This window comes from Sorghum bicolor, chromosome 4 (assembly GCF_000003195.3).
Source record: "Sorghum bicolor cultivar BTx623 chromosome 4, Sorghum_bicolor_NCBIv3, whole genome shotgun sequence".
NCBI classification, from domain to species: domain Eukaryota; kingdom Viridiplantae; phylum Streptophyta; class Magnoliopsida; order Poales; family Poaceae; genus Sorghum; species Sorghum bicolor.
This window is the reverse complement of record NC_012873.2, coordinates 53804087-53913760: the sequence shown is the minus strand read 5'-3', so window position 1 is coordinate 53913760 and position 109674 is coordinate 53804087. Positions and strand designations below refer to the sequence as shown.

The 109674-nt window shown below is 43.1% G+C and overlaps 11 protein-coding genes, 1 long non-coding RNA gene and 1 other non-coding gene across 31 annotated transcripts; 7 read left to right on the top strand and 6 right to left on the bottom strand.

Moving 5' to 3' along the window:
* LOC8072609 (polyadenylate-binding protein RBP47) lies at positions 3313 to 9847 on the bottom strand. Its single transcript, XM_002452268.2, has 6 exons — positions 9350 to 9847; positions 8133 to 8586; positions 7607 to 7662; positions 7081 to 7211; positions 6848 to 6944; positions 3313 to 3743 (listed from the first exon to the last, which is right to left on the bottom strand). The coding sequence occupies exons 1-6, from the start codon at positions 9749 to 9751 to the stop codon at positions 3576 to 3578; spliced, it is 1308 nt and encodes a 435-aa protein (XP_002452313.1). The 5' UTR covers positions 9752 to 9847; the 3' UTR covers positions 3313 to 3575.
* On the bottom strand, positions 16162 to 20828 carry LOC110435017. 5 transcript variants are annotated; one of them, XR_002452672.1, is made up of 8 exons: positions 20558 to 20828; positions 18374 to 18419; positions 17387 to 17744; positions 17227 to 17292; positions 16959 to 17138; positions 16742 to 16843; positions 16571 to 16647; positions 16162 to 16485 (listed from the first exon to the last, which is right to left on the bottom strand). It is a non-coding gene; the product is annotated as an uncharacterized LOC110435017 (long non-coding RNA). The 5 variants fall into 5 exon arrangements; XR_002452674.1 differs by having other exon boundaries at positions 16771 to 16843; XR_002452670.1 differs by having other exon boundaries at positions 16571 to 16638; positions 20558 to 20827.
* LOC8068926 (7-deoxyloganetin glucosyltransferase) lies at positions 21861 to 24284 on the top strand. 3 transcript variants are annotated; one of them, XR_002451763.1, is made up of 3 exons: positions 21861 to 22711; positions 22803 to 24059; positions 24158 to 24284. XR_002451763.1 is itself a non-coding variant. In XM_021458195.1 (2 exons), the coding sequence occupies exons 1-2, from the start codon at positions 22219 to 22221 to the stop codon at positions 23810 to 23812; spliced, it is 1503 nt and encodes a 500-aa protein (XP_021313870.1). In that variant the 5' UTR covers positions 21861 to 22218; the 3' UTR covers positions 23813 to 24284. The 3 variants fall into 3 exon arrangements, 1 of the variants encoding a protein (XP_021313870.1); XR_002451764.1 differs by having other exon boundaries at positions 22803 to 24078; XM_021458195.1 differs by having other exon boundaries at positions 22803 to 24284.
* Positions 26646 to 27963, bottom strand: LOC8072608 (tuliposide A-converting enzyme 2, chloroplastic). Its single transcript, XM_002452267.2, has one exon. The coding sequence runs from the start codon at positions 27816 to 27818 to the stop codon at positions 26793 to 26795; it is 1026 nt and encodes a 341-aa protein (XP_002452312.1). The 5' UTR covers positions 27819 to 27963; the 3' UTR covers positions 26646 to 26792.
* LOC8072607 (probable protein phosphatase 2C 15) lies at positions 31968 to 36875 on the top strand. The gene is made up of 9 exons (XM_002453991.2): positions 31968 to 32428; positions 32826 to 32997; positions 33694 to 33844; positions 33929 to 33992; positions 34646 to 34753; positions 35251 to 35376; positions 35459 to 35703; positions 35832 to 36034; positions 36131 to 36875. The coding sequence occupies exons 1-9, from the start codon at positions 32195 to 32197 to the stop codon at positions 36160 to 36162; spliced, it is 1335 nt and encodes a 444-aa protein (XP_002454036.1). The 5' UTR covers positions 31968 to 32194; the 3' UTR covers positions 36163 to 36875.
* Positions 38699 to 40459, top strand: LOC8072606 (thioredoxin-like 4, chloroplastic). Of its 2 annotated transcripts, none has more exons than XM_021459647.1 (3): positions 38699 to 39194; positions 39296 to 39474; positions 40156 to 40459. In XM_021459647.1, exons 1-3 carry the CDS (start codon positions 38745 to 38747, stop codon positions 40169 to 40171), a joined length of 645 nt encoding a protein of 214 aa, XP_021315322.1. In that variant the 5' UTR covers positions 38699 to 38744; the 3' UTR covers positions 40172 to 40459. The 2 variants fall into 2 exon arrangements, with proteins under 2 accessions (XP_021315322.1, XP_002454035.1); XM_002453990.2 differs by having other exon boundaries at positions 38700 to 39194; positions 39296 to 39480.
* LOC8072605 lies at positions 41184 to 42956 on the top strand. Its single transcript, XM_002453989.2, has 3 exons — positions 41184 to 41440; positions 42278 to 42346; positions 42444 to 42956. The coding sequence occupies exons 1-3, from the start codon at positions 41204 to 41206 to the stop codon at positions 42624 to 42626; spliced, it is 489 nt and encodes a 162-aa protein (XP_002454034.2). The 5' UTR covers positions 41184 to 41203; the 3' UTR covers positions 42627 to 42956.
* On the top strand, positions 43845 to 46061 carry LOC8072604 (transmembrane protein 50 homolog). 2 transcript variants are annotated; one of them, XM_021458352.1, is made up of 4 exons: positions 43845 to 44112; positions 44235 to 44331; positions 45485 to 45578; positions 45678 to 45720. In XM_021458352.1, exons 1-4 carry the CDS (start codon positions 43971 to 43973, stop codon positions 45705 to 45707), a joined length of 363 nt encoding a protein of 120 aa, XP_021314027.1. In that variant the 5' UTR covers positions 43845 to 43970; the 3' UTR covers positions 45708 to 45720. The 2 variants fall into 2 exon arrangements, with proteins under 2 accessions (XP_021314027.1, XP_002454033.1); XM_002453988.2 differs by having other exon boundaries at positions 43851 to 44112; positions 45426 to 45578; positions 45678 to 46061.
* Positions 51390 to 57004, top strand: LOC8068925 (beta-1,3-galactosyltransferase 7). Its single transcript, XM_002453987.2, has 11 exons — positions 51390 to 51868; positions 53863 to 53962; positions 54051 to 54109; positions 54211 to 54413; positions 54755 to 54818; positions 55434 to 55506; positions 55610 to 55730; positions 55820 to 55907; positions 56001 to 56126; positions 56210 to 56319; positions 56407 to 57004. The coding sequence occupies exons 1-11, from the start codon at positions 51405 to 51407 to the stop codon at positions 56553 to 56555; spliced, it is 1557 nt and encodes a 518-aa protein (XP_002454032.2). The 5' UTR covers positions 51390 to 51404; the 3' UTR covers positions 56556 to 57004.
* Positions 57782 to 63225, bottom strand: LOC8068924. Its single transcript, XM_002452266.2, has 5 exons — positions 62410 to 63225; positions 60444 to 61279; positions 60254 to 60340; positions 58387 to 59322; positions 57782 to 58264 (listed from the first exon to the last, which is right to left on the bottom strand). The coding sequence occupies exons 1-5, from the start codon at positions 62504 to 62506 to the stop codon at positions 58139 to 58141; spliced, it is 2082 nt and encodes a 693-aa protein (XP_002452311.1). The 5' UTR covers positions 62507 to 63225; the 3' UTR covers positions 57782 to 58138.
* On the top strand, positions 72400 to 76271 carry LOC8068923. The gene is made up of 2 exons (XM_002453986.2): positions 72400 to 72674; positions 74474 to 76271. Exon 2 carries the CDS (start codon positions 74502 to 74504, stop codon positions 75576 to 75578), a length of 1077 nt encoding a protein of 358 aa, XP_002454031.1. The 5' UTR covers positions 72400 to 72674; positions 74474 to 74501; the 3' UTR covers positions 75579 to 76271.
* LOC8068922 lies at positions 77644 to 84732 on the bottom strand. 11 transcript variants are annotated; one of them, XM_021458857.1, is made up of 9 exons: positions 84343 to 84732; positions 83974 to 84095; positions 83223 to 83785; positions 83029 to 83147; positions 82351 to 82433; positions 81961 to 82032; positions 80573 to 81871; positions 78276 to 78618; positions 77644 to 78166 (listed from the first exon to the last, which is right to left on the bottom strand). In XM_021458857.1, exons 7-9 carry the CDS (start codon positions 81779 to 81781, stop codon positions 78030 to 78032), a joined length of 1689 nt encoding a protein of 562 aa, XP_021314532.1. In that variant the 5' UTR covers positions 81782 to 81871; positions 81961 to 82032; positions 82351 to 82433; positions 83029 to 83147; positions 83223 to 83785; positions 83974 to 84095; positions 84343 to 84732; the 3' UTR covers positions 77644 to 78029. The 11 variants fall into 11 exon arrangements, with proteins under 11 accessions (XP_021314532.1, XP_021314534.1, XP_002452309.2 ...); XM_021458859.1 differs by having other exon boundaries at positions 82375 to 82433; XM_002452264.2 differs by having other exon boundaries at positions 81961 to 82433.
* TRNAS-AGA lies at positions 103555 to 103636 on the bottom strand. Its single transcript has one exon. It is a non-coding gene; the product is annotated as a tRNA-Ser (tRNA).

Here is a 109674-nt window from a genome sequence, read left to right as displayed (position 1 = left end):
CTCTTCATTTATCAATGTGAGAGATGAAGACGTCATTTAGTTGTTTCTCATTTATCAGTGTACTCTCTCGTCCTACAATATATAAGGTTTTATATTTCACTAATTTTTTTATCTTATCTTTAGAAAAAATAGTTTTATATTCACAGTAGTACCAAAGACGTAAACTATGGTGAGCCAGATTAATATCGTGAGATATTTTTGTTCTCAAAAACTTAATCCAATTTAGTATAGCTTGACTTAAGATAAGATTAAAAAACATTTTTATTTTGGGATGCATGGATGAAGTAATATTTATTATATATGATGTTGTACGAAAAGTATGCAAGTTTTCTACTTCTACCGTATATGTAATAGGCATGTTCAGCATAGACAGTACAATAGCACTAGATAATAGCCTATTGTCCAAAGTTTGGTTACACATGACCCTTAATAGACAATGCTTCCATGTCAGAGTTGGAGACCTTTGATAAGATCTTCGACGATTGCATCTAACACTGAAGCATTGGAAGCGCTCTTCCCATACGGTGCAAAGGGCGCATCGCGAAGGCGCAAGGCCACCTCCTATATCGCACTGTTGCGTCGGTTTTGCTTGTTTTCTATTTATGTAATATCGAAACTAGAGGCCTTTTGCTAGGATCTATTTTAGGTTAACTTCCTTAGTCGCTCGATAGAGACGTGTTGTGTGCATATTTATATTTAAGCTCTTCTTCCAATATAATGATGCACATATCTTTGGTGTATTCGAGAAAAAAATTGCGAGTGCACCTACAAAAAATATTTTTAAAAAGTGATTATGATCAAATCTTCACCATATTCTCACACATATGGTAAAAATCTATGCACCCACAAGGCAAGTGCATCACCTTCGTATTTGCTCTAACTTCGCCCCTAGCCAGCCGAAGAGGTATCATTTCAATATAGCTGTGTGTATGCCCAAGTATTATAGTCTCTCTCTAAGTAGGCAACAAATAATATAACCGATCACGTTGCAAGCTTAATAGGGTGTTTGGTTGATAGAACTCTAATTGTCCGTTTGGTTCGTGGAATAGAATGAGTTGATCCATGACCATCTTAGTCCTCATAGACTAATAATTAGTACTGATATGAGAAATGAGGTCATCCTACCAAATCTAAGGAATGGACTTATAATGCATCACTCCATCTAGGATGAGCTGGTTTCTCAAATCAAACACACCATAATAGATATGAACTTTTTTAGTTGATTGCACGGATAATATCTTTTTTCCAATTTAGGTATTTAGCATTAGTTCAAGATGAAGATATTAAGATTCATCACTAGTTTTTTAAAGCTAACACCAAAGTCCATTCCTAGCCAGAATTATTGACACTAGGTAGATTGACTCTCTTATGTTTAAATCCTAGCTCCGCCCCTGTTATCCCACAAACTTCGAGTTGATCACTGGCCACCACACAGTGAGTTTGTTAATCGATTCAGCACAAACTAGTCGGACTGAGTGGTATGATCTTTTAGCTAACCAAAACAAGAAAAAACTTGTATTTTGTTAATACGGCATCATAATTAACCCAGCATCTGCGCTTTCGTGCCCTTGCCCTTGCTTTTCTTCATCGTTTTATTTTTCACTGTTACACGGTGTTTGCCTGTTTGGAGTCCGATCGACTTGGAGTGGCAGGATCAGATAGAGGAAGCATCGAAGAAATTTGCAAGGTCGAAATCGAACAGCGAAAACCTCTCTGGGTTCGTCTGAAAAAAAGGGAGAAGACAGCCTCTCAAGTCTCAGAGCGGGCGCCGGGCGGCAACCAGCCGGTGTCTTTCTTTCTTGCGCCTTGTTTAGTTGGCAAATTTTTTTGTTTTTGCTACTGTAGCATTTTGTTTTTATTTAACAAACATTGTCCAATTACGGAGTAACTAGGCTCAAAAGATTCATCTCACAAATTACAGGTAAACTGTGCAGTTAGTTTTTATTTTTGTTTACATTTAATACTCCATGCATGCGACCAAAGATTCGATGTGACAGGAAATCTTGAAAATTTTTACGAACTAAACAAAACTAAGTTCGCAAAATTTTTTAAGATTTCCTGTCACGTCTGTGTGAGGAATATCTTCAGTGTCCACGCCTCCAAGCTGCACTGAAAGTCTCAACTGTGAAAGTCTGAACAACGCTTCAGCAGCGTGCAGGGCAGCTTCAGACGTCGAAATTAGCAACTAGTGCTACTCTGGATACCAAACAGTAAACACTGAGTCACCTTATTTAGTTCCCAAAAAATTTTGCAAAATGTTTCAGATTCCTCGTCACATCGAATCTTTAGACGCATGCATAGAGTATTAAATATAGACGAAAATAAAAACTAATTGCATAGTTTGGTCGGAATTGACGAGACAATCTTTTGAGCATAGTTAGTCTATGATTGGACAATATTTGTCAAATACAAACGAAAGTGCTATAGTGCCTGCTTTGCAAAAAATTTTGGAACTAAATGGCCTTGTTTAGTTTAAAAAATTTTACAAAATAAACACCAAAGCACTTTCATTTATATTTGATAATATTGTCCAATCATGGACTAACTAAGCTTAAAAAATTCATCTCGCAAATTATAAGTAAATTATACAATTATTTATTTTTTATCTATATTTATACATGTGCCACGAGATTTGATGTGACAAGAAATCTGAAAAAATTGCACAAATTTTTGGAAACTAAACAAGGCCTTAATTGCAAAAAAAATTGTAAAATGGACACGGTAACATTTTCACTGTATTTAACAAATATTGTTCAGGACTAAAGTCTTATTTAAATCCGAAAAGTTTTTAAATTTTGATACTGTAGCACTTTCGTTTTTATTTGATAAACATTGTCCAATTATAAAATAACTAAATTTAAAAAATTCATCTCACGATTTATAAACAAACTGTGCAATTAATTTTTGTTTTCATCTATATTTAATACTCCTATGCCGCAAGATTTGATATGACGAAGAATCTTGAAAAGTTTTTGAGGTGAACTAAACAAGGCCTAAGTAGGCTCAAGAGATTCGTCTTGAAATTACAGACAATCTATACATTAGTTATTTTTTTATCTATATTTAATACTTCATACATATGCCATATGCCATAAGATTCGATATGAGGGAAAATCTTTAAAAAAAATTGCAAACTTTTTGAAAAGTAAACAAGGCCTTACCAACAGATTACAGATGCATGCAAAAATCATCCAACTCCAAGCTAGCAACTGATGTGAAGTGACAGCAACTGACGAACCGAGCATGCAGCTAGAATAACCACCGCAAAATGCAACATACTCGTACAGTAAAACACAGCACACCAACCAAACAGGCAGTCACAACAACCGATAGCTTTAGTTTTATTAGCAAGTCAAAATTTCTAAGGCAAAAATAGGTTTTATTGTCTACTACAAGCTCTTTTAGGTTCTACTAGCAGCACAGATCTGCAGGTAGCATTATCATCATATACCTGTCTCGTCTCTCTCGCCCATTTTTATGGCCACCTATAATATCTCATCATAGCTACTATTGCTTACTGGACCAAAACCTTGTTTCCTCCCAGGGGAGGAAACTGAGCAGAGAGCATCGCCGCATCAGCTCACTAGCTGCTGGTTGCCATAGTATGGGTAGGCTCCATAGGCCGCCGCATACATGTTTGGGTGGGGAACAGGTGACGCGTAGCCATATCCACTGTAGAATGGCGTCCCGTAGTACATGCCATTGCCATTGCCATTGCGACGGTGGCCAGAATCACCCCTAGACTGGAAAACACAAAAAATTCCAAGTGAGCAAAACAAATAATATTAGTTATGCCTCATACACATTACAGCAAAAGCAAAGTCAAAATTCCATGCATGAGAAAAGAAGAACTTAAGTGGCAGGAAATATATTAATCAAAGATACAACTTCATCATGGCGATTCTACCTATTGCGCAAACATGGTTATGATAAAAACACATGGTGTTAGTAGTACAAAAGACTACACTCCAAAGGGCTGCATTGTTTCATCCGAAAGTAAACGGATAGCCTAAATCTAGAGAAACACTTATGCTGCTATTAGCTATATAAGCCTATTTAGCTTATGCTTCTTGGGATTCTTAAGCAGATCTAAGATGAAACTCCTCAGCCAGATTTTCTAGTAACTAGTAAGATAGTTTCTGAAGACAACTCACCTCCAAAGAGGGCTTGGAGGATTTTATCTTCCAAAGAAGAGGGGCTTGGAGGGTTTATCTTCATGCAGACACTAGTTTACGAGGCTTCAGCATAACTATCCAACATGTTCGACAGCCTCAAGCCCCTAGGCTAGAACTTAACATGTTAAGCACACATGTTCAGGCCCTCAGTATCCAGAGAAAGCTGAGATACACCTTTCATCACGACAATTGACACTGTTGACTCCAAACTTTGAGCAATAATAGTTTCCTAGTTATATATGCAAATAGTTACAGATTCATAAAAAATCTAACCATTTCATGTTACCAGATGAGATGTTAGCAAAACTATTATGGTCAAAGTCTTAGTCAAAGTCAACAATGTAGGAGCAATCTATAATCCACTGCTGAGTGAACCCTCCAGTCAATACAAATATGCAGCCTTAGACTACGTCATCTAAATGAAATATCAGATTGAAAGAGGCCCTGTACTACAGTGCAACAATGAAAACGGCAAGTTGAGGCTTGAATATGCACAGGAACAAAGGTCATTCTATTTCTAGCCATGTCAACTTCATTCTGTGAGGCCGACTGACCAGCTGAAGGCTTTAGATAAAGGCAGAAAAACTGTTTAGTCCATATATGTTTGAAAAGACTTGAGCGTCATCAGGGTGGACAAACTCTCCAACCACTAATATGGATTCAGAAAAAAAAAAAGGTCAAGATGAAATATTGCCCAATATGGAAAGTAAGTGGCAATAGCATCATCCCATAATGCAATTCAATACATATTAAGGTATGACACTTCGAGATGTAATTCAATAGAGGATTACATGCAATAATACATAAATATAGACATGACAAAAGGATACAGAAGTCTCAGTGAAAAATGAGTAGGAACAACATACTCCCTATGTCCCAAAAATATACAATTCTCACTTCCCGAGGAGTCAAACAATTTCAACTTCGACCACCTCTATGAGAAAAAGTATTAACATCAGGAGGGGGGAGGCAGTTGAAGCTGTCACTGCTGCCGCCACGCTTGTGAGGTTCGAGTGGCAGTAAACCATCCATGATGGTCTCTTCGCCCTCGCCCAAGCAGAATTTTTCTGTCTGAGACAGGTGTTTGTCATGGGAGTCAACATGGGACTTCATCGTCACGAGCTGGGCGATGATATGGTTTAGCTTCGTAATGTTGATTCCAACATAGTCAAAGCCCATTGGTCGATCTATGATGCCAACTTGTTATGGCATGCACGACAAACAGAACGCTAGGGAGAGTAGAGTAGTATATGTGTGTCAGAAAGAGAACAAAGAGGGTAGCGAGGTAGGCACGACTATAGGCAGTTGTCATCGAATGAGGAAGGATTTCACACCACGGTCTAAGACAACTCACGCCAATGAACGGGAGTTTATTTCTTTGATGGTTACACTTATATTTAGGCGCTTAACAAACCTAATGTGACTCGATACAAACTAGTTAAGTTTGTGTTTGGTTTGGGACATGGTGGGATGGGACGGTCCCATCCCAGTTTTGAGGGATGGGAGCATCTCTCCTCTGTGTTTGGTTGAGGGACACTAGAAAGTTGGATGAGGCACCTTACCACGTGGGGCCCACTCGTCAGTCTCTTTTTTCCCTTTCCCATCCCTTTCTTCTATGTTCCACCTTCCAACGGACCCTCACCCTGCAACCCCCGCGGCCGGTGCACACTGGAGCTCACCACCACCATGGCCAGTGTGCGCCCACAATCAGTGCCCCAACCCCTACTCCACAGTTGACCCATCCCTGCCAAAGCCCATCTCACCCTGCAACCGACACCCCACCCCCTGCCCGATTAACTTGGAGTGGCACCAGAGAAAGGAAGCATCCAAGAAATTTGCATGGCTTCTATTTGTGTGCAGGGCAACCAGGCAACGCCTGCCCAGGTGAGCTGTGAGCAGAGTACTCCTTAGCCACTTTGTCGTGCTAGTGCTTGGGCCATCCGGCGGACCCATGAAGTCCACAATATAACCACATTAGGAAGGAAAATAGAGAACAGGAGCATATATGGGCCAAAGTGGATAAAGAGATCAGCCACTAGTGAATTAAAGCCCATTCTATTCATGGTTCGACCACAAGTAAATGGAAGCACATTCTAAGCCGAAAGGCCTACAGCACCACTACCTCCCCTCACATCCCGAGCCCCATCACCGACCAAGCCCCCACTACCATGCACCAGTAGTGATAGGGTATAGCAAAGGAACTTGATAGGGCCCACCACAACAAATGCCTCCCTGTCCCGAAACATCCCCCTCCCTATCCCAGTCCAGACCAAACACCACCACAACCAACACCATCCAAATCTGCGTCAAAGGGAGAGTTGCGCTTCTTACTGTTCCCCTCCCCTCCTTTTGCCTAGGCAACTGGACCCCTTACCTATCACAACCATGCTTAGTTGAAGCCTTAGGAACCATGCCACTGGTAAACATGGAAGAAGAAGTCCTTCCAGCTAAATACCATAATCAAGGATAATCTGATTATTATCGCATAGGAACAAATTCATGTTAAAAGTACTGTTCCTTCCCAATATTTCTCCTTTCTTGAAAATAATGGAGCTAATTAGGCTCTAAGGAGTTGTAAATTGTAATATACCACATCAAGCAGGAGGATGACAAATTTGAATTATACTATTGTCGTGACAATTAAAGCAAAATTGGAACTAAATCCGTTCAACCTGTTTACTTGCAGGACTGCGGCCCCAGGAAAGTCGAACTGCCTGCTTCCCAATAGTTGCTCCATTCAACCCTTGCAGTGCTTCTTCAGCATCAGCTCTACAATACGACACAAAAAAGTTTTACGCAATCTAAAATTTTACATACAGCAAAGTAGAAACTTAATAAACAGTTCACAATTGGATGTTTATTATGATACTATGGTATGCAAGCAGATACATTATCTCAGATATACCTGTTTACAAATTGAACAAACCCACATTGCTTCCCAAAAGGAATTTTGACAGAGGCAAGATCACCATATTTTGCAAATGCTTTCCTCAGTTCATCTTCGCTAACATTGGGATCAAGCCCACCAACATATACCTACAGCATTATAGCCAGTATTGATATAGGATTTCAGTGCATCATCCTAGAATGCATGTGGACAACAATATAAAATATTGACTACAATACACATTGCTAGTATTTGGATCTATTACAAGAAAATGATATTAGTTCATTAGCTTCCAAAAGCATTTTCATGTCACTATATACTTTTTGGCTTTCTGCAAACATATTTAGCTTCGAAAAGCATTTTCACATCACTATATGCTTTTTGACTTTCTGCAAACATATTTTACCTAAATAAACTAATGAGGAAAGGCATGCATGGGAGAACATTCCAAGTCCAACAGCAAGTAAAATAGAGCAAGGCTAGTATAACTGTTATCAATAAACAGATGTGCCTTAACGTAACCAAAACCACTGAAGAGCCATACCGTCCTGTTAGTAGAGTCAACATCAGATTGCCTTGGTGGAGAAGAGCCAGAATCACCTAAAAATAAGCAATTATAAAATCAAAAGGCATGTCAAATGGGAAAGTTATCGATACATACATACATAAATACATAAAAAAATGCATATCTACCCACAGAGCCCCAATATGCTGGAGTAGATGCTAGGAAAACCAAGCCCCAGATATTACTTATTTGAACATGTATGCGTGATGCATGTATTAACATGTACTCAAATTGTTGAAATATAACACAACCACCATAAAAAAAACAATAGCATCAAGCAATAAGGATAGATATGCAGCAAAATTGATTGTTACAACTCCCAGTTATATGTGTGGAACTCATAGCACATTTACCACAGGGAAAATTCATATGGTAGCAATAAAACTCTGAACAAATAGCACTGACTAATAAAAAGCCAAGATCATGGAATGTGGAAAAACATTATAGATGTGTGATAACTGGAGTAACCAGCTAAATACAAGACAATATCAAATTATGGAAATACCTTGAGATCTTCTAGGAGTCGCTGGTCCTACACGAATTGGTCTTGTGGAACAGTATACACCATTCATTTCGGTCATTGCATGAGTTTTGTCATTATCATCTCCAAACCTAACAAAGCCGTAGCCTCTAGAACGGCCTGTGTTTGCATCAATAATAACTTTAGCTCCTTTCACTGATCGGTATTTGTTAGAAAAAAGCTCCAGCAACATCTCATCAGTAACATCAACAGCCAAATCGCCAACAAATATCGAGTGATCAGATGAAAGTTCCGTGCGTTTTTCTCCCATGCTATATGATGCCCAGTTTAACTTAAAAGCCCGGTCAGTATTAGGCATTACATGACCAGAAAAATTCTGTAGTGCCTTCTCTGCTGACACGTGCGAATAGAACTCTACAAAACCATAACCCTCAGAAACTCCCGAGTGTCTATTGCGAATGACTTTAATATTCACCACCTACAAAAGCAGATGAATAGCAAAACAGCAATTAGTAACGCACAGAGAAAACAGTAACGTAATGACGGAGCAAATCTCTCAAAGAAAGGACAACAAAATCTTGCTTGATGCAGCAAGTACTACCACGTTATCAAGAAAAGGATAAACTATTTAAGCCAAATATAGTAGTCTTAACTGAAAAATCGATGCCGTTAGGCCCGTTATTACCTTATAATTATAACAGCACAATAGCAGATGACTAGCGAATTGGCAATCAGTAACGCATGGAATAAATGATAGACATTCATGACCAATATATTGAAGGGATAACCATTTAGGTCAAATACAGTAGCCTTAACTGAGCACGTGGCTATGTTGCTACATACCTTACCAACACAATTCAACAGAATGACAGTCCACATATCCAATCACGTAACAAATTGGCAGGGAGAAATATGACTACGTAAGGTGCTACACGATTGTCCAAATCAAGATTTGGCAGTGTGATAAATTTACGTAACTACTTTGGGTCGCCCAAACTGCAGGAATTGAAATGACATGAAAGTTGGCGCCTTAGCAACTACCGAGGCTAGCAGACTACAAAGCGCATTGCTTTTTCGTTACCAGACCATGATTTGCCACAAAACTACGCCGCTAAGCCTGTTACAGCACAGTACAGACGAATCAATGCTCATCCATGGGATAAACCTAGCTGGATTCGAGAGATCCGGTACGGATAAGGCCGGATCGGAGGAGCAGGCGCTCCGGGGCAGAGAGAACGAACCTCGCCGCTGGGGCCGAAGCAGCTGTGGAGGTAGTTCTCGTCCATCCAGTACTGCAGGTCGCCAACCCAGATGGTCCGGTTGTCCTCGCCCCCGTTCCCGCCGGATCCAGCGGGCGGCGGCGGCGGTGTCACCGAGGCCGGCGGCGCGAAATGCTTGACGAACTGCGGGGGAGGTGGCGGCGGCGCGGCCACCATGGGGTGGTGTGGCGGAGGGTACGGGATGACCACCCACCGCGGTTGCGGCATATGGTGGTGCGGGTGCGGTGGTGCGTGCGGGTGCGGCGAGGCGGCCGCAGCCGCAGCCGCCGCAGCCGCGGCGTGCGGGTGGGGGTGGGGGTGCGGCGCCGCCGCAGCCGCCGAGGCCGGGGCGTCGGTGGGGGCCACTGCCGCTGCCATCTGCATCGCCGCCGCCGCCGCCGGGGGTTGGGGCTGGAGGAGGGAGGGGGCCGCCGCGTGTGTCGAAGCTCGCGAGAGAGGGAGGGTGGAGGCGGAAAGAGAGGAAGGAGCTCGTGGCCGCGGGGTGAGGCTGCCAATTTATAGGCCGTTGCCGACGGATCTGGGCCGTGCGATCTAGGATTTCGCGGTGGCGCGGCCGTCCGATGGGCGGGCGTTGAAGACACTGACGCGTGGGCCCGCGGTGGAGGGGATTTTTAGGGAAAAATTGCCGAATGGGGTGGTGCGCTGCTGCTACTTTTGTGGGCTCTTTCGTTAGAAATGTGCGGCTGATGTTTTGCTATTTTCGGGCGAAACGTGGCTCTGATTCTTCTACGTAATATAAATGGCAGGATGGGCCGGTAACTGGACTTGAAGTGACTGTCTGTAGATTTTGGAATCAAGCCGCATTCCAAAAATGATATGGGATGCTACAAATTTCATTGATTTCATCAGTAGCAGATTCCAACTGTTTGGTTCTGTGCGAATAGTAATTGGGACGGACCGCAAGTTGGAAACATAGAAACTTTCTATGGCTGGAAAAGAAAACAAATTTGGCATATCCATTCGTTAATTAATGATAGATATATGTACTTTGTAGCAAAATAAAAAACAAAAATTAAAATTTAACATAGAAACATTAATAATTTCCATAAGTGTTAATGTCAAAAACAATTTATGAATACCTAAAATTTAAATTGATGGAAAAAAGTAATCAAATTTCAATTTAGAATTGAAAGTAATAAATATCTAAACCAAAATATCATGAAAAAATAATTAGACACTAAATTTGGAATACAATTAAGGGCGTTATTTTGATTTTTCATGTGATTAAGAAACAAAATACCTAAACAAATGGTCCATGATAAATACAGTTAGCAACAAAAAGAAATGCAAACGAATGATAGAAGTTAGTACCATTCAATTAGTCAACACAGGGTAGCATAGATCCAAGTTAAAATGTTGAAGATTATAATACATCAAAAAAATATGTGTAGGTAGAGGTAGAACTCGTCATTTAAATGTATCGTGGACGATATCTACTAGCATTATTTGGAAATAAAAGTGTCAATTTATTAAAATATGAAACAGTGGTTCATTTGAGGCACTAGAAAAACTAAATTACCACGGAGGAGTAGAAATGAGCATCACATACGAGGACATTGATCCATTGCGTAAGGTAGTGACATTGGAAATATAATCTTTAAGGTTATCAATAGTTCCAAAAAAATAACAACAATGCAACACGCCAATTATAATGATGCCAACTCAAATCCAACAGTTATAATAATCTTTGTGGTTGTTGCATTCTTTTGTAAATCCTTTTGAGGATGTTGTTTTGCTTAGGCAGTGTTTAGTTCAAAAAATTCAAGATTTCTCATCACATTGAATCTTTGGACGTATGCATGGAACATTAAATATAGATAAAAAAATAACTAATTGCATAGTTTGTCTGTAATTTATGAGACGAATCTTTTGAGCCTAGTTACTTCATGATTGGACAATAATTTACCAATACAAAAGAAAGTTTTACAGTAATCGAACCCAAAAAAATTCACGAACTAAACAAGGTCTTAGTCTATGTCTTTTCTTTATTAATATAATCAGCAACTCTTTTGTTTTGTTTGTTTAAAGAAACTCAAATCCAACATACTAAGGCCTTGTACTTGGCTTTCGGTAACGAAAACCATCTATTATGGTGGTGCTAACTCAAGAATTAGAGAAACGGAAAGGCCTTTGGTTTTGTTAGTAATGCGGGAAAGTATAATTACGATTCACGATATTCATCCCAATGTAGCAAAAAAGGTATATGTAATGACTAAAGCCCCAAAGTCTCAAAACCCACAATTATTAAATCTTATTTATAATTCTTTGTTGGCCCTAAACATGTCCTAATTTTAAGCACCTTATCCTGGGAGAAACTCCACTTAGAGTCTAGTCGACTACCTTGGTGAATACATCATCATCTTCACTCTTGATCTACTCTACTTTTATAGTTCTTATTGCTTGATTTTGTTTGTTCCCCACTTCCCCTTCTAGTTTAGTGTTGCTCATGCTTGATTGCTTGCATACTAGTAGATGGCCCCACACACACCTTAGTGGTGGGCCCTACCTTCGGTCGGGCTCGCTTGCCTAGCCAGCAGTGGCGTTGGTGCGCAAGGAGGACTGACAAGGTCCTATTTATTACACCCCCACTCCCACCGAGCTCGTCCCCCACTTCCTGGATCCACCATGCTAGCATGGTTTCCATGTCCACCGCCGACTTTGGATCAAAACCCGTTAGGATCTCTATTGACATAACAAGTTTATAGACCAAAAATATAAATTTTTGAAGTTGAGACACTAAGATGTCACAACCAACTAAGTTTAAGGATCATGTCTGATACCCACCTTGCATGTGTTCATGTAGAATGTGCATACCGTGTTGTATATATTGTGTAAAAAGGATGTCTTGGTGTCTTGACATGTGCATGTAACTGAGCTTTGGCTTGTGTTATGCTTGTCATGGTTCAAGGCATGACCCATGCGAGCATAGAGTAGTTGGTCCAAATAGAAATGAAAAACTTTGAGTTATTAGAGCAGCAGCAATACATGTTATTAAAACCATATCAGTGAGTTAAAAGGTATATGCCATGTAGACAACCATCAATTGAGACTAGAAACCTCCCATTGCAAGGTGTTGTTCTTTAGTAAAAAGTGCTTCTTATTTTACCGACCTTGCTCACAAACTATGGAAGCATCTGATGAGGCTGGTATCTCTTTGGTCACAATGCGAGTTCTGTTGGTGCCTCGTCCTTTTGTCAGGTGAAGCAATTGCTGCTTCTACAGGCTAATATGAACGTCTGTGAAACCAAAAACCTATGTGATCATAGAATCTAGAGTCTTTGTGCCAACATGGAGGCCAGGGCTAACAACAGCCTGCAGACTTAACACAAACAATTCTTGCTCTCCTTAGGTCGTGCCCAACGCACCATCGTGTACAGCAGCTTCGCAAGAACACGTAGGAGTATGCCATTTGGAAGAGAGAGAGGTAGATGAAAGGTTCTAAATGGCTAGAGGGGATGAATAGCCTATAAAAGTTTTCTACAAATACACTAGAGTAAGTGGTTAATAATCTAATTGGCAAAATGCAATTTTGCTCTAGCTCTACAAGGGTTGCAAGCCACTTATATCAATAGTTCTAGTTACTATGATCACTAGACACACACACAAGGGCTAAGTCACTACTCACTATAAGCTCTCACAAGGCTACACTAAGGAACATCACTAGGTGAACAACTAAACTAGCAAGAAAGCAAACAAGCTCTCAAAAGTAATTACACTAAAGAGCTTGTTACAACTAGCTTGGAAGTAAGTAAAGGTGTGGATAGAATATTTATATTGTTGTCTAGAGAGATGAACCAATCATAATATGAATGCCAATTCAATGACCGGGAAAAATCCAATCACAAGATGACACATGATTTTTCTCCTGAGGTTCATGTGCCTGCCGGCACACTAGTTCCTATTGTGTCAACCAACACTTGGTGATTTGGTGGCTAAGAGGTGTTGTATGAACCTCATCCATACAATTAGATACCACAAGAACCTACCCACAAGTGAAGTAACTTATGACACGATCAATCCACTAGAGTTATCTTTTGGTGCTCCACCGAGAAAGGCATAAGTCATCTCACAATCACGGAAGATGGCCATGAACAATCACCAACTCATGCCAATCCTCCTATGCTGCTCCGAGCCATCTAGGTGGTGGCAACCACCAAGACTAACAAGAAAATCCACAGCTCAATGATCCCCAAGTACCATTATAGATGATATGTCTCAAGCAAATACACTAGGAATCACTCTCAATCTCACTATAATGATGAAACAATGATGGAGATAAGTGGAAGATGTTTTCTTAGGCTCACAAGGATGTCAAGTATATCAAAATGTCAAGAAGGTGAGCCCCAAATCGGTGCCTTCCTATTTATAGAGCCCCTTACCTCAAAGAGCCATTGCTCTATAGCAGAGCAAACACACCCTAGCATCTGCTCAACCGTAGGCATCCACATGTCCATCCTTTTGAATCCCGCACGTTGGATCTCAACGATAACTTGACGTTTCACTCGCAAGTTAAGTATCGACTAGATGCACCGATAGAATCAACCTGACACAGTTCAACATGGAGTCTAGTCAAGCACAAAACATAACAAAGAGGTACCCGAGCGTGTTTTTCATGACCGAACGCGTCAAGTCAAAGGTGATCAGATGCACCCTAGAGTATTGTCCTCATTGCGCTTCTCAAACGGAATGATGCTAGCGTACATCGGTGCGGACCTAACGCAGTCGCTTGCTCGTCCGATCTAACCATGCTGCTTGTGTCCAATCAATGCTGCACCATTGCCTGAGGGCTAGGGTTAGGCACTAGACATGCGGGTCCACCCCGATAGGAGCGTCGGTCCTGCACCATATCTTCCTTTTCTTTTTTTAAGTCTACAACCACTTCACTGTTGCTTCCAATTTGCTAAACACAAAGTGTAAAACTTGTGTGTACTTGTGTTAGCATTTTTCAAAATATTTTTCAAGAGTTAATTGCTAGCACACTAGGTCCCTAATGCATATGCAAGAAGCATGTCATCTAGTGACACTCGATAACTAACCATTTAGCCAAATATTTTCCCTCTTTGTAGTACGACTTTAATTCTAAACACACTCACACCCTCTACAGTGTCTTAAATGCCAAAACAAAATTGTATTTGATACATTTGCCTTGCCCTCCTTAGTTTTTGGTTTTCTCTTTTTTCTTTCCAAGTTGGAGCTTGATCACCATCATGCAAGTCCATCAACACCTCCACGGACCTCTCATTTCTCCAACACTTGGAATGTACCAATGTTGCTCAATTTAACACTCATGACAAATGTTAATACCTGGGTTCTATGAATTATCCAAAACTAAATTATTAGGACAGCTGCACCACATGCAGCGCCTATTGTTAGCTTCACCTATAGATGGCGATGGGGCCATGCCGTGCCTGCCTCGGGCCGCGTCGTGCCATCGTGCCGGTCGGACCGTGCCGTCACCGCGCCTCGTGCCGGGGGTACGGCCCAAGGCACGGCCCATGGGCCGTCGGGTCGGCCTGAAGGCACGGCGGGCCACCGGGCCAAGGTCGTGTCTGATGCTACAGCAGGCCAGCAGGATGGTTGGATGGGCCAGTAGCAGGTCTATATTTTCTTTTTTTAGAATTAGCAGGCTACATTTCTTACCAGGCCACTCAGGATGGATGGATGGGCCATTAGGTCTACATTTCTTTTTTTAGAATTAACATGCTATATTTTTTACCAGGCCATTAAACACCGGGACGTCGAGCCGTGCCTGAGCCGTGCCATGGGCCACGGTGGCGGCCCAGGCACGGCCCGGGCCCGGTAGCTGTCGGGCCAAGCCAACAGGCCACGGGCTGCATGGCCACCTATAACCTTCACCATAAAGTTGTACTCCACCTAGTCATGAAATGAGTTGGGGCCAATACTCTCTCAAAGCAAGCAACCTCTTGCCTCTGCTACAGTCCAGCACTAGCTCAGCTTTTCACTAGAGTTTCTTAGATTTTTATGTGCTCTTCCATGCCACAACACATGATATGGTGCTGCTTTCAACTTTTTGTGAGGGCAAGCTAGTACTTCTTCTGCAGGAGAATCGGACACCATTTGAAGCTAATATTAGTGATGGTTTGGATATCTGTTGCATAGCTAGAAGTTGGGGTAGCACTCTAGGTTGGAGCGTTGCGCATGGCCTCCAGCTTGTAGAGAAGACTAACGCCTTGTCAGATAAAGTTATAAACTATTCTGAAAAGAGATGGATGTGTGTGAATGACCGATAGACTGTAAAAAGTGTTTTCTTGAAAACAACCTTTGACGTGAGAAAATAGTGATGGGGCATAAGAAAGTACTTCTTTCATCTCAATAAGTCATTCCAAAAATTTTAGAGAGTCAAAATATCTCAAGTTTACCTAAATTTGTACAATAATATAATAATATTTATTATACCAACTAAATATCACTAGGTTCTTCATTAGTTATATTTTTATAATAATATATATTTGATGTCATAAATCTTTCTAATTTTTCCTATAATATTGATTAAACTTAAGATGCTTTAATTTTTTAAGATTTTTTGAAATAATTTATAAATTGGGATGAAAGGAGTTACAAGTCTAAAGTGGCAAGTCTTTTGAGATGAGGCTAAATGTTACTGCTGCCCGCGTTGGGCTTTGCTCTACTAGTGGAGGGGCGCGCGCCATCGCGCGCATGTGGAGAGGGAATTACAAAGGCTAAGTAGCGTTGTTCTATGTTGAAATGTGTATTATGTTGTAGTTAAAAGATACAGTGTGGACCATTATACATTGAGAGAACTGTCGGTTGAAAGATACTAAGTATGGTAGATGGTGATTGTAATATTACATAAGTTATCACAACATTATACGGATAGGGTTCACAGGTTTAGCACTGTTCTAATTATACATCGGGTGATGAATAATAGGAGGTGTAGTAGTGTTCACTGCTTCATGGTTCTATACATCGGGGGTAAGGTCTTGGTTTATGTACATAGTGATATCGAGAGTAATTATACATGTTCATTTCAAGGTCGGTAGTGATCGCCCAATTATCCTTGTCTGTGATCCCAAAAGCTGTGTCTGTGGAAGGTCCGACCATGTTGTTGAATCAGTCTGTTGGAGAAAATACTCTATAAAACTTTTTGGAACTATGAGTTGTGTTTTGAGCATCTGTTATATGAGCGTTTGAGAAATGTACCTGAATCCATGCATTCCGTGGTTGGTCTATGCTGACCATCGGAACTCCATTTTCATGTGGCCTTCTAACTGACATATCTCCGAGCGGTAATTCAGGTGAGGTGTTTGAGGCAAAGTGAGCAAGATTTAGTAAAACATTTAATTTCAGAATATTAGTGTTTTATTGACCAACCATGAAAGCTCTGTGCTCAAATTGAGAACCTATTGTCGTGGCTCTGCTCTTTGAGTTGATGTGTACAATGCTCTGGAGAGCCTCCTTGTAGTAGCTTCTTTGCTGAAAAATAAAGAATGTCAACCAAAGCTATGTTAGGATTCCCAGTGATTTGATTCTTCAGTAAGTTAACTAAATGGATAACAAAAATGAGCTCCTCATGCATTAGTTGGTTTACCTGCAAGTTTGTGCCAGCTGTTCCATCCTAAAAAGCATACTACCTATTGGTAGGTTGGTTGTCGAAGACGTTTGGAACGGACGACTGGAACACATCTCCTTGGTCGCTGAATCAAAATCCTGAGTTGGAGCTTTCCAATGAGAAGACCGAGCTTGTCAAAGAGCCATAGGCTTGGAACATCTGAATTTTGCCAGCGTCATGTAAGTAATCTACTAATTTGGTCGATTGGTCCATCACAGGATGGAACATGGGGAAAGTTTAAACTCACATCTTTTTATAGGAGGGTAGGCAGGTTGCTGAAGTCGAGTGGGGTCTTCAAACTTCATGAAGAGAACTGGGCCAGAAAGCAGTGAAATCGATAAGAATTTGGAAAAACGGAATTTTTGTTAGGTGCATCGCACAGTTTGAACTGGGGCTCTGCTGCTTACCTCGGCCTGTCGTTGCAGGGACTGCACCTAGCTTATGATTTCGTCGAGCCTCAGCGCCTTGCCAATCATCCAAGCAAAGATGGCGGAAAGAACTAAGTAAAATATATAGCTAAGGGATTGAGCAATAAGATCTTTGAATACAATCTTTTTATTACGGTGCCACCACTATCCATCAATAAAGATAATACAGACAGAGCTATACAGGTAAGAATGTAGAGATGAAATCAAAATAAGGAGTACACATGCATTTTTCTGCCAAAATTGATGGGAGTTGGCAACATGAGATCGGATCAGTGAAAAAGAAGAAAGTTTATGACATAGTAGTACACAGTGTGACCCATATTAGAATGTGTAGGTCCTGTGAAAGTCAGAACAAAAGGGGAAACAATTTAGAAAACCGTGGCATCTTAACTGAGAAGACAAATCAGCAAAATCATTTAAAAAAGAGAAGCACATGGCCAAACTAAGGTGAGTCTAGGAGGTGAGAAGAAGAGGGACATGGAGTGGCGGCAAATGTCCAGCTGAGATGTAGATGTTAAGACCATGCCATGTATTTTCAAGATGTAGGGGACAAATTTATGGATTTTAAAAAAGGTGTAAGCAGGATAGGAGTAAGTAACTCTACATGAAAAGTAGTTCTAACAATGGCAACTAACATTGTCAGTATCCGAAAGTACTGCACAGGTATATTGATATGACTAACATTACAAATAGAGAGAAAGTGCATCAAAGGAAGATAGACTTGGCAACCTACAATTGACATGGAGATAAAAAAAGAAGAATCAATATTGCATACTGACCGGATAATAATGTTTTAGTTTAAAGTCATCTAATTAGGAGGGGGTTGTGTCTAATTAGTTCAGTCAATAGAACTAGTCCTAATACAAGAAATATATAAAATTCACAAGAATTGCTGTGTAACGTGTAGGTAAACCAAACTGGATATGAACAAAAAATAAAGAAGCATTTCAAACAAAAGTTGTTCACCTGTCCACTCTTTTTCACTTTTTGCTTGCTATCTGATTGAATGCACCTGAACACAATAGAGGGGAAATCAATAGGGTTTAGGAGCTGTGCGCACGACAATAATAACAGAGGAGAATGGAGATCAGAAAACGGGATGATGGGATACCTAGCATATACAGAGTAGCTGGCCAGGCAAAAAAAATTGACCAAAGATGGTAAATAAACAAGCAACCTGTATCTACGAACGTAAATTTTGTAGAACAAACTATAAGATAGGTGATAGTTGGGTGAGTAAACGGAGATATCTTGAGCAAACTATATTAGTTTTTTAGCCTGGTAGTCGTACTTTTATTTGTAGTTAACATAAATGATTAAATAACCAACCTAAATTCATTTGAAGCACTGTGGCTTACATAGCTAATGGGCGGAGAAAATTTACAACATTAATTTTTAAAATCTCGCAAAGCAGAACAACATTATATTCTAGTAACATAAGGTAACTCAGGTCAAGATAAGGAATTGAAAGATAATTCTTTCTTGAACCAGGAAAACAGTAGGGGAAGTCCCACTGTTAGGTCATATGGGAATGAATTTTCTGAGCCTAGTATGTACAATATGCACTGGAAAGGAACATTCGTTGCTACAAATGGGGCATACGGCAAGTTTTCAACATGTAAATTAATTGCCTTGTGCTTGATGTTTGTCACACAGTTTCGTCCAAGTAACATTTAAGTGTGGACTGTTTTTATCCAACATTATATTTCAATGGGAGGAGGGTCAGTCCAAAATAATAAAAACTAAAATGTAGCAGGTTATCTAAACCAACTAATCTTACCCCTTACCTTAACAAACTTATTAACAGAAGGGTATTTGTCCCCACTACCTAGCCATCCATTTTGCAGCCTCTAATAAGGTTCATTGATATTCCCCTGCTTCTCACAGAATAAATGCCTAGTTGCAGTTATAGGATTATCAGTCAACCTTTATTTTGTAGACTAAAACAGTGGGCACCATGGTAGTAGTATCTAAGTAGCATATTGTCGGAATAGTAAGTATGGTAGCTTAGACTGGCATATATGCAATTCTAATGTTGCCTCTAGTTTGTCCTGTATCTCATAGATGCAGACACACAAACAAAGTGTAGCAGTCATCCATCACACCACTATTTCATGGAAGAAAATATATGGGGCCAAAACACCAGAATGTTGAGTAAATCTAGTATCGTATCTATTGAGCAGGAAAAAACTTAATAATATTACTATCATTTTATCACCAGTTTAAAAAGCAAAATGTCACGCCTCCAAAATTAGATGTGCAAAGGTTATTTACATGAATCACATGAATGTTGATCATATTCATTAAACGAGAATTTAGAAGAACTGCAAATCTCATAAGAGGATTTATCATTGTTATAAGCATCAACTACCTTATTTTGATGAAAATGGAGATTTAAAATATCATGTTTCATGAAATCTATGACATTGAAAGTAAGAGAATCTCCTTTTTTTTGTGCAAATTTATTTAGTCAAGACATATATATGTTTGTAGAGAATCCCAGACTCTATGTTCCTGGTCCACGTCTAAATCTAGCCTGTAAGAACTTAGTTAGCTGCAGAAGGCTAAGTATTAAACTTTGACCTGTCAAAACGAAATAAGTACACAACAAAGTAATTATTGTTCCAATATCCTGGAAGTTCGCATGGTTATGGTCTCTATATAGCGAGATCCAGATTCATGTATGTAGGATTCTGACTTCCGGGGTTTTCTTCAAAATGCACAAAGCATCATGCAAGGACCGGTCAATGTCATCAAGTATGGAGTCATTTGGGCGTCTATGTGTTATGGAGACTCGCACAATACAAAACCTAGCACTATGTAATTATCTCCAAATTTAATTTGTTTTGCTTAAAATGCCAAAAAAATTCTCCACAATCCAGATTCTTTGGTCCACGCAAAAAAACGCAGAGAAATCCACACCGCAGGAGTAGGCCAACTGATGCCTGTTGCTGTCATCCGGCTAATGCCAGATGCGCCAAGGAGCCGTGCTGGCGGACGTGAACCACCGGGTGCAGGCGCATAGTGCAGCCAGGCACCTGCTTCAAGTCGCCCACTAAGGCACCAATGTCGGCCAGGGCGCGCCCGCAAGGGAGAGGGATTTGGGGGAGGAGCCATGGGAGGAAGTATGAGATGAAGAGGGTGACGTACCGCCAGATGCAGCCGAGCCACCGCCGGTGGCGGCGAGGAAGATGCAGGTAGGGTTTCATCGAGCGCACGCCCACCGGCGGAAGGAGGCACTCCGGGAGGAGCCGAGCCTACGGCAAGCAGTGGCGTCCGGTCGCGCCGCTCCGTGGCAGTCGGGGGACGGCCACCGTGGGGGCGCGTGCCGCAAGGGCGCTGTCGTCGCTGCCCATATCAAGAGGGAGACGGAGACCGAGCGAGCGAGGAGGAGAAGGGTCGAGATGCAGAAGGCTCAGGAAGGTGGAGCGGAAGCTGTTGTATATATTTGCTTGTCGGGATTCTAACGAGAAGTTAGAGAAGCTGAGGATAAGCTGGAGAAGCCAATGAGAAGCAGAAGAAGCTGCTTTCGGTAAAATTCGCTTCGATCAATCTGGACCGTTCATCAAGAGATTGTACGGCTCTGTGAAATTCGGATGACGTGGACTCTGCTTCTTCCTCTGGAAGCTGCCGGATGGTTTAGGAGAGAACAGCTCTTTCCCCTTCACTTTTTTCCTTACAAATTCTATGATCCTCATCTTCTCTTTCATTGAGCCTTCATTGAGACTGGGGGATGTTTGGTTACTAGCCACAATCTACCACAACTAACTTTAGGCAAGTGTAGCAAGCCACAAAAAATGTGGCTAGCAAATTGGTTGCCACACTTTGTCATGCCTAAAGGAATCTTGCCACACTTTTTAACTCTATGACATGTGGAGCCCAAAAGAATCATGCCTAAGTTTAGTTGTGAACCAAACACTTGCCAACTTGGTCAAACTTGCCTAAGATAAAGTGTGACAAATTGTGGCTAGCAACCAAACAGCCCCTGCATTTGGGTTGCTCTCGCTGACGTCTTCACGCCCGCATTTGCAGGTACCACAGTCACCTACATGACGCCCATATTTTTAACCAAGCTTTGTTTAGTTGCAAATTTTTTTGTAAAATGGACACCATAGCATTTTTATTTGTATTTGACAAATATTGTCCAATCATGAACTAACTAGACTCAAAAGATTCATCTCGTAAATTACAGACAAACTGTGCAAGTAGATATTTTCTTATCTGCATTTAATGCTTCATATACCGATGAGACGAGAAATCTTGAAAAAATTTGCCTTATTAGTCCAACAAGTCATACACTAAGGCCTTATTTAGTTCTCAAGAAATTTCCAGATTCCGTGTCACATCGAATCTTGTGGCACATATATGAAACACTAAATATAGAGTAAAAAAATAACTAATTATACAGTTTGTATGTAATTTGCGAGATGAATCTTTTGAACATATTTAGTTTATGATTAGACAATAATTACCAAATACAAACGAAAATGATACAGTACCCGAATCGAAAAAAAATTCTCCAACTGAACAAGTCCTAAAGCCACTGCGTTTGGGTTGCTCTCAGTGACGTCTTGACGTCAATATCTGGCCGGCCCGAAGACAAAAAACAGAGAGGGTGGCCTGGCGACAAATCACAAATGAGAGCATCTGTGGAAAATGGTATCTCGGCGGCGTAAGCGCTCCCGTCTGCACGTGCCTGGCTTATTCGGCGTCGTGGCGGGCCAGCTCTGATCCACTGCAAAGATAAGACCCGATCGAGTGTAATCTCCCAGGTCATCAAGCGTGCAAGATCGTAACTTTTGCGGTAAAAAATGGCGAGGCCACACGTTGTGGTTGTACCGTACCCATGCTCCGGCAACATCAACCCAGCGTTGCAGATCGCCAAGCTGCTGCACCGCCACGGCGTGTACGTCACCTTCGTCAACACCGAGCACAACCACCGCCGCGTGCAGGCCACCGAGGGCGCCGGAGCTGTGCGCGGCCGGGACGGCTTCCGCTTCGAGGCCATCCCGGACGGCCTGCCCGACGCCGACCGCGGCAGGCAGGACTACGGCCGCGGCCTGGCCGTGTCCACGAGCACCCGCTGCGCGGCGCCGCTCAGGGACCTCCTCGCGCGGCTCAACTGCACGCCCGGCGTGCCGCCGGTCACCTGCGTGCTGCCCACCATGCTGATGAGCTTCGCCCTGGACGTCGCGCGGGAGCTCCGTATCCCGACCATGTCGTTCTGGACGGCCAGCGCCGCCTCGCTGATGACGCACATGAGGCTCCGCGAGCTCCAGGAAAAAGGATACGTCCCACTCAAGGGTAAGAAATAATTACATCCATCGTTATTGGATTCGCATTGAGAAAGGTGTATAATTGTTCGTTCGGTTAACGGTAAGCGGCCGGCGTGCAGATGAGAGTTTCTTGACGAACGGCTACCTGGAGACGACGGTCATCGACTGGATCCCCGGCATGCCGCCGACGCGGCTCGGCGACTTCTCGAGCTTCCTCCGCACCACCGACCCGGACGACTTCGGTCTCCGCTTCAACGAGTCGGAGGCGAACAGGTGCGCCGAGGCCGGCGCCGTGATCCTCAACACCTTCGACGGCCTCGAGGCCGACGTCCTCGCCGCGCTACGCGCCGAGTATCCGCGCGTGTACACCGTCGGCACCCTGGGCTTGCTCCTCCGCCAGCACCAGCAGGACGACGGCGCCGCCGCCGCCACCGCCAGCGACACCGAGTCCACGACGACCGGCGGCCTGAGCCTGTGGAAGCAGGACGCCGAGTGCCTGGCCTGGCTGGACACGCAGGACCGGGGCTCCGTCGTGTACGTCAACTTCGGCAGCCACACGGTGGTGACGCCGGAGCAGCTGACCGAGTTCGCGTGGGGTCTCGCGGCGAGCGGCCACCGGTTCCTATGGTCCATGAGAGACAACTTCGTCCTCGGCGGCGGCGGCCTGGACGCGATGCCGCCGGCGTTCAAGGCCGAGGCGGCGGCGGGGCGGTGCCACGTGACGGCGTGGTGTCCCCAGGAGCAGGTGCTGCGGCACCCGGCCGTGGGCTGCTTCCTGACCCACAGCGGGTGGAACTCGACGTGCGAGAGCGTGGCCGCCGGCGTGCCCATGGTGTGCTGGCCGGGCTTCTCGGACCAGTACACCAACTGCAAGTACGCCTGCGAGGTGTGGGGCGTCGGCGTCCGGCTGGAGCCGGAGGTGGAGAGGGAGCAGGTCGCCATGCGCGTCAGGAAGGTGATGGCGAGCGAGGAGATGCGGAAGAGCGCGGCCAGGTGGAAGGAGGCGGCGGAGGCTGCTGCCGGCCCCGGCGGCTCGTCGCGCGAGAACCTGCTGAGCATGGTGAGAGCGCTCAGCCGCCCACCCAATGCAACTCATCAGACGCTCGATCAAGAGCTCAAAGACCAGTAGTTACAATTGACCGGAATCATGAAGCCCCAATTGTTGATGATCGATGGGCATCAAAAATTTGACTCGCCTAATAAAGCAATCGTTGATTGATTTTCCACGTTGTTGGAGTTGGTCGTGATCGAGGAGCGTTCTAGCTGGACACCGCAGTTGGTCAGAGCGCATGCTGCACCTCCACAGCGGCGAGCATTCGTGCCATGACGGCGTGGGCTCCGGCGACGCGGCCATGGATGGCGGGCTGCGGCCGACGGTGAGTCCGTGTTTATAACGTGTGTTTCCTTCTTTGACCTCCCACTTCTTTTGTCTATCTTTGGCTCGGCTGTTGATTACCCTCCCTGTCGCTTTCAGTGCGGCAGCATCACCACAGAGGACACATCAGGTGCTCGTCATTCTGAATTAGCGTCTTGTGTATAACATTCTGCACAACAAAACTTGTAACCACAATTTGTTTTTAAATATATTTTTAAGTGATTTATAGATAACTTGTCATAATATTTTTTTACATGACCTTTGCAACCTAGCTAATTTTTATTCATTTTGTTTATAACTTTTAGTTGACACACTTATCATAACAATTTCTCGACTTAAAACTCAATTGGCCGCTGTTATTGGAAAAAAAAAATTACGATGAAGAACGCCCTGTCCAACCGCCTGAGCTCTGCTCAACCTCGCCCCTGGATGCTGTGCGTGCTCATATCACGGAGGGCTGCTCCGCCGTTTCCTCGCCATTCGCCATCCGGCCTCTCGCGGCCGTCATTGTGTGGGTTGTCATGCAGCGTACTGCTGCGGGCGACGTCACCCTCGCAAATGGCACCGTCGAGCTCGGCAATTAGCAGCCTCCAAACGGGAATATGACTCAAGTTTCCGTTTCCATATTCTACGTTTCGAGAACGTCTATATTTTGAAAACGTCTATATTTTAAAAACATAAATATTCTCATTGACACGTTATACCGTTTTTATATTCTACGTTTCGACAACATCTACGTTCCGAGCTAAGTTTTCATTTCCGTTCTCATTCCAGAGACGGGGATGGGAACATGGCTGCTGTGGCTCGGCGTGCGGTGGCCGGTGGGCAGCTAGCTGATGGTCTCCGATTAAGTCGCCGTCGCCGTAGCGGTAGCGGGCAGTCGGCAACTCGGCATTGACGTTTTCCCATTATAACCCCACCCCGTTCGCCGACGACACAGATGCGGGCACAGCTCAGGCGTGCACTCCCAACTGATGGGGCCCGGCCATCCCTGAGACGTTGTTGCGCGTGCACGCTCACATGCCAACATCCAGGAGGCGTTATCGGCCGCCGACGTCCAATTCAGCGTGTTTGCGTCAATCTTTGCAACTCTCTGCGTACTTTCTCCATTTAAAATTATAAATCGTTCTAACCATTTTTAAAGAGCCAAAGCTTAAATTTGATTAAACTTTAGATTCTTCAACTCTTAAGAAGTTATAAATTTGTTTTATAAATTATTAGGATGAAGTAGATACGAAGAGCTCGGCCATCTTTCACGGGTCACCATTAACCTTCTCTCTGCTCCGGCGTCAGGGCGTCTACACTAATCTTCAGTCGTCGGAGATGTTTCTTTTCTCTTTTTTTTTCCATAAAGGAGATGGAAACCCACGGCTCCTGATAGCGAGGCCTTTTGCGCTAGCGTGTCGCAGATTTTCAGCAACCTAGCCTAGCCGCCAACCAAGCTTTTGTCTGGTCTCGACATTTTCGTCGTCGAGTGTTTGGAGGATTTCTTGTTTTTCTGTCACCTCGTTTGTACGTGGCTTTTGTAAAGATGCTCCATGTTACAGTATCTTTTATAAATACGAACGTGTCTTTTTCAAAAAGAAAAGGAAAAGAAAAAAAGGCCGGCAAGCAATTGCTAATTTGGATTTGGGGAGCACGGGGAAGGAACGACAGGTGGATGCTATGTGGAAAACAGATCCATCCCATCCTTGATCCTTGAATGTCCGGTCTCGGTGGAGAGCGCCTTTAGTTCCTTCTTTTTCTTCCCCTAATAAACGCGGAACTTATTAGAAATCTCTAATTTTTTTTTCTAAAAATCATGTAAATTATTTTTTAGATGCTGTAAATCAAGCGCAATGTTTTTTATTTGATCTCGCGTCATAGATTTTGTAGCTTTTAAAACTCTTCCTAGAATGTTATTTTTTTTATTTTTTTAGCAAAGCAGTTTAGCCTCAAAACAATTTTCATAATCTAACAAAAGTAATTAAATTCATATCTAGTATTTTATCATACAAAGTTCCTTCTTAAAGCACGTATAAGAAAAATAAGGTTTTAGTTTTAAAAAAAGTTTTTTATTTGAAATTAATTTCAAAATTGTTTAAACCAAGTTCAATCATTTTTTTTGAGATACTCACATACTTAACATATACTGGATCTCAAAAACTTCAATAATAATCCTTACAATGGAAAGTCGAACAGTAATTTGAACTTCAATTCTTGATGTATGCATATGCATTAGAATGGAAACTTCAACTTGAAGTATACCTGCACTGTAGAAATTTAAAACTGGATCATTCCAATGGAAACTTCAAATCTTGAAGTATGCATTAAACGAGAGCATCTTCAAAAGGTTAGGTAAAATTATATTCTAAACTACAGATTTAGCAATTGTGTAAAAAAAAATTATAGAGTGCCACAATAGACTTTGTATAGGATAGGTAGCGAGGACAATATGGTAAACTTACTATTTTAGCAAACTAGATAATACATTTATTAGACTTTAATTTTTACTTTAAAAATATAAAAATAGCATAGATAACAATCCTGCATAAACCGAAGAAGTACGCGTACTCCAATTGTTTACGTGAATGAAATTGGCGAGAAGTTGACAAGTCGATGCGTGGGCAACATTTTCAAAAACAGCTGAAATCCATTATTTTATTTTCCACAATGTCACGATAAATGCCTATCACGGTGATTCTGAGACCACGATAAACACAAAAGCAACACTATTAAGCGCAATTGTCGCGGATCACGGCGCATTGATGAAAGCGACCATCTTGTCCATCATCTCCTTGGCCTTATCGCAGTCGGGTTTGAAGAGGTAGAAGACGTGTCCCTCTCCCATGGTCTCCAGCAGCTCGACGCCGCCGCCGGCGTTGGCGTTGGCGTCCCCGAGGCCGCCGCCGCCGCCGCCCCTGGCCGCGGCCACCGCCTCGGCGTACGCGCGGCCGCGCCACCTGAGGAAGTCGCCCTCCGCGGCGCACACCAGCACGCGGTCGCACGCCAGCGTGTGGAGCCCCGGCGCGGCGGGCGCCATGGGGTTCATCCGCGGGTCGTCCATGCCGCTGGTGTCCGGGCACGCGAAGAACCAGAGTCCCGCGCCCATGGCGCGCGCGGCGGGGTCCGTGGTCTCCTCGCCCACGGCCTCGGAGCCCCAGAACCAGGGGTGGATGAGCACGGCGCCCTTGAGCGGCCGCGGCTGCGGGCCGGCGACGACGACGACGTCCGGGTGGATGGCGAGGTAGTGGCAGACGTTGCCGCCGGCGCTGTCCCCGGCGACGAAGACGCGTGCGAGGTCCCCGTGCGCGGCGACCCAGGGGTCGGCGGCGGAGAGCACCCACTTGAGCGCGGCGAGGCAGTCGTCGTACCCGGCCGGGAGCGGGTGCTCGGGCGCCAGGCGGTAGTCGACGGACACGACGAGCGCCGGGCACGCGGCGGCCAGCCTGTTGAGGAAGAGGTGGTAGCCTGGCGACGCGGCCGACTCGGCCACGAAGCCGCCGCCGTGGACGTACACGACGACGGGCAGCTTGGCGCTGGAAGCGGCCACGGGGGGCAGGTAGAGGCGGGCGGAGTAGGAGCCGAGGTGGACGTCCTTGGACTGGACCCCCGTGGCGGCGTCGTGGCCGGGATCCACGGGCGGGGCAACCAGGGGCCGCTCGATGCGGCCGCTCTTGTAGATCCGGAGCAGCGGGCCGAACTCGCGCACGACCTCGTCGGACGGGTCGGGGGCGGGGATGGGGAAGGGGAGCGATAACGAAGGCTTGGACGACGCCATGGCGGACACGCTCGTGAGAGGCTGGGTGGGTGGACGGTGGAGGTGTGGAGTGAGAAGTGAGAACCGAGGGCTGTTGGAGTTGCGTCCGCTTCTTCTTTGGCGTGCTTTGCCTTGCTCGCGTCGCGTCGCGTGGCCGGCGAGGATGGGTGGTTGGTTGGTAGCGGACGCGCTGAGGTGAGGTCCGTTTGCGTGGATGGAACGGGTGCAGCGGAGAGCGGTCACCGGCAGGTTCGGCCACGCGCGACGTGATGATGGACTTGGTCTACGCGTCGACGGCGCTGCTGACTGCTGACCTACGTTGAACTTGAGGACATGCCCTGCACTGATGCATGGCTTCAGATCTGAATTAATTACTCATCCCGTCCATAAATGTCTTATTTCTAAAAGAGTCAATATTTTTTTAAATTTAACTATAAATATATCATATAATATCAATATTTATGTTTATAAATAAGTATACTATAATAGTATATTTTATATTTAAACTAATGATACATATTATATATAATAAATATTATATTTTTATATATTTAGTTAAATTTAAAAGTTTTGACTCTTAAAAAAAATAAGATGCATATTTATTTGTGAACACACTGTACGTACACCTGAGGTCTTGTTTAGTTCACCCTGAAAACCAAAAAGTTTTCAAGATTCTCCGTCACATTAAATCTTGTAGCACATGCATGAAACATTAAATATAAACGAAAACAAAAACTAATTACACAGTTTAGCTGTAAATCACGAGACGAATCTTTTGATCTTAGTTAGTCTATGATTAGATAATATTTGTCACAAACAAACGAAAGTGTTGTAGTATCGAAAACTTTTTACTTTTCGAAACTAAACAAGGCCTGAACCTGTTTCTCTCGCAGCCAGAATCGCTATCTTCTAGAAGATCTGCTGTGATACTACTACTAGTATTTTTTACCGGAAAAAATCCGGCCCTTTAATTTCAACACGTGGACACCTTAGAACAGCTTTAAAAAGCTTCTTCATAATATGCTTTGTACTTCGTTCCTCCCAAAATTTAAGGCGTATTGTCTTTTCTAAAGACATATTTATACTCTCCCTATCCTAAATTATAAGTCATTTTAAAAATTTTGAAGAGTCAAAATATTTTATCAACCTCCTTGGCCATGGATCCGACGAGGACAACCTCCCCCACGTGACGAGCTCCGGTGGCGGACCCATGAGGAGCAACGTCAGTGGATCCGGTGAGGAGGAACTCCCTGGTGGCGGATCCGACGTGCTGAGCTGGCGGATCAACGAGGACGGGCCTGGCGTCGGTTGAGGCTCGCCAGTGAGCTCAGGAACAGGCTCGCCAGTTGGCTCATGGATTTTTTTTTGTTTTTTCGATTGATTTATCGAGGTGGACATTTCTAACGTGTCTGTCTCTGTAAACAGATTAACTGAGGCGGGCAAGGGCAACCACCTCTGTTATTTCACCATTAACTATGACCTTTCGTTGGAGGCAGTTGACCTTGCCCGCCTCCAAAAATAAAAACACCCGACTTGTAAAAGTTTATGTAGTAGTGACATCTCTACAAATTTTCCTTCGAATGCTTGAATGTCTTCGAACAAATTCAGTGGTTCTTACTTTTAGATTCAGAGTAGTTTATGGTAATGAGGAACTCGTGGAAGATCAAGCTCCAGCTTATGCTCAATGTTCATACATGCCACTACTACAAATAAATTTAACCGAGACAGGCAAAAACGATTTTCTTAGGCGGGCAACTAAAACGCCTTGTATGAAAGGTCACAGTTAATGGAACTTTCTCCGAGGCGGTTTGGTGCCCGCCTCGATAAATCGAATAAAAAACAAAAAAAATGAAAAAGCTCGCAGTCCAACCGGGCCTGGATTTGGGCCTCGTTGCCGACGCTCCTACCCTCCGCCACCGCTAGGGGAACCTTGATTCGGAGGAGCTGTCGATGTGGATCCATGCGTCCACCGTGGATTCGGTCACCACGCCCATGGATCTGGCCACCGCGCTCACGTGCGGATCTAGCCACCACAGGAAGATCCAGCGACCTCCCCCACAGATCCAGCCACCATGGACGCTGATACGCCTGGAGAAGCCGCCGAAGGAGGTACTTGTCAAAATCTGTGATGCTGGAGACGATGGGGCGCCACGCCGCTGCCTAAATGAGGAGAGGGAGAGGCACAACACCATTGCATGCACGAGGGAAAGGGAGGGGTGCCGCGCTGCTGCTGGCCACGCGGTAGAGGGTGGGGCGCCGCTCTGCTGCCTACTCATCTGGAGAGGGAGGGGCGCCGCTGCATGCTCACTAAGAGAGGGAGAGGGATGAGGAGGGGAGGGGGATGGGGAAGGGGAGAGGAAGACGAGCTAGGGAGAGGGTGTCGGGCTTGGGGAGAGGGAAGGGTGATGGGGGATGGGGACAGGGCGATGGACTTGGGATCGCGGATAGGGCGACAGTCTTGGGGAAGAGGAGAGAGTGATGACTGAGTGAGGGAGAGATGTATGAATCTAACCCTAACTCCTCATATATATAAACCCGATAGCATATTGGATATGGGCTTTTGTCTGGGCCTAGAAAGTATTAACCGAGACGGATCTTATAAAAGGGCCCGCCTCCAAACATGGGGTATTTTTGGAGGCGGGCCTTTTATAATGCCCGCCTCCGTTAATAGATTTTGCGAGGCGGTTTTTTTAACCGTCTTCGTAAATCCATTTTGTGAGGCGGTTTTTGTAACCGTCTTGGTTAATAAAAAATGATCGTCTCGGTTAGTCGTAAGCATTAATCGAGGCGGTTAAAATTTATGTCCGCCTCGAAGGCCTATTCCAAAAGGTCTTGCAAAATTTTTTTTGTAGTAGTGTGCTTAGACTTATTCTATGCTTTTATGTAGTTGATAGATAACATTTACTTTATGCAAAAATGTTATTTATGTAAATTCAACTTTATTCTTTGCTAATGTCAAATGCATAATCCTTTGTTTATATATATAAGGTAAGTCGTACTGAGTACAATTCCATACTCACAATGTTGTCGTTAAATTGTTTATTAGGTACCTAAAGGACCTTGGTGCCCATATATCATCCCACGATGCTAGCAAAGTGGGTGAATGACATGAGTCATGGAATATATGGTGATGATGCCCATGGGCAGGGTGGCCAATTACTAGTTCTATAATTCGTAAAGTAGGGCTTTCAACTTAGGTATAACATGGTAAGAATAGTCATATGGTTCTCATTGCACAGAGACACCAGTTTGCGCCTTCACTAATGTTGTATGAGTAACTTATTAATTCGATAATATCTATAGTATATGTTTTTCACTTATTCATGTAATCTTTTTTGTTGAGATGTGATTTTATTTATGGTGATTATATTGGTATGATGCACAATCGGTATCATCCCACGATGCTAGCAAAGTGGGTGGCATCTCCCGGGGATCACTGAGCTTGATTTGCTTAAATTGGGTTGATTAAAGGGATGACGCTCGATTTAGATAAATTAACATGGTGGGTCCCTAAGCTGGTGATGTGTGTTGATAGGCCAGAGCAAGCATCTATGGCGGTTCGATCCCATTAGGCCAGTCTCAATGCATGTTTTATGGAAGTGTCATGCACATTAAATAGGGTGCCACATAAGCAAAATTGCTGACTTGGCAGTGTCATTAAATGAAGGAGTTTCATCAGATGAGAGAGGAGTTTCATCCCCATGAAACTCTTTTGGGCCGGTTTTGGTAACTGTGCCATGAAACTATGCATTGAGACTGACCTTATGATAACGCTAAGGTCTTGTTTGAACATAGTTGGATTCCATCAATTCATATACGTCGAAATTCATGTGTGTCAAAGTAGATTAGAGTAGAACTTAAGCCATTATACAACGTGGATTGAATGCGGCAATAAAATCCAAAGTTCTAACGCGTGTCACTGTCCATGACATGCGGGGTTTGAATTTATGCAGTGAAACTGATCCTGACGCGTGGATATGCATATGCATGGATCATGATAGTCGGGCTTTGTACTCCTGTACCCGGAGCCCTTCAAAGAAAAACCAGAGGGCCCCCAGTCGGCCTGCGGCTGCTGCCCTACCTACCTTTGCCGAAATTGTGCAATGCGCGTGGCGGGCTGGATTTCCGCGTCCCGTACTCCTCCAAATTCTCTCTTCCCCTCCCATGTGACCCATCGGACCACCCTCCTCCCCTCTCCTCTCCTCTTCTTCCTCCTCTTCCTCGCACCACCACCACCACCCTCCTGTCCCTCCCTCTCCTCGCCTCCCAAAAAAAGGCACCGCACCAAAAGGAGGGGGTGAGAGGCACGGGGACCGCCCGCCTCGCTCGCTCGCTCGCCTGCACACCGGATTCGGGCGCCGCGGCGGTGGTTGCAGCGGCGGCGGCCTGGCGGGGAGATGTCTTCGCGCTCGGGGTCCACGAGCGGCGGCAGCAGCCAGGGGGGAGGCGCCGCGGTGCCGCTGGCCGTGCTTCTCAGGCGGGAGGTCGCCAGCGAGCGCACCGCGTCCGAGCGCCCGGAGCTGCACTCGGGCCTCTTCAGCCAGGCCAAGAAAGGCGAGGACTTCACCTTCCTCAAGCCCGAATGCGAGCGCGTCCCCGGCGTCCCGTCCTCCTCCTTCTCCGCCTTCGGCGTAAGCGCACCCCATCTCTCCCCTCCCTCCCGTCGCGATCGCCGCCCCCGATCTGTCGTCACGTGGATCGCTGACGCGTGCCTGCCTGGGGGCATCTTGGTGGGGTGGCGATGCGCGATCGGCTTGGTGCGCCAAAAATTATAGGTTTCAGGGTGAATTTCGTATTTGGAGTAAGTAGGTGTCGGAATTTAGGATTCGGCTGGTGCGAAACGTGAGCTCTGATTTTGCTATTTTGGGGCGTATTTCACTCGTCCTTGGTATGTTTACGGCCTACTCCCATTGATGTATACATAAATGCCGTCAGTAGGTGGTTAAAAGTGTTTACATTGGGAAAATGTGTGCTTGAGCTTGGATCACCAAACAAGCCCCATTTCTAAGCCTTGCCGCTTTGTTGCAGCTGTTTGATGGGCACAATGGAAATGGAGCGGCGATTTACACCAAGGAGAACCTCTTGAACAACATCTTGAGCGCGGTCCCTGCTGATCTCAACAGGGAAGACTGGCTTGCTGCACTCCCAAGAGCGCTGGTTGCTGCATTCGTCAAAACCGATAAAGATTTCCAGACTAAAGGTGGGTGATATACAAAAACTAACGCAGCATTGACTAATATTTATGTGTTGTATGTCTCGGTGAACTTGTCTAGCTGTCCGGGTTCTTTTCCTTGTCTGTTATCTTGTGGACAAGATAAAGAAGACTGCGATGTCAAACCATAATTTTTTCAGCTGTTATTGTGCCCATCACCATTGTCATACATACACAACATATCTGGGATAACACCACTGGCGGAGCTAAGGCCAGGCCAACCTGGGCCTTGGCACCCCCCTTGCCAGAGCCAAAGTAGTAGTTTTAGGTTAATAATCAATATTTAGTTGCTACTTTTCTTTATATTTTCATACTAATCTGCAGAGTTATTCTCTATATAGCTTATATAATTACTACAAGTGACTATAAAAATGGTAATTTGTATCAAATAGAGTTCACTTAATACTATTTGTTACGTATTTGAGGTCTTAATTAGCCTAAAATTTATAGTTAATGACTACTTGATCTAGTATTTGCGTTCACATTTAGCTTCATAAGACAAATTGGCCCCTCCTAACAATTGCTGCTAGCTCCGCCACTGGATAACACATCTCTAAATCTTACTGACATCAAAAGGAAGTAGATTTCCTACTACTAGATTATACTGCCATATGTTTTACCATGGAGTCGTATGATTGGAATCGTCTTTACTCATTACTATATCTATTTGGTTGTCTGTTACAGCACGTTCTTCAGGGACAACTGTGACATTTGTCATAATAGATGGGTTGGTCATCACTGTTGCATCAGTTGGCGATTCCCGTTGTGTACTACAAGCTGAAGGTTCAATTTATCATTTATCCTCCGATCATCGATTTGATGCAAGTAAAGAGGAGTAAGATTGTTTTCTCCTGATGCACATCCCTTCCCCTTTCTCATGGCAACCTCTTTGCTCCTTTAACTTAGTTTTTATGTGCAGGGTTGATCGTGTAACAGAATGTGGAGGTGATGTTGGAAGGCTAAATGTTGTTGGTGGTGCTGAGGTTGAACTTCACTCATATTTTTTCTTGTTAGCTAATGCTGAGGATTGATCATGTTGCTCATATTACTTAAATTCATTGCATGAATATCCAATATGCCATGCAAGTTCTAATCATGTCACCTAATAGTTGGATACGCTTCATGCAGTTCTCATATTACATCGACAACATCTTTTTTTTTTCTTTCCACCTGCATATGCATGTTTTGTGCAATTATGCTTGCCTTTTGTTTTTCACATATCTGATCTTTGAGTTCAGCCCTTCATTTTATGTTAAATCAAGAAATAACTTTTGAACCTGATCTGAAGTGTTCTATCAATAGTCAATTTGAAAACCTTGATCATTATATTTTGCAGTGCTCACTGTTTTATATATTTGCCAGACATACTATATGTCTATAAGGAGTGTTGCATCCATCATTAATTGTAGGCGTGGCAGGGAGGTGAGTGCATGTGCCATGTGGGTGGAGGGAAGGGGTGGTGGTGCAAGGGTATAGAGTGGGAAGAAGGAAAAGTGGTAGAGTGGCCCTTTTAAGGTGTTAGGATAAGGAGAGTTAACATCATGAGCAGGCCATGATTTTGGATTTTTAGTTAAATGCTCTTTGTATTTTTTTTCTTTCCACCTGCTTGACCTATATTTAATTTTCTTACCTCCAGATTGGCCCCCTTAGGTGTTGGCCTGGAGGTTTGTGCCTATCAAGGTCAATCGGAGATCAAGATGTTGGTGAATTTATTGTTCCAGTTCCTCTTGTGAAACAAGTAAAGGTATGCACTCACTGTTTAAATCTTCACATCAGCTTTGCAGGCCTGTACTTAGTTCGTTTTGAAATCTAATGGCTTACCCTTTCTACTGTAAATCCTATATTACTAATAAAGTTACAGTCTCCAAGTCTCTTGCCTTAGTGTAGCATTTTGCATTTGTGAAAACTTACTTTTTCATACGGTAACTACCTCTTCTCATATGACCACAATTTTCTCTAGTACTATTTCCATGTGCAGTGTGAAGAATATATCATTCTACCACCAATGTTTGGTTATGTGCCTTGTAGTTATGCTAAGCCACTTGCACAAACTGCCTACTTTTCTACTTGTCCTTTTTGAGAGAATCACAATTAGCTAGGTGATTTTGTTGAGTTATTCAGCATTATATCAATAGCATTGGCATTCAAACCTTAATCTCCTAATGTGTGTAGCTATTCAGCATTATGTCAATATCTTCAGCATTCAATATTCATACCATAATCTGCTCCTAATATGTGTAGCTATCTACTGCGGGAGGCCGACTTATTATTGCAAGTGATGGTGTTTGGGATGCCTTGTCTCCAGAAGTAGCTTTTAACTGTTCACGTGAACTTCCTCCAGTGCCTGCAGCTGAGCAAATCGTTAAAGTAACTTCCTTTCTATGTGCATCTTTGTGCAGCCATAAATCTTAAATGATACTCTTATTTACATATCTGAAACCTTTTGTAGACTGCTGTTCAATCAAAAGGACTGAGGGATGATACCACCTGTATTGTTGTTGATATAATAGCAGAAAAAAACCACCCTTCCATGCCACATCCTAAAAAGCAACCAGGAATGGGTGTCTTCAAAAATATGTTCGGCAAGAAAAAATCATCGGATTCATCATCCCATTCCCATACAGATAGAGAATATATGGATCCAGATAATGTGGAGGAAATATTTGAGGATGGGTGTGCACTTCTTTCTAGACGGTTGGTTCCCTAATTTCATCTTGATAATTAAATCTTGTACAATTAGATGGAAACTTGATTTTATTTTCAACATTTTGCACCAGGAATTGTAAATATGAATTTTGCATTTTTGTCATTGTTGAATGCAGGCTGGATTCTGAATACCCTGTTCGAAATATGTTCAAACTCTTCATATGTGCCATTTGTCAAGTAGAGTTAAAGCCAAACCAAGGGATATCTGTACATGAAGATTCATCACAACCTGGGAGCTTGCGTCGCTGGGATGGTCCATTCCTTTGCCAGAGCTGTCAGGAGAAGAAAGAAGCAATGGAGGGAAAGCGTCGTTCACGAGGTCTTATTTGGAGACCTGTTATTTATGTTTGATTATTTATCATGAAGCATGAATATGCCTTCTCTTATACTATCTACCACCATTAATATTCTGCAGATTCATCAAGAAACAGTGGGTCAAGTGAATAGTTGACATGTGTATAGTGATCAGGTAACTACTGACCAACAACACCCCAGCACCACCATTTTGCAGCATTTCATCTGTTGTGGCACTTCCTTGATCACATGTAATGTCTGGGAGTTCTGATCTAGAACTAGATTGAAGTATTGAATTGCCATTGTGGAGGTGGCTGCTGCTTATAGCTCTCACCCCAAGTGAGGAGCATGCCCCTTGTCCTCAGCAAGGTTCTTGCCCAGGAATGTAGGCAGCTTTACTCAGTGCTTTGACCTTGATGGCACATACAGGTTGAAAGATTAAGGATGCCAAAATGATATGGCTTGTCTATTCTAAGGTCAACTGCTGCAACGAGAATTACTCTTCGTATAGAGTTCTGACAAATAGCTATGGCACTGTTTCTGAATTAGGACTAGGCGCTTACATCAATTTTTCCCGTTCAAGCCGGCCTTAATTTATGGCTAGAGACCTTAGAGTACTACCAGTCCCTGTTGAGGTCCAGCCTTCGCTGACACCAATGTAATTATCATCTAAAAATATTCTTTGAAGCAGCTGTGATTCATCAGCAAGACATTAGTTGTCATGTACAATGTACAAAATCTTGCTAACAAGACAGATTTGTTTCCTCTGCATTTTGCCATTACTTGGATGAAAATCAATTGGTGTGCCAATTGGAGGAAAGAATTTGTTCTAGTAAATGCTGATGGTAGAGTTGACTTTTGACTCACTGAGGTGTCACTGACCCGTTTTGTATATATTTTTTTATTTTTCGTAATAATGTCTTTAGTTCTGAGTATTAAATTCGTTTGTGCAACTGAGATTCCCCAGCCAAAAGTATGCTGTAATATGTTTTCGGCAGTTCTGTCGAAACATACTCCATATGCAGTATGATGCCAAGATGTCTCTGTTTCTTGTGTGTGAAGGATAATGGCCAAAATGAAAACAAAAGTTTCACAATTCTTGTATCTATCATTGTATCATTAGGAAAAAAAAAGTAAATTTATACTTTATACAAGGAATACAAATAAAAAATTCATATTATTTTGTAAGTGTTTGAAATACCATTTTAGAGTGATGTGCCGCAAATCCAAACATCCAACTGCCGTGCCATGCTTCGATGGTTGTGTTTGTTTCCGACTAAAATTAGAAATTAGACCTTGTTTAGTTCTCTACTAAAATTTTTTTCACTCATCACATCGAATCTTTGGATACATGCATAGAGCATTAAATGTAGACAAAAAAATTTTGCGTTGTAAATCACGAGACTGATATTTTAACTCTAATTAGTGATTAGTCCATGATTAGCCATAACTGCTATAGTAACCCATGTGTATAAATGATAGATTAATTAGTTTTAACAAATTTATCGTAGTTTCTACATGAGTTATGCAATTTGTTTTTTTATTAATCTATGTTTAATACTTTAAATGTGTACAAACATATACGACGTGACACCTCAAAATTTTTCTTTTCGCAAAAGGCCATTCCACTACGAGAATTGAAAAATTTACCGCGCCTTGCGGCCGCTGGTCCTAAGGGTATTGGGTTGGAGTTGTTAAAGTTTAACAAATACCGTAACATTTTTGTTTTATTTGGCAATTAGTATCCAATCATTTACTAATTAGGCTCAAAAGATTTGTCTCGCAAATTACTCTCTAATTATGTTTTTAGTTTTATAAATAGTTTATATTTAGTACTTTATACGTGTGTATAAATATTTAACATGACGTACGGTAAAGTTTAGCGTCCATAACCAAACATGCCCTAAACACAGTCAAATTCCCATTTGCTAAAAAGGGCCTATCAATTTTCGGTAAAGAAATTCAGCCACATAAGAGCATCTCCAACAGTTTTGCATTTTATCTTTGGCAAAACATAGAGTTTGCCAAGTCACAAATCAATATGGGGAGGAGAAAAAAAGTTACCTCTAATAGTTTGGCAAAATTAAGTTGGCAAAACCCAAAGTATGGACCTAGCGTTTATTTTTATGGCAAAAATTTTTGTCGCACCGTCGACTCAGTCGTGCGTCTTTCTTCGTGCGCTATTCCTGGCGCCGCCACCTTCTAGTTCTCGATGCACATACTGGAAGGATGAATCTATGGCCATGGCGTACGTACCTCTCCAACAGGCGGTTTGATGAAAATTACCTCCTCCACAGCCGGTGTTGATGTCCAGCGATGTGTAGAACCGAAAGATCGTGGCCTCCAACTTTCCGCGAAAAGAAAACGGCGGCGGCAGGAGAACCACATGCGGGGAAGGAAAACACGCAGGGCTATACGATGCCAAACGCAATACATAGTTGGCATATATGCCAAATCTGGCCAGAAATTTTTCAAGTTAACCAAAATGCAAAATCCATTTGTCAAACCATTGGATATAAGTTTTTAAGACTTTTTTGCAAAATTAAAAATACAAAATCCATTTACAAAACCGTTGGAGATGTTCTAACATGTATTTTTCTCCTATTGATTGAACTCACCCAATAAAAAACATTTTATTTATAAATAAAAGAAAAATAAAAGAGAGATTAAAAAAATCCAAAAGCAGCAATATCCACACACACGACGAGTCGACGACGGACCACTAGAATGCAGCCATGATCGTCTCCTCCCTCCTCCCCCTTCCCTCCCTCTTCATCCTCCCCGCCAGCGCCGCATCCCGCTCCCGTCCCGGTCCCGCCACCCTCCTTCCCTTTCCAAGGATCACCCTCAGCGGCCGCCGCTTGGCTGCCTCGGCGACTGAGAGCAGCAGCGAAGAAGAGGAAGCGGCGGCCGGGAGCACGAACGGGTCCCTCCCGGGCCTGCCCCCCGTGGTGGAGGACGACGACGACGAGGAGGAGTTCTGCCCGGTGGACTGCGTGACGGAGTTCAAGACGGAGGAGGAGTTCCAGCGCCACCTGGAGCGGTCCAAGGCCACGGGCGCGCTGGTGGTAGTGGACTTCTACCGGCCCTCCTGCGGCAGCTGCAAGTACATCGAGAAGGGCTTCATTCGCCTCTGCAAGGGCTCCGGCGACGACGGCGCCCCCGTCGTCTTCCTCAAGCACAACGTCCGTCCGTATACCCTCAGAGTCTCAGATGCCGCTTGCTGTACAGCATCTCGCGATGCAATGCAACACGCGTGGGGGGTAATGCTGCGCGGATGATGCAGGTGATCGACGAGTACGACGAGCAGTCGGAGGTGGCGGATCGGCTGCGCATCAAGATCGTGCCGCTCTTCCACTTCTACAAGGACGGCGTGCTGGTGGAGTCGTTCGCGACGAGGGACAAGGAGAGGATCCTCGCCGCCATTCAGAAGTACACCTCGGCCGAGCCAGAACCAGAACCAGAACCAGAGTGAGTCTCCAATTCCTGATCTTTTCTTTAAGACTTCCTGATCTGTTGCGACCTGACAAAGATACCGTCAAATGTTCTAGTGATACTGCACATTATAACTGCCTTTTTCGCTTGAGCCGAATCTGCCTGTCATTCGGTAGTTTTTCTCTCACAACAAATCAGTACTTTTTGCCATAATCAGCCAAAGGACAGTTCTAAGAAAGATTTCCATTTTCGTAATGTAAAATGTGCAATCTGCAAAGGAACAGGCAGCAGCCTTTAATCGAGCAACAAGGCTTAGCACGATCTCCTTGCCGGCTGTTCTTAGGTAGCAATGGAATAGATTGTTTCTATAGGACACACGTTCCCAAAAAAAAAAGATTGTTTCTAGCAATGGAATGGAAGCATTTTTCTTTGAGAGTAACCTGTTTTTTGAGTTGCTCATCAAATCATCAGGTTACCAGCATGCCTTTTCCTAGGATGCCAAGAGCCACGTTTTTTTCAAGAACAGTGCTCATCAAATCATCAGGTTACCAGCATGCCTTTCCTAGGATGCCAAGAGCCACGTATTTTTTTTTTCAAGTGGTGAAGAGAACCTTGTGGTCTCTGTGAAAGAAGCGACACCACACGTAAACACATCGCTGCGCTTTGCAACTGTGGTAACAATTTGGGATGACATTTCCATTTCCTTTGCAGAGAAGAAGAGCAGTAGGAGTGATTCAACTCCAGTGGCGGAGATCAGTTTCCTCGAGAGGGTGCAGATAGCCTAGGTATGTAGAATTGGAGATACCATGCACAGCAGCACAGGATTATCGCATTTGGTAATTGGGATGTGTGAGCTACCACCAGCAGTATATATATCATGAGTCTGGATCAATGTACCATTATCTGTAACACGAGATGTATATTATTATCTGAACCAAACGTGCGTCCTTATTTGTACGCCGTAGAATTTGTTTACTGTCTGGCTCTGTGCCAGCTCCAGTAGTTTTTTTTTTGACTGCCAGCTCCGTAGTTGTGATCCCACCATTTTTTCCATTTAAAAAAATATATAAATTACTCAGAAATAGAAGCTGTAAGGCCGGTTCGTGTTACTGTGTTCTTTTACGCCAAAAGAATCCTTTTGACCACCTTCAACTTTTAGAGTCTGATTTTCCCTGCTTATATATAAAACAGGAATTTTATAAACCAATAAAGATAGAACACGATTTAAGGAAAAAAAATCTACTAGTTTGATAATTTTCTTAGCTTTTCGACTTTAGGATTTTTGGTTACATAAATTGTCCTTAAAGAATGTTGGATAATTTTTCACAAAAAAAAGTTATACTCATAGCCTATTTACCCTTGTGCTTGCATGAAGCTAAAATCACTGATTAAGGCTTTGTTTTTTTCACCCAAAAACCAAAAACTTTTCAAGATTCCCGTAATCTTGCGGAACATACATGAAGCATTAAATATAGACGAAAATAAAAACTAATTACCAGTTTGCCTGTAAATCGCAAGATGAATCTTTTGAGCCTATTTAATTTATGATTGGATAATAATTAACAAATAAAATAAAATTGCTACGGTACCTAAACAAAAGGTTTTCGGAACTAAACAAGTTCTAAAAGAAGGAATCACATGGCGAAAATAGGGAGCAAGCCGGGAGCCCGGGACAGGGCTCATCTCACCATTTGTGTTGGGCTATATCAGAGTTCATTCAGGCCATAACCAACCACTGATACAAAACGCAGTGAGGCCCATGTCCCTTTTCGTCACCTACTATACAGACGAAAACGAAGAAAAATTACATCAAAAAAAAAAGATGAGAGGAGTTGGAGGTCCACTGCTCACCATCGGGGATCTACTCAGCGACCTCGCCGTCGACGGCGGTGACGACCCCCTCGTCGGCGTCGGAGATGCGTCCGCCCCCTCCTCTCCATCGGCGACGCAGCAAGCGGGGAAGGCCGATCCGTCCGATCTCAGCCGGCTCTTCGAGGTTAGGGCTCGTTTCCTCCCCTCTACCCAATGTTCTCTCGATCGGGGTTCCAACATTGACTCTTCCATCGTGGGTTACTCTTCTACTTCTGGTATCGTAGAATTGACTGCTCAATTGGGAGTTGAGCATCGTATCCATGTGTTTTTTTTTCCCGTTACATTACGCACTCAGCTGTTGCCATATGGTGCCATGGTGGGCGAGCAGCAGCAGCCGCCGCTGCGGCAAGTGCGGGCGTGCTGCTGGCAATCTGGCATCAGAGCATGGTGTACGTGAGCGCGGGCTGCGGACGGTGAGCACAACTGGTGATGGATGGCGCTTGCAAAATGTTCGATGAAATGCTCAAAAGAACACAGTTCATCTTATATATTTCTATATACCACAAACGGAACGGTACACAGGGATGATCCCTTCCCTTCAAACCAAACACAGTGGTGTGGTCATCCCATTCCAGAAAAACGAGATGGAACCATCTCGTCGCCCCCAAACCAACTATCGACCTGATTGTTGTGAATTTACATTAACGTTCAATGCCTTGCCCGGGGCTTCTTTGCCAATCGTGCCTGGCAGAGAAGATAGTTGCATTGCTGCAGTTTTAGTCACAAGAGATATTTTGCTAGTCAGAAGAGGTACATTTGTGATTCACAGGAAAACTAAATAGAGTGCTCCATTTGTTGATGCAGTTTTGGTCATCCATGTCTGCCACCCGAGTATTAGCTGTTTAGATCATCAGTATGTTATTATACTGTTTTCATGCTTGTCTGGTTCACCACACTCGGATGTCTCAATTCTCAACTAAAAAAACTTACTGAATTTTGACTTTGTTCATGATGTTATCAGGAACACTACAACAATTTGATGAAAGCTCTAGAAGAGAAGGATCCTTCATGGCCCTCGCTGATGCTGAAGGTATGGTTCTTGCTTTCCCATTTCCCTTCCTTTCCTTTTACACTTGTTTGTACCTGTTCCATGTAACTGATAATGCTGTGGTTATGTCTGCCTCTAGCTGTGCGCAGCATTGAAGACTGCAGATAAGCTGGTGAGTTGCGCGAACATGAACGCGGAACAGCTGCTGGAGAAGGTGAAGGCGCTGGAGGGCGTCCTTGAGAGGAGCGATCATGCGGTGGCAGAGATTGTAGAAGCTCTCCAGAAGTCTGGCCTCGCCAAGGATCGTCAAGGTTCCCAATAAAAAACGGCTAGCAAGTAGTGACATAGTGCTGTACTGTACTGGTGTCACTTTTTTGTTTATCATATATCATGCAAATCTCTGGGTATTAATAGTTGTATGTCGACCTGTGCCTCCACAGCTTTGCAATCTGCCCTTGCTTTACACTCTTGGTTGTGTTTATCCTGTCAGACGTAGTGGGTAGAGGCTAAATTTGGAGTACAAGCTCCTTTCTTCTTGGATCATTATTAGCTTGGTTTCCTGATTAGAGTAGGTATGTTCAGGTCTGAAATCAACTCAAAATTCTTGAGCAGAAAGAAACTAAAAACGTCTGATTGAGTACGGTTTGTGAAATGTGAGAACTTAACCGGCTGCTTTGTCCATTCTTCTTATCTTTGAACGCAGAACTTCTTTTGAACCAGTAAAAAGGTGGTTTCCCTGAAAAAAAAAAGTAAAAAAGGTGGTTTCGCCTAAATTATGCAGGAGTTTACGTGAAACATTTCAATTCACATAAAGTCCAGCATACCAAGACGTCTTGAATTTCTCCAAAATGTTCACCTCAAAAAAAAAAGAATTTCTCCAAAATGTTTCATATTTGCAAGGTATCAAATGCACGTAGTCTTATGAATTTGCAAGGTTCATATTTGGGAATTGGGACCACCCTGTACAGAAAAGTGCGTTGTTTCTCGTGAAGGAGCAATCTAGAAAAAGTACACCTAGGCCTTGTTTAGTTCTCCAAAAATTTTGCAAAACTTTTCAGATTTCCCATCACATCAAATCTTTAGACGTATGCATGGAGTATTAAATATAAATAAAAATAAAAACTAATTACACAGTTTGGTCGAAATTGACGAGACGAATCTTTTGAGCCTAGTTAGTTTATGATTGGACAATATTTGTCACATACAAACGAAAGAGATACTGTAGCAATTTTGCAAAAAATTTGGGAAGTAAACAAGGCCCTAACCTCCAAAACCAAAAATTTTTCAAGATTCCCTGTCACATCGAATCTTGCGACACATGCCTGAAGTATTAAATATAGACGAAAACAAAAACTAATTACACAGTTTAGCTGTAAATTGCGAGATGAATCTTTTAATCCTTGTTAGTCCATGATTGGATAATATTTGTCACAAACAAACGAAAGTGCTACAGTACCGAAATCCGAAATATTTTCGAAACTAAACAAGGCCTAAAGCGTCCTCAGGTAGCAGCAAAATCGCAATAAGAATCTCGCAAAAAAAGAATCGCAATAAGAAAACTTGCAAGGACTAGACTGAACAAAGCAGCTGCCCAGCCGCCGGTATCTGAAAACTCTCTTTCCCCTTCCCGGCGCCGGAGTCGGAGAAGGCCACCGCGGGGCGGGCGATGGACAGCAACAACCTCCTGGCGGCGTGGCAGGTCGTGGGCCCGGGCGTCGCCGGCGCCGTATTCGGAGCCGGCTGGTGGTTCTGGGTCGACGCCGTCGTCTGCAGCGCCGCCGCCGTCCCATTCCTCCACTACCTCCCAGGTAAAGCTAAGCGCGCGCCGTTCCCTGCGAAGCGTTGCGCACTCGTCTCGTCTCGCCTCCGTCGTTCTGTGTTCCCTGTAAGCTGGGATTTTAACCCCGCCCTTGGATTCTGTCTTGATTAGGGTTCTTCGCCTCGTTCGCCGCGCTCATGTTCAACGCCGTCAACCGGGAGGACATCGGCGATGGTTACTATTCACCGTACGACGACTCCGAATGGAGGTGAGGGAAAAATTATTGAACCCTAGCCAGGTTTATGGTTTCTGGTTCTAAGGTGATTTCATTTCTTGTACTGATGCGATTAATTGAATCTTTTACTGTTCAGCGGTGTGATTCGGCAAATATTGTGCCTGATTGCACTAGTTATGATGATATTACTTGCTGCATACCTGTGCATATTTATTTTTCTAATCTACTGTGTTGTATTGTAGCCTAGAATCTGATCATGAATGGAACTAACAGTTTTGGTGGCTGGCTTGATCAATAGGGAAAGTGATTTAAAATAACTGTAACTGAATAGTTTGGACAGAAATTGCATTGTGTCGAATGGCATTCACTTTCGCACTTGGAAGCATTTGAGCCATGTTAAAGGCTTAAAGCTACCAACTCACGCATTTCACTGTCGCTGGATTGCCATGAAATGGGGTGAGGGCAACACTAACTAAACTAGACAAGCAAAAAAAAAAGATATAAATGAAAGGTAGACCTCCAATTTCACCATCTAAATTCAAAGAGCAGCACAGGTTAGGTGAGCTGCAATTTGTAGCTGCTGTTTGGTTCACTTCCACAGTTGCGACTGGTACTGGCCACAGATTCTTAGCCCCATGGCCCATGTGTCCTAGATACATTTTGTTGTCAAACTTTGCCGCAATCATGGTTTTCATTTTGGCAGCCACACTTTCTTTGGCAGCCATAGTTGCCTAAGGTTAATTGTGGCAAATTTAGGTACCAGCCAAAAATACCATATTCGGCCATTTATCTGAGGCTTCTCTAACCTTTGTGCCAAATAAACTGAAGCTAGAGGAAGTAAAGATACATAATTTATTCACCATTACTTCTTTGCATAAATCACTTCTAAAATTATCCAATGCTCAGCTTGTTTCTGTATCTGCTTTTTTTTTTTAAAAAAAAAGTACGCTTGCTATTGAAATTTTCACTTCTGTGCACACATCACTTCACAGATTTAACAGATTCATGAACCACTGTTGTTAGGAAGGATGTTGTCTTGAATTTTTGTGAGCTCCTGACTGATTTAACATTTACCCCTCTTTTACTATAATAACTATATGACAATGGAACACATTGATTAATCACAGGGTGAAACTCTGGCTTTTTATTTCATATGTGGTGTCTTTTGTCTCGTTGGCTGGATCAGTCGGTTTTTTGGTTCAAGATGCGCTTACAGATACGGGACCATCTGCGTGGACTGGCACTGCTGGTGTCCTGCAGTGCGTGTTTGTTCTAGTGAGGTATTTACTCTTTCCTTATGTGGTTCGTTAATTGTTCAGTTCTACAGTGTGTGTTTGTGTCTTAAGTGAGCTTATAGGTGTTGGTGATGCATTTTGCAGTGGGTTGATCTACTGGACGTGCCACTCTGAAGATTGACTTGAGAAGTATAGGTATGACCAAGAAAGACGCGGATGCTAAAGGGGAACATGATTCGGGCTTGTTGGCTGAACGGCAATTAGTGTATCATGGTCTATTGTATTCCCCAAGCCTCGAAGTTTGGTTTTAGTACAAATATAGTCGTGTACCATGCTGCTTAAAATTAGTTTCGTAAGATGTTTTGGAGCAAGAAACTTCTAGGGATGATAAGTAGTCAGTAAATATCTTGTTACATTTTCTCCGTTGACAAATTTCTCGTGCAAATTTAGCCAACTGTCGTCTGCTCTTGTACATCCTGAGGAGCCTGTTGCCGCTAGTCATGTTTGTGAAGTCGTCAGTTATGATGATTGGAACCTGCAATCTCTTTGAAGATTGGGAGGTGTGACTATTAGGGCACTCACAATGCAAGACTCTATTACAGAGTCCAAGACAATTAATTACATATTATTTATGGTATTTTGCTGATGTGGCAGCATATTTATTGAAGAAAGAGGTAGAAAAAATAAGACTCCAAGTCTTATTTACACTCTAAGTCCACATTGTTCGAGGTAATAAATAACTTTAGACTCTATGATAGAGTCTACATTGTGAGTGCCCTTAAGGTCCTATATCACATCACATGTTCAAGTCTAACCTAAATGCCAGTCCAGTCAGAATAATGCATCCAATCTTTTATGCTATGTTGGTAGTTCATGACCTAAAAGAAAATGAAATGAAAAATCCAGTCCGCTGTATCCAGAAACAGATGCATATTTCCCACCTACAAATGGCACCAGCAACTTATGAATTATTATGATTAATAACTGACCACTTGTTTAAAAATATGTGCATCTTTGACAGTTGACGCACATGTAATCTGCAGCCATTGGCTTGTAGTGCTGCTTGACTGGTACGCCACTATGGCCTGGTTTAGTTCCAAAAAATTTTAAGATTTTTCATCACATCAAATCTTTAAATCTTTAGATGTATGTATGAAGTATTAAATTTAGATAAAATTAAAAATTAATTTGTCTGTAATTTACGAGATGAATTTTTTTTAAGCAAATGGCAGGAAAGATCCCTACCTATATTTTTTTCTTTTTGTATTATAAAGAACAAAAAAATACAATATGTACACATAAATTACAAACAAGATGAACCTTTTGAGTCTAATTAGTTTGCTATTGGATAATAATTATTAAATAGAAACGAAAGTACACAAGGCCACTGTCCTTGCAGAAGGAATTGTCGTTGCCTTACCTTGCACGTATACCTGGGCGACGGGGCGACGGGCCGGGCCGGGCCGGCCCGGCACGACACCGGGCCGGCCCGGCACGTTGCCTAACGGCCCGAGGGGGCACGTCGTGCCCTGCGGGCCGTGCCTTACCGGCCTGCGGGCTTCACCTCCGGCCCAGGCACGGGCCCGTGGGCCTTTTTGCATACCGGACGGGCCCGTCAGGCCGGGCCAGCCCGGGCCAGCCCATAGCCCGTTGAACAATAACATATCAATAAACACAGATTTAAAAGCATATTTCAAACACATTCATCAATTCATCACTTTATCAGTATAAAGAACACATTCAAATACATATGACAGATGTAGAGAATATATTTAGATATCAAAATGAGTTATTTTATACAATGTTGTTATTTGGCGGGCCGGGCCGTGCCGGCCCACGGGCCTGAAGTGCGGCCCACGGGCCTGAAGTGCGGCCCAAGCATGGCCTGCAGCCCGTGCCGTGCCAGCCCGGGCCCAATGACCTTCGGGCCGGGCCGGGCTAGGGCCGGGCCAAAATAACGGGCTTCGGGTCGTGCTCACGGGCTCGGGCTGCATGCCCAGGTATACTTGCACGTCCGGCAGACCGGCGGTTCTCGTCAGTGTCTTTTTACGAGTCCAGTTCGACGCTGCTTCTGTTTTTACGAGTCCTGCAGTTGACTTTGACTCTTATAGCGTATAGATAGGTTCGTCAACAAACAAGTGTTAGGCCCATGACCATGACATTCTTTGCTTAGCAATCACTTCCACCCACCATTTTATTTTCAAAAGTTTCAGTGCCGCAAAAATCAGGGGAAAATGTCCAGGAATTGGAGTGTCACGCATGGCACGTGCCACGATGCCATAGCTTATTTTCTAGTTGCCCTTCCCAAAAAGGTCAAAGTGCTTATAGTTTAGGCTTGGAAGCTGCTGCTTTGCCAAATAGTTGGACCTAACAGGGCCATCCTTGCTTGAGATGGAATGAATGTTCCTGCACCTAACATGCTTAGTTTTAGACGCCAGAATCTTGTAAAAAGGCTATTAGAGGCCGGACGTGTGAGGTGGCAGGATCTCATCGCTGTCACGAGCTTGAGCGTTGCCTTTTTGAAATACTCAATCCATGCCAAATTATAAGTCGTTTGACTTTTTTAATATCAAGTTTGACCACTCGTTTTATTCAAAGTTTTGTACAAAATATCACTTTTTTTTGTTGTGTATTGGTTTATTAATAAAAGTTCTTCACGAATGACTTAAATTTGACTATATTTACATAAATTTTTTTTAATAAGACGAGTGGTCAAACTTGGGGTAAAAAAAGCCAAACGACTTACAATTTGGGATGGAAGGAGTACTATATAAGGCCATGTACCGTATGCTTAAATATGAGTGCTTAAGAAAAGAGTGTTGTTAAATCATTAACCGTACATACATGTTATTCCTTTTTTTATGACTCTTTTTTTTTAACTTACTTGTATGGCTTTAAAACAAAATTGTCTTCCTTCGATGGTCTTCCATCCATTTTTAACACTTGATGGTGTTAAGCTAAGGGTAAAATAACTTTTACCCATGGAGAAAAAATAAAATACAAAAATATATTTTTGCATTGAAAGCAAAATGTTTTTTTGAAAAAATATATTACTTTGCTTTGAAAAATAAATTATTGTGCTTTGCAAAATAATATTACTCCAATGTACACACAAAACTTTGTATTTTAATTTCGTTTTGAGACCATATAGGTAAGTTCAAAAAAGGCCATAGAAGAAAGACTCATTTTTTAGGGCCATACAGATAAAAAGCTCTATTCCCTTGTTAGCACACGAGCACCAGGAGCCAATTTAAGCACCTTATCTACACCTAGTACATGCTCTGTTCCTAAATAAATCTTTTTTTTGAATTACACAAGTACAGGTGCAAACAATGAGCTGTGTTGAGTTAGAATTTTTAATATTTGATCAAATTTATAGAAAAAGTATAATTATTTATGACACTAAATGAGTATATTAGTGTATCTGATCTAATCATACTAATTTGGTGTTTAAACAGTGACACTCATTTCTATAAATTCGATCAATTTTTTTAAAAAAGCTTTGACTTTGTACAACTGTAGGAATCAATTTATTCAGGGATAAAGGAAGTATTAATGGTATGTTTTGGAATTGCTCTGCTCCACGTTTTTCTAGTTTGCTCCACGTTTAGCTCCATTGACTCTACCCTAGAAAAAAGTAGAGTTGTTAGAGCACCTAAAGAGGTGCTCCAAAAACTCTAGTTTTCTATGGATTGTTCTATAATAGAGTTTGTGGAGCAGAGTTTGTAGAACAGTCCCAAAATAGACCCTAAAAAGAGAAGAGATTCTTCCATTTTTTTACTTACCATAATGCGCTCACATCTCTCCTCCCCATGTGTGATCTGAACTTATGGTTCCTGGTCATACTGAGTTAGAACAACACGCATGCAATGAGTGCTATTCTATAATATATAACGATCATTGAATAAATCTCGGAGCAACAAATCATCAAGGTGACAATACAAGAATCTTTAGGCTCCATTGCAATGCACATACACATTTGCTAGTTCCTAATATAAGCACATTGTGCAAAATGAGATAGAGGGTAGAGCAGGTAAATTCGCTAAGCATCCTCAATGTTCATGCTCCCATATAGCCAAACGTGGTATGGCAGGTTCATAATGCAAATGAGCTGCCACAACCATGAAACCGTTTCCTTGAAGACACTTGCTCATGCATCCCCATCCCCATCCCCATCCCCATCCCATCCATAATTTTCTCTTTTCTTAAGAAGGCAATACACAAAAATATTGCAAGCGATGCATCACCTTGCGTTCTAAAAATACTGAAAAATGATTTCCCCTTTTGTTTTGAACTTGATTCTTTTTCTGTTCGTTTTGCTAAAATTTAGCTTATGCTACTACTTATGTTTTTTAATTTGTTATAAGAAAAAAATACTATTTATTTGCTGAAAAGTATTTCAAAGTAGTACCGAAGAACAGGGTGAAAGTGTTTTTTTCACTAGACGTAGACATGATGGGATTGAGTCACAACTATGGCCTGGTCTTGGGACAAAGCTGGTATGCACACACGGGGGATACAATACTATAACGATCAGATATTGATGCTTCACGTATCATAAATCTTTGAGAAGTGCTATGTGAAATGCAGTCCAAGTAACCGTATAGATTATACTATGCATTTCAAAAGTGTCAAGTACTCCTTGACAATGAAAACAAGACATCTAGGGCGTGCTTGGAACACGAGAAATTTATCTTGTTTATGTGATTTCTATGTAAAATTCTTACATGATTCATGTAAAATTTTCGCGTTCCAAAAATTGAATAGATTCCTGTAAAATTACCACACATTTTTTATAAAATTTCTGTGTTCCAACATATTACATAGGCTTAGCACGGTCGTTCGGTGTCACACAGAAGGGATTTTTCTTCTTGCAACCCACAACATGCCCGTTCCATGACGTGTTAGCACAACATGCATTGCACGTAGGCGCTTGGCGCACACCCATTAGCTGGAGATTATTGAACCGTGCTGTGCAGCCTGTGCTTGTGGTGCCTTCATCATGCCCAACAGCTAACATGCACACTAATCATCCTCTTTACCGGTTTACCTATGATAGGCTCCTAATCAAACAAAGCACACCTTTTTTTTAAACTCATTTTTCGCACCTGGTGACGTTTATTTTTGAAACAAAAGAAATTCTCAACCGTCCTGACTCCCATGTCGTCTTTCGCCAACCTTTTGTCCTTTCTGCTACTAATACAACGCTGTACAGTCCTAGCAGTAGCCAGTAGTTTTGAAGGCTCATAATCAATATATTACTCTGCTATTTTTTGTGCTAAAAATGTTGTTCTCTCTTCTCGTCAGTGTATGTACGTACGTAAGGTTCATTTGTAGCAATCGAGACCTGGATCTATTATAGTTAACCTATTTACATCCGTGACTGCTATACGGGACCTAACTTAAAACAATGGCCCAATTCCAACTAAGCACCAGCTCGTCAAGGCTAGCTAATGATGTACCTCCTGCTGACCCGCTGCATCACATCACATGATCCAACAATGAAACAACCAAAGGACCCGCTTTGATTCTCTTGTGCCATTTTGCAGCCATGAGCCCATGATCTAGTACAGCCTACCTTTGGGATCAAAGTTAATCACCACACCAAAACAGTCTCCCAAATGGAAACAGTAATTCTTATCTATGTTTTCTTGACACTTACAGTACACCTTACTACTACAAACAATGATTCATGGTTAGTTTTAATACCATAAGCAAGCTGTATTTATTTTTGTTTTCTTTTACCTGACAGCAGGGAGGTGCCATCTCCTAGACAAAACTCACCTTACACGTCAGGACACCCCAATAAATGGACAAAAGCCAAAAAAATATGTATTGTAGTATTATGTTTATGTATATATAATAAAAGGAATGAAGAAAAAGAAAAGAGAAGGAAAATGCTTTCAAAAGTGGGAAGAGGAGGAAGGCAACAAAGTGTGGGGGCATCACGCGCTCCATTGCAGAGTTTGGGGCGGCCAGCTTCCTCCTCCTCCTCCCCACCAAGGCACTAAGGCCAGGCCCGGTCGGCTCACCGCCTCGGTGACCGCCGCCTTCTTTGACGCCTGCCTCCGACGCTGCCGATACGCCAAATCTCCGTGCGTGTTTGGCCGAAATCCACGGGAGGTGCTCGTCCTCGTCTCTGCTCCGGAGCGGAGCTGTGCCTACTTGAGTTCAGGTTTGTTTCGCCATCCGAGGCCGGCCAAGATTCGGAGCGTCGCCGGAGGGAAGGCGATGAAGGGGAAAGGCGGGGCGATGGACCGGAGGTCCTCCGCCAGGTGGAGGGTGCTGGTGCTCTGCGCATTCTGCTTCGGCCTCGGCATGCTCTTCACCGACCGGTGGGTCTCTCCCTCTCCTTCTCTCTACTACTACCTCTTCCTCCCGGAAAGCTTTGGATCCCGCCGTGCGCTTCCTTTGCGCTTGGGGTTCTTGGGGGTTCCTCAGCTGGAGTTGCTTGGCGGCTGTGCATTGAAAAGATTGATTTTAGTGGCTCCTGTTGCGTCTCAGATTTAAAGTTCGAATAAGCTGCTCAGCCAATGGCGTCTTGAGATTTGTTTAGAGGGAGGTTGGATTTTGAGCATTTTCTTCTCTTATTACACTTTTTTGCTCTGGCCTTTTCTTCTCGGAGCTCATGGCGATCTGGGTTGGTGGATTTTTTTTTAATTCTCAGAATGGGAGATCGCGTTTTGATGCCGACTGGCGGCGTAGGTATCTCCTGTACCTGTACCTGCTCATGGCTGCGTGCGTGGTTTGGTGGTGCTTACTGCTGATAATACTAAATTCATTCGGGCAAGAATGGAAGCAAGGATGGATTTTACTACGTTTTCTGAACACGCTTGTCTGGGATCTTACGGAAACGGGAATTGGGGTAAAACGTTTGTGTCAAAAATGGACAAAGCAGCTACGCTGAGCTCTGTTCTAGCAAACAGCAAGCTTGGATAACCAGCAAAACGTATTCATTTGTAGAACAGTGTCGTTTTTTTTTTGTCAAATCTGCATGATTTACTATACTTTGTTTCGGTTCAAGATCACATTTTGGGGATGATTTTGACCGCCAATGGTGAACTGAGTATGTTTCTCAAATCGAAACAGTGATTTTGCTTTCTCTTTTGGCCTTCCTACTTGCTGATGAACATGGGATTATTTTCATTTACTAAAGCTTTGTGTTCCGAATAACATTGATGTAAATATAAGAGCATGTTTGGATACCATGGGCTAAATGTTAGCTAGCTAATTTTAGCTCAAATTAGCTCTAGTGCATCCAAACAAAGAGGGCTAATAGGTGGGCTAGTTTTTTTAGCCTAGTCTTCAACTACTTGTTACCTAACTAGCTAGCCAACCATAGCTAATTTGAGCTAATTTTTAGCCCAACTAGTAACTAGCCATGTGTATCCCAACATACCCTAAGTTCATGTGGTTTTGTCAAAACTCAAATTTTTAAACTTTGACCACGAATAAAAAAATATAGATTGGCATCACAAATTTGTCATTACCGGATCTATTAATCATTATGATAAATGCTTCCATACTATATAGCTATTTTCATTTTAGATGGTATACTTTTGTAGATATTGTTAGTCAGAATGAGATAAGTTTAACTTAGGACAACCCTAGATGGACTTGTATTTGTGAGCAGAGGAAGTACCTGAGTGTCCTTAAGGCACTGCAGTTGATTTAATGTAGCTCTCCAACCTTAGCAAGTAGAAAATTAATCTTTAAAGCCAACTTGTATACTTTACTTGAAAAAGAAGTAGTTGTGGGTGTATTGTATTTGAATATAAACATGGGCCAAGGATTGGTTTGGATTCAAGATCAAATTTTACTCTTCAAAAACTACATTTTTATGCTTTACGTGAAAAATGGTCACTGCTGCCCATATTATATCTGGATAGAAACTTGAGATAAAGATTTACTTGGAGTCAAGACCAAACATAGCATCTAATAATTTCACTGACTATCTTGAGAAATAGATACGTTGACATGAGCCCGATCGTAAATATACGGATAACTTTGGTTTCTTGATTCCAAAAGTTCAATTTTTGACATATTTTGAAATTGAATATAAAAGATCCTTTTTACGTTTTTCTATTTTCCATGAGGCCAGTCTCAATGCATAGTTTCATGACACAGTTACCAAGACTATAAACTAGGTAACCGAGCCACAGGAGTTTCATGGGGATGAAACTCCTCTCTCATCTGATGAAACTCCTTCATTTAATGACCCTGCCAAGTCAGCAATTTTGCTTATGTGGCAGCCTATTTAATGTGCATGACACCCTCATGAAACATGCATTGAGACTGGCCTGAGAGATCATTATGGATGGTTTTACAGGTTCTGGTCAGCACCGGATACTAGTAACCATATCATGTCTCAACAACGGAGGCAAGAGCGAGAGCTCCAACTTGTATCAGAGGATTGCAACACAAAGAGGGTGGGTTACATTTCAACTCGTGTGATTTCCCATTAATTCTTATTACTTGGTTTTTGACTGAAAATCTCTAATATAACTTTGGATGCAGAAGCATGGGGAAGACAAGGATATAATGGGAGAGGTAACCAAGACCCATGAAGCCATACAGTGAGTTCCTTCAAATTCATATGGGGTTCAACTTAACCATGCAACTGTATTTGAGTTTTTGTATCTGAAGACTTTTCCGTGGAATTTGTTTATGGTGTTAGATCATTGGATAAGTCCATCTCAACGCTGCAGATGGAGCTTGCAGCAAAGAGGAGCACACTTGAGCGGCTACGGTCTAGTGGTTCACCAGTAACCTCTGAAACTAGCCAACCAAGGAAAAAGGCATTTGTTGTCATTGGAGTCAACACTGCATTCAGCAGCCGCAAGCGCCGTGATTCTGTCCGGGAGACATGGATGCCTCAAGGTGTGTAGTTGTTGTAGTAGAATATCAGTTTGAACAAATTATGGTATGGGCATGTCTATTAGATTTGTGCAGTGATTAAATTGTCAGTCCCTAGTGATCTCTACGTATCGAATTCAAGGCACACCAGTTTTGATTATTACAGCCAATGTAAGATTATGCTTGGACTAGCTTAACGCGTGACATAAGCTATACTTCTACTTTGCCATCCTTCCATAGAAAACAAAGAGGGAGGAGGGTGTTATGGTTCTGTGGCATCTTGTAAGCTATGGAGAAGAGTTGTTTAATTCCTGTGGATATCACAGTCAAATTTTTTTTTAGTAAAGTTCTCTTCTTCTTTTTAGGAGAAAAGCTGAAACAATTAGAAGAACAGAAGGGAATAGTTATCCGCTTCACTATCGGGCACAGGTAAACAGATTATTCTTGTATTCCTAGCACATTTCGTTATTTTTTGTTACTGATTGCATTGTATTTTGTCTTCCATGCTCTTGTAATAATTTCAAATGGATAGTTTTCATGTTCCATTATAGAATGAAATAACTCAAGGTACTTTTCTTGTTACCAGACTGCCACAGATATGAATAGTTGTGATTCAAACGCATGATTCGTCCATGTTGATATACTGAACAATTTACTGGCAATATTACAGCATAAAAAATAATATAGCTCTAAGTAATTTCTAAACTGTAGTTGTTATTTTTTGTTCTTGGAACTGCAAGACATCGTAGCATGTAGTTTTTCTTTGTTCTCAGAAGTCCTTGTCTTGCAGAGCATTAATCTATGAAGCACCTCAAGTCCCTAGGAGTTTACTTATATTGTATTAAGCCAACATATGCTTGTTCTTCCTCCAGCCATGACAAAAAATCTCCAATCTTTGTTCTAGTCTGTCATAATTCATTGCCTCTTGCATAGGTCCCTGCAGATATTTATTTTATGCTGTTACATGATTTCATCCTTGTTCTACTTAAAAATTGTACCTTCTAAAATTTGGATGTAAAACAGCCTGTTTTGTTTGTTGCACAGTGCTACGTCCAACAGTATACTGGACAAAGCTATAGATTCAGAGGACGCTCAGCATCATGACTTTCTTAGGCTGGTGAGGATGTAGTCAGTATTCTTCAATAACTAGTGAATTCAACTATACTTTTCTTGCACTAGCCGTGACATTTTTACTGGATGTTGTTTATTTAATGACACAGGACCATGTTGAGGGATATCATGAACTCTCAGCTAAGACAAAAATATTCTTCTCTACTGCTGTTGGCATCTGGGATGCTGACTTCTACGTCAAGGTTGATGATGATGTGCATGTAAACTTAGGTGCTTGTCTCTTCCTTAGACACAATTGCTTTCTCTTGAAATTCTTTTGACTCAGTTTTGTTTGCTGGTCCATGCACATAACCAAACAGGAATGCTTGCCACTACCCTTGCTCGGCATAAAACGAAACCAAGAACTTATATTGGCTGCATGAAGTCAGGCCCAGTTCTTGCTGACAAGTAATGTTTACTTACTACCCTGTTACAACATGAATTCAAATGCTAGATTTAAATTACTATAGAGGCCTGCTTGAACCTGCTCTATTCATATAGGAATGTGAAGTACCATGAGCCTGAGTACTGGAAATTTGGGGAGGAAGGAAATAAATACTTCCGTCATGCTACGGGGCAGATATATGCTGTTTCGAAAGATCTTGCGACTTATATTTCAATCAATCAGTATGTTTAATTAATGTTCCTGACATACAAAAGGGTGTCTGTTCGTCTAAAGGAAAACTAATGGTGCAAGTGATATTTCTCAGGCCTATCCTGCACAAATATGCAAATGAAGACGTGTCGCTTGGATCATGGTTCATTGGCTTGGAAGTTAATCACATTGATGAAAGGAACATGTGCTGTGGAACTCCACCAGGTCTGTTTCGTTGTAGAGTATTGAACAATGACTCCTTTACATGTTTGCCCTCTACTTTCTCCTGATTGTGACTATGTACTCCCACAGATTGTGAGTGGAAAGGGCAAGCTGGCAATGTCTGTGTAGCATCTTTCGATTGGAGCTGCAGTGGCATATGCAAGTCTGTTGAGAGGATCAAAGATGTACATGCTCGCTGTGGTGAAGGGGATTCAGCAGTTTGGAGTGCTCTTATCTAGCGCATACCCTCCTTTGCCCGTAAATATGTAGCATACTTGGTAAGCTATCGTGGTGGACACCTGCATAGGCAACTCCTGAAGTAAACTTGACAAAACCCAAAGATGATGCCCCGTGGATTATGATCTGAAACTGCAGAAAACAGGACGTTGCCAATGGTAACTTCGGGTTGGAAAAATTCTGCAACAACACGTAATTTTGGTCTGTCACTGTTAGGAACTCCAAAGTAGGGTTGCAACTGATGTTACTGATCTTACAAGTAGGGGGAGAGTTTCTCAGCTGATGCGTATGGAAGCAGAGATCATGTAATGTAGAGGACATTGTTTTATGCAAATTTTGACATTCTTTTGCGAGTTGCAATCACACATTCTGTCGCTCATGAGAGTGTACCATGTTGTAACATGTGGGCCGTGGACGGATGTCGGTTTAGCAAATCTTGTTCCTATTAGCAGTTATTAGTGGCACGAAGGGGCTACCAACGTGCCAAGATCGTGGGTTTGGTACCGAATCACTATACTGAGGGGCGCGTTTGTATTGAAGGGAAAACGGAGGAAAAGTACAAGAATAGCGTTCCTTTGGAAAGTCTTTCACCGTTTGGAATACAGGAAGTGACATAAAACTTTACAGAGTTAAGGCTTAAGAAGGTGCATTTTTGGAGGAATTTGAAAATGAGCTTGCTGCTTTCTCATTGCATGTGAAGCTAACAGCTTTGCTTGTCGGCGCGGTGCCACAAGCTCGCAATCGCTCTTTGGATGCCATGGGTTGTGTGCTTCAGTAGATTGGTCAGGTTAATTAATATCATTAAGCAATAGTGATTTTTTATAACATGTGTTTTGAATTTTGATTCCTGTGATAGGAACACCTGTCTTCCAAATGCTGTTCGCTTGAATCAATCATAGAACATTGTTTTTCTCTAACAACAAATCAACATCAACCGCAGGTGATCTAGCTTGCCATTTCCGGTGTTTCCAACGTTTTCATCCAATCTTTCGTTCTAAACAGGCTCTCCTTTTATTCCTATGTTCTCATCCATTCCTCACTTTTCTATTTCTTCGTTTGTTGTTTTCCTACTATACTTTCATTCATTCCTATGTTTTCTATTTCTTCGTCCCAAACATGCCCCTCTGTTTTCTATTCCTTCGTTCTAACAGCCCTATTTTTCACATCAACTCAGAAGACCGTCTCACTTCCTCATGCAAAAGAAACAGAAATCAACATATAATCTGGGTAAAAATTAACCTTTTGAGATATGTTTTCATGAATTAACCTTTTGAGACGCCTTTTCATGTCAAAACCCAATATGATTAACAATGGCATGTTAGAACATTGCCTTTCTTTCAGAGGGCAGCACGGCCATGTGATTCCAAGTTCGGACTTACACGGGGAAACCCCAAGCTCCTTTCAGTATGCAAAAAAACCTGTCAGAACTATCTGTGAGCACTAAATCCCTAACTGTTGGACATGCGGCAATAGAGAAGAAAAAAATATCGCCTTGTTAACGATCCAAGACAAAAACTCATGCCAAAAATGATTAACATCTATTCTCAGCGTCTCTACATGGCCAGACGGGGTGTTCCCATTGTCTTTAGGCCCCTGTACTCTTGTGCTGCTGCAGCTTCTCGCTCAGCTCAATATGGAGGAGAATGCTCTTGATATCTTCTTTGTACTCCATAGACTGAAGCTTCTTCTTGAGTTCCTCACAGCCTTTTACCTACAAAGGATTGGAATTGATATCACATAAGGTGGTGGAAAGGGTAAAAGTGAAACACTAATAGCTGGAAAAACAGAAATATCTGAACGCTGGGAAATTAAGGATGCAAATGAATGGCTTACTGTGTCTGCAATCTCATCGAAATCCAAAGGTGCCACTTGCACTATTTCATCTTCTTTCCAACCAAGCAACATCATGAAATGTTTATCTTCTGGAGAAATGTCAGCTGGATGGTACACATCATCTGGTTCAGTATCCTCTGATAATGAACTTGCTTCCTCATTGCCAGCATCTGAGTCTGCAGGTGTTGAGGACAAACTGCCTTCTGTGCTGCCCGATAGGGATGACTGAAATCCTTCATCACCTGTGTCAGCAGGTTCAGATGATGAGTCAGCTTCTCTGCTTTCAACTAGAGGCTGCTGAGGCATCCCGCCCACAACACTTTTCAAGGATGGAATGTGCTCCTCGGTATCAGATAGGTGCCTCTGAGACTCTTCGGAAGAATTTGCTTCTTCACAAACACACTTGCCGTGCCCCGTACATTTCATCTCTGAATGGAACAAGGAGAAATCATTTCCAATATTAAGAGAAGAATCCTGCTTCACATCGACTAAGCTGGATGGCGATGGTTGACTCCCTGACTCAAAGGCTGTGCTTGAACCATTTGAAGACTTGGTCCGTAGCATCTCAAAGAACCTAACCTTGTCTCTTGCATTTGACTTTCTATCACGAGATGGACCTTGCAGAGGCAGAGGGCGCTCATCGGTGCCAAACTTCAACTTTTGGCTCACCACTGGTTTTTTCTGTGTTTCCACTGAAACCAAAGGAGTCGGAGGACTCACAGGTTTCACAGGGCAGTCTTTGGTGGTGTGTGCAGTACCGTTTTGCTCTCGACTGAGAACTTGGAAGCTTCCTGGCTGAGAGAGCTTTGAAACATCTGCTTTAACTGGAGCTCTAGCAGAACCGTTGGCTGACTGTATTTTTAGTAGTTGTGAGGTCTTACTAGGATTAGTAGGATCTCCAAGCCTTGTACCTTTTATTTTCAAAGAACTAAGAGCCTGGACAATTATTGAAAACAATCAGTTAAGCATGTGTACTAATTCAGCACTACAGAAGCTCACTAAGTAGAAAACATAATGTGGACAGGCAAAAACCAGAACTGCTTAAGACTTCCAAGTTTGAGTATTTTTTGTAAATTTTTCTTCAACGATTCAATGAGGATATGTAAGAACAATCCACATCACAGTTATAACTAATAAACAAGGTTGATTTAAACAGGCATAAGACAAAACTTTTTCATGCACATATGTATGATATCATACTAGCTTCAATGAAACTGTAAGTCAAGAATCAGTACTTATACTTATGGCATGCAAATGTACACAGTTTTTTTTTTACATATTGATTGTTTGGGAAGGAAACATGTGCCCCCATGGCCCTCATAAAAGCATAAACTAGTCCAAACAAACCCATAGCTACAACAGGGCTATCATTCACATTCAGTCACCCCAATGTAAGGATTTAGATTGATTGACAATAATGTTAGCATCAAAACATACACAATACTGAAGTAAATATGTCAATTAGCACCACGGATATTCAACCTCAACAACTAAGGCATCTTCATACTCATGTTTAGCTATTTAAGATGTAAAGATAAGTAATCTCTGAAAGCATCAGCACTTTGTGCAATGTTCAGCTTATCACCTAGTAGCAAATATGTGGTATACTAGATGGAAAGTTATGGAATGTAAATTTTGAGTATGCCAGTAAAATATTTTCATTATATCAAGTTTCTTCTACCTCCCATTTCCTTTTCGATGAAAAAATATTAAGTGTAACTCCAGAATCATTTGTTTCCTTTTTTTGTGTCACCCAATCTAATATATTATCATATGTCCAAAAAGCTGCATTGCTCATATTAATGATGGAAGGCATAAATACTTCTAAACAATATTATTCACATTTGTCGGAATTATAGGAACTTACCGAAGATTTGCTTGCTGGAGGTGTAATAGGTCTTAGAGTAAGCTGCTTCAAGGTTCTTTCTTCAATCTTCTGAGCCTCGGTCGATAACTACAATAGAAAAGGTACAATCATAAACTAAAGCCAAATTTTGAATGGTCAATGTCTAATGAAAAGCACAATGCAAGCATTATCTCAGTGGTTCGTTAGTTACCTGAGGCCTAATGGAAATTCTCGGGGGAGCTTGCATCACTGTCTCTGCCATGCTTAATGCAGTCCCACTGTTTGGTACCACTTCAGTCTGTTTACTAGGAGCAATGTGCAATAGAGAAGAAGTGGCTAGACTTTTCTTTGGATCACTTAATAAAGGAAGATCTGCTAGCATGGAGCTCCAGCCATCAGGAGATATCAGAGGTACATTCTGAATTGCGGTGCTGATACTGGCAGATGGGACTTTGCTTATGCCTTGCCTTCCATTTTTGTCCTCTGAACTAAGCTGCGGAAACTCCCGTTCAAAGGTTATGCTAGCAGCATTGCTGGCATTGCTTACAGCATTACTAATAGAAGTATTGCTTACTGAGGTCCGGACAGAAGCATTGCTTATGGAGGTCCCCAAAGCTGCATTTCTAACAGTGTTAACAGTTCCAGTACTAGCAACAGTACTGCTTATGTGAATGTCATTGCTTCTAGAGGAACTAACTGCATTATTTCTAGAGGTGCTACCACTGCCTTTGTTCCATGTGTCTGCCTTCGAGCGGGTACGATTCATCCTATCCCTTTCAGATTTGCATGTGCTAAAGGACTTGAAATCATCACGAACTGCAGCAGCTGGCCTACTCTCCCAATCACGGGAATCAAAGTCCCTCTGCCGATCCCTGTCCTTGAACTTTCTGAAATTGATATAGTCCCTTGACTTCCCCATTCCATCCCGGTCAGACCGGCGAGATCCATTCGAGCCTGAACTTCTCCCTGATGATGATTGCTGGGAACCATGGTCACGGTAATGTCCAGATGAATGGTTTCTCAATGAACCACCTGTAGCTTGATAATCTGCATCCAAGAAAAATACTTGTTATTGGTATAAATAACAGTTTTGCAACACAAAACCAAAATGGTGCTTATAGTTGATTGACATGTAGTACAGTTCCATAAACATTCACTGTAATGTAACTTGCATGAACGAACAAAACAAAGCAGTAGAAAACTCAATAGTAATACAAAGTCAAACCTGTACAAAAGAACAAATGAAAAAGTCAAGTGATACTATGAACAAATCAACATAGTATGGTACAGACACAGAAAAGTGCAACAATGCATTTATTTTTAAACATGACCTAAGTAACTGAACTAATTAATCAGCCAATACAGTGCATTTTTCTTCTAGAAGGCAAAAGAACTAGTTTGAAGTACAACATAACTTTCCGTCAAATTCAAATGCCATTTTAGTTATAACATTGCAAATATATATATACTGTTTCCTACTCATCTTTTTCCCAAAATAAAATGTATTAAATGCTGACTGGAAGTAGTGCTCCAATTAGAGAGACATGTAATAATCGGAAGGTAAAAATACACGTCATATACTAAAGCATTAACACCTCCCTTGTTTTATGCGCGTAACAAGTATATGCATTTTTGCGACAACAGTGTTAGCAATTATATAAATCGTACTCAACACAGCCTCAATTCACACTAAAAAGACCATGCAAACTACAATATGTTTGTTTAGTGTTTCCTTGGAACCAGTTTCATTAGTTAAGAAAGACACAAATTCCTGAACAACTCCCATAGTTGCTCCATCTCAACCATCTTGTCCATAAAAGAAACCATCTCCCAGTACAACACTATCTACATTTTCATCATCAAGAGCCCAAATCTAGAAACTGCCTCTAAATTGTAATCATGGCAGCAAGATTAAATACATATTATACAAACAAAGCACTGTTCCTATAAATATAAATCTTTTGATGATTAATGCATGTGAAGCACAAGAACAAATCAAAAGCATCATTTTTCAGTTTTCACAAGCGTTATTCGGTTACCCCAATTATACTATGAAGTTTAGAACCTATATCAATCCTAATGTGGCGTTAAAATTGCATTACATTACATCTATAGCACAGCAGCCACAGCTAGCTGACAACAATAGACTCAAAATTCGCAAGGCTGGTGGAGTTTACCTGAGTGGGAGGAAGCTGTAGCCCAGATGTTGGCAGTGCCTGCTGCCTTGTCATGCTGCATCCATCCTGGCTTCAACATCGGTGTGTCCTGCTCCATGGCTCCAGGAACCACTCCTCTCAACGTCCACCCACCAGCCACGGTTGAGAGGCCGGGCCAGGGGTGGACCTCCCGTAGGGCATAGGGGGTTCAGTTGAACCCAAAATTGCCGGGGGAAGAAAAACTGCACCCGCCCGCACCAGGGTGGATTGCTTGTGCGCGCTTGAGAGGAAGAACCTAACTTAAACCGCGGATGGAAAGACTCGACTAGATGAGATTACTCCTCGATTGCATTAGCAGGGCACCACCAAGAAGCAACCGAATCCGTCCAGTACAAGGGAGGGGGCGACGCCTCCCGATGATTGGGAGGAGGGTGAGGGCACGGCCGGCCTGCCGTCGGTTGCCGGCCGGCGGCGAGGCCGCCAATGGTGCCGAGCAGCGGCGGGAAGAACCCTATAGCTAGATTAAACCCCTTCCGGGCTAGGTCTTAGGGCGCACCCCACCACAAGACAAGACGAGCGCCTCGGATTAATAATAAACTCTCTAATAAGAAATCAATCAAAGGAGGGAAAATATTTGTTGCGGGGATGAAGAAGAACCCTGCCCCTGCGGATGAAGAACCCGGCGGCGGCGGCGGCGGCGGCGAGATTAGTCGTCGTATTGAATTGGCAGTTTCTTTCGGCGAGTCGCTTGGGCTTGGCTGGGCGGCTGCGGTGCTGGGGCGACAGGGGGCACGGGACGGGACGGACTACGCGAGCGCAGGGAAGACAACACAAATAAGAATTTGCAAAAGAATATATATTTGTGGGTTTTATAGAATTCGGATACCCTGCAACTCGGATGAATCACACGGTTTGGTGTTGGAGAGACAGAAGAACACTTGCCTTTTTCCCCATTTTTCCATTTATATAAATGCTGCACTATTTTTAAGAATCGTTAGGGCAAACAGTATAGAAAAGAGTTACGGGCAAAAAGTTGTGCAGTTGTATACTTCCTCTATACCTATAAAAAAATCATTTAAGACAGCACAGGGTGTTCAAAATCAAACTTTAACTATTTGTTTTATAAAAGAATTTATCAAAATAGTGTGTGTGTGTATATATATATATATATATATATATATATATATATATATATATATATATATATATATATTATAAAAGTATTTTTTAAAGCAAATCTATTTATATGGCTTTTCTATTTTGAAAACTCAACAACTTAAAAATTATTTATGATTTATATTTCCAATGTTTGACTCAAATCTTATCCAAAACAACTTTTTTATAGATATAGAGGAAGTAGACTATATACATGAATAAACAAATACAGTTCTAGATAATGGAATTAGATAATACTCCCTCTATGCTAAATTGTAAGTCATTCCAAAAATATTAGAGAGTCAGAGTATTTTAAGTTTGACCAAATTTATATGGTAGGATAATAACATTTATGATATCAACTAAGTATTATTAGGTTCTTTATTCATTATATTTTTATAGTATATATATTTGATGTCACAAAACTTTATAATTTTTTCTATAATTTTGGTTCACTTACTTTCTGGCAAGCTAGTCCTCATTATAGCGATATATATTTGATGGATCACGAGTTAATTGGTAAACCAAAGCTAAATCCTTAGCAGGTGCTGCACATTCACTCACAAGATGGGGATCCTCCAAGCCACGAGTAATCTACAAGAGTAGCCAATTGCTTGATGAGGCTCAAGAATCCCTCATAAATCACTTGGTGAGGCTTAAAATAATCCTAATCATGAGCACAACACCTTTGTTGCTCCAAACCGGTGTTGAAAAACACCCAAAAGTAACCAGAAATCCGCAACAAACTTAAGAATCGACTGCCACTAGATGCAACTCTCAAAGTAATCACTTAAAATCTCACTCAATCTCACTAGGATGAGCAATCAAGCAAGGAGATGAGTAGAGAGAATATTCTATAGCTCAAAGTATGTCTCAAGTATTCAGATGTGCAAAAGAGAACTCCTCAAACACGACCACCTATTTATAATGTTACACTCATAGCTAGACATTGGGAAGAAAGTCGAGGGTGTCAAATGCTGCAACACTTGCTCGCTAGACGCTGTCCGGCGTTTGATGCTTACCTGCCTCGCGCGTTAGATCTCTATCATGTATTACTCTTTGAATGTGACCTTTTGATCTTCAACGGTCACTGAATACTTAACGAACATCGGCAACACACGTCAGACGCCAAGCGTCGGACACACCACCTCACACCGAACGCTGCTTAGTAAGGTTCATAAAACCTTGAGCGAGCACCGAACGTGTCCATGCATTGGACACACCTAGTGTCATACGCTCACACTGCATTTGAAAGCAACACTATGCCTATGAGTACCGGATGCTCTGATGCTAAGACGTCCGATGCTACGACGCACAAAACAGATTGCGCCCAACTACGCTGTACTCATCACTCATCAAACACGGACTCAGTGTCTGATGCTATCTAACTCAGTGTCCTCGCACAACTTCGCCTCATCTTTATCACATCTCTACTGTAATGGAAAATAGACATTTCATTTCCATAAAGACGTTGAATCCCACCTCACAAGCTTAGCAGGAGTGAGAGAGGATCTCAAACCTCTCTCTACCTCTCAAACTCCACCTCTTTTATAATGTGCCAGTACCACCAAGTGTAAACCCATGTGTGCACGTGTTTTAGCAATTTCATAAACAATTTCTTCAAAATAGTTATGTTAAATATGGTCGACAGTCTACCTAGGGGTATGCCGAAGGTAGTATATTATTGGGAGACAGATGCGCAAGCTACGAACTAGATGGTGACGCAAGACACAGACATATTTTATTCAGGTTCGGCCGTCGTGAGGGCGTAATACCTACGCCCTATGTCTGATTGTATCGATGATATGAGATATAATGAGATCTGTCTTCTAGAGGACCCCTGCCCCTCCTTATATACTATGAAGGGGCAGAGTTACAAGTAAAATATTCTATTTGGTGCAATATCTTCTTGTAGCCTTACGATATACGCCTAACCAGCGTCGTACTCCGCACGTCTTCATCTTATGGGCCGAGCCACCTCCGATGGTGAGGCCCATGTTGAGCCATAAGGGTATAGGATTTTATACCCCCACATTAACACTCTACTAGATCCTAATGCATACACTCAAGATGTTGATCTAGTAGCACTTGATTTGTGAGATGACCATGATTTCTTCTCTTGATAGTCGGCTGTCTACCCTAAATCTGGTCAATCACTTCTCTACTTATCTTAGACCGGCAAAAACAAAGCTCTATGATTATACCTTTACCTTGATCATTTTATTCCACGTCTATCATCAAGTTCTTGATCACCATGATCTTCAATTCTATGTTCAAGCTCTATCTCTTTGTTATCATATGGTCATCACTCCATGCCACTTTGCTTTTTTATCACTTGTGTTGCTATGTCTAACTCAAATCACTTCAATACAAATACATTAACAACTTAGTGCCATTAATTACCAAAACTAAACATAGACTTTCACACGTGGCGGGTGCACATCAATCGAGCAGCGTCAAGCACATCTGCACTTGAGGATGAAGGCACTACAGCGTCAAGCGCATCTGCACGGGCCGACGGCCATTGGGCGGTCAGCGAGCTCGTGGAGGCCCGGGGTTGCCAGAGCAACACATGGAGTATTTTCTAATTTCTTTTATCATCTTGTTCTTATGTGATAGTCATTAAAACATGAAAAAATATATTTAGGAACACAAATGTAAGTTTTATCCCTCTCTATTTTCACTAAAAGCTGAAAAATAGTACTATTTGAGTATTACTATTTTTTGTCTCAGGTTTATGCCCGTGCGTTGCTACGGGATAACTAACATTTTATGCTAAAAATATTCAGATCGCACGATAACATAATAATACTGTAAAATTAAATACCGATGTTAAAATGACATTTAATCCAAAAGTAAATTTATGTAATTAACACAATGACGGAGAGTGTCGCGTTGTAGGCTCCCAAACTCTACTTAATAACCCTCTCCAATATCCATTTGTTCCGTGCGCTAATAAATCCACAAATACGTTGTGCCATATCTTCGTACCATCCTAGCGGGTACAAATTTTACAACACATCTATGAATTGGGAACTAAGATAGCTCCAGTGCAAAAACAGAATGTAGCTAATTAAGGTAGCTAAAGTGCAAATTGGAAACTGACAAGATTATTAATTCGTAGCAACTGTAACCGGACTACCTTCTTCCATGCTTCCCTCGTTATCTATCGGTTGCTTGTTGTGCACATTGGACGTGCTGCAGGTGGTTGTCCTTGCCATCTACAATCTGCCCATTAAGGAGTTGTGTAAACCATGGTTTAGCTTAGATCCTCTAGCACTAAATTAATTCTTTAAGAGACACCATGATTTTATATAAATAGACGTAATTTGTTGTTTCAATATTGCAGACACTACTATAGATACAAATTCACATCTAAACACAAAAGGGAAAGAGGAAGTTATCAAGTGAACATACCCAAGTTACCAGGTTTTACTGCCCTCTAGGCATTGTGGTCTAGTGGAATTCTACCTGTCAACAGCTCCAAAAGAAGCACTCCAAAGCTATATACATGCATACATGCAGAATCAAACCAAGTCAAACTGTAGATTGATCAGACAACAATATTACTTCAATTAAAAGATTGAGGAATTGGTTGGTGCTAGCTGGAGGGTACCATACTGCGGCTTGTAGTTCTGGAATTGGTTGGTACAAGTAAAAAACAGAACAAAAGATTCAAGGTTACCATGAACTGAGCTAATTTTGTCTATTCTATGAATGCCATGTAAAAGATCTTATTTTCCCTAAGGTTACCAAGTATGCTAAACGATCAGGTTTGACACCTGATGCAATCATGCAATCAAATGCCTTCTCCGCGTCAGCCCGCCTCCCACCTTTGGCATATGCACAAATCAGAGCACTAAAAGCTACTAAAGTTGGCTTTAATCCCGCATCTGCCATGTCCTCCAGTACCTTCCCTGCCTCAGCAATCCTATCCATCTTCCCCAAATAATCAATCATGACCGTATACGTCACAGCATCTGGAGTACAGCCCACAACCCTCATCTCATCATACAGCCCACTACTAAGTCAAGCCTGCCCATTTTCCCATACATATGAATCATGGTGTTGTATGTTACAGTATTTCATTCTTGTTGAACCCAGCCTTAACCAATTCCTCACATGTGTGCTCCACCTTGTCAACATTCCCTTCCTTTGCAAAAGCATAGAGAAGAGAATTGTAAGTGACCGCGTGAGGCATAAAACCCTTCTCCACCAGCTCCCCAAACAGCCGCTCAACCTCTTCAGCCACACCGGCCATGCACCGACACCATTGCATTGTATGTCCACAAATCTGGCCGGCACTCTGAAGCTATCATCTCCTCAAACACCGTCACAACATCTTCCAGATTAAAACTCTGTGAGCAAGCACTGATGAGCGTGTTGTAAGTGATAACATCCGGTCTTAGCCCAGATTGTCGAACTTCGAATAGGAGGTCAAGGGCGACGCGCCGACGCCAGCAGCCAAACACCCAGACTTAGACGAGGTCAGGATCGATCCCCCGGTCGTGCATTGTGTCAAGCAGCTAGCGTGCGTCATCGAATCGGCAAGAGCGTGCATAAACGCCCATCATGGCATTGAACACCTGAACAGTGGCGCCCTCTCCAGCGAAGCGGAGGAAGACCTCCTCCGCGATCGAATCCTGGCGCGCGCGGCCGAGGACGCCAAGGACGACGGCGACGGCGCGTGAAGCCGGGGCGGTGCTCCGGGCGAGCCACTCGAAGGCATCCAGCGCGCGCCGCCAGGAGCTCTCCCCGACGGCGCGCACGACGAAGGCGACCTCGTCCGGCGTTGTCCGAGCGCCGTCGAGCACGTCGTCGACGGGCGTCCCGGGAGGCAGCGCGAGGACGGCGTCCGCGAGCCCGGCCACACGCGCGCCAGTCCTGCACCCGCCGCAGCGCGAGCTTGCTCAGCTTCTTCACCCTCCCGCGATGAGCACGCGCGTCCAGTGGCTCCACGAGTGAAGGTGCGGAGGCGGAGGCGGAGGTCGCCGCGGGGTCCTCCACTTCCTGGGGTGGTGGTCTGGCGGGGACCGGAGGTGCCGCGGTGACGGGGGCGGGGAAGCGCGGCGCGGGGAGGTGCGGGAAGCGGAGGTGAGGCCATCGAACGGAGGGGTCGGCGAGAGGGTAGTCGAAGTCTTCGGAAGCAGATGACGCTGTCGTAGCGGTGGCGGTGCCCGCTCGGCGGAGATGGCTCGTGAAGGAGGAAGATGGCAGGTCGGGCGTCGGGCGAGGGCGACGGCGTCGGGGGCCTGGCAACGCAGGTCGGGCGAGGGCGTCGGGCGACGGCGTTGGGCGAGGGCGAGGCGCAGGTCGGCGAGGGCGTCGGGAGCGAGGGCGAGGGGAACTATCCAGACCAGGTAACGCAGGTCGGGCGTCGGGCGAGGGCGTCGATGTCGAGGGTTACAGGACGACGCTGATTGACTATGTAGGATTGAAAAGAGATGCATGGTGATGAAATTTTATATTAGGAATCCTATATTTTTTTTATTTTCATTTCGCATTCGTTCTGATTATATATTATTTTCTATCGTAAATTTGCATCAGAAATCCTTTCTTGTTTTCTTTTTCGATTTACACCCTTCCACCTCCTACTATACAAGGATTAGCAGGTAGGGGAGCGGGGGGAGCGACCCAAAAAAAAAGTCGCACCATCTGGTGATCTTACTTTTGTTCTTTTTAGTTGTAGGAGATTACTATAGAAGCTACTCAACGTTCTTCTTTAGTATAATAGTCCATAGAAAGTTAAGAGATGTATTTAATTTTGTAAAGAATAATTTGATAAGGAGCGTTTTCCTAAAGTCCACCTAATTAATCAGCTGATTGATTTTCGATCTTTATAAGTTATATATTCAATTTTGTAAGGAGCAATTTCATAAGGAGCGTTTTTTCTAAAGTTTAATCTGCCAGTTGATTTCCAATCTGATACCACTTTATTATAAACCTACTATTAAAAATATAGCGTCGTTAAATCCTAAAAATATGAACACCTAAAATTGAGCCCACCATCGATCTGCAGTGCTATAATTAAATAGGGTCTAGTCCGGTTGATCACTCTAGATGAAAAAGATACCCAAGGCCCGAGGCCCTTCGAAGTGTGCTCCGGGAGTGATCCCAAAAGTAGAGAGAGTGTGTGTGTTTGGGCATCACTCCAACACTGTAGGTAGTAGTGTCTAGCGAGAGCGAATATAGGAAAACGGTAAAGTGATGAATATAGATTCACCGATGCCTAAATTTTAGAATACATTAAATCACTATAGCAGTGTGAGAACAATTATATTCATGCACACAAGACCGTTGGGCACATACAATATGCTTGACAGGGTCCAGCAATGTGAGATGTTATCGGGCTGAACATTTTCTACACTACAACTTGTTGGGTGCCGCTGCTTAGAGCATCTCTAGCAATTGGAGAAAACTTTAATCCCAAAAACTAGTTATTAGGAGAGATACAAATCATGTTTTAGGGTTTTAAAAGTTTTCTCCATCAAAATGAGAAAAATAGTGGATTAGGAGAGGAGAGGTCCCCCCTTTATTTGAGAGGTGAGAGGCAAGATTTGAGGGATTGAGAAATTTTTTCTCATTAGGGTTGGGGTTTGGAAAACTGTTGGAGTTACGTAATCTCTAAAATAATAGTTTTTTTTATTAAAGTTTAGAAAAAAAAGACTGTTAGAGATGCTCTTAATCCAATGCTTGGGCTCAACTTTTTTTTTGGCAACACTCCCACACTACGGGAGGGCCCGGGGCAGAAGCAAAATAGAAACTGTATAGAGACCGAACCTCAGCTCGAGTGGCTAGCGACGGTAGTGATCACGCAGCCGGTACTTGTTCGATTCCTGAAATGAGATCTGCATCTCTCACAGGACAATTCCCAGAATAAAATCTACAGTCTCGTCTTGCATGGTGCAACAAAGGATTGTGATGTTCCCATTGCCTACGAAGCTACGATGGTTTCGGTGATCTCTAGAAAGATACGTCTTCTATTCTATGTGTAGTTGGAGGTCTAATCATACACGTATATCGGTGTATGGTGTGAATGTGGTATGTGTATTTGAACAGATTCTATTACCGTACCAGATAAGAGGCTTTTAGGGGTGGTTCGATTTAGATAGGAGGCTTAAAAAATAGAAATTGTATAGGCTCCGGAGGAGATTTAGTAACTTTACGAGGAGGTTGTTTGGCACAGCTCAACTTCACTAGTAAAGCTGTTTTTTTAGAAAATAGCTTTATGAGTGACTTTCTAGATGAAGCTAAGCTGTTTTGGAAAAAGTGTTTGGCAAAATAGCTTCACCAATTACTTTATGCATAGTTGAGAGAGAGAAATGAGGGAGAAGCTGCAATAAGCTATTTTTTTCAGCTTCATCCAACTTATGTTTTTGTGAGAGGAGGGGAAAAACAGCTTCACCCATGAAGCTGTTTTGGAAATAAGTGTTTGGCAAAAAAAACAGCTCACAACACCTCATGAAGCTGTTGTGAGCTGTACCAAACAGGGCCGAGGGCTTGTTCAGTTTTCAAAATTTTAGGTTTTTGACACTGTAGCACTTTCGTTTTTAGTTAACAAATATTATTCAATTATAGACTAACTAAGTTTAAAAGATTCATCTCGCGATTTATAGACAAACTGTGCAATTAGTTTTTGTTTTTATCTATATTTAATGCTCTATACATGTGCTACAAGATTTGATGTAACGGAGATTTTTAATTTTTTTAAACTAAACAAAACCTGAGGCAAGTAATCCAAGGCCTCCGGGATTTGTTTTTCACCAAAAAAAAAAGTAAAGCAGCAGGCTCGCTCGCAGTTCACCGCACCGCGCGCGCGCGCCGCCTTAGCCGGCACGCGTGTCTCGTCGCTGCCCTTGGTACCGTGTCGCCCACCTGAGGAGAGGGACGAGGTGGAGCTCGCGCAGCCTAGTCTCAACAGCCATCTCATGGCTGCTGCGACACGGCCATCTCATCGCTGTTCTTTCATGCCGCATCGTCCACCTGAGACGGAGCCATGGAGGTGGTGGAGTTCGCGCAGCTCAACCTGAAGGACGCATGTCTGGGTCTGGCGCACGCTCGCAGCGCTGCTCTCCACGCCGATGACGCATGCTCGCGGCGCTGGCCGCGAACTCTCCGCACCGCGAGCTCGCCGCGCACGCTCTTAGTCCCCACGGCGTTGGCGCTCGGCCCCGCGACGGCGGCGCTTGGCCGGGGCCCATCCGCGCGCGGCCAGGGGCGTGGCCCTGCGGCGGCGACGCTCCATCAGGCCGCGTCCCCAGGGCGGCGGCGGCGCGCGACACGGGCTCGCGCGGGCGGCGACGCGTCTGTGACGGTGGTGCGTCCGCGCGGAGACGAGGACCAAGGAGGCGAGCTTGACGGCAATCAGCACGGTGAGCGATCGAGCGCATGGCCACTTCTGGCAGTGGCCGACGGCGGCGCACGCTCACAGCGTTGGACCCGAACTCTCTGCACCATTCGCGAGCTCGCTGCGCACGCTCGTAGTGCTGGCTGCTAGCTCGCCGTGCCGCTCTCTGCTCTGGCCGCGCACGCTCGCGGCATCCCCCTCCACGACTGTCGCGCTCGCTCCAGGTCCGCGTCGTCTTCTGCGCCAACCGCGAGCTCGCGGTGTCGCCCTCCGCGCTTGCCACGCCCAGGCCCGCGCCGTCCGCACACGCTCGCAGCAGCGCTGGTCGCCGAGCGCAACGCACAGGCCCCCCGGCGTCCGGACATGCTCGCAGCAGCTCTGACCGCGAGCTCCGGGAGCCGCTGCGTTGTTTTCACTGGAGTGAGGCCAAGCCAAGGCTGAAAACAACTGAAGCCCTTTGATCTTGCGTCAACGGTGGAGATATAACGAAAGTTGCTGAGGCAAGTCAGTGAATCTGCGTCCATACTAGGCTCACTCGACCCTTGGCCCGCCGCCAGAACTCGCCTCGCCCGCGGCCGATCCTCTCCATCCGCTCGCCGCGCCGCAACCCGGAGAGGAGACTGCGCTCGGTCGAGCACCACCTCAGGCCCAGCGTCCTCGCGAGTCGTGACCATCTCCGGCGCGGCGTCCGCCCTCTGCAGCCCCGGTGTCCCCGCGACCGTCGCTGCTGTCCTACTTCGCCACTCGCCACCTTGGCCGGCGACGAGCACCGCCAGGACACCAGGTATTCCCTCCCCTTTGTCCTCCCTTCCTGCTGTGCGAAGCCGTGCGCCCGAACCTTAACCTAATTCGTAGGTAAAACCGTGCGCCCAAACCCTAACATACCATTCCTAATCGGATCTGAATCTAATTACAGGTGGATACGCATGTATTATGACTACTAACTTCGATTGCTTTGCGAAACTTATTGGGTGTACATGTGTACACCCATGTCCTTTACTGGGTCCGCCACTGCTTGAGAAATGAGATACTTGGTGTGACTTAGAACAAAACATAGTATTTTGCATTTCCTTGTACAAAACTTTTCTTTTCTTTTCTTTGTCTGGATCTTCTGAGAGATGTAAGTAACTCACTCCCTCTACATGCGGCTCAGGTCCATATCTCGGTATGTTTGGATGGTGATCTTATTCAAACCTTGTTTCAACTTGCCAGGCAAGGAAACAAAACGTAGTTGAGTGTTTGGATCTCTAGCAAGCTTCCTCATCTTTTGTGCTGGCAAGGTTTTTCCTTGCAATCCCATGCTAGCCAATTTGGCTCTCCCACCCTATCAAGGGTAACTCTAGTTTGGCGTGGCAATGTGAGGCAAGGCTACCTGAGGAACCAAACTGACCTAAAGTTTTCCCCTTTCTATTTGTTTTATTCATAACACTACCTTTGTTACCTAACTGGCAGTGCACTGTTGCGTTATTGCTCACTCTAGCGGAAAAAGCTTTATTAGCTCCTTTCATTTTTCTTTGTCATTTTATCTTGTCAAAGTGTTTTTTTTGTTTGTCGTTATATGATTTCAAGAAGCGACAGCTACATTCCCCTACCATATTGAGCCTGCTACCTTTTTCCAGTATGCAATTTCTTTGTTTATTTGGTATCATGTGTGGTTGAAGAGACATGCAATTCCCCTACCCTATTCAGTGCTACACTTGGTGAATAATGATATGCTATAGCTTTTCTTAATACCTACGCACAAAGCTAAACAGACTAAAAATTTACTAGCAGTCAAAGTTTATTAAGCGCATAGCATATTGTCTGGACTGAGAACAGATGCCGAGTGTTTGCCTGTGCGGTCATCCATACTACAAAGTGTGGTTTGGTTTGAGATTTGGAGCTATTCACAGCGTGGGTACAATTTGATAAAAAACAGTTTCTGGATATTTCTGTAATCTTGTAATGTATTGATGTACCCAGCTATTATTTAATATAATTCTTCTTTCCTCGCAAAAAAAGGGCATATTGTCTGGACTTTGGAATATGCTTGGTAAGTTCTATCCAAAAGGATAGCAGAAAACTAAACTACAAAAATTGTAAAACTGGTTGTTTCACAAATACATTTTTTCGTTACTTGAAATGTATTTCCATTTCCTGATAGCTGGTATTACAAATAACTTTAACAATTTGTGCATTTCATTGTGATATGTGTGTTTGAAGATGTGCACTGACAATTTGTAGTGGCAAGGTAACTGTTAAACTCCCTTTATACTGGATGCCCATTGTCTGACATGTTGGTCAAGTTGATTCTTACGTAAGGGTAGGGGATTTTGGGAGACTTTAGTTTATTTCTTGCTTATCAAATTAGTCTCTACCTTTCCTATAAATAGGATTATAGGATCCTATCAGCTTAACATTAAAAGTAATGCTGGTTCAACCAGTGTGTAAATAATCATATTTTACCGAGTCTTGCTAGCAAAATGTGTAAGCGCTCTAAGACTTTAGCAGATATGTTTGCTGGAGTGTTGGCCATGATAGCCCAAGCATGCATCAAAATTTGTAGCCTAATGTACACATTTATTTTCTCTTGCAATTTTGCAGTTGACTTGCACAGCCAGAGCTTTGGAAGATGGCAAGATCACCAAGAGGTAGGAACCTCCAAGCTCGTCAACATAGGTCAGCTTCTTCAGATGTGCCCTTGTGCTCCTGGAAGACAGAAGGAACAAACAAAGGAAATGATATGTCAGTGACCTCTGAGAAGAATGAATGGAAAGGAGCCACTTGCCCAGTTTGCTTGGAGCATCCACATGATGCTGTCCTCCTCCTGTGTACTTCTCACCACAAGGGCTGCCGACCATATATGTGTGGTACCAACTACCGTCATTCTAACTGCCTTGAACACTTTAAAGAAGCTTACGCAAAGGAAAAAATGGCTCTTGGTGTTTCAGCTGAGTCTGCACCTGGCCTTCCATTATCCTCGAGCACACTGCCATCAATCAACCAGCCATGTGTAATGGAACTTGCCTGCCCTCTCTGCCGTGGAGAGGTTAAAGGATGGACTGTGGTTGAACCTGCGCGTCACTATCTGAACCGGAAAAGGAGAACTTGCATGCATGATGGGTGCTCATTCCATGGCTCGTATAAGGAGCTTTGCAAGCATGTGAAGTCGAAGCACCCTTCAGCGAAACCTCGTGAAGTTGATCCTGCTACTGCAGATGAGTGGAAAAGGTTTGAATGTGAGAGAGAGCGGCAGGATGCCATCAGCACTATCAGGTCCATGAACCCAGGAGCTGTGATCATGGGGGATTATGTCCTTGAGTTGAATGGTGGTGGTAACAACCTTTTGCCCTCTGATGGAGATAATTTTGACTTGGAGGAAAGGCTCAACTTCTTCACATCCTTAGATCGTACTTTGAATGAGCGAATTGACTTGTATGACTCGTCAGATAGTTTGGATGAGGGGTTTGACTTCTTGGCATCCCTGTTTACCCATGGCAGGAGAATCTCTACTGGAGCTCCATTTAGCAGGGCTTATAGAAGACATAGGGAGAGGCCTAGACGTTCAACGATTTCTGTTGATGCTTCTGACATTCAGCATGAGTCAGTTAGTGCTCAAAGGGGACAGCGTGCTGTTCGGGCTATAGGCAGAACTTCACGGCGGCACCATCCTATGGTGGCTCATATAAGGCCTACACGAGGCAGCTGAGAGATGAAATCACTTAGAGGGGAGGGAGGGGCTTTCATGCTATCCATCTGCAAGGGATGCAAAATAACACACCATGATAAGTTGTTGCTCTGGTGGTCGGAGGTCCATCAGATTCTTCCTTTTTTTATCCCGTTGCTGAGACAGCAACTGAGGATATAAGGTTGGATGGAGATGAGGTCTCTGTTTGGCAGATGCTGATGCCTGTATGACGTGCTCTGCAATGTGCATACAGTTTTGGGCTGAAGCAGCTCCACTTTTCCGGTGCTGCATTTGCATGGATTTTATGAATGCCCTTGCCTCGAACTTCTTTTCCCTTTCTGTTGATCAAAGGAAACTGCAAACAGATGATTGTTTTGTCCGCAATTGCTATTTGAATGTTAGATGTCAGTGTCATGAACAGCATACACATTACTGCTTATGTTCTGGTCTTGTAGTTTTGTATCCATTCGCTGTGGCCTTTGGATGGCTCGGTTGAGTTGATATGTGACTTATTTGCCATGAGTGCATCTCCTCGTGGTTCTGTTGTACCGTGCTGCTAGGGTTATTCACCTGGTGGTACACTAAACTGCCCACGCAGCTGTGTCTGTTTCAGCTGTTGCTTATGGAACTGGTTCCTGTAGTTCTATTTATCTGCTTGAAATGTGTCTCGTTTGTTTGGCCGTATAAATCAATCATATATTCATGGTGACACTACATTTCGATTCTGTGTGTCCAATTCCCATATAATTGGTTGTCAAGCGTTGTCTTGATGTTCAAATCGTGAATGACAGCCACTGCACTAATTGGTAAGAGGTGGTTCTCGAATCAACGTGGGATGATGTTCACTACAGGAGGACATGGTTCTCGTTCTCCTTGCAGATGCCGCCTCCGCGTGATTGAAGTGATGAGCACTGTGATAGCATTTTGCTTGTAGGTTCATGTATATATATAAGCACTGAGATGATGTAAACCTGCATGGACAGGCCTGGTTCATTTGTTTGTAGAACCGTGTAGACAAGATGATCTGATTGGTTTCCTTCAGCGCCGTTTGTTCAGCTGCCTATCTGTGATGATTATGTTATTTGGGCTTTTGCGTTCCTGCTTGAGGGTAATGCTGTTATATTAGCAAATGTGTTGAAGTCTAAAGTTGCTAGTACGACAATCATCAGGGGCTGATTTAGAAATTTGATTGTGAGAGAGAAATCATTTTATGCAAGGAAACAGTTAATTGGAAATGACTTGAAAATTCTAAGCTCCACTCTTGGGGCGAGCTTGGAAGCCATCCAAACACAAAGCTATGTCTTTGTGGCAAGCTGTGGAAGCAATCCAAAGAGCCCATAGATGTCACAGTACTTATTCCTGTGGATTCTAGATGTTGAGATTGGAATCCTTTTAAACATGAGACCCTTATTGGATGAATCCCGTTAAAGTATTAAGCCACTAATCTTGTTTATAGCTTGAGTTGTATATGTTAGGCAGATTAGATATATGTGATTATGGGAAGTAGAGCGAACGTCTCATTTCTTATCGAATGGAATATTCTTTTGAACAGTTTGAATGGGTTCCTAGTGGCTATTGCTATTTGCTGCCTGGATGGTTGTGTGAAGGTGCCTATCTGTTTTGCTGTCATCTGAGAATTTATTTCTCCCTGACATCTGAGAAGGAAAAAGTTTGAATGTGAAAGCGGCATGATGCAACCGGCACTGTCACGGCCATGAACCCAGGAGCTGTTACCATGCCATCATGGTGGTGGCAAAAACTGAGGGAGATAGCTCTGACTTGGAGGAAAGACTTGGGACTTTTTCACGTCCTCGGATCACAGACACAGAGTGTGATGATCAACTTGCACGAATCATCAGATGGTAGCTTGGATGACGACTCTGACTTCTTGTAGTCTCTACTGGGGATTCAATGATTCATTGAGCAGGGGACAGGGGTTGTAGAAGACTGAGGCCATTTTTGTACAACTCAGCCAACCAAACCGAGTGACATTTTTGTCATCAATACTGTCTCTGTAACAGATGCTTCTAACGTTCTGCATTCCCGGTGCTGTCTTGCACGGACATTGCGAATGCCTTACCTTGAGTTTCGTTTCCCTTTCTGCTGCCATTGCGGAACACAGTGTATCAAGTTGGTTTTCCTTACAAATTCCATTCCAGAGCACAGTACGTGTATCACTTGCGTCGATGAAGTGACAATTACCACAAAAAAAAAAAACTAGAGGACACGTAGTGAAAAGACAAGTGGTTCGAGTCATTCATGGGGGGCTATGGACTCGTCAAAAAAAAAAACCTGGACAACTTCTCACATGCTCACTATCGACAGCTAACAAAGTAACGAATGAACCTACAAAGTAAAGCAGTTGTTTTGTTCTCCATCAGGCATCAGAATATCTTCTATCTGCACTCAATTTGTACATTCCTCCAGTGAAAACTCTGCATCTGACAGCAGGAGCAGGCAAAAAGATGGGGTTCAGGAGATGCCGACGGTCTTGCCGAGCAGCCACATGACGAGCGAGAACTCGATCATGAAGAGCGCGTGCAGCCACGCCCGGTCCACCACGAAGCCGTACACCGTGATCCCCGCCCGGTTGTTCTCCAGGTACGTCACTGCATTTCAATTCACATCGGCCAGCCGCCGGCGGCGCCGTCAGCAATGCAACAAGGAGCAGCAACAGCATACAGAAAACAGTCTGAATGTGATAGCTAGGTAGCTTACCCAGCGCCTGCCTCTTCTGGAAGCTGATGTTGTTGGCCTGGAACGGCACGTACTTTGGGTCGTCGAGCGAGGAGCACTCGCTCCGGCTGTCGTCGTCGTCGTCGCCGCCGCTGCCGGACTCGTCGCCGGCGGCCACGCGGTAGGCGTTGGCGGGCGCCAGGTAGTAGCCCGCGGTGGGCGGCAGGTCCGGGTCCGGGTTCTCCTGGTCGTTGTCGAAGGCGTGCACCGTGGCGTCCGCGTGCCACGCCGCCGCCACGCTCGTCATCGCCTGCGTCTTGTGCGTGATCTTCGCCGCGCTGTACAGGCACATCAGCAGACCCGCCACCAGGCTCATCGAGCACAGCTGCATGCACGCAATGCCAAAGTTTACTACAATTCTACTGTCTGATTATTTGTTAGGAGTACTGGGGCCTTGTTTAGATACACCCAAAAACCCAAAACTTTACAAGATTCCCCATCACATCGAATCTTGCGGCACATGCATGAAACATTAAATATAAATAAAAAAGATAACTAATTGCACATTTTACCTGTAAATCACGAGACGAATCTTTTAAGCCTAGTTGCTCTATGATTGGATAATGTTTGTCAAATAAAAACGAAATTGCTACAGTGTCAAAATCCAAAAAAAATTTGGATCTAAACAAGGCCTAAACGTTATATCCTGCTTGCCATCTACTGAAAAGATGATCGGTTTTCCTCATGTGTCGGCACTGTGCAGAGGCATAGCCTTCCGACACACGGCAGCTGTGTACTAATAATGCTGATTGCTGAAAGAAATATATAGCTGTCCGCTGTGGTGCATGAGCTGTGTGATTGATCACTTGCACTTGCCAGGTGATCACTGACGAGTGGAAGGTGTTGATGGTTCTCTAGTTCTTCCATAGTGGTCTGGACATCCTTTTAGTTTCAGTATTGCTATATGTCAACCGGTTAATTTAGGATCATCTCTCAACCGTTTTTTTTTCTGTCGGATGGCGTCCCATGTGTTTCCTAGAGGGAGCCGGCTTTAGGCGGCCTGCTTGCCTAGTTGCGTGGTGCAGCGTGTATGTGAGCAAAGGAGAGGGACTTGCTCGTGGGGCCCGTGCTGGTTGCCAAGAGAGAGGTCGACGCTGTTTCCTTGTGCGCGGGCATCTTCAGCAAGGGTGCCCCTTCCGGTTCACGGTTGCAACAGTTTTGTTTGAATTTTGTATTTTTAAAATTTTGTGAAGAATTTATGAATAATTTGATATATATTTCTCTGATGTCTGGAATCCATAAAAATAATTTGTCATTCTTTTTGAAAATTTGACATATATTTGTGTTATTCATAAATTACATCACTCTTTTAAATAAGTTATACTGAAGAAATTATTGTAAATATAGTAATAAGATAGTGTAAATATAGCTATAAATCAATGTAAGTGCATAGAAAAATTCAGTTGATGGGAAGGACTAAATCAACCGGTTGTTGGCTAGACAGATCTTTAGTTTTGGGCTTTTGGCCTTTTGGGCATGCAAGCTTCTCGTCCAACTTCCCATTTACAGCTGTCCTGGCATCACCTGATTTGGCATTTCTCGCAGCACCGAACTACTACTACCAGTACTAGATCTTGATTTCAAAATTAAATTGGCCATGTGACAAGTGCACACGTACTATGATGATATGCATATTCCATTTCCACCTTTTTTTTTGCAGATTATTTAACTAACAACAGGTTATATGTGCCCTCTGCCCTCTGTTCACTACCACTGTTATATTCAGAAGAAGTCACTGTCTTTGATCCATACGACTTCAACTAAGGTCTTGTTTAGTTCCGAAAAGATTTCAGATTTCGGTACGGTAGCATTTTCGTTTCTATTTGACAAATATTATCCAATCATAGACTAACTAGGCTCAAAAGATTCATCTCGTGATTTTTACAGGCAAACTGTGTAATTAGTTTTTGTTTTTATCTATATTTAATGCTCCATGCATATACCGTAAGATTCGATGTGACAGGGAATCTTGAAAAGTTTTTGGTTTTTAGAGTGAACTAAAGAAGGCCTAAGTACACATGTTCATGCTGCTCGCTTTAACTAGTTCCTAGTTCCATCTAAAGGTTTGTTTACAATTTTGGAGGATAACTCAGAATTAGATGCGGTATAGTCCAATTTGGATTTCCACTGCGTGCATAAAGCCTAATTTTTCTCACTATGACTGTACTAGAATTCTTCTGCTTTAGGAGAAAGAGCAATAATAATATAATTAAACCTGCAGAAACTGAGGACGTGTATGCAGGGCGTCTTCATATATAATTAATATAATAATTACTTACCGCGAGCTCGCCGGCGGTGGCGAGATTGACGACGGCGTGCGGCCTGGTGGTGGCGAGCAGCGCGGCGAACTGGCTGGCGGAGACGAGCACGAGGCTGCAGACGATGAACTTGCGGTACCGGTGGCTGATCTTTCTGAGCTGCTCCCTGATCCGGCGGTGGTGCTGCAGCACGGCGGCGACGTCGGCGAACCTGCCGAACTCGCGCGCGAAGCCGACCATCCGCAGGATCTGCAGGTAGCAGATGACGCGGAAGAGCACGCAGACCATGAAGAAGAGCGCGACGCGGTACACCCAGGAGGCGACCTCGACGGCGCAGGCCGCGGCGGCCCAGCACCAGCGGCGGCGGCGCGAGCCGCCGCCGTACGCGGCGGCGGCGTGGTACCAGTAGGCCTTGTAGGCGGCCTCGGCGAGCGCGCAGGGGAGCACGAAGCAGGCGAGGACGCGGAAGGAGCGCGCCAGCTGCGCGGCGTACCCGGCCTGCACGTCCTCGGAGTCGCGGCGGAGGCTGTCGAGGTAGAGCAGGCGGCGGAGCCCGCCCGCGCGGTGGAGCAGCGCGCGGAGGGAGACGTAGGCGAGCGACGCGGCCAGGGTGAGCGACACCTGGACCTGCCCGTCGAAGGGCCGCGGCGGGGGGTCGTCGGCGACGAGGGGGAGGAGGAGGAGGAGGCGGACGGCCGCGGGCGCGGCGACGGCGAGGAGGAGGAAGACCGCCCAGGAGCCCACGGCCGCGACGCGCGGGGAGGAGGAGTGGTCGACGCACAGCCAGGCGAGGCAGGCGCGGAAGCTGCGGAGCTCGTCGTTCGCGCTCGACGCGCACCGCGCGAACCGCGCCGCGGTGGCCGGTGACTTCCCCGGCGCCGGCGGCAGTAGCGGCGACGCGTCCGCCATCGGTGGGCGCTCGATTTCCTGGCGTGGCGGGCCTTGGGTGTCGTCGGCACGGAGCGGGAGACCGGGAGTGGAGGGCGGAGTGGGGTGAGGTGGCTCTGTCTGTCTGGCTGCGCGTGGCGTGGGCCGCCCGGGAGAGAGGGGCGAGGGTGGTGGTGGTGATGGTGGATGGCGCGGCGCGTTCCAGTTGGGCCGCTCGCTGCCTGGTGCCTGCTCTAGGGCTCTTTCTCTCCCTCTGGCGTCTGCTCTCTGGGTCTGGGATGTACATATATACCCTTGACCTTGAATGAGGTGACGACAGAATTTGCCGTGACAGACTATCATCTTCTTACTCCTCAATTTTTATTTTATTTGTAAAATAAAATGAGTTGATGTATGGTCACAGGTCACCTTGTCCCTAAATTTTATAATTCTCTGTTCCAAATAAGCTCGTAACAATTAGTACTAGTGTGATAAACAAAATTATTTCATTAAAATTGAGAAATAGACATACGATGCACCACCTTATCTAGAATGGTTCGAGTCCTCCAACCAAACACACCTTTATATTCACTAGTATAATGCCCGTGCTAACGCTACGGTGAAACATTAAACAAAACTCATTAAGATTCAATATTGTATAACCAAATATTTTTGTCACACTAAAATATATGAGTCTACAATAATACTGTTATAGAAAAACAATAAGCAAAACATAATTTTATCTCTAATTTGAAGAATAAATATTGTTCTTTCAACCAAACCATCCAAAATAAATCAAAAAGAAAATTAATCAACCTGTAAATTTTAGCTTCAATCAGTGACCGATACAAAAGGATCACGTCTTGAACACTGATGAATATTAGAATAATCTACATGTCACTACTTTGTAAATAAAATAGTTCTGTGCTTACATGACAAACAAAGCAGTAAAGCACCTTAGCCCAATACAAGTTATCTTTAAGGCTTTCGTATGCAGCTTTGACAATAGCTCTGCCTGTTGAAAAGGAGTCAATTTTAGGCTGCAGCAGATGAACAAAAAGGAATTTTACCACAATTTTAACAATGGACAGACTAATGATGACAATGAGCTGGACCAAAAACCAACATCACATCAAGGATGAAAAAGGAGTATATCTCAACATATAATTCCAGGTTGGTAGTAAATTATGTCATATTTGGTATATTGTCATATTGGAAGCAGATAAAAAGTAACACCCCAAATAAAAATACGGAGTATGCAGAAAGTATACTACCTGTGCTAATGCTATGACAACACGTAATAGTGCAAATCAAACAACCAAAAGATGACATATGCAGTCCCGAAGAAGCAGATTTTAAGCCAATGTGTCACAACATGTATTAGTAATAAAACATAGATGAAATGTATTTAAAAAATTCACATAAAAACAAACAACTGAAAGAGTAGAACAGGAAGGTATTTTATTTCACTATTTAATAAAGAAAAAAAAATCTAAAGTTGTGGACCATATTAAGTCCAAAGTTAATTCTATCCCCGCGGTTCTCGAAGCCTCATCCTAGCAGATAAAGAAAATTTACTACCAGATTTATCTTTCAGTGCTTCATCTTACCTTTTAGCAAATTTTATCTCCAATAGGCTCCAAGCTTGTATGTTTGGTACTTGCTCCAAAAGGCTGCATTGCTTATATATTTGGTACTTGCTCATTGTTTGGCCAAAATCTTGTGTGTTCTTTAATTGCATGCCAATATACAATCAGCACAATCTCATGTGTTTTGAGAGTCAAGAACAATCCAAGTCAATTACCTTTGCCTGAAACTCGCTAGTGGCAGAGGTTCCATCACTTCTCTAGCTTCTTCATCTTCCATCTCACACCAATTCTAGAAGTAGATAGCTACCAACTAAACCATTAAATCACATAATACTGTGTTCAGTTCCAACTAACTCCTAAGCACAGTGAAGTAACAACTCAATATGAATTGTTTAGATTAACATACCTGTTCATATACATATCAAGTTCAAGAAGAATCATGGTTGCGAGTGAACCACAACCAGATTGAGAAAACATAGTCATGCCAAATTTAAGTCACTCTTAAATGAAAAAAGTAAAGCCACACTTGAGAATGAAAATTTAAGTCATCATATTAATTGGCATCCAAGTAGCATCATTTAGTGCACAGTAATTGCAGTCTCACTCAGAGATACTTCAAAAGAAATTAACAAGTTAACTCATCTAAAAATTAAGGGGATCACAGCTGCTGAAAATTACCTGCAACTTGCTTAAATTTTTTAACCACTATGAGTTGCAAATTTGTTCACATCCCAGAGAACATGAAAATGACAGGTACTGCTTGTTCCCAGCAAATACTCTGAATCATGAATCAAACAATTCTATCATATAGTGTATGAAAAATAAATATATGGAATTCAGCAATTCGATAGGGACAACATTAAAAAATTCTATTAACTTTGCAACCTGCAGTGCTTAAACATTCTAGATAAATGCTGACCTTTGTTGCTACAAAAAGGGAAGCAACAAAATAGAAATTTGGCTTACAAATTGTGCTTTCTCATTGGATGCTTGCTTTGATCTGCCATCCTCCTGTTGTTCTTTCTTTTCCTTTCCATAATTTTGCACAATCCATCTAAGAATTTCCATAAAACATAATTATTTGGTTTCTGCAACAAAGGATGGAAGCAAATATAAGAGTGTCCATGTGTGATCATAGAGAATGAAAAAACTACCTACAACACTAAATTACAGAATAGGCTGAAATAACACTACTATATTACATAATGGACTAAAACAAAACTAATAGAGGAAGGTACAGTGGAGGGATCTCATATCAAAGTGCCAGTGAATTTCCACCATTGATGCAGCAGAACAACACGAAGCGGAGCTGGAATCAGATAAGTGAGTACACACCTAACGTGGATATCTTCTCCCTGAGCTGCCCAAGCTCAGCGGCTAGCACTGCCATCTGCTTGGCCCTCGTGTTGGCTAGGATCTAATCCGACGCCAGGGCCAGGCCCTCCACCGCCGTGTCCTATGCTGCCACTGGCCTGCGCGTCCTCGCCTTGCGGGTAGCAGCCCGCGCCCCCGGCCGCACGGCCTCACCGGCCTTACGGCGTCCCCGCCCTGCGACGCCTTTGCCGCGGCCTCGTAGAGAGTAGTACTCGAAGCGAACTTGACGGCGAGCCTCTGGCCGCGTGCCCCGGCGAGCCCCAGCCGCGAGCCCATGGCCGCGCGCCCCGGTGAGCCTCTAGCCGCGCGCCCCAACCGGGAGCCTCTGGCTGCACGCACTGGTGAGCCTCTGGCCGCACGCCCCGGCGAGTCCCGGCCGCAAGCCCCTAGCCGCGCGCCTCGGCGAGTCCCGGCCGCGAGCCCCTGGCAGCGCGCACCTGGCTACGGCTAGGGGCTCCTGGCAGCGCGCACCTGGCTGCGGCGCTCGCGGGACGGGGCATCCTGACGGCGGCGCTCGCGGGCCGGGGCGTCCTGTCGGTGGCCCTCGCAGGTCGGGGCGTCGTGGCGGCGGCGCTCGCGGGACAGGGCCTCCTGGCTGCGACGCTCGCGTGACGGGGTGTCCTGGCGGCGGCGCTCGCGGGCCGGGGCGTCCTGTTGGCGGCCCTCGCAGGCCGGGGCGTCCTGGCTGCGGCGCTTCCAGGCCGGAAGGAAAAAATGACGAAAAAATGCAATTGCAGGTGTCTGGGCTCGAACCCGCGACATGGCTTATGAAGGCGCGGCCTCGCGCGCGCGAGAGAGGAGAGTTGGAAGCGGCTTCTAACGTCTTAATCTGAGACGTCCGATTCGTTGGGCGTGTATTCTCAGCCGTTGATTTTGAAGTAGGGAAGTGACTTCAAGAAGATTTCAATTATAGTAGAGATGTACTCTCGCTCCTAAAATGTACAAAAAAAATCTACACTATGTTTGAAAATTATCATAAATCTATATTTTCAAATTAAATGATTTTACAGAGCTACTTCTTGTAAAATTAGAATTAAAACACCAAGGCCTTGCATTGTCTTCTTTAGTCGACTCGTCACCTCTATCCTCTCCACTCTCACCCTTTGCTAGAGCAAGTGAGATGCCAAAAGCCCATGGGGTATGATGATGGCGTTGGGACCTCTGCCCTATAATAGGGGTGATGCTAGATCTATGTAAGCTAGGTAAGGTCACACGAATGAGATGATGACAATGCACATGGCTTGTTCAACAATGTGGCTCTATGCGTCGTTCCAGTCTTTAAGGAGGTGGCGTATGAAGAGGCGGTGAATTTTTCAATGGATCTAGTAGGGTTGGCGAGGAAATGTTATGCCCACATGGTGTTCTCGGGTGGCGATGCCCACACTCTTGCACAACACTTAGGATGGTGGCACCCTAGTGGACAAGGTGTGGAGGATGATTGAACGTAGGCTACTAGTGTGCACGTTAGATCACATGGCGGTGCCACTTGCACGACTGAGGAGCTACCTTGTGTTGTATGCGATGTGGCCACAGGAGAGAGGCCACCATCGACTACGGAGCGACTATGCATGTTTTTATATCGATATGCAGTATGTGTTTTTTTCGAGATGGAAATAGCCTAGTCAGTGGTGGTGGCAATGGAGAGCGATAGGTTTGTAGAAGGGACAAGTTGGTGTCAGATGAAAGACTAGCTTGGTGGTGCGTCGGGCTAACAATGGCAAGATATAGTATTTTTCACTTTGTGGCATTATCAAGGTGCATTCCTTTCTCTCCCTAGTGGGACCTTCGTGTGAAAACCATGTCCAAGATCCTCTCAGCACCGTGTCCTTAAGAGGCATTGCCTTTGGAGGCCCTATTTCATTTTTCTCTAGCTTCTTACCAACATGTGTAGAGAAATCGTGGCTCTCTTAATGTCAAGTGGATTGGTGCGAGTGGTAATATAAGTGGGCCTTTCTTCTCTATCACCCAATCCCTATACAACTTAATCCTTGGTGACATCTGAGAGTCCCTATGCTAGTTGTTGTGATACATGGAAATGAATGTTAGGAGTAGTTTGCTTGGAGCTTTATTGTTGGCTTGTCAGTGTTTGATCATGCTTAGTGGCAACCGACTCAATGCTAGGCTCCTTCCCCGGCGGTTTGGGGTGTGGAAATGCTGGTCAACACCATGTTTGTCTAACATGTCAACTTTAGTTGTTTCATATTATTTTTCTTTTTCCCCAATTATGGTATCCTAATGCTCTATTTAATAGTCGCGCGTCTGATGACACATGGATTGCAACCAAAGATAATAAGTAGAAAGCTAGCTGAAACTAGGCCTATTTGGTAGAGCTCTTATTGTTCTTGGGTTTTCCAGAGAAGCAGGTCCGTGGCTGAAAGTAGTTCCTTTGAATTTTCAAAGATAAACTATATAGGTGAAAGGTGATTTTCTGCGAGAAGTGATTCAGAAGAAGCTTAGGTCATAGTGAGACTGTGAGAGGTAGAGTAGACAATGAAGATTTTGTTTTAAAGGTGAGCTAAGGTAGGCCTCATCAGCAATGACCGGTGACTCAATATATATGAAAGACGATGACATGTATTTTTTTTAGGAACGAATGAAAGCAAACTGTTGGTAGAATATATTTTTTCCACGTCCAATAATTTTTAGAAATGTTTCAAAGACTAAAATTTGAGGACTCAGTTTTTTAGATACTAGTATCGCTCTAAACATTATTTAAATCAAGAGTAGCTCTGCCAGATAGCCCGAAAGTATCGGGGGTCAGGAATCTGATCACTTGGGGTTGGAGCTCATAATCATTCACCTTCCAATTATTTGTTAATCCCATCTCTCCGTGATACTATAGTTTTCCAAACGGGCCGCCCGGCACGGCACGGGCACGAGCACGGCGAGGCACGGCACGGCGAGGCACGGCACTATGCGGCACGGCGGCACGCCGTGCCGTGACTGATAGTGTCGTCGTGCCGAGTCCTCGGCCCAGGCACGGCCCTATGGTCGGTTAGCCGTGCCGTGTCGTGCCGATGGGCACGACAGCCCGCGTGCCTCCCCGTGCCACCGTGCCAGCTTGAAGCCGCGCGCCGCGCCATCGTCGTCGCGTCGGAGCTCGGTGATGCACCACTGCTGCCACCAACGCCGCACCATCGTCGCGTAGGAGCTCGGGGACGCCGCCCACGTCGCGCCCCCAGCTGCGCGCCTCGAACGAGCGCCGCCGTCGCCCACATCGCGCCGCCGTCGTCGCGCGACCAGAGCTACTCGCCGTGCCGTCGTCGTCCCTTGTGAGCTCGGGGGCCGGAGCTGCACCTCGCGCCGCTGCCAGGTCGTCTTGGGAAGAAGAGGGCGGAGACGGTGAGGAACGGCCGTCGGCCGTCGGGAGGTAAGCTGCGGCGTGGTGAGGAAATGAGAGAGAGAGAGAAAAAGTTAGGGTTTAGGAGGGATTGATGGTTATATATTGGCATCCAACGGCTGTGATTCATTGATGCTCATCTAACGGTGGTGAATTACCGGACCACATCGTGCCGGCCCAAAAATCGTGCCGTGCCTGGGCCAGCCCACGGGCCGACATTGCGGCCCAGGCACGGGCACGACATCGGGCCGTGCCAGGCACGGGCACGATGGCTAGCGGGCCGGGCCGGGTTAGTGCCGTGTTTTCTCGGGCCGTGCTCGTGTCGGCCCATCGTGCCCGGCCCATCTGGAAAACTATACGTGATACGTGGGCATCGGTACTGGTGTGCTGTTTTTATCGTGATCGCCTTGTTTGTTTGGAGATCCACTTTCCATGGACAAATAAGAGAGCAGCACCTCATGCATCCTGCAGCCATGCTAATGTTTTCCAATTAGGGACAGATCGAAGAAGAGTACAAGTACTAGGAAGGACACAGCGGTGAAGGAGTAGTGAACTGACAGAGACGAGACACGGAGACACATCAGTAGGAGCACATCACACGTGTATGCATCCGCAGCCTTACCACAGAACAATGATAAGCTACGTACACTGCCAGTATGGAAACCCTGGCATTCGAAAATATTTTAGATTTTGATATGATAATATTTTATTTGTATTTAATAAATATTATGTAATTATAGATTAAGTAGGTTTAAAAATTTTATCTCACAATTACAGATAAACTATATAATTAGTTATTTTTTATCTATATCCAATGTCTTAATATTCGATGTGATGGAAAATTTTGAAAAGTTTTTGAATTGTAGCATGAACTAAATAAAGGCCCAAGCACGGCTCGTATCTGTTTGATCTATTGCGCGTTTCGCCGTCTCAGTTCTCTATCTAAAAAATTTTCATCCATCCCATCGAATCTTTAGACACATGCATGAAACATTAAATGTAGATAAAAAATTAAATATTACATAGTTTGGTTGAAAATCGAGAGACGAATCTTTTAAGCCTAGTTAATTCATGATTAGCCTTAAGTGCTACAATAACCCACATATGCTAATGACAGATTAATTATGCTTAATAGATTTGTCTTGCAGTTTTCAAACGAGCTATGTAATTTGTTTTTTTATTAGTTTCTAAAAACCTCTCCCAACATCCTTCCGAGTGACATCTAAAAATTTTTCATCTCCAATCTAAACAGAACCTGTGTCATTTTTGTGGCCAGGGACCCTCTCCTTTTGTTTTCGTAGCCGGTATAGCTCCATCACCGAGTGCAGAGATGTAGGAGTATCCGCGCGATAGCTCTTCAACTGACAGCTGATGCACGCGAGCAATCAATTCCAGACATGATCCAAGGAGAGAAATACTCATGTCGTATCACCATTAATCAGTTCAATTGATTGGCATACAGTTGTGACGGCGCCAATAATTGACGGCAAATTCTAGACTTAAAGTTTTAAGATATCATCTTAGGTGTTATATTGAGTATTTGTAATAATAAAATAAATTACAGAAGTCCTCGATAATAAATTTATTAAGCCTAATTAATCTGTCATTAGCATATGTTTACTGTAGATTCACAGCACCACATTGTCAAATCAAAGACTAATTAAGCTTAAAAGATCCGTCTCGCAAAATAGTCACAATTTGTGTAATTGGATTTTTTTAGTCTATTGTTTGAATATCTCACAGGAAAGAGAGTAAACTTCAAGTGAAGAACTAAACAAGGCCTTACACCAGTAGCTTTTTTAACTTTTGAAGATCATCTAATTAGGTTTTTTATGGTGGAATCTTTTCACTAGAGTTTAAGGCCTCAACTTGACACGAGGGTTCATATTTTCTAGATCTATTGTAAGATTTATCAGCGTTATGCTTTTAGTGGTAGGCGTGAATCTCGTATCTACCGGCTCAGTCATTCGAAGGTGCTCATAGGGTTAGAATTTCTATACATATGTTTATAGGGATGAGTGTACATGCATTGCGAACGTCTACATTATACAGTGTAATTACAAAAAAAATAGCTAGCAGGTATTGTATTTTATTCCACGTGAATGACAGAGAAGCCGAAAAAATGAACTTGCTAGCGAGTGTGCAAGGGTCTCTAGCCTAGTTTTCTCTTTTTTCTTTATCGTCTTACGTCTCTAAATCTATCGTCGATTTCATCCATAGTTGAGGATGCTGTTATGACTACTCCCCTCATAATTACAAAAAATTGTTTTGAACAAGTTTTAGGTTAAACATTAGAAATATAAATCATGAATAACTTTTAAGTTATTGAATTTGAAAATATGAAAACCATATAAATAGATTTATCTTGAAAAATACTTTTATAAAAGTATAGATATACTGTTTTTTGATAAATATTTTCATAAAAACATGCCGTTAAAGTTAGCCTTTGGAGACCGTTTCGCTATCCTAATCGACTTTTTTATAGGTATGGAGAGAATACTCTTTTCCTTTTGTTATTAGCTTTTGTAATAAATTGTGAGTTTTTCAACACACCAAGAGTAAAAAAAAGCTCTTTAAACTTATTTTTTAAAGAAAAATGGCAGAAATTCTACATTACCAGTCCCGCGCAACATGCTTTTTCAACTTTTTAGTTTATTTCCTAAGAAGCTAGTTTTTTAAAAGCTAGCTTTTAAATCGCCTGTTTCAGGCTGTTTGCTATTTTGAGTTTATGAGTACATTACTAACAAATGAAAATGAGATCTATACATTTCTCATTTTAGTGTGGATTCAAAATGAGGTCTAAACAATTCCCGATAATCCAAAATCTGCTCTAATTCTCAGTGGCGGATTAGGATTTCAATAATGGGAGTATGGTGTGAATTAATTAGTCGATAATAAATACCACCGAATAACTATAGAATAGTTTAGGTGTTAACTATAGAATAGTTTATGTATGTTGACCTAATATAAGGAGTCAATTCGACAATATTATTCATGGCTAAGCATAAAAAAATATTTCCTCCAAATTTGATTGGTTATCAAGGGATCCGGTCCACACTCAAACTTCATAACATTTTTGCAACGACAAAAAGGCTCAATTAGTCTCGTGCCATCTTTTCTAACTTTGTTTCATATATTTTCTTAGTCTTGTGGTATGTGGATCGGTATATTTTGGGTTCAATTCTACTACGATATTATACTGTAGAGTGTTTTTTTCATCTTGGATGATAGATGACTATTGAGACTGAAAATATTACTATTTAATAAGGTGGTATAGATATATAATAATGTATTATGAGTATATATATATTTAATATTTGTAAATTTTTTTGGGGGTACAGCTGTACCCTCATGCACCTTAACTGGATCCGCCCCTGCAGCACCGTCTCCTCCTCCCCCTTTCCCCCATGGATGATCTCAAGCCGGAGGAGCGCGCCCCCGAGCCGAAGGCCCGTGGGGGACGCTGATCCATGTGCGACGGAGACGCGGGGGCGGAGTTAGTGGCGGCGGTGGTGGAGCAGCGAGCGCCGGGTCGACGATGTACGCCGGCAGACGAGTCGGCGCCGACATCCGCGCCGCGATGGTTGGTGGAGACGGACGGCGCGGAGGCGGACTGTGCGCAGCCCGCTCGGAAGACGGTGTCGGCGTCGGATACCGAATCGGCGACTGCGGCTCTATGCCCTGTGACAGCCATTGGCTGGCCACCATGGATGGTGGCGGTGGTGGGCACGGGCCGTCGCCGTGGAGCGGGCACCGAGGCCGGGATGGAGCCGGCAAGGCGAGGACCGGCGCTGGAGGCGCTGGTGGAGTCGGTGCCCTTGACGGTGGCGCCGCGGGCGGAGCCGCGGATGGCGCCGCGGGCGAAGCCGTGGACGACACCACCGAACGCCGTGACGGAGGGCCGACGTTTGCATGTCGGTTTCCCTCGAAACGGCGTCGTACAGGAAAACGCCCGGGGTTCCTGTTGAGATCACGACGTTCGCCCCGAAAGCGATAGCCGCGAGCCTCTCCAAGGAGTTCCCGGATGTCCTCCAGTAGTTCCGCCTGAAGGCGGTTGTTGCCGAAGTGTGTGCCCAATGTCCGGGCACGGTTCATCGCCATCCAGACGATTTGGAGGATGAGAGAAGCAATTGAGGCAGGATTACGGCGAGGGAAAGGCATGATTCTACCTTGGGGTGATGCCCTGGGCGAAGGTCGATCCCTCGACGATGTTCTATCCAACCGAGCTATTCCCCTCTGGGGTAGGGGAGAGCGATGTGCTGATAACGTGTTACGAGTAGAATGCAAGAGTACGAGAACAGAGAGGAATAGAATGAACTCGGGGTGTCTCTTTATTCATTGATCACAGGTATTTATACAGTCGGGGGGGGGGGGGAGAGGAAACTCTCGCCCCAAGTAAACTCGAGCCCACGATGAGTCGTGGGTGATATCACGGAGGTGGAACCGGTCTCGGAGTCATGGGTGATATCACGTAGGCGGTCGTGGGGGGATGTCGTAGTTAGGATAGATCTCCCGTAAGGGGATCCGAGGAGATGAGATCACCCCGGATAAAATATCCGTAACAAAAACTTTTTGAAATTCGCTACTGTAGCACTTTCGTTTGTTTGTGACAAAATTGTTCAATTATAGACTAACTATTGTCAAAAGATTCGTCTCGAGATTTGCAGACAAACTGTGTAATTAGTTTTTATTTTCGATTATATTTAGTGTTTCATGCATGTGCCGCAAGATTCGATGTGATGGAGAATCTTGAAAACTTTTTGGATTTTGGTGGTGAACTGGGCCTTGTTTAGTTCACACCAGAAACTAAAAAGTTTTCAAGATTCCTCATTACATCGAATCTTGCGGCACATGCATGAAGCATTAAATATAGATAAAAACAAAAACTAATTACACAATTTACCTGCAAATCGCGAATGAATCTTTTGACTCTAATTAATCTATAATTGGACAATATTTACTACAAACAAACGAAAGATCTAAAAACTTTTTACATCTAACAAGTCCTAAACAAGACCTCACTCGAGTGCATTCTTTCACATCACAGGTCCATTTCGGATGATCGGTGGAAGCACGGCTCGACCGTGGTCTTTGCTGTCGTCCTGCGTACACCATTGACCACTGAGGTCAAGTCTACCAGTCTACTCCTTTGTCTATTCAAAATATCGTTTTTGATTTTTAGATCTCTTATTTAACTGTTTATCTTATTCTATTTTTTATACAAATAGTAAAATAAATAATCATTATTAAAGTATTTTTATTGACAAAACAAGCCATACAAAGTAAATAATATTTATACAAAATTTAAATAAGATGAGCAGTTAAACAAGAAGTCTGAAAGTCAAAAACAACATTTTTAATAGGATTGAGAGAGTACCTGAATCAAGAAAAAAAACTGTTCAATGGAATCCATTTGATGTCCTTCCCTAATGCGACGCCTGCCACTCACCAAGTACTCCCTCCGTCCCAAAATAACTATCGTTTTGGTTTCTATGTTGCAAGTTTGACTAGATTTATAAAAAATACATGCAACATTGTATCTCCAAATAAATTTGTTAAAACTAGATTCAAAGATCTTTTCAATGATACTTAGTCAAAGTTATTTTTCGGAAAACGAGAATGACAATTATTTTGGGATGGTTTGAGCTATTTGGTTCTAGGCCACGTCCGGCAAAAATTAGCACCACACCTCTGTGGCGAAAAACAAGTGTGCAGATGTTAGTAGCCGCCAAAGGTTATGTATGAACTAAGCACTGGCCTAATAAATGGTGGTGGGCTATAGCTATGGCGAGGTGGAGTGTGGCCACTGCATCCACGGTTTTTTTTTTTTTTTTGACGAGATGCATCCATAGCTGAGGGGCTATCTTATCCCACATGTTGAGTATGTAGAAAATACTGAAGACCTTTGCCAATTGCCCAAACAAAAGAACGAAACAGATGATCAGAAAGGATATAAAGCATATTCTGAAAGCAAGAAGGGTCGCGAATTTTAAGAAAAAAAAAACAGTTGACTGCTAAAGCACAAAAGAGCAGAAGAAGTCCAATTACGAACTTCTTCCTAAAGCATTATGAATATTTTTTTAAGAAAAAAAAACAATTGATACAAAAGAATAGCAGAAATCTAACACAACAAAACAACTGCCTTAACTAAGGTGCTGAAATTAAAATAGGAATACTGATCTACGAATAAGAAAATGGTAATGTTGTAACTCATACGTTCGGGTCGCATGCCCTGAGTCTGCACGCCAACCTCCGCGTGTCGCCGCTCCCACATGACCTTATGCCCACGCCTCACCAGAGACGGAGATGACGATGGCAGTAGCCTCCCTCTCTAGCCTCTTCTCCTTTTTTTCCAACTCCGGCGGGTTTAGAAGGGATTTTGAGGGGAGGCAGGCTAGTCAGACGGTTAGGATGGCGGAAGGGCGGCGTTAGGGTCTTGGCAACAGTGGAGGCGATTGTGCTAGGTCGGGATGGTGCATCGTGGCGGTGCTCATTGGTGAGCATGGCCATGGCATGGCAGCAATGGGAGTGGGGGAGCGGGAAAGAAAAAGGCCGCCGCAGACGCGGTAGGGTCTCGCTGGAGCTCCGCCGCCACGGTCGATGGAGCTCCGGTGAGACCATACCGTGCTGCAGCGAGGCGGTGGGTAACGAGGGGGCAAGGGAGAGGGCGAGGACAAGGAGGAGGACGGGTCGAGGACAAGAAGAAGAGCGAGGATCACTGTAAGCGCGAGGAAGAAGGACGCGGGAAAGAGCACGCCCGTCCGATCGTTTAGGCGCTAGCCACACAGATAAAACAAATCATCATGTGTCTTATACATTCACTAGACTAAAACAAATTAGGGATAATATACAATCCATCAATAAAAACTAGAAACAGAGATGATATACTAGAAGCCTGGCCAACACTAGTAGAGAGCACACTACAGGAAAGCTAAGGCCCTATTTGGTTCATCGCGGTAAACTTTAACTTCCATCACATTAAATATTTGGACACATATATGAAGTATTAAATCTATGATTGAACACTAGTTGTCAAATAAAATAAAAATGTTATAGTACCCGCTCCAATCAAACATGCCCTAAGCTATAGGAGCTATACAAAACAAAAATGAGAGGACAAACATTAACTACCTGACTAAACAATTATACCAGGATAAAGCAATGATCCAAAGCAAGCAATTACTGTAGCAAGGAAATGACGATTCACAAATCTGATTGCTAAAACCGTGTTTGTGCTTTACCCGCTCTGCAACTGCTGTTTTCCTGCTACTGCTGTTTGACGAGATTGCAGCTATTGAACTCCTGCCACTCCTAATGACCAAAACACTCTGCTGGTTTCACCGGGTTGCTGACAAACTTGTTGTCTAGGAGTACTCAAGTAGCAGTTATCTGCCAACCAGCCAGAGGAACCACACACCCTAGTTCACTAAAAGAAATTTTTTAGTTACTGTAGCACATTTATAACTACAGTAATTAGTATCTAATTATAAACTAATTAAGTTTAAAAAATTCGTCTAGTAAATATATGTAAACTGTACAATTAATTATTTTTTAATTTAATCTATATTTATGCTTCATGTTGTGTCTAAATATTCAATGTGATGAGACGAAAAGTTTTTGGATGGAAACTAAACAAGGCTTTATATAGAAGTTTCAATTCGGAACAGTACACAAGATCAGCTCCTGAATTCACCACAAAGAATCAAACGAGTAACAGATAGGAAAATTAGATAAGCACGATCTATAGGTAACTATTGCTGGGAAGAAATCACGACTGCTGAAATTAATAAAAGGGTGCTGCTTAATTTGCTATTGCTGTGTATCTGAAAACTGTTGTTTCAGAAGCACAATATAGTACACAGGCTTCCAACAGAAGTTCTCCAAAATTCATCAGAACAGGTCAAACTAAATTTTACTGTAACAAAACTCTGAAAACAAGCGTAACTCAATTTGGAGAGGCCTTTCTAACAAGATCCACCCAGAAAATTGAAGCTTTCTTCCAAATTTTAGAAATTCAGGAAACCAAAAGAAAAAAGGGGAATTTTGGGGAAAACTCAAAACCCATGGCGCTCAAGTGAGGATTTATTAGGCAAACATCCTAGGATTGCTCAGCCATCTGTCATGTCATTAAACTGTTTTGCCCTGAAAAATATGACACAAATCAGCCAAACGTGAAGAACTTAAAATCATCATAAATAGCCCGAAATTCTAGAAAAAGAAAAAGAGAAACGCAAGAACAAGCGGATAGAGAACAAATTTGACTCGATTCAAAGCGACATGGATATGGGTTGCATACTTGCATCACAAATTCATCTACAAGAACATGGCTTGCCACCTCCCTTCATCCTCACACTAAAAAGTGAAAAAACCTAGAGCAAGAGGTGCTCAACTCTCTCTACTCCCCCCTCTCTCTCTTTAAGCACTTACTAACTAACCTAGTACAGAAAATGATTAGAGTTCAAGAGAGATTCAAGATCCGCGCTTGACTTGGTCTCTTGATCCCACCTTGACTTTGACCAAACATAGCCTTCATCCCAACCAGGCATCCACACATCTCTTGTCGCCCTTCACCGTCCATGATACACCGACATGAACCTTGCTTGACGTTCACCATCGCAATCAACCACCAAGTCTACCGTAAGGATTTACCGTCCATGCATGACAATCACTCATCGTATATAATGACAAGGACACATCTTAACCTTGTCATCCCACTTTTGTAGAGCGTTTGGTAAATGATAAAAATAATCTCACATGACAAAGCACAATGTATACATGATTATATATCAGACGTCCGCGTCGACGTCGGCGGTCGCCCGTGCCCGGAGCCTGGCGGAGACGACAGTGGCGGCCATGGACAGCACCATCCCGACGAGGAGGAAGACAACGGGGACGATCGCCTTGTTGTAGTAGTCGATGAGATCGTCCTTTGTTCTGGTATCGTCCCATCTCACATGGTGGACGTACCGCAAGGCGTCGTCGGTGGCGCCGAACCCCGCGCCGACGCCGCTGGCCAGCAGGGCGGTCACCACCTGCATATGCGCCACACACATTCATGTAGTCAGATACGTATACGTAACAATCATATCACGCACACGTACGCATGCTGCATGCATGCATAAGCAGTTAAGCAGAGCAGCAGTGCGTCGTCGTATGTACCACGTCGGCGCACAGGCTGTGATGTCGAGGATGAGGCCGCTGGGCGTCATCCGGTTGCTCTTGCAGAGGAGGTAGACGGCGACGGGGATCTGCAGCACGCCGGCGGCGGCCATCGCCATCACCGACCGTGTACCTTCTCAGTTTATTTGGAGATCACACGCACATGAACATATATATACGACGACGACACGGAACAAAATCAAATCAAATCAAATAAAAAATGAAACCGTACGTTTCAGCGTCGACACAGACGGATCGAACAAATGTGGGAGTAATACGCGAGACGGCGAGAGGAGAGGGCACGTACGAGTAGCTCTGCAGCTTGTAGAAGTCAGTGTCGTAATCGCGCTTGGTGTGGTTGTGGACCGTGAGGGGCACGCTCACGGCCAGGACGGCGATCATGAGCAGCCGCGCACCCATGCCGCCGGCGATCCACGCCTTCCGCGACAGCGCCATCGATCAGCTGCCTGCACCCTGCAGCTCTCTCTCTTTCTCTCCTTAGCCGCGAGCTAGCTAGCTAGGGACGACGGCGGCGACACCACGCCTCCATGTAGTGCGTGCGTGCGTGCGTGCGTATTTGTAGTGCAATGCAGGGAACGACGACCGAGGTGTAGTGTAAGTTTCTGGGAAGCAGGCAATCAGCAGCTAGCCAGCTGGTCGGGATATATGCCCGTCGTCGAAGCGTCGGCACTCACAATACAAGATTTTATTGTAGAGTCCAAGATAATTAATTACATATTATTTATAGTAGTTTACTGATGTGACAGTATATTTATTGAAGAAAGAGGTAGAAAAAACAATACTCCAAGTCTTATTTAGACTCTAAAGGCACTCACAATGCAAACTCTATCATAGAGTAAGTTATTTATTACCTCGAACAATGTGGACTTAGAGTCTAAATAAGACTTGAAGTCTTATTTTTTCTATCTCTTTCTTTAATAAATATGCTGCCACATCATCAAAATACCATAATAATATGTAATTAATTGTCTTAGACACTGTGATAGAGTATTGCATTGTGAGTGCCCTAAGTCCATATTGTTTGAGGTAATAAATAACTTTAGACTCTATAATAGAGTCTGCTTTGTGAGTGTCCTTAGGGCACTCACAATGCAAGACTCTATCACAGAGTCCAAGATACTTAATTACATATTATTTATGATATTTTGCTGATGTGGCAGCATATTTATTGAAGAAAGAGGTAGAAAAAACAATACTCCAAGTCTTATTTAGACTCCAAGTCCACATTGTTGGAGGTAATAAATGACTTTAGACTCCATGATAGAGTCTGCATTGTGAGTGCCCTAGTTCGAGGTAATAAAGAACTTTAGACTCTATGATAGAGTCTAAAGTCATTTATTACCTCCAACAATGTGGACTTGGAGTCTAAATAAGACTTGGAGTCTTATTTTTTCTACCTCTTTCTTCAATAAATATGGTGCCACATCAGCAAAATATCATAAATAATATGTAATTAATTGTCTTGGACTCCATGATAGAGTCTTGCATTGGGAGTGCCCTTAGTGCTTGTCTTTGCTCACAACGTCGTGTCGATGGGGACGCCCTATGTGTAGTATATCCGCCACAACTGTCACCGGCCGGAAACAATGCAAGGTGCCTAGCTATGACGCTCGAGCTGAGCACATACTTGCTTCCTTAGTTCCAACGCCGTCCGGCGCTAGCTGCAAATAAAAACGACGGACACGGCATTCGATCTGCGAGGAAACATAAGGGCCTGTTTAGCGCACCCTGAAAAGTTTTTTTTTATGTAACTATAACAATTAGTGCCGGGCTTTGTTGTGGTACCTTCAAATAACGATTGTGAGCTGTTTATTTGTTTTGATCGGACGATTATGATCACATACCTCATAGAAAGTAATAGATGAAATATATGTTTATTTTATTTTTTATTTATAAAAAGAGAAAGTAATAGATGGAATATATATTTATTTTATTTTTTATTTGTAAAATACAATAAAATAGGAAAGTTTTAGATATAAAAATCTTTTTTTAGATTTAATTGATGCATGAGGACCTGACGGGGTATGAGAAAATCTATATTATTTTGCAACTTTTAGACTTGATATATTTTGATTAATTATTTCGAGTGGTGATTGACAGTTTGTAGCGCAGCAGCAGTTCTGTGGAACTTGTGGCTGCATGTCAGCATCACTAAAAGCAGGTAGGCAAGCAAGCAGGTCATCATCAACATTTAGTAAAGGTGCAGTTTTAATCCAGTCCTCGTATTTGTGAAATGTCCCTTTTGTTGGTTCAGTGTATTTGCTAGCATGGTTGGTTAGAGAGGCAAAAATAAAATAGAAAGCAGAGTAAGGTTATATTACAGAGAAAATGAGTCCATCATTATTTATGTTGTCGAGGAATTACAGTTTACAGAAAGAAGCAAGAGACACTGCATAGGAAGGTCCAAGATGCAGCCTGCAGAATCGAAAGGTATGTACTGCCTCGAGTAACTGCAGGTTATTTTGTGTTGTCTAGGAACTACAGTTTTCTATGTTCAGTAAATCTTCATCATTGATAGTTGTTGTTACTACTATCTATTCTCTCCCTTAGCTGTCAGGTTACTTAGTTTCAAAAACTTGGTGTTAAATAGGCAGTTTAGTGTGTTGTTTATGGGAGCAGACTTTTAGAGCTACAGTTTAGTAAATAATCTGAATTTCAGTTCATATCACAGAGAAGCTTGCTGTGTAGGGTATTCTTCCTAATGCAGCATTTGTTGCAAGCCATCTGAATTCTGCTAAATCTTGTGTTTGGTTTTTTGATTTTTCAGGGCTACCAAACTTAGAGCACACTAAACTGGAAGCAGAACTACAAGCAGGGAAGAGGGCAAATGCATTTATTTGTTGGAACCTATCTTTTGTTGTTTCTGATGCTTAAAGAAACTTTATATAATGGTGGATGAAAACTTGTATGTGATGCTAGACGAAAACTTGTATGTAACTTGAGACTTAGTATCTGATTTGATGCAAGACAAAAAAAACATGAGATGTTGTATGTAACAATGTGCTTGATTAATTAAGTTGTCTCATTTGTGTTTACAAAATTACATCTTCGATTTTGGCCCACTAATTTAATAAATGGGCTAGTATGGTTATGTGATGTGACAATTTACCTATGACGGTTATTTTTCATCATGGAAAATAGGTTTAGGCTGGGCTATCTAGGCCTTAGGCTTTATAGTGACGGTCTAAGATCGTTACAGATTCTGTAAGTCTGTGATGGTTTTTAGAAAACCGTCACAGAGGTCAATTCATAACGCTCAATCCGTGACGATATCTGAAACCATCATAAATGATGTATTGTGACGGTTTTTTGATGATCTGTGACAAAAATTTTGTCATAGATTAACATGATTCTTGTAGTGTTACCATGTAATTTTGATCGGACACTTGAATTTGCTTGTTTATGATTTGCATGTGTGCGTGATCGATTTAGTGATTAGCGTGTGGGTGTGTGCTAGCGTGAGTGTTGTGATGACGTACATGATGTATGTGGCATGTCACGCCCGAAGTATTGTCACCGTTTGCAACTTTTGGTGTCATGTTAGGGAGATTATGATTGCATATGGGCCCGTGTGGTACATGATTACGTACGTGATTTAGATGTGATTAATGTTACATATCTATTTATATTTATTTTTTTTATAAAATTTAAAGTCTATAATTTATTTTATTGATAACCATGACATCTATGGTATCATATAGTTAATATCTACAATAATATGTAGCTTGGAGACATATAGGTGAACCTTATTCTTACTCTAATATTACATCTTAATATACCTTAGTATTATATTAAAACATGAGAAGTTTGTTGCTAAACTTTATTTTTTATTTAGATTAGGATTTCTATAAAATATGATAGATTATAAACACATGAGCTTATGAAGTGTTCATATGACATAACAACACATCGTGCAAAGGTAGCAGAAGTATCTTTTTTTTTATTTTTACGTACTTAAATTGATTGTAAACTGTTTAGCAAGCATAAATCTATGTAAATTAGTAAATCGTTGAGATATGCAGAAATGATGCTAAAACTTTTACCACAAATCAAGCATCACATTAAATAGGCTACCATAAAGTTAACATAATAATTGGAGCAAGATAACTACAATTTTAATTTTACAATAAAAAACATAGGCAAACATCTCCAGCAAAAAATATACTAAAATTTGTGATATTTTTTATTTACTGCATGGATCTACATATGTGAAGCTGAACAAAATTAGAATTACAGATTTATCAGCAACAGGACAGGAGTACTAGATTATTGAAAGAAACATAATTTAGTCTCATAATATAACAACTAGAATTTAGTGCTATCATTAAACTATAGCTAGCTAGGATGGCATCTCAGCTCCTCGACTAAAAAACAAGAGGAATAACTTAATCACACAATTACACATATATCATGCAGCCCTGTTAACAAAGTTCTGAGGCAATAAGAGGAGGGAGCCATCAGTTTCGCTTCAACTGCTGGACTCCGTCTCCGGTCTTGATCACCACTAAGGAGGGCCAGGGCCATGCATTCTGATGGAACTACACAGGCTGATGGAGATCGAGTTTGCTTATAATCTTTCGCGCCTAGATCGAGCCGACCGGTCAGACGTAGGCGATGTCGTCGTCGTCGCTTGCTGCCCTGACCCGGAGCCTGGTGGAGACGACGGTGGCGCACACGGACAGGACCATGCCGATGAGGAGGAAGACGATGGCGATGACCCCCTTCTGGTAGTACTTGACCAGATCTTGCGTGACGTCTCCGTCTCCCCATCGCGAGCCATGCTTCTTGACGTACTCCACGACGTCGTCGGTGGCGCCGAAGCCCGCCCCCACGCCGCTGGCCAGCACCACCGTCACCACCTGCAGCAGCAGCATCATCTGTGAGTGTGACACGCACTTACGACGATCATCGCAAACAGTACTTCAAGCATGTTTATATTATTTGTTTGAGTTTATCAGCCGAATATACCAATTATTTAGCGGTGTTTTTTCTCACAATAAATCAACCAAAAATACTTTCTGCCAAGGCTTAGGAGTATATCTACGCGATCGAGAGCACTTACAATGTCGGCGTACATACTGACGTCGAGTATGAGGGAGCTGGACGTCATCCGCTTGCCCCTGCAGAGGAGGTAGACGGCGACGGGGATCTGCAGCACGCTGCCGGCCATCCCGACGACCGACGCGACCACCGCGTACGTGTAGCTCTGGAGATCGGTGTTGTAGCCGACGGCCTTGAAGTCGTAGCGGGTTCTGTTGGCGAACCTCGACTGCACGGCCATGGCCAGGACGCCGATCATCAGCAGCCGCGCAACCACGCCGGCGGCGATCCACGCCGGCCTCGACAGCGCCATCTCTCTCTGCTCGATCGATCTCTCCCTCTCGATCTCGCTGCCCTTGCCACGGACACGGGCCGCGCATGGTGTGTGTGTGTGTATTTGTAGTGTCGAGCACTCGAGCGAGGTGTCATCGACAGAGACAACTAATCGTTGGGGGGGCCTTGCGCTGCTGGAGCATTGCTCCTATCGATCAGGCCGCCAATCCGCTCCATCTGTCGCCAGGATGTAGCTTTTGCTTGCTTGCTCGACTGGGGATGATGCATATATATGCTTCCAAAACTGCGGACACGGCAAGGACGACGATGGTGCAAACAAAAATTCGGATCATTTCCATGCATGAAATACGAATAGCTAGCCATTGTCTCATCTTCCATCTAGCCTTTTCAAACGTTGCTTAATTTTAATTAATTATTATCCAGGTGGTCTATCATTTTTTATGGATCATCCTGTATGTTAGAGGTTTATGTTGGTTTTTTTTCCCTACCGTTTGATGATGTATGCACGTACGTAACATGCCAAGCCTCAAAGAACTATATTTCGAGGATTTTCAGTAGTTCCAAGGACCTGGTTTTAGATAAACACAACAAATACGCAGGAAAATGTCACATTTGCCCTCTGCTGACGACACTGCTCTTCTTCTGTGCCGTGGCTGAACAGGTGAAGGAAATCTTAACTCGATACATATACAAGCAGATGTACGTACAGGGCAGCTTATACTAATTATTAACCCGTCAAAGTGGTCCATTATTATGTTTAACCCGAAAACTCCAGTTGAGAACCAGGAGTATGTCAAACATGTCCTGGAAATAGAATTGGCCTCCTTTGACTTGCAATTTTTTTTCGAAAAATGTCCTTTTTTTACTGCAAACTACCTGCTCTGCACTCTGCAGTGGCGAATGATGAAAGACAAATATATTTTCAGTCATTATTGAAGGAACGACTAGCTAGGAAAAGTATAAATACAGAAAAGAACATGTCCACTGGAGCAAAGAAATCTTGATAATGAGCGTAAAATACAGAAAATGCCCTGTCCACTGGAGCACGATGAAGGATTATAATGAGCGTTATGCAAACTTACCCTGACATCAATTATGCGACGATCTAATTAGTAGCATCATCAAGGATTTCTGGTGGGGACTGGGGAATGGAAAATGAATGCTGTAGAGGTATTGCTAAACATACAGGTAAATGTTTTTTTTTTTGAGAAAAATAGATAAATCATAAATGGGTCACCAAAGTAATTGAACGGGTCATGGCCCTCTGGGCCGGCAAAAACGATTATAATTAAAAAAATTGAAGCGAATCCTAAAAAAACCGTGGTCGGCAGGATTCGAACCTGCGCGGGCAAAGCCCACATGATTTCTAGTCATGCCCGATAACCACTCCGGCACGACCACTTTGATATTAAAGTGGTCGTTAGTACTGTTTATATTCTAATAAATATTTAGATGTTAAGGCGGCACTAGCATGTAGATACGCGATGACTGCAAAAAGGGCCCAGGGCCGAGATTGGGGCCCAGATAAACAGCTGTTCTGCTTCTTGGGCTGGGCCTACTCTGGCCGCTTCCCGCCCCACCACCTCACCTCTTCTCTTCCTCCGCTCCGTTCCCCACCTGGCCACCTCCACCATTGGCGCGTCCACCGAAGCGGCCGGGTCGGTAGGTTCGCCTCCGCCGCACTCCGCCGCGGCCGACCAATGAGTCCATCCCGGCCTCGCCGCCTGGTCCCTCGTCCTCCTTACGCTAGGTACGCTTCTGCTCCTCGGTACAGTTATTTCAGTCAGGCGTGGCTTCGGCTTCAGGGAACGCGCGATGCTTCCCAGTCAGCCCGCCGGACAGGCGTGGCGCGCAATGGGGGTTCCGAGTTCTGATAGGGTAGGGTAGGTCGCTGTGCCACTCCGCTACGGCTACCTCGTTTGTGTCAGGGATCAAAACTGAAAAGGCTAGTGTTAGTGCCAAATCTCGCTTCAGCGATGTAACATCCTTTCTCTGGACATTCACGAGGATATATTGGCAGCCTAAGGATGGCTTTGCTTGGATTTTGGTGTAATATAAGATCACGTTCCCGGGTGTGTCTTCAGTTTGTCCAATTTCGTTTTGGCTAAACTATTGCTGAAACTACTGCTCTTGCTCCTGTGTGCGGTGAACATTTGCCTTATTCCACTGCACGTGCTTTACCCACAACATGCCATTGGAAGATTACAAATACTAGACCAAATAGGATCAGATACCCACATGCCAAGTCTGGCAAGATGATATTACAATACCATCTGTAGAGGTAGTGGTCGTATACTGGGCTTATTTTATATGTTGATTTTCCTCTCTGAGGTGTATGTGTTTGCTATCTGTGCTCTTCCGCATATCAACTCATATGCAATTCTGTTTTCAACTAATTCCACCTTTCTGCCATGAATAACAACTTGATTTTCTTGACGTTACCAGGAATGTGCACACTAGTGGCTGCTGAGCCGTAGATATCTCGTTGATTGTCGATATGTGAGGACATTAGTTACAAACAAATGATATGTAGTATTCCAGATCTGAGGAACTAGACTGAGCATATACAACAGAAGTCATAGTGTATGAAAGGAAGGATTTTCTCTAACAAAAATTCTTCCATAGATTTGTAGTGTCCTCCTGAAAGAATATATCCTGAAGTAAACTAATGTAAAAGTCAACCTTTGTAATTAATTCGACCTTGGTAGTGCTCTCGTAGTGACAGTACTTTACTACTTTATTCTCTTGACTTCTTGTAGCTTTGGCAGTAAGCTTTTAATTTGCATCTTCCAGCAAAAGTTTTATGTTAGAGCCAATTTCTTCCCAAGAACTGTAAACCATCAAAATAACTCACAACTGTATCTGGTAATATGCAAACGAAAAATTCTTGTTACTCTGTTTGGAATATTGTTATTTATTACAGTTGTTTCTGGTGTCATACTGTCATCTGATAAAATGATTCAATAGCAAGCTATGCAACCGGTTCACTTCATACAAGAAAGAACTGAAGTTTGACTTCTCAGAGCTTAAAACTGAATTTGCGTGACATATTGCTAGTTTCATTTCAGATCATCTGTCTTTATTAAGTCATCGTTTGTTTGATTGGGTTTAAAATCAGCAAAGTCGTAGTTAGCAGCCCAAAATCAAGAATTATAACATCTTCTGAAGATTAAGACCTTAGTCACTCTTCTAAAGTATCAACATTTGGAAGCACGTGACTGTAGATCATGAACACAAAGTGTTTCGTCAATGTTTCCTTAACAACTTATGTTGTGTGCTTGATTTTTTAAGGAGTCAGTTGACAAGCAGTGTTCATTTTCTTTTAAACTTTAATAGTAAATAAATGATCATTAGGTGCAATTTACTATTCAAGCAACCATGTTACATGATCAGTTGGTATTTATGGCACATCAATTTTGTTAGTTGCGATGCTAGCATTCTTGTCATCATGGTTTGCTTTTAGAATTATTATACATAGATAATAATTGATTTGGAGAACACATCAATTCCTGTAACGGACACGCAAGTTACGCTAGCATGTCATGTCATGTGCTTCTTAATTCAAAACAATAATTGTGTGCATGCACAATAGATCTCTACGGATTGTTTCAATCGTCAAATCATGATCCATCCAGTGCCGTGATAGAAATGCAATGCATTATTCATTTCAGATTCTTTGACATCATACATTCTATACGTGTAGCCTTACTGGCTTTTATTATTAAAAAAACGGTGATTATATAGCTCAAAATATAAGTAGTACTGATATCATCATTTGTTGTCAGCTAACGGATCATTCCTTGTGGCTTCTAAACATGATTGAAATTGGCAGTAGCAAAATGTGGAATACCTAGCTATTGAAATTTGCATTGTCAAGGTTTCACGCAACATAAAGATGTGGTGCTATTGATTTTTTTTTAATTCTGTTCATTTTTCCATAGCAAAGTTTGGAGTACTTTAATTTTGTTTCCCTTGAGTCAGCTTAGTCTGTGCAGATTTATTAGCTATTTATATGCAATAGTACTATATATTACTGTATTGCTATGTTATAAAAATAATTCTTTATACACTTTCTTTAATATGTCACCACAATTTGTATCAAGGTAATTTATGAGCATATAATCATGTCCTTCAGATACAGTAGTTATTTCTTCTTATGGTATATGATATGCGGTTCTCCTTCATTAGAGGATCAATGATATGTTTGCTCATTAACCAGTTATGGCGGCCGCTAGCCCGCTAGTACTTTGTTGACTTAGGATTGATTTTGAAGAAGATAGGCAATGCAAGTAAGCTTCCAACAGGTCTGAGGTATGTCGCTAATGAAACCGTCTTTCTTCCATTATTGGTTGAATGTCCCTGTGTCAAAGCATCATATGCATACCAACTTGCACTTACTGAATAAGGGGATATACCTTCTTACAATTCCACGTCTAAATGAATGGTACTAGATGAATATGATTTATGTGCATATCTTCTTAGTTTGTAAAGGTGTCATGGCACTAATATTTGACAGCTGTTTTTGTTACAGCATATAAAATGGAGTTGATGCATCACTCATTTCTTAGAAAGGTAAAACTTGAGTCCCACTCCCACCAAACACTTTGAAACCCTCCTTGAGGGAAGAATAGCACCTGGGTTAGAAAAAAAAAAGTCATCAACGAAATGTCTGAGTTTCTGTCAATTGAACGATATGCATCTAGAGTTTGTTGAAAAATATAGGTGCCATTACATCTGTCTGAAATTCGAAAACTCTCAATCTATTAGGCCTACAAGGCTAGCTGCATCATCCCTACCCACTTACAGTTAAATGATTTGTGACTAAGAATTCAGGATTCTTTTTCCTCTAGACTTCTGTGCAATTTATCTCCCTCTCTTATTTACTGTGGTTGAGAAATAATAAATGGAAATCTGTTATTTGAGAGGTTGATATGTGATCACTGTAAGTCCCTGTACTTTTTGCTCCTTTGCTGATGTTCACTGAATGAGAGAAATTACTAAGAACATGGAATTTCTGTTCTTTACCCCAATCACTGCTCATTAAAGTAAAAGCTGTTGTGGAATCTTTCTGTGGCATCACCCTATCTGATTGTGACACACTGATTAAGCTTCCTTACTTGCATTGTCCTATCTACCTTAGCTAGTTAGCCTTATGGACAGTCAGGCAATTTGTAGAGCTGCACTATATTCACATGTGTGTGATTTTAACATATTTCTGTTACCTCATTGTCTTTCGGCGCTGTGGTCAGTTTGGAATGCCATGACATTCAATATGCGTTCAAACCTTGAGCATAGTTTCTAACCCATTCATCAAGTCTTTACCTCCATACACAGTACTGAGAACATTACACTTAGAAATGGCGAAGAAAAAGCTATTGCTCGAACATAAAAAAAAAAGAAAAATGACTTAGTAAACAAGTTTCTCGTAATAATTGGTTGAACAAAAAGTAAACGCTAAGAAGCATATAGAAAACTGAATGCGTCTCTTCTTTTGCATGAGTGATCGATTTCATAGTATGAATGCTGAAGGTTTCTGTCTCACAATGATGTGTCATGAAAGCAAGTTATACAATAATCTGTAGCTGTTTTTTGGTCTCTGATTACATTTGAGTAATACTTTTGGAACTTAAGTTCAATGCAGCCATATCCTATAAAATTCAACAATAGAAGTTTTTCAGAATTTTATTCGTGCAACGTTTAATATAAATGTCAAAAAAAAATCCATCAAACTAGAGGCGTTTATTTTTTTTTTTTAAAAAAAAGTTGATATTCCAATGTTTAATATTAACTCTGTTGACATTTCCATCCAGTCTCTTGAAAAGGAGCTTTTGATTAACAAGTCATAGATGATAGATATTGTTTCAAAAAATAATCGAAATAAGTTAGCAGGTCTTACGATTGGTGTCTTATTTCTTTATTGGTGAAATATATCTTAATCATCTGGGAGAAGAACCAAATGTTTGTCTTTTCATCCTGTATGTTGAGTTTAACTGTGCCCTTAACTAAACTATCTTGTTTCTTTTACATGTTAGGCTCTCCCAGTGCACTGTATAATATGCATTAAATGAGTGTTTTTGTGACATAGCATAGAGTTAAGGAAGAGAGAGAAGAAAGATGTATCTTCATGGAAATACAATTTGGGCTCAATATTCAAGGCTAAGAAACCATGTTGGTTTGGATCTATTGTGATATATACACAACACATGCATCAATTAACAGATTTAGCGTTCCTAAGTAACACCAATATACTATGCAATGGATTTGTTTTATTTGTCTGCATTTATATGTCTATATGAAATTGCTGCTTTGATGAGAGCAACATCATACAATGCAGTGGGAGTAGCCTCAGGAGATCCCTGATGACCTTAATTCACTAACTTTTCTGCCTATTAAATTTCAGGTATGTAGGTTGTCAAAAGTTAATTGGTTACTTTTATTTATGGCCTATGTCTCCCCAATCAACTATTTGTTGTATTATATAGGCAAAGTATATAGTGAAATAGTATTGTACACATGTACTAGTTCTAATTGTCAATGGAAGGTGCTGCTGAAATTTTTACTGAAAGCAACGTACATATTTGTTTGGGTACCCAGCCTGCGAGAGCAAGTCTTGCTCAGTTTCCCCTTTTGCTTGTACAAGGGAGACAGTCCTTGTCTCTAATATCCTAATACTAATAACACGATGATTGGAGCACATAGGTGCATATGTGCTGATTGCTGTAGGAATAGTCAAAAGTGCCTGCAACATACATAATCCGAATTGCAGAATCTTGGGTTGTCACTACTGATAGATTCAGTTTTCTTGTTTTGAGGAAACAGGAGAGGGTTGCCCTTACTGGATACATATATGAAACAAGAAGAAAAAACAGGCTGTCCTGAAAAGTGCACCTTGGCCCTACTGGATTCAGTTTTATTGTAATCCTCGTGCATGCCATTAATCACTTATGCAGTAAACGAATGCCTTCTAGCTTAGTTTCATTGTCATATTTAGTGAGATCTACCTTTAAACTTTTTATGTTTAGCCATAAAAAAAGGTTTCAAGGTGTTTCTAGTCCAGATGTTATATCATGCCTCACGGGAAACTTAATATGTAAAGTATATAGAGTCTCCCAGCTCAGTGCACTTCTGTGCAATTTTTCAACTGTGCACTTCTAATTAAAATACTGTGTGTTATCATTTGTAAAGTCTAATAATAATTTAAGATTTAAAACCTCAGTGACAAAAGCATATTCGACTTTCTGTGATGCCTCTTCGCTTAGAGGAGAAGTTGCCCAAATAATTGTTACTATCTTATCTGATTTCCTTTTCTTTCTAGAAACATTTTATCAATTGACATTGTTCTTTGCTGCTTATCAGAAATGTTAACATTTTTTTATAGATTAAATATCAAGGGCCATATGACTAGGAAAAGGCTAGTTGCCTAATGTACAAAAAGGATT

Coding starts and splice junctions, on each gene's coding strand:
- LOC8068924 (XM_002452266.2), bottom strand. CDS start 62,506: ATGGAGCAGGACACACCGATGTTGAAGCCAGGATGGATGCAGCATGAC. Junction 61,280..62,409: donor TACAGCTTCCTCCCACTCAG/GTAAACTCCACC, acceptor TCTTGGATGCAG/ATTATCAAGCTACAGGTGGT. Junction 58,265..58,386: donor TCGATGAGATTGCAGACACA/GTAAGCCATTCA, acceptor AATCCTTTGTAG/GTAAAAGGCTGTGAGGAACT.
- LOC8072606 (XM_002453990.2), top strand. CDS start 38,745: ATGATCGTCTCCTCCCTCCTCCCCCTTCCCTCCCTCTTCATCCTCCCC. Junction 39,195..39,295: donor TCGTCTTCCTCAAGCACAAC/GTCCGTCCGTAT, acceptor CGGATGATGCAG/GTGATCGACGAGTACGACGA.
- LOC8072604 (XM_002453988.2), top strand. CDS start 43,971: ATGGACAGCAACAACCTCCTGGCGGCGTGGCAGGTCGTGGGCCCGGGC. Junction 44,332..45,425: donor TACGACGACTCCGAATGGAG/GTGAGGGAAAAA, acceptor GATTAATCACAG/GGTGAAACTCTGGCTTTTTA. Junction 45,579..45,677: donor TGCGTGTTTGTTCTAGTGAG/GTATTTACTCTT, acceptor TGCATTTTGCAG/TGGGTTGATCTACTGGACGT.
- LOC8072607 (XM_002453991.2), top strand. CDS start 32,195: ATGTCTTCGCGCTCGGGGTCCACGAGCGGCGGCAGCAGCCAGGGGGGA. Junction 32,998..33,693: donor TAAAGATTTCCAGACTAAAG/GTGGGTGATATA, acceptor TGTCTGTTACAG/CACGTTCTTCAGGGACAACT. Junction 35,704..35,831: donor TGTGCACTTCTTTCTAGACG/GTTGGTTCCCTA, acceptor TGTTGAATGCAG/GCTGGATTCTGAATACCCTG.
- LOC8072609 (XM_002452268.2), bottom strand. CDS start 9,751: ATGCAGATGGCAGCGGCAGTGGCCCCCACCGACGCCCCGGCCTCGGCG. Junction 8,587..9,349: donor GCTTCGGCCCCAGCGGCGAG/GTTCGTTCTCTC, acceptor CTGCTTTTGTAG/GTGGTGAATATTAAAGTCAT. Junction 7,663..8,132: donor GACTCCTAGAAGATCTCAAG/GTATTTCCATAA, acceptor GCTTATTTTTAG/GTGATTCTGGCTCTTCTCCA.
- LOC8068926 (XM_021458195.1), top strand. CDS start 22,219: ATGGCGAGGCCACACGTTGTGGTTGTACCGTACCCATGCTCCGGCAAC. Junction 22,712..22,802: donor AGGATACGTCCCACTCAAGG/GTAAGAAATAAT, acceptor GCCGGCGTGCAG/ATGAGAGTTTCTTGACGAAC.
- LOC8072605 (XM_002453989.2), top strand. CDS start 41,204: ATGTCCCTTTTCGTCACCTACTATACAGACGAAAACGAAGAAAAATTA. Junction 41,441..42,277: donor ATCTCAGCCGGCTCTTCGAG/GTTAGGGCTCGT, acceptor TGATGTTATCAG/GAACACTACAACAATTTGAT. Junction 42,347..42,443: donor GGCCCTCGCTGATGCTGAAG/GTATGGTTCTTG, acceptor GTCTGCCTCTAG/CTGTGCGCAGCATTGAAGAC.
- LOC8068922 (XM_021458853.1), bottom strand. CDS start 81,781: ATGATAGTCTGTCACGGCAAATTCTGTCGTCACCTCATTCAAGGTCAA. Junction 78,619..80,572: donor CCACCGCCGGCGAGCTCGCG/GTAAGTAATTAT, acceptor GCGTGCATGCAG/CTGTGCTCGATGAGCCTGGT. Junction 78,167..78,275: donor CCAGAAGAGGCAGGCGCTGG/GTAAGCTACCTA, acceptor ATTGAAATGCAG/TGACGTACCTGGAGAACAAC.
- LOC8068925 (XM_002453987.2), top strand. CDS start 51,405: ATGAAGAAAAAGAAAAGAGAAGGAAAATGCTTTCAAAAGTGGGAAGAG. Junction 54,110..54,210: donor AAGACCCATGAAGCCATACA/GTGAGTTCCTTC, acceptor TTATGGTGTTAG/ATCATTGGATAAGTCCATCT. Junction 56,127..56,209: donor ACTTATATTTCAATCAATCA/GTATGTTTAATT, acceptor GATATTTCTCAG/GCCTATCCTGCACAAATATG.
- LOC8072608 (XM_002452267.2), bottom strand. CDS start 27,818: ATGGCGTCGTCCAAGCCTTCGTTATCGCTCCCCTTCCCCATCCCCGCC.
- LOC8068923 (XM_002453986.2), top strand. CDS start 74,502: ATGGCAAGATCACCAAGAGGTAGGAACCTCCAAGCTCGTCAACATAGG.